This window comes from Grus americana, chromosome 2 (assembly GCF_028858705.1).
Source record: "Grus americana isolate bGruAme1 chromosome 2, bGruAme1.mat, whole genome shotgun sequence".
Lineage (NCBI taxonomy): Eukaryota > Metazoa > Chordata > Aves > Gruiformes > Gruidae > Grus > Grus americana.
Window position 1 is genome coordinate 31469351 of NC_072853.1, and position 123176 is coordinate 31592526.

General features: G+C 41.0%; 4 protein-coding genes across 8 annotated transcripts; 3 read left to right on the top strand and 1 right to left on the bottom strand.

Moving 5' to 3' along the window:
• The first annotated feature begins 6330 nt into the window (after window positions 1–6330).
• Window positions 6331–33668, top strand: SNX16 (sorting nexin 16). Of its 3 annotated transcripts, XM_054818696.1 has the most exons (9): window positions 6361–6410; window positions 7456–7532; window positions 11260–11718; window positions 15461–15547; window positions 19120–19268; window positions 24805–24874; window positions 29374–29510; window positions 31733–31849; window positions 32137–33668. In XM_054818696.1, the coding sequence occupies exons 3-9, from the start codon at window positions 11347–11349 to the stop codon at window positions 32243–32245; spliced, it is 1041 nt and encodes a 346-aa protein (XP_054674671.1). In that variant the 5' UTR covers window positions 6361–6410; window positions 7456–7532; window positions 11260–11346; the 3' UTR covers window positions 32246–33668. The 3 variants fall into 3 exon arrangements, with proteins under 3 accessions (XP_054674670.1, XP_054674671.1, XP_054674672.1); XM_054818695.1 differs by lacking the exon at window positions 7456–7532 and having other exon boundaries at window positions 6331–6410; XM_054818697.1 differs by lacking the exons at window positions 6361–6410; window positions 7456–7532 and adding an exon at window positions 6595–7192.
• Window positions 33669–43188: 9520 nt separating this feature from the next.
• On the bottom strand, window positions 43189–64385 carry CHMP4C (charged multivesicular body protein 4C). The gene is made up of 5 exons (XM_054818702.1): window positions 63341–64385; window positions 53033–53210; window positions 51981–52095; window positions 48549–48657; window positions 43189–46358 (listed from the first exon to the last, which is right to left on the bottom strand). Exons 1-5 carry the CDS (start codon window positions 63534–63536, stop codon window positions 46294–46296), a joined length of 663 nt encoding a protein of 220 aa, XP_054674677.1. The 5' UTR covers window positions 63537–64385; the 3' UTR covers window positions 43189–46293.
• Window positions 64386–64647: 262 nt separating this feature from the next.
• Window positions 64648–76715, top strand: ZFAND1 (zinc finger AN1-type containing 1). The gene is made up of 8 exons (XM_054818701.1): window positions 64648–64776; window positions 65951–65993; window positions 66716–66755; window positions 67119–67246; window positions 67332–67423; window positions 68252–68376; window positions 75899–76054; window positions 76207–76715. The coding sequence occupies exons 1-8, from the start codon at window positions 64722–64724 to the stop codon at window positions 76375–76377; spliced, it is 810 nt and encodes a 269-aa protein (XP_054674676.1). The 5' UTR covers window positions 64648–64721; the 3' UTR covers window positions 76378–76715.
• A 5759-nt stretch (window positions 76716–82474) lies between these two features.
• Window positions 82475–94093, top strand: IMPA1 (inositol monophosphatase 1). 3 transcript variants are annotated; one of them, XM_054818698.1, is made up of 9 exons: window positions 82475–82581; window positions 84343–84424; window positions 85577–85710; window positions 87677–87781; window positions 89064–89109; window positions 89248–89356; window positions 90063–90171; window positions 91662–91813; window positions 92245–94093. In XM_054818698.1, exons 2-9 carry the CDS (start codon window positions 84362–84364, stop codon window positions 92361–92363), a joined length of 837 nt encoding a protein of 278 aa, XP_054674673.1. In that variant the 5' UTR covers window positions 82475–82581; window positions 84343–84361; the 3' UTR covers window positions 92364–94093. The 3 variants fall into 3 exon arrangements, with proteins under 3 accessions (XP_054674673.1, XP_054674675.1, XP_054674674.1); XM_054818700.1 differs by having other exon boundaries at window positions 82499–82597; XM_054818699.1 differs by having other exon boundaries at window positions 82553–82961.
• The last annotated feature ends 29083 nt before the right edge of the window (window positions 94094–123176 follow it).

The window sequence follows — 123176 nt, forward strand, 5'->3', positions numbered from 1 at the left end:
TCCACACCTGAGTGTTTTGGACAAGAGTCAAGTCTGAAATTCAAAACCTGAGCTAGAACAAAGTCCTAGAAACCATAAAAGATCTAGAGCTAGCAAAGAACTGGACTTTGGGAGAGCCCAATGCTCAGTGTGATTCTTCAAACTCTGAACAAGGAGTTCAGGCTTCCAGGAATCTATACTGCGCAAGCGTGATGCCTCATGATGATTTCAAAGTAAGCTTGAACAGTCAGCCACAGAGCAGTGAATCACAGAAATTCAGACCAAACCTGCAAAGAGCCATCCAGCAATGGAGTTTAAATCCCATCTCTTACGTTTCCCTCAGTCCTTTTTGACCACTGGATATCTGAAACTGTGCAGTACAACCTCCCAAGAACAGGAGCTCTCAAAGGGTATGCATAAAAGGTCAACTTTTTCAGCCCTTTAAAAGCCAAGGTCCCTCTGACCATACGCTGAAGTAGCATCTCATAGACATAGGAATTATTAAAATACAATGTACACCACCACCACCCCCCGATACAGTATCTATAAAGTGGAGACACATTAGAATGACATGGCAACTGCTTAAGGTATTTCAGGATCACAACTTAGGATCTGGATGCCCATATTTTAAGAAATTCCCAGTTTCAATGCTTAGGCTTTTCAAAATATCCAGCTGTACTTGCTTAAAGTTGTGTAGTTTTTGAACCTGGAAGGAGACCCCACCTGGAGCACTGTGTCCTGTGCCATGGTCCCCAGCACAAGAAAGACATGGAGCTGTTGGAATGGGTCCAGAGGAGGGCCACCAAAATGATCAGAGGGCTGAAGCACCTCTCCTATGAAGACAGGCTGAGGGAGTTGGGGTTATGCAGTCTGCAGAAGAGAAGGCTCTGGGGACACCTTATTGCAGCCTTCCAGCACCTGAAGGGGGCTTATAAGAAAGATGGGGACAGACTTTCTACCAGGGCCTGCTGCGATAGGTCAAGGAGCAATGTTTTAAACTGAAAGACAGTAAGTTTAGATTGGACATATAGAAGAAAGGTAGAACAATGAGAGTGGTGAGGCACTGAAACAGGCTGTCCAGAGAAGCTGTGGATGCCCCCTCCCTGGAAGTGTTCAAGGTCAAGTTGGATGGGGCTTTGGGCAACCTGGTCTAGAGAAAGATGTTCCTGTCCACAGCAGGGGAGTTGTACTAGATGACCTTTGAAAGTGCCTTCCAACCCAAAACCATTCTAGAATTCTAGAATTACAGAAATAATTGCCTTTAGGAGAAACTCCATCACTTCTAATGTGAAGGCTCTACAGCTGAGAAACAAAATTGGCTTTTTTTGTCATAAAACAAATATCCGCCAAGTCATAGATTTCACAGTATCCTGAGAAAGGCTCAAATCCCATTGAAATATAATGGGATTGAATGCCTGAATTCTTCTGAAATACAGTGGAATGTGAGTGCCTACATCCAATTGAAAGGTAATGAGATTCAAGTGCCTACATCACATAACCTGACTGAAAATCTACCCTCAGTGTTTCACATGATCATAAGGGCAGGTGGGACTTTGAAAACATATTGTATTATGCCTCAACTAGCACAGCAGAAGCTACATTTAATTCAATAACAGATTATCCCAGAGTTCTCACCTATAGGATTATTTGGGGTTTATTTGTTGTATTTTTTACAACAGAAGAGGGAATTGCTGCACCACTAGCATTACACAATTAGCAGTTCTGGCATTATTCTTCCCAGCAGAGAAAGTGCTGGGAAGATCACAGAGGTTGCATAAAGTTCTTTTACGTTAATAAGCTTTTCTGATTCTGCAAGCCCTAGCCCCTAAACAAGGTTAAATTAAGCTAGCTAACCAGCTAGCATTATCAAAAACCATGTCTTTGGCACAAAGGATTATGATGGCCTGACAGACTTTGATCATGTCTATAATATATATAGAATCATAGAATCATGGAATGGTTTGGGTTGGAAGAGACCTCAAAGATCATCTAGTTCCAACCCCCCTGCCATGGGGAGGGACACCCTCCACTGGACCACATTGCCCAAAGCCTCATCCAACCTGGCCTTGAACACTTCCAGGGAGGGGGCATCCGCAACCTCTCTGGGCAACCTGTTCCAGTGCCTCACCACCCTCACAGGAAAGAATTTCTTTCTAACATCTAATCTAAATCGACCCTCCTTCAGCTTAAACCCATTCCCCCTTGTCCTGTCACTGCACTCCCTGATAAACAGTCCCTCACCAGCTTTCCTCTAGGCCCCTTCAGGTACTGGAAGGCCGCAATTAGATCTCCCCGGACCTGCCTTTTCTCCAGGCTGAACAACCCCAACTCTCTCAGCCTGTCCTCATAGGAGAGGTGCTCCAGCCCTCCGATCAGCTTCGTGGCCCTCCTCTGGACTCTCTCCAACAGCTCCATGTCTCTCCTGTACTGGGGCCCCCAGAGCTGGACGCAGTACTCCAGGTGGGGTCTCACAAGAGCCGAGTAGAGGGGCAGGATCACCTCCCTCGACCTGCTGGTCACACCTCTCTTGATGCAGCCCAGGACACGGTTGGCTTTCTGGGCTGCAAGCACACACTGCCGGCTCATGTGGAGCTTCTCATCAATCAATACCCCCAAGTCCTTCTCCTCGGGGCTGCTTTCAATCCATTCCTCGCCCAGCCTATAGTCGTGCTTGGGATTGTGCCGACCCACGTGCAGGACCTTGCACTTGGCCTTGTTGAACTTCATGTGGTTCACATGGGCCCACCTCTCCAGCCTGTCAAGGTCCCTCTGGATAGCATCCCTTCCCTCCAGCGTGTCGACCCCACCACACAGCTTGGTATCGTCAGCAAACTTGCTGAGGGTGCACTCGATCCCACTGCCCATGTCGCCGACAAAGATGTTGAACAGTACCGGTCCCAGTACCGACCCCTGAGGAATGCCACTCATCACCGTTCTCCACTTGGACATTGAGCCGTTGACCACAACTCTTTGAGTCCGACCATCCAGCCAATTCCTTATCTACCGAGTGGTCCATCCATCGAATCCATGTCTCTCCAGTTTAGAGACAAGGATGTCATGTGGGACAGTGTCAAATGCCTTGCACAAGTCCAGGTAGATGACGTCAGTTGCCCTTCCCTTATCCACGGACGCTGTAACCCCATCATAGAAGGCCACCAAGTTTGTCAGGCACAATTTGCCCTTAGTGAAGCCGTGCTGGCTGTCACCAGTCACCTCCTTATTTTCCATGTGCCTGAGCATAGTCTCCAGGAGGGTCTGCTCCATAATCTTGCCAGGCACGGAGGTGAGACTGACCGGCCTGTAGTTCCCTGGGTCTTCCTTTTTACCCTTCTTAAAAATGGGGGTTATGTTCCCCCTCTTCCAGTCGGCGGGAACTTCGCCAGACTGCCAGGACTTCTCAAACATGATGGAGAGTGGCCTGGCCACTTCATCCGCCAGTTCCCTCAAGACCTGCGGATGCAACTCATCAGGTCCCGTGGACTTGTGCACCTTCAGGTTCCTTAGATGTTCTCGACCCTGATCTTCTCCTACAGCTGGCGGTTCTGCATTCTCCCAGTCCCTGCCTTCTGTGACCTGGGCAGTGTGGCTCAAGCATTTGCCAGTGAAGACTGAGGCAAAGAAGTCATTGAGTACCTCAGCCTTCTCCATATCCTGGGTAACCAGGTCACCCATTTCATTCTGGAGGGGACCCATATTTTCCCTCGTCCTCCTCTTACCACTAACATACATATAGAAGCTATATACCAATCCTCTGGAAAACCAAATAACTAGTGGATGGAGGCAGAACATTTATGGCATCCGGTAAAAATATGTGAAAAAAAAAAAAAGTGAATACTTTTCAGGGCAGTCCAGTAAATACTTTCCTGTCTGTTACACATTTAGTAACTAGTTCTGCTGTCCTTTCGACTCAATAAAGGTGAAATGCACGGTATTGCCACAGGGTGGCTCATCTGGCCTGCAACAAAAGCCAGATTTCGTGCTTACACAAGCAGCTGAAGCAAGGCAGTCTCAAAACTTTAGGGATTGCTACGGCCGGAGTAAACAGTGAAAAATACTATAAAGATAAAGCCAGGAAAGGCACAGACCCAATTTTAATTCACCTTAATCCTGCATAGTTCCTCTTAGCCCAGTGAAGCAATAGTCATTCCTGATGACTTTGTGGGTGAATAGTGTCTTGTGAGGTGAAGGCACCCAGCCCACATTCCTCAGCAGCCAAAAATCCCACTGACTTCCTGGGAATTTCCAAATGACCAAAGAAATGCAGTCTCACGCCTTGTTCCTATATCTGCTCACGGTGACGAAAAATGTTCTGCTCTCTTCGAAGGATTTGGGATAAAACTCTTGTTTAATCAACAGTGTCATAGTGAAAACTGACCTCACTATCGGGGGGGGGGGGGGCTGTTAAAAATTTTATGTTAACCTGTACAATAAATGTCATGTCACAAGCTGTTAGGATAGCTGACTAACAGACTGAAAAACATGCATTTGTAACTATCAAAGGTTTCTAGAGGTGAAAACTCATTTGTTTTTATGAAGTAGCTTGGTATAGGTGGAAAACTTTAAGAATAACTACCGTAAAAATTTTAAACAACATACAATATACAACTAAACTATTTTAATGCTCAGACATGTTCAAATACTATAGGAAAAAAAGTGTTCTGAACAACTGGAAGTTAGGATTCTCTTGTTTCTAGCAGTTTTTCCTCCTCTGCTACTATATGTTAGAGTACATTTTCATCTTGAGTTTAAATTTTATAATAGTTGTATGCTCAGCCTATCAGGTTCGTCAGTGCAATTTTCAAAATGCAATTGATTAAATTTCCTCTTATTTAATATATACATTAATATAACACATTTCAAAAATCCAGTGTATTATCGCTTCTGAGTACTACATATTTAAAACAGAATTGGGAATTTAAAGAGAGAATTAGATCCAAAAAAGTTCCCCATGGTATGGCTTCTGAACTAGTCATTCCCAAATGCTTTTCAAATCTATTAACTCTACTCATGGTGAATGCTAGCTATCCTGCCAAATCTGAGGAAATTGCTTGAAAGACCAACATCCAGAAAAATCACAAAGTTCAAAATTAATTCCAAACAGTCCAATGTACCATTTAAATAATATGACACTGGAAAAAAAACAAAGAACAAAATTCCCTAAGAATATAATTCCAGCAGAAGAAAAATTACACTTTGGTGGTAACAGTAGCCCCCAGAGCAGTATATACTGACAAGGGGAACGCAATAGGCCTCTACTAAGGTTTGCAATCACAGATGAGATCACTTTACCAGCGTAGTTTTGCTACGCTGTTTGTGTGCTCACGCCACACAGAAAGTATCAGGTTTATTATAAACAAGCAGATCAGTTGCATAGCATTTGAACGAGAGGTACAATATTTTCTGGAAGCATTCCAGACCCATGAACACGAGACAGATGTTGGGCTGCAGTCACAGCTACTGTTCTAGCAGGCAGCTGACACCCTAAAATCCCAAAGTGCTCAAGTACCTTCCAGATAAAAGATCCACAGAGGGGGAAAAGGTAACCCCAGAAAACCAGGGGTGTGATAACCTTTAGATGAAAACTCAACAGAAAGACTTTCTCAGAAATTCTAGTTATCACATTTTTATGTGATGTATAAGGAACAGAAAACAATCAAGAAAATGTACCTTTTAACACAAAGTGTGCTGTGCTCATTTTCTCCAGAATATCATATTCCTGTTTACATACAGAGGTCACTATGAGACAGCAAGATGCTGTTTTATTCCCACCACTATTTAGGAACAGTGATTTATTTAAGAACAGCGATTTCCTTTTTCCCTCCCCCGACAAACTCACTAATCACTTTTACCCATGAAATTTCACACGGTGCTCCACTACGACACCTGTTATGCTACCATATCAATACACCTCACGGGACGGCCGGAGTTTAGGAGGGTTTACGTGAAATCACGTTAACACCCCGTACTTGACAGATTTCCTGGGGTTTCCACCCCCGCGGGCCACTTCCCTCCCCGCTCCTTCCGCCCCCCCGTGCGGCTGCCCCGAGGCCCTGGGCCGGAGGCCGCCGCAGAGGCCCAACGGCTCTCAGGGGGCTCGGCAGCTCCCCTCAGCGCTCTCAGCCCCGCGGAACTACGGGTCCCAGCGGGCACCGCGAGGCCAAGGAACTACAGCACCCGAAATGCACCGCGGTCGAGCTTCCCGCCGTGAGCGGCCTCGCGCCGCCTGCCGGGAAGTGAAGGCCTTGCCGGGACTTGTGGTCCCTATGCGAACCCCGCCCCCCGCCACGCGCCGCAGGTACCAGCCCGCCCCCCGGCGCGAGGCATCGCGCGCCTCCCTTTGGGCGCGCGGAGGGGCGGGGCGGGGCCGGCCGAGGGGGAGGGGCGGCCCCAGCGGTGGCGCGGCAGAGGGAGGCGAGCGCGGCGGAGAGCAGGTGAGCGGGGGCGCTCACCCTCCCCTCGCTGCCCGTCCGGCAGGCGGGAAGGGGCGAGCGGCGCGGCTAGCGCCGAGGGGAATGAGGGAGGCAGGCGCGGGGGAGCTCGAGCTGGGGTGGCCGGGGGAGTGGAGCCCCGCCACTGCCCGTCCCGTCCCGTCCCACGCACGGCCGGTCCCCGCCGCCTCCTCGCCGCGCCGGCCGGTGGCGCAGCTCCCGCGCACCTGTGCGGAGGCGGCTGCAGAGGTGGCGCCGGCCCCCGCCCGTGGGGGGCGCTGCGGGCGGGTGGGCCTCCGCGCGGGCTGAGGCGCGGCCGGGGCCGGTCCCGCTCGGGCGGGACGGCGGGGACGGAACTCCCCCGGGGCGGGGCGGTGGTGAGAAGTGGCGGCTCACCGCGGAGGTGGTTCCTCAGCCGGCGCATGCTGTGAAAGCTGCCGGTTTCCGAAGCCTTGCGACTGGGCAAGGTTTGCCAGGCCGTGCAGCTGCGCCAGCCCGGCCCCTCCGGTACCGCTGGCTCGGCGGCCGCTCCTGGAGTTACGTAAAACAGTGCGAGCGGCGCTGAGCGAGCGTAACCGCCCGCAGGCGGGAGCCGCGTCCCCTCCGCGGCGGTACCGCGCACCTGGCGGACCCGTAACCGCCGCGCTGCGGGCGGCTGCTCGCCCCACGCCTGAGCGGGCTCCCTCCGCTTTAGGGCCGTGCCGGTCGCTGGTGGTTGACTGAAAGATAAATTCAGGTTTTGTTTGGTTTTCATCTGTGTCAGAACCATTAAATCACAGGCAGAGGTAGGCAACGTAAGCACATCTTACTCTGGAATTGGGAGGGGGTTACCTTCAGTTGTTTCAAATTTGGTAACAGATTCTTTGGGGTGGGAATTGTTCACCTCTGCCTGTGTGTGTATGCGAGGGGTGATAAATAGGCCCCAATTTTGAGTTCATAAACAGGTGAAATATATCATTAGCTTGATTAAAGTGGGCACAAAATTATTATTTTTAAAAAAATTTATAAAACCTAACTCAGCAAGTTGTTTCTTTAAATATTCTATTAGTTCTTCAGCTGATATTCCATGGTTGTGCTTAAATCCTAAACAAGAGGTCAGCCTGACTGCATTGTCCAAACACGGAGGTAATACATGTAACCAGATCACAAATAGTATTGCATAGCTAAAAGTCTTCTAAATCCAATTAGAACTGTTAAATAAGGATTGGTTTTTTCCTAATCTATTCTCCTTGAATCGCGTGGCTTACATGCTTCTCACTGAACATACAAACCATTAGCTTAAAAGGGTTTGGAATTGCGATAGCTGCAAGCTGGAGGCAAACCCTTTTTAAGTGGTTTCATTATAGCCTGTTTGCTTCACCCACAGAAAGGGAGGTGGCTGTTGTAAAAACCCAGTAGGGTAAGTTGGTGTCACGCTGTTTTTGTAACATGTGACGGTAGGGTTCCTGGGACTCTGTCCTATCCTGTTTCAGACTTAGCAGTTCAGTACTTCCAGCAAATGTTCTCTTCTTTTTATTTCCTTCTTAACTTACAGTTGGGAATCAAACTGAACCAAATACAGATTCTGAACAGGAAACAAATTTCTTAAAAAAAGTAAAGTAAGTAAATATTTAGACAAGAAAGAGAGTGCAGTTCCTGGATTATCTCTTAGGTGTCGTGAGCTATCTGTTTGCTCTGAAAGTTGGTGTGGTGCAATGATTCTACTGGTTTAGCGTGGTGATGTGTGAGACCGGTCCACGGTGAAGCTTGGGTAGTAGCAGGCTGCGTGCCTAAATGTTCCCTCGTTGCTGCACTGACATAAGTAAGTGATGTGGCTTGTCCAAAAGTGTTTTAACAGGTTATTTTCTGTTCCTTTTATTGCGTGAATTGGCAGTAAACTTCTGCATTCATAGGAAAGGCTGGAGTCCTAAGGTTGTGACCCTCATTTGAGCACTGTATTCTTTTTCTAATCTTTAGCCTTCATACAGTGCAAATTAATGCTGTTTTAAATCCTGTTGTGAGTCATAGCATATAAATATTTTAGATACTTGGAAATTTTCATACTTTTACAGTTTAAGATGGACTTACATAAATGTATTTATGAGTCTGATAAGTTCAAATGTAGTATCTTTCTTTTTCTGTTTTCTTGAAAAATATATCAGATTAAATGACATGGTGTGTCCTTTGCTCACTTGACCTGAAGCTTCTGTTACTCAAAGAATATTTTTCTGTTTTTCTTCAGAGTTTTAGGAATTATGAGTTACTGATAGAATCAACCCCTCTTATTTATCTATGAGTGTGTTTACTGTGTTAGTTTGAGTCAAGAATGTCCTTCAGAAGCAAGTACTGTGATCATCATCATTTAATATGCATTGGCTCACAATTTGGGGTGGTCTTGCAGTGTACAAAAGAAACTAAACCAGAAAATGCACCCTGGGAGCAGACCTAATGCAGTCCAGCTGCTAATAAGCATTCAGTTAATGGTACCAAATTATAGCTAGTCTGACATAAAAGTTGCTGAAACATGTATGGTATAGATGTTGGATTCTTAACACCAAGTGCTTTGCTCTGCAGGTCTGTGTTAAGGTGTGCTGCTTGCCAGTATAAGTACAGCCTTTCAGTAATGCATGTGCATTTAAGAGGAGTAGTAAGTATGTAAGTTCAAGATAGTAAGACTTGCATTTCACTTTAAAGAAATAAGTTCTTCTAGAAGAGAGACTGTTCAAGTTACTGTAACTGGTGAAAATGTATCCTTTTTTTTATTATTATTCCACCAATTCCCAGGTGATCTTCACCAGGTTCCCTGCGATGTGGGCTTATTTTCCTTTCCTAGTTCAGATTCATAAAGTCATGCAGCAGACTATAATAACCACTTTTTTATTTACAGATCCTTTGATTTGTTGCAAACCTGGACTCAGTTGGGTTCTTCTGTTCATGCCTCCCAGGAACATAGCTGGGTGGGACGTTCTTTAAGGGGATGCTCAGAATTTCTTATGCTGGTAACATGGAAGAGTCACTTAAGTGGCAAGTGAAAAAGGAGTTCCTTGTTCTGTATTTTGTACAGACTAGAATATTGCTAGAGAAAATCTACCAGAGAATACTGCATGTCTTGATATTTCTACATCTATTTAAAAAAACTATCAGAAAGTTTATTGTTTGAGGCAGAAAACATTCGCTTATTGAGATACATGTGGAAAAAGGGATTTGAATCTTAGTCTAGCTCCAGGAGAATGTCTTGTCTCCAAGACAGGTGTGACTTGCTTCTTTCAAACTGCGTGAGGCTGAAGCAGGTCAGCTGTCTGACACATGGAGTTAAGTCACACAACCACGCACAGGACTATGCTGCAATAGAAGCTGCTGGATAGTCCAGATCCTGCACCTGACCAGCAAAGTCAGTCAGCAGGGGTTTATCATACTGACATTTCTGCTCCCTCGGATGTTGCCAAGTGTCCAGCCTCACCCTGCAGTGGAGCAGAGGTGTTCCCACAGAGACACTGCCAGTTTGAAATTGTTCTTTTTGGTCATGTTCCCTGAGCTTTCTGACATACAGTGTGTGAAAATTTCCCTACGTAGCTGAAAGAATGAAGAAGTTTGGGTTTTTTCCTTCACTCAAGGAATTCTTTCAAGAGCATTTTTCAGTCTGTCTTGTTGATGCTGGTTCATTTCATATTTATTTCCTTGTTCATATTCTCTAAGATTTATTTAGAGCAAGAGAATGAAAGCATCACTTCACCCTGGCAATTAGGAAACTCATTTGGTTTTTGCTTCAGTAGATGATTGATTAAATATATATATATGACACGAATCAGGTTGATGGTTTCCCATTTCACAGCTGCCTGCAGCCAGTTGATTGGTATACTTGATTGGTATACTCTTGGGTGAAATAGGTGGTGACTCAAATCCTATTAATCCAAAGAGGTGGCCTCTAATTTGCATCTTGTAAGAGCTCCTCTTTGGGTATTTTGTTAAAATGAGGAGATGGTGCTTTTTTGGTAGCTTGAGACTGCTGTCTTAATTTCCTTTTGCTTTTTTTTAGAAATGTACACACGTGCACACAAAAGATTAATTTTGGCTTGAAATGGTTTTCTTGAAGAAAAAATATCAAATCTTTTATTTATCTTTTTTTCCCTTGAACTTGTTTTTTCCATTTTAATCTGTTGGAATGGAAAACCAGCTGCTATTACAACACTGCTTTTGATGTGCGTGCTTGTAAAACTTAATTGCTCCAATTCAGGCTACAGAAAATGTGCCCAGTTAACATCGTTACAAATGTCTGCAGCATTATATGCAACAGAGTTGTTTTGAAAAAATATTTTCCTTGAAAACAGACCCATCGTACTTAGGTGAAAAACATATTTGCATATATTACATATTCACTGAAGTTATTTACTGTGTTGTCTTTTGATTCATGTCATGCGTATTATTGCATGCATGTTTGGCTCATGTAGTCTGCTCTGGATATCTTACAGGAGCAATCCTGAGAAATGCTTTTGTACTGTTTATGCTAAACAGTCAGTAAAACTACACCAGCTTCTTAGATTATGCCTAAAAGTTGCTGACTTATGATTTAAATGCTATTTTGCTTTATTGCAAAGGACAAAAAGATTTCTGTTTTTTGTAATTATACTTTAACTTTCTATCATTTTTATTTTAATAGCTGTGAAAGGCGGAGAACTCCTGTAAAGATCTCCATCACATTATAGAGATATAATTGAAAAGCAGCATTCTATATGAAGCAAAATTCATTATGAAAATATTTAACCATCAATACTGCGATGTACTATCTCAGTGCTGTTACAGATTCTTCCAAAGCAGTATCTTAATGTTGCTTTCACCTAAAAGTTACAACAGTATTTTCTGTCCTTCACTGCAGATACTGTTCTTGAAGAGAAAACATGGCTTATAAAGTGAATCGACCTTAAACTCCTGGACCAAGAACTGAGGGGGTTTTTCATGAAGGATGGCAACACCATACGTTCCTGTTCCTATTCCTATTGGAGGTTCATCATCCAACTTTACAAACAGAAACCAAAGAAGTTCTTCTTTTGGGAGCATCTCGACGAGTTCCAGCTCCTCAAAAGGACAGCTGGAGGACTCTACAATTGGTAGTTTTAAAAAGATGAGCGTGCCTGACCAGATTGGTTCTACGTCATCTGTGTGTAGTAGTCCACTTGTTAGGACTAAATTTACAGGTATGGATACATCCATAGAATACTGTACTCAGCCCGTAGAAGAAGTAGAGGAGAATACAGATTCCAGGAGCTGGGAAGATCGACCGTCCACGCCTACTATACTGGGTTATGAGGTGATGGAGGAAAGGGCAAAATTCACTGTAAGTTTTGGGGATAGTGTAGTTCATCCTGTAATGACAAGATAACAATTGAATGTACCTTGCATTTTCTTTCAGTAATTAATCCTTTAGAACTACCAATGTAGCTTCAAAGTACTGCTGTCTGACAGGAAAGTATTATTCCCATTATACAGGTGGGAAAATTGAGACTCAGAAGCAATCTTTCCTGTAATTATGTGCATGGAATAGAAAGGATTCATTCTACTTCAGGTATCACTTTCCGCTGGAAAAGTCAGGAATTCCTTGCGAAGTTACAATTCCCCATGAAATCTAACTTGTAGAAGTTCTGGATAGTTAAACATCTTAAATAAAATGTAGTCTTTTATTTGAAATAAATGATAAGACACCCTGATATTTACCTTTTGCAGTTACTAATAACATACAACATGTGCATTAAAGTGCAAACACGTAGTTTTCAGCTTCATGCATTGCTAGGTTTAGTTTCTAATAAAGGGAAATCTGTTCAGAAAACATCAGAGTGAGTTGTCACATATGCACTGTCTCATGACAGAACACCAGTTTAACTGATTTGTATTGATTTTTCTCAATGTACTGTAGCTGGTAATTCAATTTTTTTTACATGCCATAAATATATTAAGGCATTTGTGCATTTATTTTTGTGGATGTGGTTGAAACATTTCTTTGAGATAATTCAGCAGTGCTTGTGGGACTGATGAAGTTGTTCGTTACTAATTATTTATTAATTATGTTACTTCAGGAGAACATTAATCACAAATAGATAAGGAGGAGGAAATAGCAGACAAACTTTTTTTCCTCCTATTTTCTTTTAGATTAGAAAAGGGTATAAGCTAATGCCTTTATGACAGTTCAAATATACTAGTAAAATCATCCAAGTTCTTTCTGCAACAGAATTAAATAATTCTACTTTTTAATTATTTGAGAATGATGGCTTGTCTTGTCGTAAGTTTTTCAGTTTCTAACATCTTCATGCATGGTAGCATATGAGACGAGCCAATTATTTTTTTTACGTGTAGATGAAAAGATTCCTTTAAAATAATACCTTCAAAACTAAACCAATGATTGGTATTGTTATATTGACAAAGATTAGTCTGAAAATATGCCAAAGCATATTCCAGTGTGCATGTAAGATGTTATTCAACAGTAGAATTGGCATTACAATGACAACTTTGAGTTCTTATTTTATGTAGAAGACCAGATTACAGTATAAATGAAACATGCTTCATCGTTAAAATGCTTGGATGTATTTTTGCTCTTTCTGAATTCACTTCTGTTGCTGTGTTTCTGAAAGCACATAGTTAACTGTTTGTTTTCAGTTGCATGTTGAAAATAAGCTTGCTATTGTGCATTAAAACCAGCAAGTAATTAGTCCTAGAAATTTTGGTTGCTTCTACAATACAAAATCAATGAGGTGAAAGACAGTGGAAATTAAGTTGAAATCACCTGTAAAAGAGGAGACTTGCTGAAGTTTTTTTAATGTTTGTTAGCATCTCATAATTCCCAAAAATATGAATCTGAATTGCTTAAGCTGAGTGATGTACTGACTCAAGTCATGTTGGAGTACATAGCTGCTGAAGCTTATGAGAGAAAAAGCCTAGGTTGAAAAACATCTCTGTTGTAAGCAATTGATCTCAAATGAGTTGGCAGTCCTGGAATGTTCAATTAGCATTTTTTTTTTAAACCAACTAGAAATGATAATGAGATGCTGAATCAGCCAGAAATTGTTGCTAAATATTGGCATATTTTCATTGAATATTTTGTATTTGTGGAATAAGGCAATTCAGGATTGACTGGAATTACTTGAATTTTTGAATTAATTTGTAGGTTCTTTTCCCAAGACCTTGTGTGAAGGAACTGACAGTTTTGTAGTACTCTAGTTTTTCTTGTTTATTAATTACAAATCTTAAAAAGGAGGGGAAAAAAACCCACCCAACTTGTTTGCAACTTTGGCAAGAAAACCAAAACTGTTTGTTTCAGGTTGACTTTTTTTTTTGTCAGTGGTCAGGAGCTGATTGTGCTCCTTATTACAATTAAATTGACCATAACTTATAAAGAGTTTTTTTAAGTTGTCTAATCTTTACTTGGAAACCATTCAAAGTGAGGGTCAGACTAACCGGATTTTTTTCATGTGTGCATTTGTAAGTAATGCCTTTGCGGAACTTCTAGTAGAATGAAAGAATAGAATACTGATCAAATAAATCCTCAAGCTTATTCCAAAGCTTCAAGTTCCACGTTTTACTGTGTACTAGCAAAGAGTCTTCACAATTTTATATTGGGTTCCGCTTATGAAATTTTCATAAAACTGTTTATACTTTTGGTATGACAAGAAAGCTGAAACATTTGGACAAACTTTTATACAGAAACTGCAAGACAGAAGAACTACATTTTAATGCTGGCTTCACAGGCATGTCTTGCAGCATTAATTTTAAAAGCTAATAGCTTTTTGTTAATGACTGAAGTATTGCCTCTGTCGCAGTCCATGACTTCCACAGATGCTGCTACTTGAAAGTGGAATTCTGTGTTTAAAAAGTAGATAAGTACTTGCTAAGAAATTGCTTTTAATTTGCATTGTAGTTATCTGTAGTTTGTGTAACTGCCTGCGACTTAATATATTATAGAATACAAAAGTGCTAAAAACAGTCTCACACATGTACAGAAGTTGGCTAGCATTGGGGTTCTTACATGCTGGGACTGCAACAAGAAAAATACATCTATCAGTTAAGACAACCTGCTGTGAAAACGTGAAATACTAGGAAAGATTTTACTATGGAACGGGTTAGAAAATGTTTTAAATAGAATTTGGTTAAATGTCTGTAAGGGATAGTTCATCATTATGATTCAAAAAATACCTTTTTCTTCCTTGTATTTTATTTAACTAGAGAATACCTAGACTGAGAAAGCTAACTCTGTACAATCACAGAGCTTCTTTTTCCTTACACTGGAGAAAGTAAGGTTGTGACACGAGAACCCTTCTTTCCTAGACACTATTTAATATTTTGTAGTTGAAATTGTGTGGTGTTAGATTAGTTTTGTCCAGGCATTTGAGTATCAGTCCTCCTAAAAGGTGGTAGTATTATTATATCTGTTTGCTTTTAAGTAGGAGAATGGTACTGCTGTGCTGTAGTCTTGTTAAATCTGATTCAAAGGATACATTACTTCAGTTCTACAGTGCTAGTATAATTGTTTTGATGCAGTTATCTAGGGAAGTGGTCGTACTTTGCCTGGAAAGACAAAACCTAATGTTCAAGACAAATGGAACCAAAGCAGGATGTTGTTTTTATCCTGCATCGCTTTTCCTTGTGAAGCAAGTCAGAGGAGACAATTTAAAACAATATAACACACAGTAACTAATTACTACAGTGATCTTAAAACCAGATTGGTCTCAAGGATTAATGAGTAAGACTGTAATTCAGCAAAGGTTAAAGTAGATCACTAAAAAATACTTCACTTCTTTGATAGCCGAGACTTGTTTTTTCCTGGGGAAGAAATCTCAATGCAGTTTCACAAACCCTTTCTTATAGACAGTAAATTGTTAAATTTATTTAGGAATTACAGAAACTCCTTCCTTAAATTCTGAAATTAATTTATACTGCTTGTACTGATAATTATTTTTTTAAATACAACTAAGGATCTTTTTTAATCCACAAGTTTTGTTTCATTAAGAAGTAAAGGATAATTTCAGCCTTCCAGCCAATGCAGCGTGAAGTTGTGCACGTTTTTCTGATATTTCTGTTTTTCCTCACAGGTATACAAAATACTAGTAAAAAGAAGTCCAGAGGAAAGTTGGGTGGTTTTCAGACGGTACACTGACTTCTCCAGGCTTAATGACAAGGTGAGAACTATACTCTCGTAAATTCTCAGTTAAGTTTCCTCATTCTTCTTTCATGTTTCATTTTCTTTGTGTCTCACATTTTTGTCACTTTCTTCTTGCTTTTTTTACTGCATAGAAAACACATACTATTTTAATGATTGAAAAACATGATTCCTCATTTTTTTAAGATACTTGAAATAATAACTACAGCTAGTGTAAAGAAGATATTTCTTCATCTGAAGCTGTGTGCTCCATACTTTGTATTTATTCCTAATCTATGTCATAAAGGAAATTAATAGTTGTATCCCCTACAGGGAAATAGAGCTAGAGACCTGTGGTTTTTTGCAGGAATGATCCAATAATTATTCAGTCCTTTTCAGTGCAAGAAACTCTGCTTTCTTCATGATAAAACTGAAGTTTCATGAACATAAGAGAGTCTTTGTGTGTTGGTCAGTCTTCAGTTGTTATCCATGTCTTCAAAGTTAATTGTGAAATATTACATCAGATCTTTAAAGCTGATGGCAGAGACACCACGTAAATAAGAGTTCTGGGTCAGGAACTTAATATTTTTAGAACATTTGAAAGCAAAAAATGTTTGTCTAAAAAGCACAAGGTTCTTGAATTGGTAAATAGCGTTTGACTATTGCATTTACCATTATTACTACAGAAGCATAAAATTAGAAAAACAGAATTACACTTTTCTTTGTTCACTGTTAGTAATAATTTTTCATTGCAAATTTAACACATTTTCATCTATTGTGTTCTTTCATATTCAAACTTGTAACTTTTTAACACTCCCTTTTTTTTTTACCTGTCGTAAGGGATTTTTGGTATACCTTTCCTTGTCCTTGGATGAATGTGGCTAATTAACTAAGGACTTAATTCTGCTGAAATTTTGAATATGGACTTGAACTTACACATTTTTCTGGGTTCTTGATTTGATCTATTTAGATATATTTTTAGGCTACCTTTAAAACACCAGTGCAGTCTAAAACTACCAGAAATTGTTGAATGTGAATTAGTTTAGAGATTTCTTTCTAATGAAATTTTTGTGTTTTAATTCAGCCTATCCTAAATTAGCGACTGCCTTGGTATTGGCAAAAGCCTGACTTCTTTTGAGATGACGATGTTCTGGGGATTTCAACTCAAAGAAACTCAAGTCATATAACTGTTTGCTAACAGCAATAGCTAAAGTTCTATAAATCATTAGAGACAGAAACATGGGAAGGAGGCAGTAAAATAACAGAATTATTACTTGAGAGCAAACTATACAAAGCAAATAGTGAATGGTACAGCAAAGACTGAAATACTGTCTTTTGCTTTAATATTAACAAATAGTTAATCTTAGTGGATGTTGGAACATGACAGAATTTGAGGGGTTAGAAGCAAAGGCTAAAATACAAACATTTGGCTAGGTGCATAGGTTTTGTTAAGAACACCTAGTGGATTGGAGAAGTATGTGAAGAATACTCTTCTGTCCCGAAAATGGTGGGAAAAGAACTTTGTAAAGTTTATCACTATGCTGCTAGAGATGTTGAACAAATAATGAAATGGCCAGTCTTAAGAACCAAGAAGTTGCCCATTTCTCCCTGAGACTGTGCCTCGTGACAGGCATAATCTATCACATGATGATGTAGGGGAGAGACATCTAGAAAAGATGCTGGATCCAAGCAAGCGATCCCAGCCAGCATAACTTGTCTGACTCACAGTTTTTCCTGCTGTGTCTGAGGAGCATTCAAGAAAGAATGCCCCAGGACTGTGATGTTGAAAGTTAGTCTGCTGACAGCAGCTAGCTTTCTCATATTCTCTTCATCCACAAAAGGAGTAATCTGTGGGTAGGCATATTCTTTCCTTAGAAATAAATTACATGATCTCCATAACCAGACAAGTGAAATTACCATTAAGTAGAAATCTGTGTGGTCAAAAAGCTTTCCCAGCAGTGGTTATCTGTGGTCCTCTCTACAACTAGCACAGGAACTCATTTTGTTATCTTTTCTGGGTTCAGCTGTATTCAGTATTTTATTAACTTAAGAGGGGTTGTGGGACATAGAGGATACTTACATGTATGGTATTAATGATAACTTGGTAAGAGATGAAGGAACTTTGGATGACCAGGCATAAATTTAAAAATATCAAGAAGAGTCTAATAGCAAAAATTCAGTAAGAGAAGATGAAAACATATACTTAATTATTTAAACACAGAAATAAAGAGCAAGGCTTTGACAATAAACCATTCTATAAATAAGAAACTAGTAGTTATCATCAGGTTATTTGAATATACAATACTTGTGATGTTAAAAAAGCACCCTTCTTGTTCTGTGAAATGATACTTCAATGAGCAAGGGTGATCCACTAACGTGGTTCTTCCTTTAAACTGTGTAGAGAGATTCTAGCTGAAATACAGTATCTGTTTTTAACTTCTGAAAAACTTAATCTACTAGAAGAGCTACCCATTAGCTTTTTCCAAGAGTCCATAAAGAGTAGTTAAATAAATCTTATTGTCAGAAGGCTTAAATTTTGCTGTGCAAGGATGAAGAATTATGTTGTGGCTATGTAAACTTTGAGTGCTAAACTGTTTTCCAGGCAGATTCTGGAATCCCTGTCACTGGAACACTCATACAGATAAATTAGGTGTATACAGTACATCCCTGACAGAAGTTGGCTTGATCCTGTCCTCAGAAAAAGATTAAACAATTCTTCTGGCAGTTGGAGGAACATTAGATTTTATAAAACCTGTTTGTTTTTTCCTGATGGTTGCAAATCCTCTTTGAGGTTTTTCTGTCTCAAGCATCCCTTCTAAGAAAAGGTATCTAAAACTGGTTTTTTGAAAGCATTAATATTTTTTTAATTTTCATGAATATTAGAAAAATAATGAGTGGGCATCCTTGGATAGGCCCATCATTATATAATTTTATGCTTCCATTCACTTGCATATTTCATATCTGAATTCAAAGAAAAATTTTAGGTATTTCTGACGTTGAGTATACCCCATTATTATTTAAGTAACTCAAAAATACAGTTTTGGATGTTACTACTAGGGTTTGAGCTGCATCCACGCATATTGAAATTTCAGTGTTCTGGGTGTATAAGGAGCTGCTCTACACTGGAAGTATCTCATCTGTGTCTTATTCATTCTGCTTCTCCCCCAAAAAAGACAAGTTGTAGATCTGTAATAGGATTTTATGTATCGTATTTATATAGTACTTATTATCCTGAGTACTTTAGAAGAAAGACCACTGAAATGCTTAATCATCTGATACCTTTTACTTACATACTTTTCTTATTTACTGACTCAAAAGCATTAAATATCAAAATCGGAGACATTAAATAACAAAGCAAAGTTCTTTGTTCCTATTTTTATGTGCTAAATTTGTGGTGTCGTTTGTGTAAGGCAACACAGCAAGTGACAGAACTGTGTCCACAGTTTATGCTATAATTTGGATTGTACTTACGGTTGAGACTTACCTTGTGCTTGAACTTAACAGAAGACAGAAAGATCCCATAATGCTGAGTAAAGTCAGTGCCTGTGTCAAATCCAGTATTTCAAGCCTTTTTTCTTGGTTTTCCTCATTTGGCTTTGATTTCTATTTCAGCTGAAAGACATGTTTCCGGGCTTTCGGTTGGCCCTTCCACCAAAGCGCTGGTTCAAGGATAATTATAATCCTGACTTTTTGGAAGATCGACAGTTGGGACTACAGGCATTCCTTCAGAACCTAGTAGCTCACAAAGATATTGCTAACTGGTATGTGATTAAATTTTGCTTGTGGATTAGGATTTTTTTTGTGTGTTCAAACTCCTCATAGAGGCTTCCAGACTCTAGCAACACAGTAAGGAATGTCATTAATGTGCATGTTGTGCATTTGGTCATTATGTGAGTTATTTGGTGTCCTATTAAATTAATCCCATCTTAATCTAAGCAAAAAAGGCAGATTGCACTATTTTGAATAGTATATGGTTAACTACTAACTAACAGTTGTAATATTTAACATGTTAGACTAATGCCATGTTTACTCATGAAACAGTACTTCTGTGTGCTGAATGCAGAATTGATATATTGTTAATTTATATTGAGATTAAGTGTTAGGCTATCATAATGGAAAGTACCTACTCTGTTACATGTTTAGTTCTTAAAATGTGTATTAAACTATAGGTTTTTAATTTACATGACATCATAGTAAGAGAACTACCTTTATAGAGTGCTTTACATAAGTAAATGTAAACCACAAATCAAAAAAGGCTTAAGAAGAGTCAAAAAACCAGAATGTGCTTAAGCAACAAAGTGCAGAAATCTCTTTGAACAATACCTTTTTTCATACGAAGTGGAAGATTCTTCCAAAGATGTAAGATGAGTACAACATAATTCTGGCAAATGAAGTGTAAAATCATTTTAATATAGGCCAAAAGAGAATTTTAGTGAGCAAGCTGCTAGAGGCAGAGCAGTTGGTTCTAAAAAACTTTTCCAACACTAGAAATAAAAAGTTGTGAGGTTGCTGTACCAGAGATTCTTTGAGGAATAGGTCAGCGGAACTGTCTTCATCTGAAACTTCATTAAAAACAAAGTGTGTGAAATTCTCTAGAACAGTCTTCCCTCAAGAATTTTAAAGGAACTAAAATGTAAAATTGCTGAGCTGTGGTGTGAGACCATCGAATGCCCATATTTACTTTACTTTTTAGTAGAATGACTATTACTACATTTGGCACATTTTTATAAGGCATTTAACTGTTGAGTCTGGAAAGCAGAGATTAGTAAGTCTGACTTTTGGTACTGTTTGTAATAAAAAAAAAAAAGTGGTAAGCAGGTAAATAAAAATAATACTTGGAAAAGCAATAAGGTCTTTTGCGGAGGGAAATCTATCTAACAAGTAGGTTTGAAAGAGCTCGTATAAAATGCTTGAAAGGCAAGGGGAAAAAGATTGATGGAGATTTAGGAGTATTACATATGGAATGCCGGATCACAGTTCCGGACACTTATGTTCAGAATATCCAGAAATTATCCGGAAAGGGAATGAACAATGAGATCATGAAGTATTGTAGAAGGATCCTGAGGCACTGAGTGACTAACATTAATTTTTATGTCATGAAGTGCAAAATGACAGTAAGTATGTAAATACAGAATCATAAACTCTGGTTTTTACAACCTGGAAAATAACTGTTGGCATTGATACCATTTTCTGAATCAGTTTAGTATTCAGCAACATTCAAAAAGTTGCATAAAAATTGTTGAAGAGGAACTCAGAAAAAATGTTAATGCTGTGGGAATCTGAATTGCACTTGCACGTAGTCCCTGTGCTAAAACACAGCATTCAATTTCAAGAGGATCTGCTAGAAGTACAGAGAAAAGCAAGCAAAACTAGATGAAGCTACAGACAGACTTACCTGCAAGAAGAGTTTTGTTCTCTTTAGTCTGTCGTCTTGGGAAAGGGCTGGCTAAACAGGACATATGAAATCATCAAGGGAGTAGGGAAGGTGAGTAAAGAATGTTAGTATTTTGGATGATTCATAGTCAGCTCTCAATATGTCACACTGAGTTGTGAAGCTTTGTTGTGAGATGTCAGAGACAGAAAGCTTAAATGGTTTCAAAAAGAAATTGGGATCAACCTGTGAGTTTCTCTGTCATTGGCTATTAAACATGATTATGTGGATGAAATATGTGGCTGAGAAGTTTTAAGAACTTCCTGATTATTGAATTACACAATGATAGGTGTGTCAAAAAAAAAAGGAATTATTCTGTAAATGTCACTTATGCTGCTGGAGACAGATTAGTGAGCTGGATGGACTTTTAGTCTGCTTGAATAGATCTGGAGGCTTTATGCTTGATGATGGTCCATATTGGACAAAATAGCGTTTGTCATGATTTAAGGCAAAAAACCCCAAAACATAATTTTTAGACTGTATCGCTAATCAGATACAAAAGGGAATTTAAATGTTTGTGGAATCAGTTTGTATTTTGCTTTAATGAACAGATAGTTAACTGTGGTTCTGAGGGAAACTCTGATCTTGGCTGTGTCGGGCTCTGCATGAAAATTAAGTTTATTAATAAACTTTATTGGTAGGGCTTATGTTTTAGTGTTTGGATCTACGGAAGGTCTGGATTCTCAGGAAGTGATTAAAACTAGGGAGATTTGATGTGTCTTATTTTTTACCCACTTACCAGAGAATAAAAGTTACTATTAATGGAAATTAATATTTGCACCTTACCTGAGCAGTGGTGAGCATCTGACCCTGCTTCCTCCTTAAAAGCTCACCATTTATTTCCACAGTTTTGCAAATAAGTCAAACTACTTGGGTTTTTTCTCTTTGTAGAGGAGTCTCTCTTGTTTCTCTTTACACATTTTATTATCATTGAGATATATTGACAGTAGGAAATTCGCCCTTCAGGGATAGGAGACCTCATTTGGTACACTTATATTTTAATAAAACTAGATCCACAAAGTAGTTTAAAGATGAAAATGTAGGATGGTATGCAGGTGACTAAATTTAGAGTCTGCGTTTTATGGATTGCTTCTCATATTTTGCCTTGTGTTGAAGATTCAGTGAAAGATCGAATTGAAATCCACCCACAGAGCTTAATGTGTTCAAGAAAATTTCATAAAACCCATAAAGTGGGAGAAAGAAGTTTAACCTGCTAAACAGAACTCAGCTGGTGAGTCTGGTCAGGGATCCTGTGTGTGGTACTGCCCCTTGCTGCCCTGCTTAATGCTGGTGTACCCTGGCATTGCTGCCTCTCTTAGAGAGGGATGGCAGCTAGCACAGGAGCAAGGAAAGAAGCCCTGCATGGCAATCTCTGTTACAGGATGTAGAAGACTTAGATGATGCTTTTAAGGCAGAATTTTCTCTTATTTGTTAAATGAAAGGAAGAGGTGTAACATGTGGAGGGGAGAGCAGGGGCAAAGCAGACTCTGCTAGGCTGCAAATTAATGTTTATGCCATCAGCTGCATATTTTAGATAAACAATATTTTTAGTGACTTGGTAGCTTTAAGTTTCTTGACCTCCTCATGTAAAATAATGAATCTACAGCTTTCAATTTCGAGAAGTTTTGAAAACTACAGAAAAAGACACAGTTTTCTGCCAGCAGCTGTAGGAAAAACAAAACAAAACAAAAAAAAGGTTTGACCTTACGTAAGTAGATGATATATGTAGATAGGATGTTTTTGCACATTTATTTTTCTGGATGGTTTCTTTTTCACTCACAAGCATTACTGCATGTTATACCATTTTAATGTTATGTTACCCTTTAATAATACAATAAAATTACTAGCAAAATGTAGAAATTAAATACTTTTAAAATATGTTTGAACTGAGCTATGTGAATAAGGATGAAGATATTGAAGAAAAATAATGAGCAGAAGTGTTTCCACATAATGAATTCTTCTGCATTAGGCATATGTGAGTTCATTTAGCATGTTTATGAAAAGAACAATTCAACCATTAAAAATTGGACATAAGCATCATGTTGGAAAAGGGTCACTTCAAACAGATTAAACTATATGGAGAGGAAAAAAACAACCCTGCTTTTCTCCTGGAAAATGTACTTTATATGCCTGAATAACTTTTCTTTTGGTTTGAGGTTATGTTTTCTAATAATTTAACTGACTTGTTACTATCTATCATTTTTTGTGCTAAGTGGAGTGATAATTTTGGTTTAAGTAGCAGAATTTTTTTATTATTTGTTTGAGTGTGTGGGAGAAGCTGTTTTAATAGTACAGGTTTAGGCTATGGCTTGCACAGATCATGGATTGATTAATGTAAAACAGTGGAGAGGGCTTGAAATAAGAATGTATTATCACATTTGCCACATAGATCAGGTGGGGGAAGGAATGATCGTGATTATAGGAGAATTTTTTTCAGGTTGGTGTAAAGGCTGATGAGGTCAAAGTGGATACAAAGACAAGAATTCTCACCAACTGTTGGCCAGAAAACCACACAAATATCTTCACATGTGCAATAAGCAATTGAAAGCAGGCTTACAAAAATCCAACAACAGAATAAAGATTCAATGTATTTTGGATAAATATTCTTCAGAGCCTTTCTAAAGCTACAAGCGATGGTATAATCAATGATTAGTGTTAGCTGAAGAAATTTCTCTCCTCATTTTGCTTGCCAAACCTGAAGCTGTTTGATTAGATTGGTAGCTGGGTAAAAGTTTCCTTTTTTGTGTTTGTACTTTGCATCTGCCTCAAATGAAGAGAATGAGCGGAAGGCAGGAAATTACTTCCTTTTGCCCTCAGTTTCCCGTGGGACTTAGGTGGGAGGAAGAGACAGGGAATTAGTTTGGCTTCACATCTTCCATTTTTGTGCATTCATTGCAGTTAGGAGGTGATTTAAAAATTTGTAGTAGTTAGTGCAAGCACAGAATTGCAAAGTTACTAGTTCCTAATTTATTGTGAGTACAGTATTCTGATTGGAGGTTATTTATAGACCAATGAATACAACAGAGCGGGAAAGTCTTAGAGAGGTGGGTGAAGGAACATGAGTGGAGATATCGAAGAATTCTGTGAAAAGTAAACTTGGAAGATAGAATGAGCAAGATGCTCAAAATACCCTGTAGTAAACCACAGGATTACACATACTTCCTTCTTCTGGCCTTTGCAAAACAGTGCGTGGAGGGGGATGACAAGTGTTACACAATATTAAGTGCATTAGTTTGAAATGTATGTTTAGACGTGCTATGTAGTATATCCATGGCACATAAACCTTGTCATTTCTTATACTTTTATAACTTCTTATTCTTTTATATTTATATACACACACTGTTATATAAAAATTACATACTGTGTATATGTCAATGGATTACGATCTTAGCAAAATGGAGACACATAAGCATGTTGCAGTACCCATGCTTAGTTCCACGGATAGTTCCTGAAGGGATCTGCATCTGGATCTTAGCAGTATACTTTTTCATCCATCTTTTAATATTTATTTTTCACCAGGAGAATTTTTCAAACCTTTTCAATACCAAACTGATAAACTTGATTGTCAGTTGTCATGTAGCAACAAATTCTATGAAGATTTGAAAAATCGTGTTCTAAATGGACTTACTCTCTGTTTGAAAACTCTAAGTGTACTTGTGCAACTTCTTAAGTCACATTTTAAATACTGTCTCTGGTTAACACATACAACTGAGACTTAATAGTTAACATCATTTTGAATACTTGGGAGTAAATTTGAGGATAGATGTTTGTGTCCCTTAAAGAAATACTGCCCTTGTATGATTGTATTTAAGTGTAGTTGCTTTTTTTTGTACTTCAAGTAATTCACTCTCTTTTACTTGGTAAAGTCTTGCAGTGAGAGAATTTCTTTGTCTGGATGATCCTCCGGGTCCTTTTGACAGTCTAGAAGAGAGCAGGGTAAGTGCTATGTAACATGATAAAAGCAGAATGCAAAAGGCAGTAGTTGTCGGTAGAATATTGTAAAATCTGCTAAATGGTATGGAATGAAACATTTATTTCTGTTCTGTCACAAAAATTTGCAAATGCATTTCTCACACTGACGCGGTCTGATAATTGGTGTACACTGATAATCTTTGATTGCTGTACTTCATCCCTATCCCAAGATGTAATCTCTTTCTTTTTGCCTTTTATGAACAGTGAATGAAATTTGGGTGTAAAGCAACTACTGAATATAAGGAGAGTTTTTTTGTAGGTTTACATTCAACACGTTATCATAATTCGTACAGGTGACTTCAGGTTTTGCAGTAAAATTTTTCTTGCTCTGAAATGTAATGAAAGGGTTAATTTTGACCACCAAAAATAGTGTTCTTGCAGATAACTAAGTAATGTCAAGTAGTGTTGTAAAACAGCAGCCTTTCAACGTGCATATGAGCATATTGAACAAATACCGTATGCTGCAGCCTATTTTATTAGAAGTAGGTTTCGCTGGCATGCAGAGGCTGTGTGAAGTCTGTCTAGAACAAGTAGTCTTAGCTTTCTTGCTTTATAGAATAAAATATGTTTCGGAATTGCACGTACATTGTTAATACTGCAGAAATTATGGATGTTAAGTGATGCTCTTAAACTAAATCTATATTTACCAGTTTGTTTTGTATGTAAGTGGGAGTGCCTTGGCTCTTCTTACTTTACTGTGTACATCTGAAGGATTTGGTATGGTTTTTTGTGTAAAGAGCTTATATTTGATGTCTGTAGAATCATTTTTCATCATAGCTATTTAAGTTGATGAAAAGTAATAAAAATTACAAGAATTATTTAGATAATTAAGAAATGTAAGTACCTTCTTCATAGAGATTTTGATCATGTGTACTGTGATGAAGTTTCAGGGTTATCCTTCCACCATAGAAATTTAGACAAACTATTAAAATAGCTGTGCTGTTGTAGTTTTGGCTATTAATAATTTCTGTAAAGTTGTTAGAGGCAGCTGTCATAAAATTCTGGTCTCCAGGGGATACCCCACCTTATTACAGAGGTTGAGGTTGGAAGGGACCTCTTGACATCATCTAGTCCAACCCTCCTGCTCAAGCAGGGTCAGCTACTGCAGGTTGCCCAGGGCCATGTCCAGTCAGGTTTTGAATATTTTACAGAGGAGACTTCACAACCTCTCTGTGCAGCCTGCTCCAGTGTTTGATCACCGTCACAGTAAAAAAAAAAGTTTTCATGTGTTCAGATTGAATTTCCTGGGTTTTTAATTTGTGCCCATTGTCTCTTGTCCTGTCAGTGGGCACCACTGAAAAGAGTCTGGGTCCCTCTTCTTCGTTCCCTCCTGTCAGGTATTTATACCCATTGATAAGATCACACCTAGCCTTCTCTTTTTCCAGACTGCAGTCTCCCAGCTCTCTCATCCTCTTCTCACATGAAAGATGCTCAAGTCCCTTAATTATCTTTCATTATGATATTTGAATCATGAGACCTGGGGTCCTGGTGGGCAATGAGCTGGAGATCAGCCAGCTCCCTCAGCACTCATGGGTGCAACCTGTCAGGCCCTATGGTCTTACATATGTCCAGTTTGTTTAAGTACTTCTTGACCTGGTCCTCCTCCACAGAGGGTAAGTTTGTCTTGCCCTTCCTTATCTTTCCCTCTGGTTGCAGAGGTCTGGGATTCCTGAAGGCTGGTCTTACCAGTCAGGACAGGCAAAGATGGCATCGAGTAACTTCACCTTGTCAGTGTCATTTGTCCTAAGTTCCCCCACTCCATTTGGCAACAAGCACTTGGTTTCCCTAGCCTTCCTTTTGTTGATTATGTACTTACAGAATCCTTTCTTGTTTCCTTTCATGTGCCTTGCTGGATTCAGCTCCAGGTTGGCCTTCACTTTCTTAATACTGTCCTTGTAAGATCAGACAGCAGCCCCGTACTCCTCCTGGGTCACCTCTCTGTTTCCACCGCTAGTACGCTAGCTTTTTATGTCTTGAGTTCAGTTAGGAGTTCCTTGCTCATCCATACCTGTGTTTGACTTCCTGCTTGTTGAGCTGGACCTTACTGAGCTTGAAGGTGGTGATCCTTGAACATCAACTAGCTCTTCTGGACTGTCTTCTCTGCAAGGCGGTTTCACGTGGATTCTTTCTTCCAAGCAGATTTCTGAAGAGATTGAAGTCTGCTCACCTGAAATCCATAGCTGTGGTCCTGATTTTTGCCCTGCTCCTGCCTGTCAGGATTCTCAATTCCTACATATCAGAGAGCATCTATATCCATCCCTCAGTTGTTTTGGGTTTTTTCTAAACAATGCCCAACTATGGGACAAGTGCTGTGGTTCACGTACTTATTCCTGGAGTTCATTTTTAAAGGTATCTCAAAAATCACTTCTGTTTCAACTTACTCTTGTCATACAAAGTGCTGCAAAAAAAATTCTGTTACTGTTTTCCTGATAATGGAAGATACAGGTATCTTCTATTTTTTATGTCTATTCTATTATTCCAGTTCAAGAAGGACTTGCCAAAAAATTTATTTTTGAGGGGGAGGGGTACAGGTACTTCCCTCACTAGAAATCAGTTAGGCTTTACAGAAGTTTAATCACAGAAATGTAGGCAAAATATTCACTAAGGCAATCTTTTCTGTCATATCCTTGGTAATTGTTTCTACAGGTCCTCTTCCAGCCATCAGTGTTTCATGATCCACTGCAGAAGGAAGTGAAGCTCTCTTCCAGCTTGCCTAGTTCTGTTGCCCTTTCAGAACTTACAGGGAAAATTGGTCCCACCTGGGTATTGGAAGGTACCAAACTCCAGGTGTCCAGCTCTTCAAGGAGCAAGATATCTCTTTGCGCACAATTCCCTGATCGGTCTTTCTCAGCTTCGATTCACCCTTCTGCTATTACGGCATCCTTCAGAACATGGCAATGTTTTCTTGTGCAGTTGTGTAACTTCCTTTCCTTGGGCAGCTGATACACAGATTGCAGCTAGAGATGAGTTTTTCCAAAAGGCTTTTTTCCAGTTCTCATATAGAACAATGAAATAGTTCACAACACTTGTGGAATACTTTCAGTTGTTCTGTGAATAGGGAAAATTGCATTTGCATAAACCTAAAGGTAGAAATAATATAACTTAATTATATTCTTAAGGAAATAATGGCCAATTTTCAGTTAGGACACCAGGACTTCTGAGCAGTTTTACAGAATACACTAGAATTTGCTTGACTGGCTTGGATGAAAGAGGATGACTGCTTAACTGGAATGCTAAAATGCTGTGTGAAGAATGAATTGCATCCCATGTGTTCTTGTCTCTAGTAGATGTGAATTAAGCTGTAGCTTATCTGATGATTTGTCTTCATTGCCTGTCAACCAAGATAAGTTTGCTGAGTCAATAAAATAAATTAAAACTCAGGGGGAAAAAAAAAAAGGTTATTGGATTGAAAAACACTGCATTTGTTTGAATTGTATAATTACAGGAAAACTTAACATTTTAAAGCAGCTGACAAGTCTGCTTCAGTTAAAGCAAAGAACAGTATCTTATTGATGTTTGTAGCCCTTTTTAAAGCTTTAGGAAAAACAGTGTCGTAATAGCATTGTTCTTAACTGAGCTGATATAAAATGTTTATATTCAATGGATTCTGTGAATTAGTGGTTAGTTGCATGTAAAGTTAAGCCAAGAAAGCCTCCTGCGTGGGTTTCTGATTTAGCAAGAACATGTAAATTATTAAATCCAAATTGCCCATTACTGTTGGTAGCCATGCTCTTTCCAGTAATAGATCAGCAGGCTCTGTGCCAACGCTTCTGTCTCTCCCTGCATTCAGTGGGTATTGCATTATACGTTGGCCCTTCACACTGTCAAATTCATCAGGGTGTACTATATATACATGTCATGCTCAGCAGAGTAACACAACATACTTAACCATGGTTGAGTAGTTAGTGTTCCTGGCATTTCATTAAACTTTTTCAAAATGTTTCTGTATTGGTCTTCTGACTCATCACTGTCATATTTGTAACAGCTGTTTGATACAGAACTGTACAACTCTCTCTTTATCCTGGGTAAGGGAAGAACATGCACTTTATCCAAATATTCCTAGCATCTTGGGAATAATTAATACTTTGACTTTCAAGTCATGTGAAAGCAAAGCTTATATGAAGGGAAAGGGGAGTAGGGAGTTCGGGTGATGTTCCACGTAAGCAAAAAGGTTCAGAATTAGGGACTGCACATCAAAGGAGAGAAACCTCTTTCTAAAGTCTCTTGTGAGACAAACAAATGATGCAATAAAGTATTTGCACTGCAGTGTAAATAATAAATTCAGTGTTCAAAGAAAAGCAGCACTGTTATATTAAGGACAGAACTTAATTTTATATAGCTCTTTATAGTACTCAATACAAAGAAAATCAGCTGCAATTCTGTTACAGGTTGATTTTTCTTTTAGAAAAATCAATAAAGGCCACTGAAGTTAAATGGAGGATGTTCTTAAATTTGTCTTTCAGGCTTTCTGTGAAACTCTGGAGGAAACAAATTACCGTCTACAAAAAGAACTGCTTGAAAAACAAAGGGAGGTTGAATCGCTGAAGAAATTGTTAAGTGAAAAGCAACTTCATATAGATGCTATTGAAAGAAGAATTAGGTATGTAGAAATTTTATGGGGTTTAGGAGTTTCTTTGCATGAAGGCATATTCTCTATATAGTCATAAGCACCAGCTTTAAATGTATTCTTGGAAACAATTTTCCCCACGTAACCACACATAAAGCAATATTTTCTGTAGGCTCTTTCTTATATGCTGGCTAAAAAGCTGTTGTTTATTACAAATAACTGAGAAACTGTTGTCCCATCTTTTTCCCACTAATGTAACTGGGATTATGTTTCCTAATCCTTTAAATCCTGTAGAGTTAAGGCAAAGATACTCTTCTGCTTTTGAAGTGGCCTGCTAGAGGTGAGAGCAGTGGAAAAACTGCTTAGTTACAAAATTCCACCTGTAGTCAAATCTTTGACAGAGCATAGTGATCAAGCGATTATATGTCTGTATTAATGTCTTTAACTTTGTTCTGAATTGCCTGGAATGATGCCACAGATCGTCCCTTTAAATCTAAGGGGGAAAAAATGGTGGAGTTTTATTAAAAAAAAAAATTTACGGTGTCTGTTTGCTAAATTTTGTAACAAGTCCAGGGGAGTTGATGTTGGGCTATTCAGTGTCCTGCTAGACCTGCTGAGTCAGTCACTGTGGGATTTCCTTAGCAAAGGAGTACATTCCTGTGGTCCCTGTAGAAGTTATTTTAATGCTGCTTGGGTCATTGAGTCTAGCATATCCAGGTTGACTAACAAATGACATCTTTGGGTATAAGGCTTACGTGAACTACGTTTGGAAAAGGATTTAAATGGAATTGTGGCTTAACAAAAATTCTGATCTGAATGCCATATGCAGTTTGTCACTTACTCCTGAAGGCAAGTAATTACATTTGAAAGGTGCTTTCCCTGTTTGATGTGAAAGTTCTGACTGCTGCTGGCTTAAACAGTGAAATAGCCAATAAAAATGAAGTAACTTGCATTTGGCTAAAATATGATGATAGGAAATTCTGTGTGACTAAAAATAAAATAAGAAGGCTTGAGTAGCAAAAAGGGATTTCAATTTTTAGCACTTTCCCTGAAGATAGATTTTTTTTTTAAACACAAACACCCTGCCAGTTTCCCAGACATTTAAAATTATTGAAAGTCAGCCAAGTAATATCTGAAGTCTTAATGGAAAATAACTCCTGTGGTTTTTAGTTGTAAAAGTTACCAAATAAACCTGTGACCTTGTTTAAGAAATTCAGCTTGTCTGATGGGAATTGAACCCAAAAGAAACGGGTCTGTCTTTGGCCTTATTGAAGTGCAATTTTGACCTGATGGTCCAACAAGAATTAAGCACCTTCTGCCTTTATGGTCTAAAGGCCAGGTACCTAAAATCTATGTGAGGTAGGAGGGGACAATTGGATAAGGCCTCAGGCTTGTAGCCCTTTACGTATCATACTGGATTTGGCCCAAACATAGGCTGATAATCACGTTAGATAATACTGCTGAGGGTAAAGCACACATCACCTGAAGTGTATGCATTAAAATAAAACTACAGAAACAATAACAGAGTAATTTAAAAAGAAGATGAAATGTCGTATCACATTCAACACAAAATTGTTCGCAAGCTTTTCTTTCCAATTCAAGTGGCAGTTTTCAACACTAAATTGATGTTTTCCACACAGAGCAGTACTTTGGCAACGGGGGGGGGGGGGGGGGGGGGGTGTTTATAATTTTACATGACCATAGTCTCATTTTTAGCCAGGCTAGTCGAACTGCCAACTCATGTTCCTGTTCAGAAAAAAATTACTACCTGTATCTCTTTAATGAATGGAAAAATGTATTGCTCTGAAAGTTAATATGTGACTTTAAAGTTACAGTGAGAAACTTGGGAAACTATTGAAGAAATCTTTTTATCATCCTGTCTGTTTTCCTTCTGACTATGTTTTGCTTATCCTTCTGCCATTTAGGCAAGACATGTGTGTGGCTTAGGTCATCTGCTTGTAATTTCTTACCTGAAATCATACTCACTCCTCTGGGACTTCGATTTTGTAAAGCTACTAAATTGTGATGCAACCAGAGGATTGAATTTAGTTTAGGAATAAGCAGCAGGAGCAAATAAACTGTTTAAATAGCTATCCAGTGCAAGCCCTGCATCTCCGTCGTAATAAAAGCAATAGGGCATGTAGGAGTGAGATTGATAGGTTCCCAGAAACTGCAGTTTAAAACGAAACAAACCGCTCTTCAGTGATGAATGTTTGCTGTACGGATTGGTGGTACTCTGTTCTTATTTGTTGTAGGGATTTATCTTTAGGAAAAATGACTCGTCAAATGTCAGGAGAAGAAAGTGAGTGCAGTGGTGAGGTGGAGTCTTCTGCAGTAGAAGCAGACCAGGGTACTCTGGGTGAGGACAGCTGGTAAGTACTATTATTTTACTTAAAATATATTTTAGTTTTTCTTAAAGTCTGTTTTTAAATGTTTGGTCTTGTATAAATTCTGAACAGCTAAGGCATTCAGCATCTTATTGCACCTCTCTGTAGCTATCCCATGTTTCATAAAGGCCCTCAGGATAGAAAATTTTAGATCTGGAATAAGTGGTAAGTTGAACAAGCTTTGTAAATGTTCTGTGGATTGCAGGCATAAAATGACTAGGGAGAATCATATTAGTTTCTGTTTGACAAAGCTTGTTGATGTGTTGTTGCAGCTCAGATAAAGAGAACCATGAGGCATGCTGGAGTGGCTCTTTGGCTGAAAGTTCTGTGCCAGAAATTGAAGTCGCTGAAGTAGCATATACTGCTGATGAAGAAGAATAGATCGGTAGCAGCTGCTGTTACCTGGGAAAGGTTCATGTTTGGGACATACGCTGTGGGTAGGGGCGTACAGTGGCTGTGAAGAATTTACAGCAAAGAGCGAGAATGCACATATTGAATGTTTACATAAATCCTTACAAATTATTAATGTAAGAAATATACCCAGTGCTGCTTTGATTTCAGTTTTTATCTAGCCTTTATATATTTAATATATTAAAGTCTAATAAGGGCTAAAATCAGCTAAAGTTTAGATAGTGTGCATACACAATTTGGCTGACTTTCCTAGCGGAGTGACGAAAACTTCACGTTAAATCACCAAATACATCCAACTAGCATGTCATATGTTGCCACTAATGTGACGCATTTGATGTGTTCATCTGTTTGGTATTTGCGTTTTCATATTCTTATAGCCATAAATTAATGCTTGTTGAAGTAAAAATGGACTCATCTTACGTTTAATAAGAGTGTAGAATGTGTTGGTTTTAAATCCTGAAGTTGAAGAGTATTTCTCTGAAAATTTTAATGCAATGCAATAGGAAAAGTTACAGTACCAAGAGAAAAGTACTTACGAAACGGGATTATAGTTGAACATTTTAAAAAAAAAAAAATGGTCATTTTTTCTGAAGGAACTAATACGAGACCCCCAAAACACTGTGTATTTTCATCCCAAGATAACATGCTGTAATACTTTTTTGTTTGGTAATGCTGCTTTTAAAATCTGGGATACCTTTGCTATATACCCATGTAACAATAAAATCGGCGAGTTTGCCTTTTCCTTGGAACACTACCTCTTACCATCTTGCTAATACATTCACGTTTGTTTAAAAATATTCCAGATTATATGGAAATGACTGAAAGACTTGTAAAGAAGCCATATTTTTTCCTGCACAGTGTGTAACTAGATTGAATCTAGTTGCGATGTATTTTTGTTTCGATATATTGTACACATGGGGATATTGCTACATATGTTCTATAGCCTATTTTTCAAAATGTATTAAGACAGGAGATGCACTTTATAATTAAGACTCCATTGTGCCAAGTTCAGTTGGCTAATTGGTTGAGAAAGGGGAGTTGCAGGGAGAGGATTATGTAGTGCCTTTTTGTATTTTACTTGTCCATTACTGCAGAATTTTGTTACAGTGCTCTGGGTCAGCTCTGTGGAATCTTTGATGCAGCTTGTTTCTGTTCTTCACTTATTTACTGAAAGTGCCTTGTTTTATTCTGCTTTTCCAATAGGAAGAATGCCATTTTGTTTTAATTTTTTTTTCTTCGCCCTACACCACCCACATCGTTGTTTAATGTTGTCAATATGCAGTGTCTTTGTGCTGGAGTTTTCAAAGGGAGCTTTGTACTTCAGGCGGTGCATACAATGACCTTTATGCAGAACTGTATAAACCTTCCTGGCGAAATAAAACTATGGACAAAACACCTGTCTTCTCTTTTCCATTGCAGGAAAAAAAAAAAGTTCAATGCCTTGTCTAGTAAAAGGATTAAAATACTATTAGAAGGAGACATTTCTTACCTCAGTGATTTCCTACAGTTACTCAACTTTTGGTTTGAGTTCTGTTTGTACCAAAAATTGTCTGCCTGAAAATGAGTGAGTTCTGTAACGAGACACCAGAAAACTTACTGTACTTCTGTTGAGGATTAAAATAATTTTTTTTATATTCTACGTGAATCCTCATAGATGTTAAATGAACTCAATAAAGTTTTGACACCTTATTGAAAATTCATGTAATCTTTTGTCAGATGTCATGTATTTCAGAAAAACTGTGTATATTGAAATAGTGTTAAGTGTACAACTGTATTTTCAAAATCTTGAAAAGGTGCTTGTGTCATACATGCTACAAATTTTTAAAGTATTTCAGGTAAATCTGCAACTCTAGACACTAAAGAAAGCATTGATATAACTTACACTTCTGTCATGAGAGGGCAAAGGAATGGAAATTTTGTTGTGCTCTGTCTTCAAGGCCTATAAGATATTTCACTGACCCAAAATATATAATATCACATGAAAAGACATTTTTGTTTAGGGAGACCTTCCTTTTTAATTAAACTAGGCTGAAAACTGAATTTGTTCAGCAGCCATGTGGTATTGCTTGGCCTGTGTGACTGGTTACTGAATGGTTACCCGCTAAGGGCCACAGTGGCCTCAAACAGCCGCAGCCGGGTGCTTTCCAAGTCTGTCCCACACAGAATTTTTTTCTAGTGCACTTGCTTCCATTCTGGCACTGTTTTCCACCCATTTCCTTCTCATTTCACTCACAGAAAAAGTTAACTTGCAATTATTTCATTCCTGACAATTTGACAGTGGGATTCTGTGCTCTTCAGAGTGAGCAGAGGGGTGTTCAAACTGGCATCGTAGCAGAGTGAACTAACCACAGGAATTGCAACCATTTTGTTCTTTTCTGTTGCAGTTAAATCATTCCAAAGGTAATTGTCTTAATCGTTCAGCCACTGATTTACAATGGGGTTTTTCCCATAGTTTTAGAATTTAGTACATTGTACCCAGCTTAATCTTATAGGGGTTGCCTTTTTTTTTGTGCTACATCTTAAATTTAATAATCCTGCAGGATTTTTTTATCCTCCAAAGTACTTGTAGTCTGCCCACGCCTCTTCCCTGCTTTTGATTTGTATACTCCTAAATCACTTAAAATGCTGACTAGTCTTGAACCAAGAATGAGTCCATATAAACCTCCCACTTCATACCTTTCCTGCTGTGACAACCATTAATTACTGTGACTACAATAGTCCCATTGAACCAGCTCAAGGAAGGGAGCAAATTCTTTAGGAGATGGAACTGCACCTGAGAGTTGCAGGAGTTGCGTATGCGGTGTGTTTTCTGGCGGTCTGCTGTCCTCATCTCTAAAGCATTGCTGTTGCTCTGGGGAGTCATCGTTGCGGAAAAAAGGGACGTGGAATGCCGCTGCTCTGTCCCAAATTGGTTTTACTCTGTGCATCTCATTAGACTGCTAAGTAGTTTGATTTTTCTCTCTGCGGTTTCTATTCATTTATTGAAACATAGCTATGGAGGAGTAGCAATTACCCTGCCAGAAATTTGCATTTCTAGTAGAACTGATAACAAATGTAACTTTCTGTAGGAAGTTTTATGGTTTTTGTTTGTGGTTTGTTTTCCCCCTATGCTACAGCTGGCTCTAATACACACTGGGGGAGGAATTCTGAAGTTATGCTCTGAAGTTGCTGCTGCTGCAATCAGTTTTCTTAAGAAATGTCAAATAACAGAAGTAAATAGTCCGAGGTCGTGAATTGGCAACACAGGGAAGAACGGAGGGGGAAACTCTCTCTTTATGGAATACTAGGTCTAGGGCTTTTCTTTCCTGTCATTCATTTCTGTATTTCAATTAAATCTTTGTCCCAGACATCAGTACCTTCAGATTTCTGGACAGATCCAACATTCAGAACTAGGTATGTCCTTTTCTTACAAAATACAGGGCTTATAACCGAACTATATCCTCACATCTATGTATGTTTCTTTGAACTTGGAGAATTAATAACGTAGCTGTCTCCTAAAGAGAAGTCTCTTGAACAGTTTGTGTTCTGGGTGAGCAGTGGCTGGTACGGACCAGTGCTTTGTTCTACATTTTGATTTTTATCTTCTTTACATTTTTAATGCATAGGATCCTAACTCAAAGATGAGAGAGGGAGAGTGTGGAAAAAGCAGAGGAGAAGGAGGGGATTGCCTTGTCCATAGTTTACACTTGAGGATATTTTCCCCTTTGAAAGTGAAAATCGGTTCAATCATTTGCTAACCAGAAGCGCTTCTCCACTAAATGTTAGTGTCTGTGTTGCGAGTGGTTTAGGTTCTGTGTCATCTTAACAGATGGTTCAGGAACCTCTTTTTCCAGGGTTTCTTCTTCCATAGCACTGGCGTTTCTTTGTAATCGCTGCTTGTGCTACTAACCTGCATCCTCGTCTTGCTTCAAAGGGCAGCAAAGGTTCTGTTCTTGGGCCTTCTCAGGTTGTGCATCGCAGGGCAAACCAGCTGAGCAAGGGCTTTTCTGAAATGTTTTCAATCTTCTTCCAAAGTTTGACTTCCTTTCTGTTTCAGATGCGACTGTACAGATTTGGAAGAGTGGGAAGGTGACAAAATGCAGTTCTTTATTCAAAACAATAAAAGATTCATGTATTCTTATCTTGTAACAGATATAAATGACAAACTTAAGTCATCCTCTGTTATGAGTAATAGTGACTGTTGGCCACATATATCCTGCTGTTGCTTTATAGATGATTCTCCAGTTGGATAGCTTGAGTGTTATACTGGAACAGGAGATGTTGCTCTTGTAATTTCTCCTTGGGCTGATGAATTCAGAACCATTCTGGTGGTTGTTCCGGGCAGGAAAAGGCTGCCATGAGATGTGTCTAAGCGTAACCCCACACGTCACATACAAATCATCTTTTTTCTTCTGGTGGGCACATTTTAAAGCACCAAACTGCAGTTTTATCCAGCATCATCAAAATAAAGTGATACTAGTATTGAAGGATCCTGGTTAACAAGGGTCAGTGTGAGTTACCTTGAGGCTGCCCGGAGCGCAGGATGTGCACAGACAGGTGTTTCTGAAAGATGGGTGTTTTTCACTGTCATTTAGAGCTAACAGGGAGCCTAAAGGAGCTCTGCAAATGACCAAAGTTACTGAGTCCTCAAATGTAATTCTGTGTAGCTGGATAAATCAGAAAGCCTGATATATAAGCCATTCTTACTTAACAGATACTGAAAATTTTTAGCACGAAGTCTCTGCAACAGAACAGCACCTGACACTAAAATGACAATTCAGGAAAGCAAATTATGTTCCAGCTGAACTGGCAAAGCTTCTCTTTCTCTTTTTATACCTCTTAACTTCCAACTGACAGGCAGCAAAGCAGTCCACAACGCATTTGTGTGTAACCCAGGTCCTTGCCCTCTGCCTGTCCCTGTCTGTGTGACTTGCGACTTTTCTGTCTCATCAAGGACATCACGGCGTCGTACCGGGTCCCAGCCCGGCCTGGATTTCTGGTATTGCTTGCAAAGTTCCCAAACTGCAGGCAGGGCAGCGTGGCTCCGGAGAAAGAGGAGATTCGGAAGTGGTAAACTTGAGTAATAATTTCAGTCCTCAAAAGTGCCATCGCTGCTAGCCAGAGCTGAATCCTCCAGCTTCAGGAGACAGGAACATGTGTCATCAGAGAAGAGGTTCACCCCCACAGTGCAGAAACCATCAGCGCGAGGTCTTCTGCCAGTGTGTGCGGTGGCTCGTCTGATTAAAGCACCAGCTGAATCAATGGGAGTCTGAGCTCAGCTCCCAGCGCTGGCTGAGCCTCACCTGTCTGAAGGGAAGGCAGCAGGTTCTGCACAACCCTTTGTTAAGCCTTCGGGAGCAGGACTCTAACCTACGTCGTCTTGGTTTTCAACACAATCTTCATGGAGACTTTTCCCCCTTTTAAGCTCTAATGGAGATGTTAAATGCTTGCTGTGTCATATTCGGTACTTCTGGGACTCGAGGATCATGAAGGTGCTCTCCAAATAATGAATTTGCCCCCGCTCGGTATCTGAGTGATAGGTATTGTATTTCCCTCTGCCTTGCAAATAGGGAAAATGAGGAAGAAAGCAATTATGTGATTCACCCTAATTGCACAGTAGGTCAGTTGGTGTAGTCCTAGTGTTACTGCTGAGCCCGTAGACGTGTCAGCAGGTTAAAATTAGATGATTCGCTGATCCGGTGAGACGCCTGTCTGTATACAGGAGCTGTGTCTTGGGATATCTCGACTGGGTTTCAAGGAGATCTAAATATCCTTGCTCATAAATTATGAGCTGCTTCTAGATTTTATAATACTCCTTTCTTCTACCAGTTCAAACTGAAAACGCTAGGGCGTTTGCATTAATGTGGTGGAGAAACAAGCCCCCGCTATGTCAGCCCCCTGTGGATTAATGCTTTTCACCTCACAGAAACCACAGCTGCCACAGCTGTTTTATGGATGACTACGAAATGGTGCTCATTTGTTTGGCAGTTCATGTGAGTTTGTCAAGCATTGCTCATCTGGCAAGTGCCTAATAGGAGAAGGTTGTGCATTGGCCTTTCAAGATACCATTACTGTTTTGCATGCTTGAAATAAAAATAAATACATACATACATGTCGTCTAGGAAGCAGTTGCAACATGTGGCAAACCTCCTACAGGATCTCTCCTCCCAAATTCCCTGTGGCTCTTTCCTAGCTGTTCTCAGCAGTTCCGATAACTGGGTCATGGGGTGGATGGTTTGCGCTGTGAAGGGGCCTCCCTCGCCCCCTCATTCTGTAGCGTAAATGTGCCGGGGGACACAGGGACAGGCACAGGCATTGGGCAAGAGATCTACCCTATTATGGCAGCTGCTTTGTACGTTTGAGAAAGTTTAGGTATGCATATGGATACAAAAGTAAACTTGATGATGTTACTAGTGTATGAGAAAGTTTTTGCCCTGAAAAGTTTATTTTTTCTGTGTTGATGTGCAGCGTTAGTTCAGAATACTACAGCTTAGCTTGTAGGATAACGTAAACCTGACAAAACCATCATGCAATTCCTCTTAGAGTTGGGCAAGGGGACTTGTGTGGGAAGAGGCAGATGAGAAAACTGTCTCATTCTATGGAATCTTTTGAAAAGCATTAAAATCAGCCATTCGATAAGATGTTGATGTGTCTGTAGAGGTGTTGTTTCTGCACACACATACAAGAGCCCAGATAAGCCAGCTTCTTGGGGAGATCACTGCTTTTTCGTCTCACGCCAGTCAGAGCTGACTCAGTCATCCTTACTTGAAGAGGTAATTAAAAAATAAGTTGAGAGCATTGCAAAATTAATGTGCAAACTAATGCTTTATGAAGGAGTATTAAACAATGAAAAATTAAGCTCAAACTTGCTGTGAGTTAACCTGAGAAACAGAACATAATTACTTTTATCTGTCTTTGCTGTTGGCAAGCTGTAGCCAACCACAGGCGCCCTCTGTGCGGTAGTGAGTGTTTCAGTTCTGATTCTAGAAAACCACGGAAAGATCAACATCTTTCACTTCTCAGATGACGTGAGTTACACAAGACCCATGATCGTCCAAAGGTCAGAGCACAAGATCTCTTCTCTCAACAAAGGAGCAGCTCTGTTCTGCTCTGGTGAAGCAGCTGCTGGCTCAGATTTCAGTTTATTCAGACACAATATGTGCTCTAGACAGATTCTCAGTCTACATAAATTAATGTCTCCACTATTTAGCATTTTCCCCCATCATTTTTTTTCCTATTGTCTTCTTTGTAAAAAAAAAAAAAAAAAACCTCTTTGCATTCAACCACAAGTGTCTGATACAATACATAGATAAGATCTGCTGTCAGGTTAATGCTATTACAAACCTTTTCCAGAATTTCTTGGTCCACGCAGGAGGATTTTTTTCCTAGCTCAGGAAACTGAATCGATTAGACACATTTTGCTGACAGAGCCTGCAAAGCATTGGGAGCTCAAGGTTTCAACCTGAAAAGCGTGAGGTGGTCTCTGCTACTAACCTCTGAATTATGGCATTACAGCCAGTAACTTAATCCATTTTACTTGTGTATCCATATGCAGTTTCCACTGTATTTATTTTAGCAGAAATCACCTGAGCCAAAGGCAGGATTTTTTTTACCTGCTCTTGTGACCAAATTTGGAATTTGCCACTGCCACCATCTCCCGCTTAGCCAAGACACTCTAACAGACTCTTGCTGCAAAAGATCCAAAGGGCCTTTTCTCTCAAGCTCTTGCTTGTGCAGCGTAACAAGTACATGTGCAAAACATGGTGAAAGAATCAAAGCATTATCTATATGATTTATTCTCCTTGTTCTTAATATTCTATTACAGCTTCCTCTTCCCAGCTTATTATCATCCTTCAGGAGGAACAGCACCTGACAGGGATACAGGTGAAGCTCCAGGGTACAGCGATACTTCTCCAAGCGTGGTACAGCTTTTTCTGGTGAGCTCAGTACAGGACCCTTGTTACCCATAGGCACTGCAGTAGAACAACTAACAGGGCCACGGAGTTTGTTCCTTAGTGGATGAAGGGCCCAAACCCAATGCAGCTCTACGATGTGGCCAGTCCTGAAACTGGCTGAATGTGTCCAGTCAGACTGAATTTGCTTTGATAAGCAAGACCTCACCTTCTTGGTAAAATTACCTTTTAAGATCCAAATCCTCAATAAATCAAAGCGATTAACATCCTGAACAGCCTCAAAACCAACAGCTGGAATCCCTATCAGCATGTCCCACATGTTCCCGCTGAACCCAACATAGCACTGGCATTACCGCCCAACTACAGATGTGCTCTGAACCCCACCAAGGGCTGAGACACACAGACTTGTCCGAGAAATCCCTCTTTGCAGGTCAACGTCCTCAATGTGTCACAATGACATCCAGCTTGCAGCTGGTCACTCTGTGCAAAGCACAATTTGCTGAAACAACATTAAAAGGTTAAGGCCATTCATCGTGCTAGGCTGAACTTCTCTCCAAAAATGACAGCTTTTAACTGACTTAATCTTTGAGTCGTAGCTCCAGTTTGTGATGGTGTGGGTGCTTAAGGAGGGGGCTGGTAAACCTCTGCATGAAGGTCTGCTGCTAAGATCCTGCTGTCCTGCATGTTTTCAGGGCAGGGGACCAGGCTGGGTACTGACATGGCCATGGACAGGGGAAGTTAAGAGACAGAAACCAGAAAAGCAGCCAAGAAGGTGGGTTAGAACTTAAGGGAGCATTTTAGCTTTGAAAAAGTGGGGATTTGCAGAGGGAGTGGGGAGGGTGGGAGGGTTCCCCCTCTACGTTCTGAGCAGCACTACCTTTTCCCTCCAGTATAAGCAATAAGAAAGACTGAAATTGGGTCCTGTGTGAAAATCAGTCTTCCCAGTCTGTTGGAGCTTCTTGCTGTATGCTGAACCCAGAGCTCCTCCTGGAGGTCCACAGAGTCAAAGCCCTGCTCCTGACAGAGCTCATCACTGCTGCTTGGCACAAACAGGAGCGCACCAAGCACTTCAACAACCCTACATACCTATAGAGTATATACAGTAGGTAGGTAAAGGGTAATATAGTAACCCTACATATGGCTATACATACACTGCCCTAGCTGACTTCAGTTAGTCCAGCAGCTGGACGGAGGTCCCTTTGGTTAGTTGAATCCAATCACAAAAGTACGTGTAATACATCTGAATATATTTACATATTAACTATATCTGAAGACTTACACTCCTCCTAAAGTGCACAGGGGGGATTTTGTAGAAAGGGTGCTAGACTCAAGGTGGAGAGGGATCCACGTAAATCCTGTTTGAACCCACAAAACATTCCTTGCACACTAAGACAGCACATCTTTGAAAGCTGCCATCATGCCAATAAGAGATACCGAGACTCGGTATCTGCACGAGACAAGACCACTACCTCAGACCAATTAGCTTCCCACCTACATTATTAAATTAGGCTCATTTACAAACTGCAGATCCTCAGTTTAAACACACATTGCCATTCAAGTCTAGGAAAATCAGGTGCCTCCTCTTTGAGAAGGTAGGTGGGTACCTACACAGCCCTGCTGCCTTAAAAACAGCCTGGGTAACACCTGCTGGTAAGACAGCCCCAGGGGGGTGAGGGTGTTGGGCGAGGGGGATGCCCAAACTGCCTGGGAGGGCATTTGCCCAAAGCTCATCTTGGTAAAGAGGAAGACAACGATCAGCTGTATCAAACAACAACTGGGGAATTACCAGGAAACTTTTAGTTGGGGGGTGGTGAAGGTCAGCTAAGCAGACATGCAAGCAAAACGTGAGGATTTGAAGGGTGCAGGAGAAGAGGGGAGCAGGGCTGGCGGTGGCCCTGCCAGGCACAGCCATCCTAGTTGTACAAGGAAGTTTAGAAATTTCTAGGCACACATTAACATTTCATAACTAAATTGTCTATCTTTATCTGTTGCACTGCAGATATTGATCCTAAGTGTATAGTTCAGCAATGGCCAGTTAATTGCATGTTGACAACAAAACAATAAACCACTTAAACTGTGATCGGTCACATCAACCAGGCAGGTTTTCCCTACAGTGTCTATCTGACCGAACAGTGCTGCATTGGCGGGTCTTGCAGCTGCCTCTGCAATGGGCACAGATGTGAGAAAATATGACAGCTACGTAAGATGAGACTCCTGATAGCTGGGATTTCTTAAGATGTTCAAGCGAGTAAGTAATTTTTGAGAGTAAAGCTTCCTCCTTATGTTTCTAAAAAATGACATCATAAAATAATTTAGGCATCTTGTAAAACTGTGATATTTTCTCATCAGAAATACTCACCATACATGCCCATCCTCTTCTTCCACGCCACCCGCCACCAAGCAGCTGTATACACAGCAGGCATATGTATGTACCGGAACAGTTCCCCGACATTTTGTGAAGAAGTCTTTGGGCTTTACAAAGAGGCAAAGACGAACTGCCCAAGCAACTGAACCCTTTCCAGGGTTACTTACTATAAGGAGATTCCAAGGAGATGCATGAAAAAATGCATTATTTTATTTTAATTCATCCTTGCCTGCAGTAATTTTATTTTTTCATGTTTAAAAAAACCTGACCATTCTTCCTTTCAGCTAAGGCCTGGAAAGTGAAACACACATTTCTGAAACAATGAAGAGATCTTCAGGGCTGGGGGGGGTGGGGGGGAAGATAAAAGTAGGTATTTTGGATGTATTAAAATAAAAGACTCTTGCAACACAATTGTTAAGTGTGAAGGAACGCAGCCCAAACACCAAAGCAAAAACTGCTTTTTTCTTTTTTTAAACCACATCGACTTTGAAGAACTCTTGAATTCTAACCTCATGTTGAAAGACTAATACATCAAAAATGTTTCAAAATATTTTCACATCCTCTAAAGAGCACTGTATCCTAATGACAGTGTAAAGAAAGTACTTACAGTTTTGCCTAATAGGAAAATAAATTTAAATACAATCATATAGCACAAATATGGCACCAAAATATTTATTTACAGCATATATATATTAATTCTTTTCACTTTTTATGACTATTTTTCCCCCCTTTTAAAGCTATCCAGATTAAAAATGTCCAAGTCTGTTAAGAGAAGAAAACATTCCCAAAATAAATAAGAAACAAGAAAGGAAGCCAGCTATAGCACACCATCTGCTACCAGTCTTCTTGTAAAATACGTTCCAGTTAATAGAGAGTACATTTACAGTAACACATTGACACTATTCACTCTCATCAGCTTACATGCTAAACAAATACCATGTTGGCATGAAGAGAAACACACGTTCAAAAAAGGAAGAGCCATTTGTCCCCATGTCATCTGAATTTACGTAGGAAAGAGCCACCTCCTCACCTGAATTAAATCCCTAGAACCCCTTTGCTTTTGAAGAAAACAGCCATCTACTGTCTCCGAAACAAATAAGGCAACAAGCACTCCAGTTTGGGAGGTCTGGTTTGTGGACATGACTGAGTACAGCTTCACCAACCACACACGTCCTAGCCTGTGAACTGCTGTGTGATTGTCTCCTCCAGCCACTACACACAAGCTTTTAGAGAAGCTCACCCAAATGACCAGAGTTTTTCTTTGCCCCTCAGAAATTTTGTTCCTGAAGTACCTGGTCTGAAATCAATAAGCTGAAGACACCTGAAGCTTCTCAGGATCAATATTTGGCCAAAACATTGCTGGAGGTCAGCAGTCAGAGGCTAGCTTGCAAAGGAGACCTTCCCTTGGATTTCTTCTCCCCTGCAGAGTGTTCACATGGGAAGTTTTTGCACAAAACCAGCAGGTCTGCATTTTCTCAAACAGACTGAAAATCACTTTAGTTTCAAACTGGAAGCTTAGAGACTTATTTTGGTTAGGTTGTAGAGCACTTTAAACATGCTAAGTGCTATGTTAGTGCTAAGTATTGGAAAACTACTAATTCAACCAAGAACAGACACTGAAGCCAGCTTTTCCAAGCTAAGCACGGGACTATGTTGGCATGGCCTCGCGTTTAGAAATACCAGATGTGTCCACAAGCACACGGCCAGCCTCGCACGGCGACGCAATCAGTGTACGCTAATACTTTCTGTACCCAATTCAGAGACTTGCATAGACTGCATACCTTGAAAACAGGATTCAATCAAAATGATTAGCAAATGAGTTCTAAATAACTCAGAACATATTTTATTAAATGTGCCTGCTTTCAGTTGGCATCTCATCCTGAATTTCAGGAAGCATTAAAACTGGAGTAAGATTTTGTTAGTGTTTGGTTTCCTACTGAGAGTTCAAAATATATTTTCAAATTTAAGGCAGTTCTTTAATAATTTTTGTTTTTAAAACAAAAATTGAATAGTTTCAGGTTTCTATACTCTCAACAGAAAGGGACAATTTTCCAGGTGCTTCCAAACTTTGGGACAGAATTAACACACTTATTTTTTTCCAGTAGGAAATTTATCCAAAGTGGCAAGGCTTGATTCTCCTTTCATATGGAAGCAAACCAAAAGCAATTCCACTACAGGGAATGAAAGAGTCCTGAAAAACTAAATCTCTCCACAAGGTTTGTAAATTTTGGGTTTTATCCATGGAATTCAGCTTGAAAGCTGCTGAGCATGCTAGCATGCCACATCCAGAAACACACATTAGCTTACGCTTAACCCAAAATCCAATAAGCTGAAGCCTACTGAAGCTAAATACCCAGCAAATCACAGGCTAAAACCCCCAGGAGAATGACTTAGTCGTCTTTTCCTATAGATCTACAGAAACCAAGTCTCCCACTATTCCCAAGTGGTTCAATCATCAGTAAATTTAAATTAACTTGAAAACAAGAAACCTAGATCAATGTGAGACTGCTTCCCACATCCCTATGAACTCCACAGTGTTTTACTATTTCCTTGTGATTGACAGCAGGCAACTAGCATAGAGCTTAAGTCTTATTTAATAAAATCTGTGAGTACAAAGCAGCCTTTTTAATTTTTGTTTTGTATTTGAACAGTGATTTCTCTACATACGTAGTAGTTTAGCACTCAGAGTGGCGTTTGTTCCTTAAGCTAAAAAGCTGTCAGTTGGACAATAACATGTCAACTTTACGAGTAATTCAGAATCAGTTTTTAACCAAAGTTAGCAAGGCATTTCAAATACAACACGCTGGTATGATTTCTGTTCAGAAACTGAGTAAAAGAACCGCATGCTCAGAAATTAAAATGATTTTGAAGTTGTATAATTAAAAAATGTGTTACTAATTCCTTTGAGGATGGGTATTATCATACAAAGTAAAGACTCATCCTAGAAAGACACAGTGGAGGAGAACAACACAGGAAGGTCAAATCTCTTCTGGATTTTTGACAGGGTTAGCGGAAATCAGTTTTGTTTGGCAGGGATCTATAAGAACTTGGACATTTAATTTTCCCCAATCACTGTAAAACTGTTCTTTAACTGAGCTGGAAATAGTTCAAAATACAATTTAAGTTGACCTATAGAAGTGCATGGGATATTGCGGCCACAGTTTAACACAAAACAAAAAAACCTATCCCATTTCAAAAAAATCTACAGAAGAGTGTCCTCTGAGTATCCAGGACACCAGAAGTTGCTCCAGACAACCTGTTTAAATCTCCATGCCCAAATGAATGGCTATTAGCTCTTGGGCTCAAAGGAACTTAAAAGTCAGGACATGTATAAAGCTGTTTTGCTAATATTCAAATAGTCTGAACCAAATAACCCTGTAGGATAGGGGCCTTGACGACTTACCAAATTTTTCATTTCAACAACGAATCCAGCTGTGTGCACAAGGGAGGCACACGGGTTTTACAAACCAGCAAGACATAGTAAGACAGTAGGTGATAAAAACCGATACTAATAAAACAAATCTCTGGCCAAGGCTGAAAAAACTTTGATGCTTGGAGGTTTTGGCAACTATCACATTTTTTTTTTGTTTGTTTTTAAACTAGTTTTGTAATAGGATAGTAACACTATTCTTAGCAAGATTTGCCATAAAAAACCCAGCCTATATGAAATGCAACTACACTAAATCAGTACAGTTATAGAACAGCATTACAGCTCTTTACATCTGCACTATGATGTTCAGTCTTATAAAAAGACCATGCTCTTATGAAGCCCAGGCAGCCAGCTTCTTCATTTCATCTTCATCCTCTGCTCTCTTCCTGGTCGATGCTGCAGAGAAAGAGAGATTAACAATAACCCTCAACTGATGTAACAGTCAGAACTTTATTTGTTAGCGTGAGGACTTACATAGTGCTCTTCAGTTTGAAGATCTCGGATCAATTTACTGAGTAGCAAGCTAAACATAGGTAATGCAGTAATGCAGCTGATGGGAGACGTGACTATTTTGCCACACCGTTATCTCACATGTAACCCTGAGGTTAACAATATAGGTCTGATGTAACTCCTACTGAAAGACTACCGCAGAAAGTACATTTAACCTCTAAAAACTGCCACAGACAGCAAGCATGCACAAGAACGCTGCCAGTTCTTTCACCACCACATGGGCGGGCACGAGTGACCTACCCCTGGCCGGCTGTGCATCCTGCTACCTTTCCAAATAGCGCTGAAGGGTTCTGCATGTGCAGGTCCAGTCTCCAAAGGGACTCACTCCATTTTAATGGAGTGTATCATTTATTAAAAGGGAGAAAGAAATTCCTGAACTTATTTTGTTCAGGTGACATCAGCTAACTGCTGTGTTCACAGCAACAGCAATCCTCAGCTCTGTACCAGGTCCCACACACACTTTTTTTTTTTTTTTTACCCAGATCTCCTATCACACATCTTTCACATTCCCTGAACTAAAACCTCACCCAAACAGTCTTCATTCGCTGACCTACAAACAGCATGCCCTACAGCCCAGGTTCAACCTCAGGCTGCCTCCATCCATGGGCTGTGCATGTCAGGACGTGCGTTCCTCCAGACGTCAGTGGAGCACTGTAACCGGGTGCAAGATCCTCGCATGTACGTTTACAGCAGCCAGTTGGCTCCTGCCTGTGGCAGCCCACCGTCTTGAGAGGGGCTGCAGCTACCACCTTGGGGCACTACAGGTGGGAGGAGGACATGGGAGACCAGGGGTCCAGTCCCTACTCTGGAGGCAAGTGCCGCTGACTCACTGCACGACTGGGGAAGGTCACCATGCCTCGCTCCATCTCAGTTTCCCCAACTCTAAAATCAGGAGGGTAAGAGGCATCTCCAATTAAAAGCGTTATAGAACCATTAACTGTTTATTTGGGCATTGCTGTGTAATGGTAAGCATCCAGTTTTGTAAAAGATAACACAGTTTTGCAAGGCCTTAAACTGTATAAATGCAACCAGCTATTTTTGCCTGAAGCAGTCATACAGGTGGATGAAGTAGCAAATTAAGATAGAAGCACATGGAGGTGGACTGGGTTTAATAAAAATGTCAACTGGCACAGCTGGATCTGGAAGAGTATGTATGAACACGTCATAAATGCCCAGACTGCAATTTGCCCTGGGTTTTCCTAAATCCATTTTGTACTAGCTGTTCTGCAATTGACTTAAGCAGATGAGGCAGCAATCCCAGTTTGAACATTTTAAACTGCTTCTCAGGGTTTTAAGTGCTGCCTACCAAAACACATCTAAGAGCCTCTGAGCTGAGCGGATCTAGGTAACCTGTTCTGCAGCAGAATGCACCATAAACAACCTGTGCCACGTGTGTGCTGCCCTCGCCACCAAATATTTATACTCTTTTAGTCTTTCAACTGATAGAGAACAAGAGGGACAAGGGTAAAAGGTATAGTTAAAAGTTGACTGTCTCTGGCTTAATTCAAAATAAACAGGGCAGAACTACAGAAAAGTAAGACTGCTGCTTAAAGCCAGGAATAAGTCTGTTCTGTAGAAAGAAAGCAAAGGAATTACGATATTTCTTTAAATGTGTACTTCCTGCTGCCTCCTTCATTTCTAATTAAAATACCAATGGCAAATATCAAACCACTGCCCTATGAAGCTGGATCTTTGTGACGCAAACATTTTGAATCTAGGTCAGACTCTAATTAAAAAAGACTAAGGATTTCATTGCCAAAAAGAAAAAAAAGGTCTTCCTGTTCCTCAGTGATCTCACTACATTTCAGTAGGAGATGCATTACTATATGTGCAAGGTCAAGTTCCCCAAGTTTGCCTCCCCAAATCTACACAGACTTTGATCCTAAATGTTTTCATACAGCAAACCAGAATTCCACTCTGCTTTTTCTGATAAACAGATACAAAAATAGGAAAAGGAACCTATAACACTTAAGTTAAAGCACGGTTAAAAACATATCTGGAACTCTCTCTTCCCCTCCTCCTCCTCACAGCATGCCTTAATCATGAGAAACATAAAGTGGCAAGCAAGCAGTTTACCAGGGCGAGAAGGCAGTGATGTGGATGGAACACTTGGGAGTCTGACATCTCTCATTCCCTTGTTCAATTCTTCTTGCTCCAGTTCTTCTAATTCTGCCATCAACTCATCCTAAATTAAAGGAAAACATTATTTACAAATTCATTGCCCTGACAGTGGTCTCAGGCAAGGGCACATTTAACAACCATGAAGCAAAGCACTACTGAAAAAAAGAGTTTACAACTGAAAACAAGTATCAAAAACCAGCATATCACAAGTATAATTTTTACTAAGTGTGGGCAATAACAATAAACCTTAATTGAAAGGTGAAAGAAGGACATGAAGTTAGAAACAGGACAGTGAATAAAATTAGAAAGGCAACTGATGGCAGCGTAGTACTCATCAAAAAGGCAAAGAGGGGAAAAAAGGTTCCTCTGCCTTCCTCAGGTTTGTTCCAAATCTAGAGCCTGTACTCTTTAACAAATTCTAATTTTAATGTGCAATTTCTCCCATTTTAAAAAGCAAACAGCTTCCACTGGTTATAAGGTAGACTGTCATTAAACATTATGCTTCTGCCCTATCACACAAGTTCAGGATTATATACGATGTCAAACCAGCACTGGAATCAGAGCTGTCTTCCTGAGTCCTGTTTTTCAGTGTTGAAGCACAAAACACTCTTGGGCTTTTAGCTGCAGAAGCTGATTTGGACAGATGATCTAATCCACTTGTATAATACTAAAGAGGCTACACACTTTTTTAAAAAGTCAAGGACTTATTCCTTGGCCGGAGTTTCCCAAAGAAAGCAAGCTAAATTCTATATAATTGTAGCGAAATGGACCTTTGCCACATTGATAAAAATGGTTTAAAACAAAACGATGGGCAAAAGTGGCTGTAGCAAAGTGAGATCTACTAGGTATTGAAATGGGCTTTACCTACCCATTTATAGCTTATCACCAATGTGAAAATTAAAATTATAATTACAAAGCCACCACAGGCCTTCCTAGACTTACTTTTGTCATGTTTTTATATTTTTAATATCAAAAAAAGGCTACAGCTTGCCTATCTGACCTAGTTCACAGTGCAAATACTAGGATATCATCTACAAATTTCAGCATCAGGTCTATACCTGGTGATGTTCAATTAACAGCTAATCTCTGAAAGAAATGTGCAAGCAGGAGCCCCATGTCTGTCTTAGGCATTTAGCTAAGGTGCAAGTATGTCTGCACTTTAGGTGTCTCAGTCAGTGGTATAAATAAAAGCCTCTTACAAATTTAGTATCCAAGTTGTTGTAAAGTCAGTGGAAACAGGTATTTCTGAAAACCTCTAGATGGTCATCTAACACTCTCCCACATCAAATTAGTCCTTACCAACCTCTGGTGAACAAGTAAACAATTAAGAGATGTGTCAGCCATGACAGGCTCTTAAAAAAAAAAAAAAAAAAAAAAACAAACAAACAAAAGAGGTGAAGGAAACAGTGATTATGACCCCTACACTTTTAACATAATAGTGTAATGGCTAAAATATTTGTTGTTGAAGTGGGACACCCAAGTTTTAAGTTCTTCTAATCATCAAGCATGGATTTAACTTATGTTTCCCACAACGCAGGCATTGCTTTACAACTAGGGTGTGGAGTATTGCAACAGCAACAATAAATCCCCTTTCTCTTCTCGAACCTTGGCCAAAAAGATGGCAGAGAGAAGATATCATGTGAACTCTCAGGTTCCAGGCTTTGTCCACTGGAATGTGGGTATTTTGCATTTGATTATTAGAAACAGGCCTCCAGGCAAGGGTCACCCCTCCCAGCGAGCAGGGAGGACAGAGCTTGTTTGCATTCTTCATTACATACACCGTGTAAACCCAAGGAGAAAGAACCCTTATGTTTTTGTGTCTATCTGGAGCAGCATAAATTACACGCTTCTATGATCTCCTTAAGTACATGGCGCACATGTGAGGAGGAAATCCAAATGTGTGGTCAAAGTGTCCTTAAAAAGATAAAATTAAGTATCATCCTCCAACACAAATCACCTCATCACCCAGCAATTAAGTCATTGATTCTAGCAGTCTAAAGCTGAAGTGGCCTCCAAACCAGGTTTCCCAATTACAGGACAAGCGCTATCACTATTAGCCTCCTATGCAAAAGCTGGTGCTGGTACAATGATGCCCCGTGTGACAGTGGCTTATTTTCCCAGAACATAAAACATGCCTGTCAACTTAGACTAGTATCTCTTCGGAACTTCCAGGTCAATCTACAACATGCTTACTAAATCTAGACTCCTAAACGTTAAGCACTGATGAAAACTAAGTGTCACTGTATAGCTATTTGGGATGGCAGTATGTTTTTCAGTTGTTTGAAGCCTAGTTTATACAGGCCAAATCCCACTCCTTGTGCCAGTATTGAGTACTCTCATTATGGAAAAGTCTATTTACATTCAAAGTGGAAAAACAAAGTACAAAGAATCATTATTATTTTCAACAAATTATAACTGTTGAATGAAACCTCCCCTCTCCCCCAATCAAGCCAATATGATATAGCATATGATTTTTAATTTGTTGTCCATTTGGGCACATCGGAATGAATTAGTTGGGGAGAGAGTGAATTGTTTGATTCTTTGGGACATTCTTCAAACAATCCCTAGTTCTTGGTCGTTTTAAAACATAGTTAAACACCAAACCCAAACTGGTTGCGATACTGAGCCTGATCCCTAGCTCTGGATTCTACGGATTGTAGGAATTTTGATTATACTTGATCCTTGAGTCCTCAGCCATGGTTGGTCAGAAATAAGTAATGTCCTGCTTAGACACACGAAAATCAAGTCCAGGGACACTGGATGAAAGCTACTGCAACAAATTTTCAGAAGGCCCTAAGTGCATTGTGAGGGTTTCAAAAGAAAAGAGCTCAAGGAAGAAACCTTATTGCCTCCAACAGAAATTACTTCTACCTAATGCATCTGCTTCTGTAGAATATCTGGAAAAGAGGGAAAGGACTTGCACCTCCAAGCACCAAAAAACCCCCCCTTAAAATACCGGTCCAAATGTTCAGAATTGTGAACGGCAGCCTGTTCGTGGCATAGGAACATGCACTTAGTCAAACGGATGTCTATTTGGAGCACAAAAAATTGTATGTTTCAGTGTCCAGTTGGAACATACAACTAGCACATTTTAGTGACCTCCTCCTTCCATGGTAGAAATGAGAATAACAACCACAGGAGTGCAGTTAAAAATTGCCTTTTAAAAATTTATATATAAATTTAAAAAGATATATTTTACATATATAGAAATTTTATTTATTACATATAAATAAATTATTAAAGTGTCCTAGATAGTGTAAGCTAGAACCCAAGAATTTCACATCCACACCTTTTGAGAAACAAACCCCTAGAACAAGCCACTGCACAACAAAATAACTATGGAGTCATTTAACAGCTAAAACTCACAGGCTTTACTGAAGTACTAACCTCATCAAACTCATCACCAAAGGCAGCTCGGTTTGAGATAGCACCTGAAATTTCCTGGGCAACATCTTGCTGTTCAGTGATATCTTGCATCAAATCATCAATTTTGTTCAAGTCCCTGGCAAGATAACATGGAAACATTTTATAAAGATAGATCATTCAAATCCTACAGAAGAGACTCAAAAACACTTGAACAGATCCTATTTTCTTTTTATGCCCATGGCTGTATAAACAGCAGAACTCACAGGGAATAATTTCCCTCACCTACACCTTAACGTTTCTTGGCAACCTTCTGTGTGTTTTAGCCAGTCCAATTTCTTCCACTTTGGGATCATAAGAAAAGTCAAAGTGCAGCAGTCTGTGTCTGTCTCTCTCTCTGCGCTCCTCATACCTCTGCCAGCCAACAGCCACGTTCCCTGGGCAGGTCTCCTCTCCTTCCCGAGGTCAGCATCTTTACAGATGCATCTTTTTGATGTTAAGCTTTCACCAGAACTGGGGGAACTTCACAGGACTATATCCCATTTAAAAGCTTCCCCTTATTATTAACTTCATTATTGTTTCAGTTCCTGTTTACTTCTCCCAGAACAACCTTTAACTCTGTTTATTCAGGCAGGAAAATGCCTTATGAAACAATATAGGACATATAAAAATACTACATGCACACAAAAAAAAACCCCTCTCTTTTATTCAGGTCTAATTAGTACTTTAAATCACACAGTCCAGCTTATGGACTTGGAGGGAAAGAGTCCGCTTAGTTTCTTCTACTCTTCTCTTCTGGAAAAACCAAGGGCAGAGGCCAGTCTCCACTGCTAAAGCAGACTTAAAACAACAGGTACCACACAGATCTCTCTAGTTAGCTGGACTTCCTTCTAGACTTGCTGTTAAGAGATTTTTCCACCAGATATAACATTACAGCGCCAATAACATTCCTGACATTAAATGCCTGAACCCAAAATGAAGTCAAAACTGCCAGAATTGATACAATAAACTGTAGTGATGAAATAGTTTGGAAGTGGTTAGTAAGCTCAACTTGAAAGCTATTAGAAAGCACTTACATATTTTCATGCACTTTTTTCATAGCTTGTGCAGCATAACCCATATTCTTGAGCACTTCTGTGTTGGTGTGGGAATTTTCCAGTGCCTCTCTCTGGAACTCAATGGTCGAAAGCGTCCCATCAATTTGACTCAACTGTTTCTCATACCTCTTTTTTCTCTTCAGTGCTTGTAAGGCAGCTGTAAAGCAAAGAGGCAAAGTGCTCTGTGTATTTATATAGCAAAACACAAGGACAAGTAGTTCAGCACCAAGCCAACCTGCAGAATTTGTAATTCTCACCCTCCTACCTTACTAGTAGGGAGACAACTTTGACCACACCAGATCAGCAGCCTGTTTATCACCAACATGCTGTTGCATGAACATGCTGGGAAGCCTCTTTTAGATTAATTCCTTTTAGCACCACAGGGAAGAGCAGCTTCTTCCTCCACTGCAGGAGATCTTGAACTCCATCCTGCACACACGGGCAAAGCAGGGAAAATGGGGAGGAAAGAGAAAACCATCAGAGAAGTCAGAAAGGAGGAAACAGAGGAAAGAAACGAGATTGCAATACATAAGTAAAAACTAAAGACAGAGTAAGAAGATACGTCATAACAACACACCTCCACCAGTGCTGCTTTCTAAACTCTGTCTCAGCAGCAGAAACTGGCAAGTGCAACAGAAAGCCAAGTGGCCTAACCAAGCAGGTGGGCGAGAGCAGAGGAGGACTCACACTTCTCTGGCTTTCAGCTGTATTTATTCCTTACAATCACTTAGGAGCACGATCTTTAAACCTTAAAACTTGAAAACATATAGAACTTTGTAGACATGGCTACAGTCAAATCCAGCTACTCCCCATTATCTTTGTAAATCATTGAGATCAGTCTTTTATATTTGCCAAGTTATGAGCAGCATACTTTGCCCAGAGTAAATCATTACCAGAATAAATGCACGTGACAAGCAGGAGGAGAAAAGAGCTTTCTCTCAGCCTCGGAGTGTGGGAGACACATGATCTTGCCACAAGCATTTCCTGACCACTGCCCTTTCCAAACTACAGGTGTCAGGCAAGAACAAAAACCCAAACAAACCAAGAGAGACTGAGTTCACCCATTGCTTTTTCAATGCTATTAATATCGCATCCTTTCCCTTCTCTCATATTTAATTTTTAAATCAGGTTCAGAGCCAGCAAGCAACTGCAGCCCCCCAAACTCAACCAACCGATAGCAGCAATTCCTGCTGCTGTCCTATTCAAATAATTGCCCACATGCAGTAACACTGAACCTTGACACTGGGGTACGCAACTTTTCAAATGAAGTTAGGATCCCTCCAAGGAGGGGACATAGATTTATGGTGTGTAACAGCACACTAAAAATTTTAGTGCTTTGTTGACAAATGCTTGAATCAACACGATCAAAGTTGCTCATCATTAGCTGCGCAAGGACAAGCATTTACGCAGGCTAAGAGACACAATGCCTTTAGCACCTGCAGTTAAATGTTTCAGGACAGCAAACTGCAATCACAACAGATTAATGACAGCATTCAAATTCAAGATTTTCCCAGATTTTGGGGGATAGTCTAAAGATCATGCATATTCTGAAAAAGATGCATGACACCAGATGATGTCATGCCAACAGCAAACGTGAGAATTGTAAAATTCTCATTGGCAATTCCAAAATATATCAGTCTGACTTAATCCCAAATAATCTTTTAACCTACTTATTTATGCCTCTTATTGGTAGTGTTAGGACACCAGCCCCTTCCTTCCTTAGCTTTAGTTGAATCAAAATTTGATCCTGGATTCTTAGGTTAGAAAGCCAGAGATTCCAGTTAAATTTAATGGTCTGAAAATGTGCATAACACCAGCTGTGCCGGGGAGGACTCTAAAGCCCTGTGGGCTGAGGAGCACCAGCTAGCTGATGCAGAAAAGCTTCAACTGGAGTAAGTAGCTACCACAGGGAAATTTTTCTAGTTGGTGATTTGCAGAAATGGGACTCTGTAATGGTGCTGTTATTACTGGCTGCTCTGAGAGAAAATGGATTTCCTCTGTTGCACGCAAAGCAGTTGTTTTCAAAATCCTGAAGGTTCCTGTATTAACATTTAATTAAACCGCACCCAGATTAAGAAACCACAGAAGCAGCTAAACTCTGTGTGACTTCACCTATTCATAAACTGCTTTTCCAGTTATTGTAGTGCAACATGCCATCTTTATTAATTCTCTTTAGTTTTACCAGTGACTTACAGAACAAAGCACTTCATAGGAAATCAATTCATACTCCTTCCTCATCAACCAAGGCATAATTCCCGCACCACACTATATGATTTCTCTCATTTATATTAAATGCATGCCCTTCATTGCAGTGTTTTGTAATAGTAGCTCCCATAGCTAAGAGAATTTCCTTGTTATTTGAAATCTATTTTTTTCTGTTTTACAGATTATCATGAACTTCAAGTGCTTCCCTACTGTACATACAAGCATTTTAAGATTTGTGTGCAACTCTTACAAGAAGATTGAAATGCTTTACAGAAATGCTACTGCATTATAATAGCCAAACTGAAGAAGAACAGATCTATCAAAAAAAAAAAATTGAGCAGAGAACATAAAACTGTAGGTCCAAGAATGGCACTGAAAAAGGGTGTTCCCCATTCCAAAGATTTCAAAGAAGGAATACAGCCCAGGGAGGAAGAGTCTAAGCAGGGTTACAGTCTGAGGAAACAAATGGAATTAATACCAATTCGACCAGGAAGAGGTGGAGGTCTTCTCCAGGAAAAAAGCAGTCTCATACACTGTGTCTGTTGTGCTCCAAAGAAGCCAATTCAACTCCTGCGTTTCATAATGAAGTGGTTAGCAGTTGGCTGGGCTTTTGCACGTTTCCTGTGTTCTAAATCCAGCAAGCAGGATACAGCTCATAGATTAGGAACCACTGCTTTTAATCCGAGTTGTTTTTTTTTCTCCTCCCCCCGCCCCGAGGTAAGTGGCTGGAACAACAGTAGACTATTATGTCAGTTTAAGTATACGTATTAAAGAACTACGGTTATTAACATACAGAAGGACACTTTTCCAATATCACTACTATGCTGATACTTTACTAAGGAAGCAGAAATGGCCAGCTGGGCAATAGTAATCCTGGCCACACTGGGTATCCAGGTTTCTAAAGGAAAGAACAAAAGTGGTGACATAGAGTTGTGGCACCCTCCTCATGGTTTCATGACAGATCAGAATGAAGAGAGACAGTACGGTGATAACACCTTTACCTGTCAAGCCCACCACCAACACCCATCAGAACAGCAATTACTGATGATCTGTTCTTCTGAAGTAGAAATAAAACCATCGTCTAGTAATCCTTAAAATTCCCAGGGGAAAACTGGTAAAGAAGGAAAAGAGTGTTTCTTCAGAAGATATAGCACCACTGTGAAAATACTGGATCTCATTCTTGGATACAGGTCACAAACCTCCACTGAGGTACTCAGTCCTGCGAGGGATCGATGGATTACAGCTTCTGAACTCTGAGCCTATTGCTCAGAGACGTGCTGGACGCACTGCAGCACACTCGAAGCCTAGAGGAGATGAGCCAGGGGCTCCAGACGCAACGGGAACCAACAGGGAAACACTGGGAATTTTTTAATTCCAGCCACCCCAGCCAATAAGTCAGCCTCATCGGGGGCACAACTGAAATGCCTCTACACAAACACACAGAGCATGGGGAATAAACAAGAGGAGCTGGAGACGTGTGCGTGCCTGCAAGGCTATGACCTTAATGGCATTACAGAGATGTGGTGGGATAGCTCCTCTGACTGGAGTGTTGGGATGGGAGGGTACAGGCTTTTTAGGAAGGACAGGCAGGGCAGGGGAGGAGGGGGTGTCACCCTCTACGTCAATGACCAGCTGGAGTGCATGGAACTCCACTTGGGGATGGATGAGGAGCAGACCGAGAGCCTATGGGTCAGGATTAAAGGGAGCACTGAAGCAGGGGACATCATAGTGGGGGTCTGCTACAGGCCACCTGACCAGGGAGACTGAGCAGATGAAGCCCTCTATAGGCAGATAGGAGCAGCCTCATGCTCACAAGCCCTGGTCCTTATGGGGGACTTCAACCACCCCGACATCTGCTGGAGGGACAACACAGCAGAGCACAAGCAATCCTGGAAGTTCCTGGAATGTGTTGATGACAACTTTCTCCTCCAAGTGATAAAGGAGCCCACGAGGAGAGGTGCCATGCTGGACCTTATTCTCACCAATAAGGAGGGCCTGGTAGGGGATGTCAAGCTTAAGGGCAGCCTTGGCTGCAGTGACCATGAAATGGTGGAGTTCCAGATCCTCAGGGCAGCGAGGAGGGCACACAGCAAGCTCCCTACCCTGGACTTCAGCAGAGCAGACTTCGGCCTCTTCAGAGATCTGCTTGGTAGAATACCATGGGACAAAGCCCTGGAAGGAAGAGGGGCCCAAGACAGCTGGCTAATATTCAAGGGTCACCTCCTCCAAGCTCAGGAGTGATGCATCCCAACAAAGAGGAAGTCAAGCAAAAACACCAAGAGGCCCCTGTGGGTGAACAAGGAGCTCCTGGACAAAGTCAAACACAAAAAGGAAGCCTGCAGAGGGTGGAAGCAAGGGCAGGTAGCCTGGGAAGAATACAGAGAAACTGTCCGAGCAGACAGGGATCAGGTTAGGAAAGCCAAAGCCCTGACAGAATTAGACCTGGCCAGGGATGTCAAGGACAACAAGAAAAGCTTCTATAGGTGTGTTAGTGATAAAAGGAGGATGAGGGAAAATGTGGGTCCCCTCCGGAATGAAACGGGTGACCTGGTTACCCAGGATATGGAGAAGGCTGAGGTACTCAATGACTTCTTTGCCTCAGTCTTCACTGGCAAATCCTTGAGCCACACTGCCCAGGTCACAGAAGGCAGGGACTGGGAGAATGCAAAACCACCCACTGTAGGAGAAGATCAGGTTCAAGAATATCTAAGGAACCTGAAGGTGCACAAGTCCATGGGACCTGATGAGTTGCATTTGCGGGTCTTGAGGGAACTGGTGGATGAAGTAGCCAGGCCACTCTCCATCATGTTTGAGAAGTCCTGGCAGTCCAGTGAAGTTTCCACTGACTGGAAAAGGGAAACATAACCCCCATTTTTAAGAAGGGTAAAAAGGAAGACCCAGGGAACTACAGGCCGGTCAGTCTCACCTCCGTGCCTGGCAAGATTATGGAGCAGACCCTCCTGGAGACTATGCTCAGGCACATGGAAAATAAGGAGGTGACTGGTGACAGCCAGCACGGCTTCACTAAGGGCAAATTGTGCCTGACAAACTTGGTGGCCTTCTATGATGGGGTTACAGCATCCGTGGATAAGGGAAGGGCAGCTGACATCATCTACCTGGACTTGTGCAAGGCATTTGACACTGTCCCACATGACATCCTTGTCTCTAAATTGGAGAGACATGGATTCGATGGATGGACCACTCGGTGGATAAGGAATTGGCTGGATGGTCGGACTCAAAGAGTTGTGGTCAATGGCTCAACGCCCAAGTGGAGGACGGTGACGAGTAGCGTTCCTCAGGAGTCGGTACTGGGACCAGCACTGTTCAACATCTTTGTCGGCGACACAGTGGGATCGAGTACACCCTCAGCAAGTTTGCCGACGACACCAAGCTGTGTGGTACCATGGACACGCTGGAGGGAAGGGATGCCATCCAGAGGGACCTTGACAGGCTGGAGAGGTGGGCCCGTGCGAACCACATGAAGTTCAACAAGGCCAAGTGCAAGGTCCTGCACGTGGGTTGGCGCAATCCCAAGCACGACTATAGGCTGGGCGAGGAATGGATTGAAAGCGGTTCTGAGGAGAAGAACTTGGGGGTATTGATTGATGAGAAGCTCCACATGAGCCGGCAGTGTGTGCCTGCAGCCCAGAAAGCCAACCGTGTCCTGGGCTGCATCAAGAGAGGTGTGACCAGCAGGTTGAGGGAGGTGATCCTGCCCCTCTACTCTGTTCTCATGAGACCCCACCTGGAGTACTGAGTCCAGCTCTGGGGGCCCCAGTACAGGAGAGACATGGAGCTGTTGGAGCGAGTCCAGAGGAGGGCTGTGAAGCTGATCAGAGGGCTGGAGCACCTCTCCTATGAGGACAGGCTGAGAGAGTTGGGGTTGTTCAGCTTGGAGAAAAGGCGGCTCCGGGGAGATCTAATTGCAGCCTTCTAGTACCTGAAGGGGCCTACAGGAAAGATGGTGAGGGACTGTTTGTCAGGGAGTGTAGTGACAGGACAAGGGGGAACAGGTTTAAGCTGAAGGAGGGTCGATTTAGATTAGATGTTAGAAAGAAATTCTTTACTGTTAGAGTGGTGAGGCACTGGAACAGGTTGCCCAGAGAGGTTGTGGAGGCCCCATCCCTGGCAGTGTTTAAGGCCAAGTTGGAGGAGGCTTCGGAGCACGTCCCTGCCCGCAGCAGGGGAGTTGGAACTCGATGATCTTTGAGGTCCCTTCCAACCCAAACCATTCTATGATTCTATGATCTCCCTTACACCAGGTACAACCAAAAGAAATCCTGCTGAGGCCATGAAAATCATACCACCCTAAGTAAGTTCATTATCAGCATTCATAATCCTGAAAACCTCGTGGGGGAAGCCACATACCAGTTACAACTGAGGTGCTAATTCAAAAACAATAATGCACTTGCCTCATTATAACCATTCCAGTTCATGGCAAGACACTTGAAACAATTCATGAAGATTAGAGAACAACAGCCGTAACTCACAGAACAAAGACACACTAAAACCTTCCTCCTATCTCCCCGCCAGAAACCCTCAGTCCCAACCTGTCACACACCCTGCCATAGGCATGACAGCCCTGTCCATGTTAACATGCCACTACTACATTGTTGTTTGGTTCCAACAGCCTTCTGGTTACAACTAACTCATTGAAAAGGAATGCTACGCGGCTACGCAAGCCCTGCCCAAATGTATCACACAACATTTAGCAGCATCTACTTGTAAAAGCCTACCTGCTATTCCAACTTTCTATACAAGTTTTGTCAGTAGTACTACGTGGCTCTTTATGGTTAAGATTTAATCCTATTCTGGATGGCTTCTTTTAACTGAATTCTTTTCAGTTAGCCTTTTTTTAGCATCTGGAAAATATTTCAGGCTGAAACAACACTCATTCAAGTGTATGTTATTTTCACAGGCACACTTCAGAAAACACGTTTCCTTTTAAAGAGTTCTCAAATATTCAGTATCACTTTCTGTCCTTTAAATTTTCCTGTATGACCTTCAAAATATTGAAGATAAAAGGCAAATTTGCAGATGGAGTTAGCAGCTGTATACTGGCTGAAACTGGGATACCCAAAAAAGTACAGCAAGAGATATAAAAAAAAAATAAAATCACGAGTTTATATCTGGAATGGGGACAGATGAAAAGGCAGCGCTAACTGCAAAAAGAAATACTGCCTATCATGACGTAACCTCTGCAGAAGGAATTCCAACACACATCGCTGTTTCAAAAACCCTCAAGTAGTCTAGCTACAGTGAAACATTAATAGGGAATGCTGGAAATGTATCACTCCAAAAGTGTAGCTAATTTCAGATTAGGTACAGGAACTGCAGAGATACTTCATGATGAAGAAGTCAAAAATACTTAAGTGATGTTTCACATCTATTTACATAGCTAACGTGTTACAGCTTTTAAATCAAGTTAAGCCTACTGATGTCACATGAACCCATTCAAGAATCATCTGAACTCATGAAAAATTGCTGGTGCTTGAATCTGCTCTCTCGTGTCAGTATAACTGACTCAGACCCATGCGCCTAAAAATCAAATGAGATCATGCTAATTTTTTGCATTTTCTATACTTAAATACATCTTGCTCCAGTCTCAGACACTGCTGTTTTAGTTTCCACAGGCTTCTCCGCAGATGCTGTTAAGAAAAAACAACATTAAAAATTACCTACAAAGTCCCTTTGAAACATTCACTTTAACAAGGCAACGTAGATTAAAACTTTCATTCTCTCATTTGTGTGTATGTTTACATAATGCTACAATAGACGCTGGTTAGCACAGATGTCCTCTGAACTATATAGTACAGTATACCAGCTAATATGCTGTCATATGTAAATCAACAGCAATTAAAGCAATTGATAGATCAAATGAAGGGGTATTCTTGGGGATTTAAGTTTGCACATTGGCCTGCTAAATTCAAGCACTTTGGCACAGCAAGGTTAGTTTCTCTTGTTTCTCCTCTGACTGTAGTTACACTATCCCATTTTGGCTTTAGAACCATTTTTGGCATGAAAATTCCAGCTCTGCACTTCTTGCCCTGTCCCTGAGCAAATGACTAGAAGGGAGTTATTTTTAACCACGATCAGCTCAACAATCCAGTTTGCAGTGTGACTCCACAAACAACTGCATAGTTAAAAAACTACTGGAATTGCACACTGAGCACAGAAGTGGAAACAAACATCTGGGAGAAAAGCTTCCTATGTCAAACGCTGCACGCCTGAAGCACAAGGCCAACACACACCCAAAACCAGCATCAACCAGCCGAGTTAAAGGAGAAGCAGATCCACCTTCTCCCAACAACAAGTGCTCATTCCTGCCTGTGCACCGTCCTTTCCTTCACAGGTGCCCGAGCACCTGTGCAGCTGCCAAGTCAAATGGATAAATGGAACTTAACCTACCCCGGGTAAAAAAATAACCCAGTCGAAAAAAACTCACAACATTTTACAGCTGCATCCAGCTTTCTGAAACACACCCTTCAGGAAGCTCTGCCAAGGAAAGGAAGGGAGCAGCATGGAGCGGGGCAGGAGCAAGGAAGCATTTCTTCTTCCTGCAACCGTGCCAGCTTAAAGTCCAGGCTTGGGATGAAGTTCCACAGCAGCATGGCTGGATCTAAACAGGAATTGCTACAGTCACAGGAGCTGGCCTGTTTTCTTGCATCAGCCCTGCCGCTTGGGTTATTTGCACGATGAACCCAGTCCCAGGGGCTATCTGTCCCACAGCAAATTAGTTTTCAGCTGAAACTAGTTTTCCTGAACTAGCTCACTGTGCTGGTACCTGCACAAGGGGACAAGAGAGACACCAGTTGAGGCCAGGGGAGTAGGAAGTGTGCAACCGGGTCAACCCCGACCAGCTCAGTTGTGCTGCTGAACTGGCTTTACGCCCTCCAAACTATTTGTGCCTTCAAATCTGAACCGTCTTGACTCACGTTTTTAAATTCTTTCTAACTAAGAGTTACTTTATTTAATTCGTTTTTTCTAATAATTATTAAATGCTTAAATATTACAAATATGTTAAAGGACTAACCAAAACACCTTTAACACACAGCTCCTCACAAGTTCTAAGTTCATGGCATTATTTTTTTAAATTACTGAGCAACAGAAAGAGCAGATGAAAGAGTTACTTTCTCATTACATCACAAATCTTTAATTGAACATGGTTTTCTTCTGTTTTTAAGTATTTAAAGAAAAATAAAGCTCAGAGTACACAAACACAACTCCAGGTGACTTTAGGAAGTAATTAACTTGTTTCTCAAAGGCCTGTATATCCCCAAGACACCGGCTGCCGTCATTTGTTTCCCAGAGATGACAACATCAGTATAGGCAGGATCCAGACCTCATTATCCCTTAGTATCATCTCCTTTGCAGCTAACAGCAGCCCAGACCAGTAGTTACTAATGCTCCGAACTATCATTCCTTTCTTAGTGGTAACACGTACTTCTTATGTGATTTGAGGCAATGGAATCACTTTGTTCCTCAGTTGCCAGCAGCATATTCTCCAACCCTTACAGTGGGGATAATGTGAATTCATCCATGAATATACATGAGATCCTCACATGCTTCAGCTCCTTCGCTACCTGCATGACCAACGCTCAACACCCAAGCTGCAATCCCTTTCCCACGTTGAACAGTAGTACTTTGCACACCACGTATCCAGCCAATTCCTGTGTTGACTGCAGTGCAAAGCACGAGCCAAGGTATCACACAGTGAACTACAGATATCACTGAGGAAGATGGCGTCCTATTATCAGCCCTCCATAACGACTCCACAATGTATTAAATAGTTGCCAAAGACCCAAAGCCACCACCATGTCCTAGCGTGCACACACCGTGGTGACACTTGCTCGGAGCCCACACATCACGAAGCACACCACATACCTGCACAGCCCACAGACCCGACCCAGCAACAGCCCCTGCGAAACCCCGAGTGTCCCTCTTCTTAACAGAGCCCAGCACCTGGAGGTTCCGTGGGATTTAAAGCCTCGCAAGCACCCGAGCTGCCGCCACCGGCCCGGGTGTGCCCGAGCTTCCCCGGCGGAGGGCAGCGGGGCCCGGCCCCGGGAGGCGAGAACTCACCTCGCTTGTTCTTGGTGCCGTGCTGCCGGGCTATGGCCAGCTCCCGCTCGATCCTCGTCTCCAGGTACTCCTGCTTCTTGCTGAGCATCTCCTCCGTCTCCCGCAACCGGGCCAGTGCCTCCTGCGGCGAGGGTCCCCCACGGCTCTTGGAGGCGGCCGAGCCGCCCCCCTTGAAGAACTTGGAAATCTTGCTCATGGCGGGTCCAGCTCGGAAGGGTCTGGCCGGCCCGACCCGGCTCGCCGGAGCCTCTCCGCCCGGCACACGCCGTAAAGGCACTTCCTGCGCCCGCGGGCGGCGGCACCGCACCTGGCGGCGGGGCGGGCCCGGGCTGCCCGCCCAGGGGCGGCTCCGAGGAGGCCGAACTGCAGGTGCCCCCACGGGCCTCACGCGTACCCTGCGCTAGCGCCGGGTAGAGCGGAGGGACGCGTAAGCGAGCTCCGCGGGGCAGCCTGCAGGGGTCCCGGAGGGAAGAGGGCAGAGCCCCGGGCGGGGCAGAGGGCGGCCGAGGCGGTGCCGGGCAGGCGTGCCCGCTTTGCCTGCGCTGCAGAGGCGGCTGCTTAGCTTGTGCTCCCCCTCCCCCCATTTTCTTTCAGTCTCACGAAGGTGTATTTCGGGAGGGCTGCAGGCTGTAACAGCGCTGGCAAGGCCAGAACACCCCGTGCCCGGTGCGGGACAGGCAGCTGACACGGGCGGAACGACTCCCCGCGAGGGCGGCGTGCAGAGCCGGGGGTGACACAGACCCAGCCCTCCGTCACCGGCTTTAACACTCAGGCACAGGAACGCACGCGGGTTAGGACTGAGAAAATAAACACTAAACTCTTAACAAACGTGGCTTTTAACAGTATAGGTGCATCGCTAGGGAAACCACAGCGGCGCTCATAAGGTACAAGAGCGCAAGAAGCACCTTGGAAAGCTGCGTTCCCCTTCCCTCCGCCTCCTTCAAGAGGCCCTGCTCGGAGGGCTGCCGCGACCAACGACAGAAGCGAGACACAAAAAATACTTTTCCCCCGGTAACGGCAGCCTGACGCACAAAGAGCACCAGCGGCTCTGGGCGGACTGCAAGTCTGAGGCGCCGCTTACGCCCACACGGGCTCGTCAACGCAGGTTTCCCAGAGGCGGCCACTCCTGCCGGGGCCCCAGCAGCTCCGAGCCCGCAGGCCCGGCGCAGCCGCCCGAGCTCCGGCGGTGGGATGCTCACGCCCAGGGGCCCCTCAGGCCCCGCCCACCGCGCCCCCAGCCCCGCCCCGGGGCGGGGATCGCCGGCACATCTGCATGGCAGCCCCGCCCCTCCCCGCGCGCCCTCCAGTGGCCCGGCAGCCCTCGCGCTCCCTGTTTCGGCAGCTTCTCCGCCCCGCCCCCGGCGGTAGCGGCGCGCGGAAGATGGCGGAGCTGGAGCTGGGCCGGCACTGCGGGGTGCCGGGCTGCCGCCGGCTCGGTAAGGGGGGGCCCTGACACAGCTCCGGCCTCCCACGGGCCGCCGCTGGCGGAGGCGGGGACGTTGGACCGGGGGAGGAGCCTGGGGTGGGGCGCCGCGGCGGCGGGGCCGGTAGGGGCGGTGAGGGGGCTGGGAGGTGGTGGCCTCCCTCTCCGGGCGTCCGCCGTGCTGCCGCAGGCCTGCGCGATTCGTCGCCGGGCCTGTCGTTACGTTGTGTCACTGGGGGGTTAATCCTGTGCTTTGCCAACGGCTGCTACCCTGTTTTTCCATTCTTCACCCTTGCTTGCTTTCGCTGATGTCAGGAAACGATGTTAATGAAAATGTAATCTTTCAAAATGAGCTAGCAAAACTGCTTCTGCCGAAATCTTACAGATGAAGTGACTGAGATCTTTGTGACTTGAGCTGTGTAGTCCAGTTGCATGGAGGTCCATTAAGACCAAATCCGAAGGATGGAGAAATGAAGTAATGGCCTGGAGGTGGCATTTGCTGGGAGTTCAGCAGACAATGAAGTGATTCTATCTGTAATTATTGATGTAGTAGATGGGGGATGTTTGACGAGACTTGGGAAGTATGCGCAATTTAAATTACGAGGACAGTATGTATGATATGAAGGACAGAGAGGAAGGAGCGGAATCATCAGGACTGTCAAGTGGAGGAGATGCTGGCTTTTTGGAAGGGATAGCATCTCCTCCAGTTGGCAATCCATGTAATAAAAATATAAATTGTCTAGTGCTCCAGCAGTCGGTAAATAGTATTGACTTTTTCTAAATTCTAAATATTTTCACAATAAATTCAATTTTTAGCATAACTGGTAAGTTCGATGGCTAGCTAAACGTTCTAGTTTCAAAGTGTGATTGAGGGCCCTTCCAACCCAAACCATTCTATGATTCTATGATATTGAAAAAAATTGAATTTAAAGCATAATTCCAACTTCTGGAATGTATATAAATATACCTACTCATATGTTTTTCAGTGATACTAACTAGAGGAGTTAACAGCGTACCTGTGTTATAAAAGCCACTTCTAGGTACTGTGTAGATGCAGTTGCTAAGTGTCCTTGTAAAGATACCTACCCTGTGATATAGGTAGGAAAAAGTTAATCATGTAAAAATTAAGCTACAAACTATTAGCAAAGCAATGACCACATTGTCTAACTTAAATCTCTTTGTTTCAGATTTTCTCCCCTTTGTATGTGACGGCTGTTCAGGTGTCTTTTGGTAAGTTTTCCTAAAAGATCTCAGTGTGGCAGTTATATAGACCTGAATGTTGTTTAAAATGTTCTGTGACTCAATTCAGATACATTTAGTTAAAAAATAATTGTTTCACTGAACTTGCCACTTTTTCCCAAGTGACTGTCATGGAGTTTTGAAATCAGTGGGAATATGTCTAGAATACAGGTAGAATATTTTGAAAGGCATCTAGTTTAGACTCTGTTTTGTACTGATTTTTGGGAGGAGGGAGTTGGGTATTTTTTCTTGTAGAAGGTCTCAAATCAAGGCCTGCACTTTGCTTTACACTTCAGTTTAGCAGAAGGCAGCTGAGATAAACTCAGATAAGCTGAGGGCAGATTTCACTTTTAACATGTTAGAAGCCTTCATGGGATTTCCGCTGTTGTGGAATGTGATTCAAAGTACATTAAAACAGACAAACTCCAGTTTCTTTGAGCTGAATTATTAAGCATGCTAATGTCCTTATTCGCTTGAAATGTTTTGTGGTCTTGGGGTGTAAGTTCCAAGAGCTAATGCCTTACATACTCAGAACGTGATCAATCCATTCGAGATGTGAAATACATAGGTTAGTACATTTTTTTTAGAAGATTCATTATTTAATTGAAGTGTTCCCATGATAAAACTCTTTAAACACGTAAATGTTTTCACATGCAGTTTTCTTTTCCTGAAATGTTGATAACAGTGTGATATTTTCTTCTTTTGCCACAAAGCCTTCAGCACAGGAGCCGGGATGCTCATGGGTGTTCTGAGGTAATCTAATAATACATGACTACCTTAAAATTAAAATTCCGTGCAACTTCACTTACCTATTTTTTAGATTAGATATATACACGTAGTATATAAGTATGAATTATTGAACTGAGAATGTGATCAGCTTCAAAAAAATGAACCTACTCTTTTTCTGCCTGTCAGAAGTAAATTGAGTTTGAATAGAATGATGGCTCTTTTTCTAACTCTGAGCTAAACTTAACCAGCACAAAAGTAGGAGAGAATCACTGGGCTAGTTTTGCCCACAGAATGGAGAGCTAGCACAGTTCTTTCGGAAAGCTGGGGTGGTGACTTGTATCTGTAATATTTGTTTATTTACACAAAATATTTTGTACTAATGCCTAGGTGAATACAAGAAACAATTCTGTGAAACCAGATCAGCACAGATCTTACCCGTGCTCATACAAGGACTGCAACGGAAAGGAGCTTTTGCCAGTTTTATGTCCCTACTGTGAAAAACATTTCTGTCTGAGGTGAGTGGAACAGAGTGTTTAAACACAAATACTCGTTCATTAGTGTACGGAAGAGGTAATAAAAGTTTTACGCTGTTGTTTACAGACACCGGCATCAATCAGACCATGAATGTGAGAAACTGGACACACCAAAACCTCGAATGGCTGCCACCCAGCAGCTAGTTAAACATATTATAGGCAAGTACAGTGGGATGTATATTCTACAGTTTGCTTCAGAAGGTTATTTGAGCTTGTGATCTCCTCTGAGGGTTCAGATTTGACCAAGTAAGAAGGGATGAGGGCTGCTTGTTTAAATAGCCCTAAACTCACATGTCAGCATGTAATACTGGTCATCTAGACTGAGACAAGACAGCAGAAGCATATGTCTATAAAGAGAATCTTTCAGGATTAAATAGGCCTCAGGTTTCTTTCAAAATTGTCTTGTTCTCATTCTACAAGTACTATAATGTAATGAATTATACCTAGGCATTATTATTTGCATATTAGTTCATGTGCAAATAATGCAATTGTATTGTATTGGGTGCGCATGCCAGTCTGCTGGGATTATACCTATACAACCCAGATGGCAAAAAAAGGGGAATCTACAATGTAATGCTTTGCAGCTTTTAAACAAGCTCTAGGACAGGAAAGAGAAACAAACAGCACTGCCTAACTGGACAGCGGGGTTATATATAGAAAGGAGGACCTGAAACTGTTGCCATATGAATGCTGTGATGGCCACAGGCATAGAAACTCAGGAATTTGTATGTATTTGGCTTTTGCAACCTGTGTTTACCTCGTGGTAGTGTTTGCCTGCTTCTCAGCGTAAAGGAGTTCTGCAAGAACTGTAACAATTCGAAATATTCTTGAATAGCAGTACCTGATATCACAGCCTTGGGAGGACGTGAAAGGGACATGAAAGGGATGGGAACCTTGGAGATATAATGAGGCCCAATAGGTTAATTCCAAGATATGTTCAGGAGACAGTCTGAATCAGCACACTAACAGTAATAATATTGTTCTCAGATTCTAAAAAAAATGAGGAAGCAAAGAGCAAAAAACGTAAAGGAGCGAAAAACAGTGAGACAGCAGCAAAAGTGGCGTTAATGAAACTGAAAATGCACGCATGTGGGGACAAGTCCTTGCCTCAGGTCAGTCATGTTTGTTTTCAATAACTGAATTTTCAAAGGAAATGGAAAGTTTTCTAAATTTCTTGTTCTTCATCTAGTTCCCTCAGTTTTGTTTTGGATTTAATTCTTCCAGCCCACAATCATTTATGCATCTATCTCAGCCTGGTACCCAAAAACAATCTCACTAGCCTTATGTCTGTTATAAGGCATCTGTGTAGTTTGGAGCAGTCAGGTCAAATTCCTTTATTTCCTTTATTTCCAGTGAGGCACTGGCACACGTTACCCAGAGAAGCTGTGGATGCCCCATCCCTGGAAGTGTTTAAGACCAGGTTGGATGGAGCTTTGGGCAACATGGTCTAGTGGAGGGTGTCCCTGCCCATGGCAGGGGGGGTTGGAACTAGATGATCTTTGAGGTCCCTTCCAACCCAAACCATTCTATGATCTATGTGGTTCTTAAGTTGGATTCATTACAAACTCTGGTTCTATTATAGTGTATCAGCTGAAACTGAGTTTGTGTCCGATTGTAGAGCAGGGTATAATCACAACTGCATGTTTTTCCCACCCAGGCTGAATTTGTACGTTGGGGCATTGCAGTGTACCATAGGGCCTTATCATAAGAACGTGCCTTAAAAGGTTGAGTTTGATAATTTGGAGGGTTGGGGAGTAAGCATGCCAACTTAGGTTGGTACCAAGATGTTTCAGGAACAGGGTCAGCTACCCACCCAGAACTGGCATCTGAAGACTGAGGGTAGTGCAAACAATACCAACAGTTTGATTCATTACTCATTTGAGAAATGATGTTCATGAACTGAATGATACAATTATCATCCCATTCTTGAAATAGGGAGGAAGAGGGTACAAATAAGGGTAAGTACAATACAGTGGGTGTTGTGAGCATCTTTTTACAGCTGAGGTTTCCATGAAGATAAAGTGATGATTCCTTGGCCACACTGCAGGTTTGTTCAGGCCAAAGAATCCATCCAAGTATAGTTTACCTGAAGCAATAAGAAATTACTCAATCTTGGGAATCATCCAAGCCTCTGTGAAAGTTAAAGGGAGTCCCCATTTAGAAACAGTCTTCCATATGCCCTTTTCTTTGGGAGTTAGTACACTCACATCTGTCGTGGTTTAACCCAGCAGGCAGCTAAAACAACCACACAGCCATTCACTCACTCCCCCTGCTCCCAGTGGGATGGGGGAGAGAATTGAAAATGGAAAAAGAAAAAAAACCAACCTCGTGGGTTGAGATAAAGACAAAAAAGGAAAATAATAATAATAGAATATACAAAACAAGTGATGAACAGCACAATTTCTCACCACCTGAAGTCGATGCTCCGCAAGACCCCGAGCTGACCCACCTCCAGGCCCACCTCACAATTATGTACGGAACATGATGTCATATGGTATGGAATATCCCATTGGTCAGTTGGGGTCAGCTGTCCTGGCTGTGTCCCCTCCCAGATTCTTGGGTGCCCCCCCACCTTCTCACTGGCAGGGCAGTATGACAGGCTAAGAAGTCCTTGACTGCTTGGCAATAACTAAAAACATCAGTGTGTTATCAACATTATTCTCATCCTAAATCCAAACACAGCACTAACCAGCTGCTAGGAAGAAAATTAACTCTATCCCAGCCGAAACCAGGACACCATCAAAGGGTAGTTAATAAGAACAGTGTCACCCTGAGAAGAACATCAGGCTGACAATGAGGGTTTTAGATGTTTTATTCTTTGGAGAGCAGGAAAATGAGCTTGTTCCATCGGGCACCTGGTGGGTGTTTGCCAGTTGTTTAAGCATTGAACAGCTTTAGGTAGGGCTTTACCCCATTTTCCTGTATATAAGCTTTACCCTAGAGCTCATTTTAGTAGAGCATTCCACATCTCGACTGTGCCATTACTTTGAGGTCTGTGGGACAGGTGGAACACTCTGGCAACTCCCTGATGTTCACACCATTCCTGGAATTATTTTCTTTAAATGACTGCCATTGTCAGACTGCACAGCAGAGGGCATTGGAGCGTCAGCAAACCATCGATTCAATCCTACCACAGTAGTAAGAGCATCAGCTTTACAGCAAGCAAAAGCCTTCCCTAAGCCTGATATTATTTCAACTCCAGTAAGGATATAACGCCACCCTTAGGTGTTTGAGGGAGAGGTCCAATATAATAAATTTGCCAAGTGGACCAGGGGACTTATTTCCTACAAAAATGTCCCTAAAAAGGTGACCTCCTGGATGGGGCCCTGTTTCTTCATCAGTTGTTTCAGTAGCCCAGTTAGTGTTGCCCTGTATCCAGCTCACAGAATACCCATACCAAGTATATTTAGGTTTCCTAGTTGCATTTGCAATTCCAATTTTACCTTAACAATTGAACCACTGCTCCATTTACTCCAGTTACTAATATTTTCGGATGTTTCAGAGGGATAGCTCCAGGACATGATTCTGTTTTATTCATGAATAGTTGTGCTTTGGTATCTATGAGGAAATCAGTCTTTAATTTCTTGTTTACTATGCCCCAAAAAATGGGACTTGGTCCTCAAGTGGTAGAGGGTAGTGCCATTTGTACCTTTACCAGTCCAAGCCCCTTGTCTCGTGTCCCTGATACTGCTCTCTGATACAAGATAAATCAGGATATTTTTGTGGTTTAAAGGGGTTTCCATCTATGGGAGGGGCACTAGGTAGAGATGTGGATAGCTTTTCCTCCTTTTCCCCTTCCTTCACTAGCAAGCTTAGTTTTTTCAATAGGCAAACCATGGAGCAAGTCACCAGTGTACCCCTGATTTATGCAGGCACACCACCACTTGTTTCAGTCGGATCGCGCACTTTCAGGTTGATTAGGAACTCTCCAGATGGTATTATATTGTTTATTTAAGTTGGCTGATGGCTCTGTGGAGCACTTGTTCGACGTCCAGGTGAGAATGAGGGAGTTAGAACCTGGCGCTGCTCCCATCGTATGGGAGGGTCAGGGCTTAGTTCTTGCATTTGCAGAGCACTTGTGAAAAAGGGATTTCTGCAGGTAAACCCTGGCATATTTGCATAAAGATAAATTTCTCTGACCATACAGCTCCTTTCCCATTAGACCTCAAATCAGAGGATGTAGCAGGAATCTCCCAAGGATAGGTTTGTCACCTGGGGCTTCAGCTCAATGTAATAAGGTTATAATAGCCACTTGTAATTATGCTTCCTGCAATTCATCTGGACCCTGCCAAGGAATTGTAGGTTCCTCGCTCCAGTCTTGATAATGGACCCCTCTTGCCCACTGAATAGCTAAGGTCCAGAAGGTTCAACCAGGATTCCCTCTGAAGGTGAGAAATATTCCAGGACCTAAATCTAAGTCTTTTGCCTCTCCTGCAAACAGAGATACTCTGGTTGCTTTATCATGCTAGAGGTGGCATAACCATTTAACTATTGTCTGCCCAGGTCGGTTTTGGTGTGTTGCCTGAATTTTTCACAAATAATCCATATTAAAATCTCAAATGTTAGTAGTATCCCTTCTTTGCAGATTGTTCCCCTGTGGGTCATCAGTAGTGATTTCTTGTGTCAGGGTTTGTATTGGTACAGAATCAATTACTTCCTCACCAGATTGATCTGGGCTGTCCCAAATATCTCCAGCCCAGTCACTGTCATACATATCTACGCAGACCTTTACGGGGTCTATATCACTACCTTTTAACAGTTTTTCACGATATTTCTTGTTTTTGCTATAACTTGTGGCACTAACTGTTTTTCAAGAGATGCTCTTTTTCCAGACTTACTATCAGCCTTTAATTTAGTTATGCTAATTGTAAATCCTTGGCTGACAATTCACCTTTCACTTTTATAATTTCCTCTTCTAACCTTTCAACTTGTTCATTCTCAATTTTCCATACTGTGGCTAATAGCCAGCACATTCCTTCCTTCTGTCTGTCCTTCTTCACTTTCCACATATCCTTCCACTTATTAAACTCATTCCATATGGCTTTTGGATTATGGGTTAGTGCCTCTAACCACTTTTTGTCCCACTTGGGATCTTGCTATCTGTTTTCTGTAAACCCCTTTCTCCAGGAGTTCCATTTATTGGGGAAATCAGTCATCAGTCTGACCCAAGGATTCTGCCGACTTGGCCAATTTATTCTGTCACTCGACACTATGGGAACAGACAGGTTCTTTTGGGATCCTTGGCAGAATGATGATGGCACTAAGTTGTAGTTACAATTAAAGCTTTATTATTTTAAACAGACTTTGATGATCAGCATAGCATAGAATTTTATAATCAGAGCAGCACAGGATTTTTATAATCAGAATCACTGTAGCCCAATTTTATAAGTAGCAAAGCACAGAATTTTATAGCACAGCTTAGCTTGTGGTTCCTAGTCACCTGAATCCTCTGCAGATCGGATGAAAACTTAATACTTGGCTTGCACTACCAATATCCCAGTCATCATCTAGACTCGGAACATGTAAAAGAGTACGAGTCACTCACTTGGTCCTGGGAGGAGGCATCCCTGGCCGCTGGGGCTCACAGGTTTTGCAGTCCATCAGCAGTTCTGCTCCAAGTCCCGCTTAGGGCTCGTACCTGCTTGATTTTATGGACAGTGCTCTGTGTGCTGGTAGGCTTCCCTGTTCTGTGATGGGGTTATCACTACCGGGTTGGCCAGATGCCTGGGACCTTTAAGGCCAGTAAGGAGAGAAGGAGTCGGCATGGTGCCCAGGAGCCCTGAGGCTGATAGGGAAGGGGAGAAGAAGGGCCAGGGGACACCTGTCACACATGGCAAACCCATCTCAAAGGTATGCTCTTCATGCTGGGTTCTGAGAGGCTTCTGACACAGACAGGACACAGTCTGCACAACTCTGTACCGGTCATATTGAACCTGCCTCATACAAAACTGAGCTTTGTGTTCTGCAAAGCTCCATTCTTTTTTCTGCTACTCAGATTTAATAGACGTTTATTACATTTCTGGATGAGATATGAAGGGCCTGAGGTCAGTTGTTCCTGCCTTTGGGTTGGAAAAATGTTTCTTTCAGCCTTTAATTTATTTAATTCTTGAAATATTTCACAGATTCCTTATTCTTTTTCACTACTGTGGCCAGTCAAACCTGGTGTTCAAGTCTTTTCCACATACCAGGATTATGTTGGGTTTAGAAACACCATGATTCTTTCATCTCGGGTTTCACATCTGTACTTATGAATTCTCTTAAAAGAACTGTATTTAAATTACTTTTCACTACATTATTATGTTGGAGCATATTAAGTTTAGGCCTGTTATATTGATTTTATAATAACTGAAAACACTCTATGTCATAGTCTTATTGTTAGGTCTTATCTTAGTAGAGTACATTTAATTATTGTTTTTAAAACTACAGCTATTCCATTACTGAGTCCTCTTATGAATTTCTTTTTTATACTTTGTCATGCTTAGAAATTAGATAACTCTGCTGAGGCAGAAGTCATAATACAAAGACTTGCTTGTAGCATTCTTCACAGATAGTACCAGTTTAATAAATATGTGCTGAAGGGAAAGTAATTAACTTCAAATATTGTGGAAGATAATTAAAAAAATCCACCCTCAATATATATAAGAAAATTTTAGAAGTTACTTCCTAATTCTAAAGACATTAAGCTCTAAAAAGTGTAGCACAAATTACTGTATGCTAATTTCTCTTACTATTCATTTTCTCATTTGGATATTGTTTAATCATCTAGAATAGTGTTAATTCTAACACTGATAAATTAAGACTGTTAACTTTCAGCACCTCTCTATTTAAGTTGTTTCCTAGACTCCTTCTAGTCACCTGCTGCCCAGCTTGTTCCAGTTTGATGACAGATTTTTTGAATAAGAAGTTTCTGGAATGCCTCTTAGGCACATTAGCTCTCTCATCACTATCTAGAGAAGATTGACACATTTTTCTTGGAGGTGCACAGCAAAAGGACAGGGGGAAATGGGCACAAGCTGCAACATGTGAAATTCCAATTAGATAATAGGAAGAAAAAAATCACAGTGAGGGTGGTCAGACTTTGGAACAAGCTGCTCTGAAAATTTGGGGAATTTACATCTTTGGGATGTTCAAAACTTGATTGAATCTGACTTGGAGCAACCTGATCTACCTTTATAGTTAGGTCCAGCTTTAAATGCCCCCTGCTTTGAGCATGGTTTTGGACCATGTGACACCAGAGGTCCTTCCTGACCTTTCTTATTCTATCATAAGGAAAATCAGGTTGTCTTACAAATATCCTTTCTCTGGCCTCTTTGTGCAGATTAGTTTTCTGCAGGTGGTTGCTTCTTTTGGTGTCAGACCTGCTATAAGCTACCCTTCTTGAGACTGCCCAGCTCAAAACAGGAGGGCCATGCTGCAAAATAGTGTTAGTTATTGTGTCCCTGACTGACCAGTATTTTCTTGGATATGGCACAGAAATTCCAGGAGGCATATCCCATAGTTAGGAATGCAACAGTAGAATGAGCTGGTTTGTGAATTAAGTTCCAGGGAACTGTGGGAGACTGTCCGATCATCCTTAGAACTGGAGGAGTAACTGTAGGAAGGTGCCAGGGCTCTGATAGCGGTTCGGTGATGTTAGCACGTGTCCATAACAGGATGGCCGTTGTGTTAGCTGTTTTACACGTTGTGGTCATTTATGTTTTAGCAATATTCACGTCCTGCGTGCCTTGCCTGTTTGTAATATTCCTCGATGTTAAAGATTTTGTCGTGTGTGGAGAGCACTCAAGTGTTGAGGAAAATGCACAGGTTGAAATTCAGACTCAGTTTTATGAACATAGCTGGGGGAAGGGTAGTTCCATATTATTTTAGGGAACGCATAAATAAATCCTTTAAAAAGAAGACTTCTGTCTTGTTTGATAGTGTCTGGCTTGGACTCCAGCACAAGTAGTCTTAACTGCTGAATATACCAGTCATGCTTGCTCTGTGTCTTCTGTTGAATGCCAAGAAGAAATAAACCTGAAGAAGGGACTGTCCCAATCTTGTTCAAAATCTCTCCCTCATAGGTTACTCTTGACATTTCTTAAACAAATGTTTCACTCTAATAGATCTTGAAAGAGCATGTAGTACATAAAAGGAGGAAAAACAGGATAAAGGATTAGCTGGCCGTGACCGGAATGTTGGTTTGTGAAGCAGGCATTTCTAGTACGGTGAATTGTTCAGTTTTAACCGCCTTTGCATTCCAATTTGACATGATACTGCTGCCAAAAGCCAACACTGCTTATTTGAACTCACCTTTTTCTCCCCAGAGCAGTCATTATTGTCTAGTAAACCCAGGGCAGACACCTTTTTGTGTCTGTCTATATATAACAGTCTAGCTGTGGGACTGGTGAAAGATGTTCTCTCCACCTTTTTGAACCTACTGTCCATTATATATGTGCCTGCAGCTGGAGGGGAGTGGACTTGATGGTCTCAGTCATTTATATTCTGCAGCAAAATGGGGCCTGATGGAATAGAACAAGTTTCAGTTGGTAATTTTTGGGTTGACGTTTAAGTTATTTACTGAAAAACTATCAGATGCGTATGACTGCAATTATGTGTCTCTTCTGTGAATAATTTTATTTTTTCATGTTTTTCTAGACAGAAAGAATTTACTTTCAAGTATTTTTACCGAAGGGGAACAAAGAGAAAAGCAAGCCCATGTTCTTTTGCAGTAAGTGGAGTATTGGCAAAGTAGTAGATTTTGCAGCTTCCTTAGCAAGCCTTAAAAATGACAACAACAAATCAACATCCCAGGTAAATCAGTAACAATAACAAACATTTTCCAGGTGGCTGGGTTTTGATTTTGTTTTGGTTTGGTTTTTACCCTTTTGTCTCTCCCCCACCCCACTTCTTGCATCTCAGATAGGCAAATCTGGATGTTAATTTCTGTGCTGTTTGTCTTACAGAAATTGAGATTGTGCCATACTGCCTCTGGAGAAGCCTTGCCATTTGAGCACACGTTGGAAACATGGCTATCTGATAAAGACTATCCATTGTACAATGGTGGAAATATAATTTTGGAGTATCTTGATAATGATGTTCTATCTATAGAAGATACAGAGTCGTACTTTAGTTAATCAGTAAATTATCACAAACAAGAAAAAAAATCAAAGATTTTTTTACAAGTGTGGTATTCAAACCAAGTCCAGATTTTAAAATCACTGGTATGCCAGAATCTGTCCTCAGTTGTAAAAACACAGTTCCCGTCAATTTCTCAATTGCTTGACTGGCAGAAGAACTTTGTCCTGAAAGGAAAATTAGTTATTATAATAACTAATATTACAGATATTCATTTTCTAGAATAAATTCTTGCTTTATTTAGCTGTATAATGTCAATAATGTTTTCTTAAATTTTATATTTATTTTTGTGTAAATGATGGGAAAAGTATATATTAAAACCAATAAATAATGAAACTGTAAACTTGCAGTGTATCAGTTCTTTGAAGGAAAGAAACACACTACACTGCTGCAGCATCTTTTCTACAAGAACAGATTCCATTGAGTTTGGAATCCAGCACTCTCCGTGCCCCAGGTCCACATTTTCTTTTGAAGGAAAGCTTTCTGAAGCAAAAGTAAATGCACACAGATGTTCATCTTGCATTTGTAAATCTCAGCATCATTGTGTGATTAGGTGGGGGATAAAAAAAGAACTTGATATTATCCTTTTCTTATTCTTGTATAAAAGAGGAAGAAATACAGTAAGAGAGGAAGAAACAGAGTTGACTAGAAGCATAGCATTCAACAGCTTGCAGTTTCATCTTGGCACTTCCAATGTTAGGTAAATCTGTCTTGTTTCCTCTGCAGCAGTCTGCAAGATGGACTTACTAAGTTTTGAAGCAGTTCACAGTGATTGTACATAAAGCAGTTACACCTCTGAGTCCATAAGCATGACCTATAGAATTAAATGCTTTCTCAATTGTCAGTCTCGAAATTGTTTGGTGAAGAATTTTCAGAGTATCAGTATACCGTGGTTTTACCCCAGCCGGCAACTGAGCACCACGCAGCCGCTTGCTCACTCCCCCCCATCAGGATGAGGGAATTGGAAGAATGAAAGTGAGAAAACTCATGGGTTGAGATAAAGACAGTTTAATAAGTAAAGCAAAAGCTGTGTGCACAAGCAAAGCAAAACAAGGAATTCATTCACCATTTCCCATGGGCAGGCAGGTGTTCAGCCATCTCCAGGAAAGCAGGGCTCCATCACACATAACAGTTACTTGGGAAGACAAACGCTATCAGTCCAGATGATGATGCCCCACCCTTCCTCTTCCCCAAGCCCCTTATAAACTGAGCATGACGTCATATGGTATGGAATATCCCTTTGGTCACTTGGAGTCAGCTGTGCTGGCTGTGTCCCCTCCCAACTTCTTGCGCACCCCCAGCCTACTCGCTGGTGGGGTGGTGTGAGAAGCAGAAAAGGCCTTCGCTCTGTGTAAGCACTGCTCAGCACTACCGAAAACATCCCTGTGTTATCAGCGCTGTTTCCAGCACAAATCCAAAACACAGCCCCATACTAGCTACTATGAAGAAAATTAACTCCATCTCAGCTGAAAACAGGACACAGTAGTTGATGTACTCCAGTGTTTGGACCTCTTTTGGTGGATTTCAAAGCAGGATTGTAAATTCAAAGCCAACATAGCAAGGAAGAACCACAAGATTATTTTTATCACAGCTGGTTTGAGTTACTGAAACATAAAAACATGTAATGTTGCACGCAAATATCAGGGCCAGCACTTTCGTAAGTTCTGATGTATAACCAAGAAGCCTTGCTTCATCTTTCTTGAACAGACCTGTTACAACCTCAACTCATTCTGCAGGGACCTTGAGCCTGTCCCTGTTTAAGCTACAGGAGTAGACATTTGCTTTAATCTGTTTCCAATTATTCAGCCAATGATCTCCAGCTGGGAGGAGCTGGAAACGCAGTCCCACAATAACAGAAGGGACAATGCACAAGCAGGTGTAAACAGAGTGGTGGGAAGCACAAACCCAAGCTCCATTTGCAAATTTGTAGCGTCTTTCTACCTCCGTGGAGCTGTGCAGTGTGAGTGAATGACTGAGGCAAACCTATTCATTGGATACTAAATAGGCTATCAAGATTTTCAGCTGCAGCACGTAAGGTGTGATCCGTTGCTACTGAAATGACCTCATGGCTTGTGATTAGGGCACAGTATTCAGACAGAGGGGGAGAAATCTGTCTCCCACAGCCTGACTTGCTGCTAGGTTAGTGTGACTCATCTGTCAACAGATTTGAAAAGAGCTCTCTGTCTCAGACATGGGGCGTTTCCTTTCAGGCAACTATCTTCGTGTGCTGTTCTCATGTTCACAAGGATGTTCCAGCTTGTACATGCACGGTGGCTGAATGTACGCAGTAAAGGCCAGAGGTGTAATGGCCGCAGGGAGACTGAATGTCTACGTTGTTCAAAAATGTCCATATGATTCATTCCAGGGGCACAAATCTGGATTTGGTGTTTTGGCTCACGCAGTTACTGTGTTCACTGAGAAAAACTGTGCAGGTTTTTCTCTAGTATGTGCTTGCCTAAAGGGAACCACTGTCCACTCGCTATAATGCTAGGTTCTGGTTCGTTTGTATCGGTTTGAAAACAAACAGGTAGCCATGCATGACATACCTGTTCTAGACACAGCTGCAACAACAAAAAAAAAAAAAATCACAATGTAAGAGGATTCTGCCAGGCATCTTTCTCCATTGGCAGAACAGTAATGTGGGCTTGTTCCAGTGGCTGTAAAGTATCATGGCTTTGGTAGTGCTAAGTAGTATACCTTTATAACAATTTAGGAATATCTGTAGGATTATTATGTATTGATCAGACTTGCATAAAAAACAAAAACATCTCAGGAATTGTGTCACTGTTAATTGTTCTTATTTTGCTTTACAGTACTCTTTGCTGTAGTTTTAACATATCTTAGGTATTGATAAATTATTTTACTGATGTGGTGTGGATGTCACAAAAAGGAGGGTGCTTCTGGTTTCCATGAAGGAAAGGGTCTTCAGCAGCTGAATATTGTGGAAGTCTTTGTTTCCTGGCAGCGGGAAGTATATGTGCACTTCTCCACTTCCCCCAACTATCTCTCCAGCTGTTTGTCATCTCCCTTTCCAGTGCAAGAGGAACAGTTCCCTTTTCCCTTGCTATTTCTTTTCCTTCCTTTCCTCTGCATTTCTCTGTTCGCTTTTCTTTGCATCTTAGGCTGCTGTGGTACACAGTAAGAGGCCAGTCATCGTTGTGGGACAAGTGAGTTGGGAAGAGCCCCAAACTGAACTCGCTCCCCTTGCTGTTGTTACTGAAGCAAGTGGAAAACGCTGCTGCAGAACAGCATCATTTTTTTTTTTTCTGGAGAAAATCCTCTCTCTCTACTTACCCCCTTCCTTCTGCCCCTGAGTTTTCTGCCTTAAAATAATAGCAGGCAAAATAATTAAAATATTTGTTGTGGATAGGGAGAAGATAGGCGTGGGATGCAGGAAGTAAATCTTTGGGGAGATCTTGAAAGTTTTACCAGGAAGGTTGCTTTCATCAATCACCAGTTATTGCTAAGGGCTAGCAGCTTGTAAATGTCAGTACAAATATGGCAAGTCACAGTTGATAAGACTCCAAAAAGTTTTCACATTCACTTTCATCTTATTCCAGGAATGTGTCCGGGATTGTATGTAGAAGCTCATTCCAGTTAGTTTTCAGGAACTGAGAAGCAAAACCAAATTAAGCTAGTCTGACAAATAATTGGAGAGGTGAAAACTCCATCCTAACCATCAACTCTAGGAACAAAAGCAGAAACTTTCCCAGAGCTTCAGTATCTTGCCTAGGCTAGAATTGCTCATATTTTAGCTGTTTAGACACTAACATATCTTTACTTAGAATATACAATTTTTTGTTTTTCTAAAGTTTATTACCTTACCACATTTTCATAGGGAAAGTTAAACAACTGGATTTGGAAAAAAAACACCACCTCACACTTGGGAGAAGACATTTGATATTTGAAACCATTGTTAATTTTACAGGTTCGTGTTTAGAAGTTGTTGAACTGTTTCACTTTAAAGTCAATAAACAAAATGTTAAACTCACTTCTAGTAGATGCAAAGAAAATGTATGCAAAGTTATTTAACTGAGAAGAGGAATTTGTCAAAAGAAATACTTCATGATTTTATAATAAACAGTACTTGCAGCTGAACTATTAAAATAGATGAATATCAAGCTCTTTGGTTGTTATATGTGTACAGTAATTTTAGAGAATGCACAAGGTCAAGGTTTTGCAAACAGATCCTGTCCTTGTTCTAGTTCACATACTGCTACAAAATTGCCTGGCATATATTTGCGATATACGTAACACAGTTTGGAAAGGGTTATATTGACATCAAGAGCTCAATTTTACTCGGATATGTGACCTGTTAGATCAGCTGGGCAATGCTGTAGCAAACAAGAAATAATACATCACACTAAGAAAGCAGGCAGTAATCTCTCATACTTTTATTTTCATCAGTTTCCTTGTGTATCTGTTTTAGAAAAGCATGTATCCTGGAGTGTCATCAGTCTGATTTGAAGACTTTTATCAATAGATCACCTCTCTTCATCTTGCTTATCAGGGGTCACGTAAAAACAGACCTCCTTGCAGCTCAGTTGTCCTCACAGTAGCCTCTTACATGCAATACAAAATTTTCTTTCAGCTGGAACGGAAATTGTGGTTTGGATTAGGGAAATTCTTACACTTGAGAGAATTTCAGGCATTTCTGTTTGTTTTACTTCTGCTCATTTTAGGCTCAATGCAGAATTTGAAATCCTCTTACAGAGCCTGTAAAACACCTGCTGTAATGTTAATTCTACTAGTAATGATGTTAAAGAAGCCATTTTCCATAACACTGGCGCAGTCCAATGTAGCTTGTACTGAGACATGTTTGGCAGCTTGCCTCAACAAAAACTGAATCAGAGCCGAAGCGCCTTTCAATTGGCTGTATGCTTTTAGTATAACCTTGTAAAGAATGACTTGCAAAATAATTAGTAAAAACACACCTTATCATCTCTGCAGTTCTTTCATGACTGTGAATACTTTAAAAAACAGGCTATATGACTATTCCTTTTTATGGAGTGGGAAGGAGGAAACATGAAAAGGCACAGCGCCTTGTACCACACCACAGAACCGATGGGAATGGAAACAGTGTCGTCACTGAGGTGGAAAGGACAAAACTGACCCCATTGGGCCTTGAACAAGTGCCTAGTCATGGGTTAGACTGGCACTGGGGAAACGAGGTAAAACTGCTTCTTTTGGTGATGCAGGCATTTTATGATCATTTTAAATCACAAAGCAAACTACGACCCTTGTCCTCCTTACAGTAGATCATCATTTTACATATGACAGTAAATGACATCAGTTGCGATTTGTGAACACAAGACACCATCTCAGCGTTTTACCTTTACTTAATGGAAGACAATAGGGTCAAAAGACCACAGAAAAATGACAACATTGGCATCAGTCTGGGAAAGAAAACTTTTTTCCTCAGTGTAATTTAATATAATAATTATAGTAATTATAGTAATCTTGAAAATGTATCATTTGAACTGCAAATTGATTTCAAACATTTTTGTTCAAAAGCTAGGGAGTTTTCTAGGAAATGTATTTACTGTTTATTTTAAAAATATCCGTTATCTCTAGTTAGTGATTTGGTATTATTGTAATTAGCAGTAGTGTCAGCAGGAGGGGCTGGCAAGGGGGCAAAGGAAGCTCTTTTGGGTGCCGAGTTTTTCAGGAAAAAATAAAGACTTCACAGAGAAGAACCACATCTGTAAAAAACTTTCTCGTTTTACTGCTTTTAAGCACTGTAACCTGAATTGATTAAATGCTGTTTTACTTCGGGGGGACTGTTACACATACGTTCATGTTCTTTTTCATGGGCCTCCATGCTTTTTTCCACACGTTGAATAACGCAGTCTCGTTTTCAACCCTGGCGCCTTCAGCAGCTAAAAGCCCAGGTAAACGCCAATCGCGTGCTCCACAGGAGAGCGTTTACGGTATCTTCATACTGCCTCATCCAATTATTAAAAATAAATCGGCATTAAAGGCTAATTTCAACATTTTAACTGTAATCCGACAGAGCAGATACCGTCACCTAGCCCCCCGCGGCGGGCATCCACGCCCCTTCCCCCCACACCCTGCGCAGGCGCAGCGGCAGCCACAGAGCACCGGGAGGAGGAGGCGGGATGAACGGCTTCGCCCCTGGCGCCTGCGCAGTGGCGCGCCTGCGCGCCTCGGCGAGAGCGGGAGCCGCCGTGGAGGTGACAGCGGTGGAGCGCGGCAGCGGTGAGCCTCTTCCTCCTTCTTCGGTCGCCATTTCGGGATGCCGTGAAGGGGATGCGTTGTTGCCTCGGGGGGCTCTGTGGCCCTGCCATCGCTCGGGCCCGAGCGGTGGCAGGGTCACGCAGCCGGCCGGCGGGGCTGGAGGTGCTCTCACCCTGGCCGGGTAGTGTGGGCCGCCCTTCGGCCCGGGATCCAAACCTCTACTTTGAATGCACGCCCTGAGTTTGTGGGACACACTCGTCACGGGGCGTCCTGAGGGGACAAAACTAAGCTGGGGAAAAAAAATACACTTCTTCCAGTCAATGTAGGCGCTGGTATTTAACTAGAATACGTGTTCTGGAGTTACTGTTTTGGTGAGGTTTTAAATGTAAGGGATGTTTTTCCCTCTGCTACATGAGTCTGTGCCGTTGTACTGGATGTCAGTGTACTTTAAGGTTCTACTAGTACTACTAGTCCTTTATGCATCACAGAGTAACTTTATCTAGTGCTGTTGTACCCAGCTCTGTGTCCTGACAAATTATTTCTGTGTTTATATAACAGAACCTATACTTTAAAGGCTATGATAAGTAAAGAACGTTATCAATGTGATTGAAGCATCATATCCCTTGCATTTTACCCAGCTTTTCTGGCCATCTCTACCAGTTTAGGACCAAGGCTGAAAGAGGCAAGGACCATTAGATGAGGGTAATTCGACTGGAGACTTGTGTATTGTGTTAATTGCACAGGGTTTTTTTATACTGTTTCAGTGCTGAGTTGTTGGTTGGTTGGTTTTTTTTTCCTCTGATCATTTATCTAATCTTTGTGAATCTGCAAGTGTTATGAAACTGCTACCCAGATCATCGCTTAAAGACTAAATCACTTAAGTAGGAAATACCTAGAAGGCTTGTGAAAGGGCTAGGGCTCAAAAATGAAACAGACTTCCAAAATTCAGAATGCCATTTTGTCATTGAATGAAATTGTGGTCTGTTGTGGGTATATCAGAAATAATGTACAATATACTGATTTGTATTTCACATTGCTCATGAAAGTAGAGATGCATGGAAGATAATGTATCTTGTATTCCTTCATTATATTAAGAATATAGAAGACACTTTTAAATGACTGTGGAATCATGTAACTTTCTTATGTAGGATCAAAACCATTTCATATTTGTATTTGGAATAAACCCCTAGAACAAAGCATGGAGGGCTAAAATACAGAAAGGGTAGATTTGGGGTTTAAGATTCTAATCTTCTAATTTAACATATTCAAAGTATTTAAACCATACTTAAAAATAGACTAAACTGTATGTCAGCAGTGTTCTGCAGTAAATTACAGTGAAGATTCTAGTATTTTAAGCAAAAAGGCCCTGAGCTGTACGCTATATTTGAGAATATGCTTGTGTGTAACCACACTATTGCTTTTCAGAGCCTTTATGTACATTGAGGTCACTGTCTAAATCTGGAATCTTGTATATACATGTAATTTTCAAGACTGAGGCTCTGTACTTGTTAATGTTTTTATGTTATGCCTTTCTGATAATCACAAAATGGGGGGAAAAAATCTGGTAACTTAGAATAAACTTTTAATACTTTTTAAGTTTGGGATTTTTTTCGGAGTAAAGGATACGACAAACTTCTATATTCTAGCCAGAAAAAAAAAAAGTGCAGTCCAGAACAGGGGGAGTATTAAATTAGAATTTGTTTAAAAAAAAAAAAAAGGCAAAAAAAAGCCATAATCATTTTTGTGTTAATCTATCCTTTTGGTAGACTGTATATCTAAGAAAAGATGGCAGATCCTTGGCAAGAATGTATGGATTATGCAGTTGCTTTAGCAAGGAAAGCTGGGGAGGTAAGTATAAACTATTTATAAATAATAACATTATTTATTGTGTCTAGTATGCATATAGCTTTTGAAGTAGTTTGATGTTTGATATTCTTCTGAGGAGTATTTTGTCAAAAACATAAATTAGCAGACTTGTTAAGTGATGTTCAAGGTGGGAGTGTCTTTCATGTTTACAGCTTGGTTATTTAAGAAAACAACTTTACACTTTTCTTTGCAGAGTCCAATTAAAGACAAAGGAGTGTCTTCTGTTCCTAAAATTTGATTTAAAAAAAATTTAAAATTCTGAATTGTGGTAAACAGAGTATCTCTGATGTTCCCCTTAAACCGTACCTGTTTACTGTATTACCTGAAAGCTGTTGACAGTCTTTCTTGCAAACACCTCAATCAACTTTACACAGTGGTTTGTTCTCTTCATGAAGACTGCTGTACTTCTATAAATAAGAAGCATCCCTTGCAGTGGTGGTACTTTGCCCATTTGTGGTCTAAGATGGCTTAGACCAAGAAAGACTGCACATCTTGGCAAAGCCTCAGCATAAGGGTGGTTACCAAATGTTCAGTTCTTGGTAGTTCTGCTTGGTATATTTGAATGCTATTGCAGCCAGACAAGATGGCACATGTGCTAATTCTGTCCCCTGGAGCTGCAGAGTCTGCAGAACATTGTCCCTGCAACAACCTCATTAAAGTCTTCCCTCAGAAAATCTTTCTAAGTTGTAGTAAAATAATTCTGTGGGCTGTGAGGCATGGATTCTTGCCTAAGCTCACTCTGATAGTTTTAAGATCATAAATGCATGGTCTGGCTAAAAATAACTGACTTAAGCTCAGTCTTAAGCATTTCATTCAACTCTGGTATTTAAATGTATAAGTCTAAAACTTGTAACAAAATAGAGCTCAGTTTTGTGTACCAGCGGATCTTTTTGTAGTACTTAGATTTAAGGTCATGTAAAAGTTTGTGCTGAATAGGACTGGAGACAGATGCAGGGGTAAGCCCCAGCTCCTGCAGTTAAATCCAAGTTTTGTCACTGCTTGTGTTTGTGTTTCATATATGCGGTATCGAAAATTACAGTAAAAATGATGCTCAAATTTTTGGGAAAACTAGTATTTTCCATACTGTTAATGGAGAAAGATTTTTTTCTTTTTTTTTTTTTCTTTTGTTAACAGATAATCCGTGGAGCACTCAAAGAAGAAATATCTATTATGACTAAAAGTTCACCAGTAGATCTAGTGACAGAAACTGATCAAAAAGTAGAAAACTTCATTATTTCTTTGATAAAAGAAAAGTATCCTTCTCACAGGTACGGCTTCTTATCAATACACTTTTGATAGAAGAAGGGGAGAGGTGACTGGAAGAAGAAAATGGAAAGTTTATGATTTTGCTTGGTAAAATTTCGTTACGATTGGCATGCTGGAAAGTTACAGAATTCTCCCTTACCCTCAATGTACTATGTATTTTAGAGTAGTAGTGGGTTGAAGTTTTGCCCAGGGCTGTAGTAGCAAAGTAAGGTGTCTCCAGGGTCTACTGACATGAGTTTAGCCTTGCTCAAGGTTTATGCTGAAAGTCACTTCCAGTTGAGCCAGCTGTAAATAATTTCTTTGTTATTTATGTTGGAGAAACAAAGGTGGCCCCAAGATACCCAGAACCCAAATTTCTTGTCTGCTGTTGAAACTAGCATGCCTTCGCTCTCTGTGCTGGATGAGTCCCGTGGTACTGAGTGTGCCTTTAGCAAATCTCCTACAGTTTAAGAACATCAGATGTCCTTAAAAGACAGGAAGTTCTGATTCTGCATAACTGAAAGTCTGTCATATAAAATACTGGGGTTTTAATTGCTCTTCCCTTTTTTTTTTTCCCTCCCTCTGCCCTTCCACTCCCTCCCCCCCCCAATAAATTTATTCTTGAAGGATGAATTCTATGTATTTTACTTACTTTTATTTACATGGGGCTTTCTTTCCCATTTTGACATAGTGGCTCAAGTTTTAATACAGTTTCTTTAAAGTGACTTTTCTAAGTTTTCTTGTGTTTTCTTGGAGATTTTCTTATTGTAGCCTATGTGAAATGTAATAAATATGCATAGAATTGGAACAACTGATGTGATGCAAAATGTCAGTAACCTAACTGAATTAGTGTAAGCATACAGACTTGTGGAATGACCTTGAAATAACAGTTTCTCTGACATTGATAAACATTTTAGAATATTTTAGCTTCTTTTTGTATTAGATAATTGATACCACATTAGTCATACTGGTGTTGAATTTCTTTCTAATGAATTACTCATCCACCTAAATCACTGTTCAGTCTCTCTCCTCTTTGTGAAGATCCACTGGTTTTTGGAAACATGCTGTTTCTTTCTGAGCAATCATCTTCACTTCCATGGTTAATCATAAAACTCCTAATCAATATTAAAGGGACCTTATTTGTTTACTCACAGCAGTTCTCATTTTACATGTTTGTGGAGGAAAGCATGTGTTTGATGCATACTTTTCATAGGTTGAGTAATATGTGATAAATTTAACAACATGCAAAAGGCATGGAAGAGAATTCTACCCACTTAGACTCATTCCAGTAATTTTGCAACTCAAAACAAATACTTTCACGAGCAGCAAAAATTGTGAAATTTGCGTTCCTGTGGCACTGTGCCTTGTGTATCCCTTGGGTTTAGTATTATGGTGGAGCATGCACTCTACTGTCTTCTTCAGGAAGAGCTCTGGTTTGGATTTCATCCCTTTACCATGTTACCATTTTGTAATGCTTGTAAAACTAAACAGTTTTGAGACTAACAATTTTCTGTCATATTTGGATTGAAATCAGACTACAAATTTAACAGTTACTGCAGTGGTCTAACCAGATGCCTCTGACCACAAAGACTTTGTTCAGTTAAAACACAAGCTCAAAAATAGTGGTTTATAGCACAAATAAACTGAAAGGTATAAATAGCTACAAGTATTCTGACCATAATTTGATGATGCTGTTACTGAAAATAAATGATGAATACTTCAGTGTTCCAAATGCCAAATTCCAGTAACGGATATTAAAATCTAAAGTTCTTTTCCCCACGTGTTGTGCTTATCTGTGACATCATAAGTAATGATGGAAGCTTGGTCAGATTTTTCCATATAAATTGTGTATTTCTCAGCTTTTTACATATGATCACTGGTGGTACAAACGCGTGCATCTCACTTCAAGAATTTTAATTTCAAGGACAGTGTTGTAATTCAGACATTTTAAACAATTTCTTTGTGTCTTTTAAATGTTTGCTACTCTAGCTTCATCGGAGAAGAATCTGTTGCAGCTGGAGAGGGCAGCATTTTGACAGATAACCCCACATGGATTATAGACCCTATTGATGGAACTACCAACTTCGTACACAGGTCCACCTTTAATTTTTTTGTGTTAGCAACTTCAGCTGATTACATTTTTTCTTTCTCCAGTTCCATGAGAGTAAGGTTTTTCCACTTTTAAACATCTTTAAAAGAGATAATATGAACTTGTTAATAGTTGCAAATTACTATTTGCATTTATTGAGAGCTATTGGGCAGTTTTTGTCATCACTTTAGCATTTCTGTAAGTATTATAATAGTCTCACTCTGTAACCAACAGCAGTTGTTCCATGAGAGGCCTGTACTATATAGCAGGGGTCAGCAGCCTTTGACATGGGTGCCAAAGCTAGATGGGTAACAGGACTCAGAATTAGGAGTTGCAGCATCTTCAGAGAGGCTTTGGTGAGAAACAATAACAGCTCCAAGTGCTGATTTCTAAGAAACTTCAAATTCATTGAGATCTAGGAGCCACTACCATGAAAGCAAGCAAAATATCACCAGTGATTGTCTAGCGGTATTTTGCACCAGGATGAGGAGGGGGCTTTCAGTCTAATGCTGACTGCCTATTCCTTCTGTCTTTGAAACATGATAGATTTTGGCCCTGATGAGCTTTTCTGAGTGTACTTGATTCCAGTTTTGAAATGACTGTTGATATGTGCGCCACAGCTGCTGAATCCTGCTGAATAACATCTTCAAAAAGCTATAAGAACAGAACTCATTTTGCTGGATTTACGGACTTAAAAGTGAATATTTTGCAGATAGTAAAGCAAATGTTTTGGAACTGCAAATCTTGAAGAGTAAAAAATAATAGTAATAAAAATATTAATTGGTTGATTGCTAAAAACTTAGACTGAGATGCAAGCCCACCATGTCCTATATGCTCCCACTGCCTTCACTCTTCCCCCTGCATTTTTGCTTCTCACTTCAATATCTGTCTGTCTTGTTGCTTTGGTGGAGAAAGTGGACGTGGTGGGAGAGAAGTGACTTGCTTTTTTTGATGAGACCATTTTGGCCAGCATGTTCCTTCTGAGAAAGGTTAGTAGCATAGAGGCTTGCTTGTATTCTTTGGCTAGAAAATGACAGTCCCTAAGCTGCAACAGGCTTAGTTTCAGTGGGTGGAGAAGTTTGTATTTTAAATGGTAATTCGTCTTGTTGGGTCTATTTTCATAGTAAATTTTGCAAGTTCCAGAAAACTAATATTTCCTATATAGTCCAAGTTTCTTTTTGAAATACACATTACATTTAACTGAACATTGTTTTTATTAAGAGTAAGTGTGGTAATGAAAGAAGCATAGTATCTCACTATAAATTAGTGAAATGTTTTGTTTTGTAGGTTTCCATTTGTGGCAGTTTCAATTGGCTTTGTTGTAAACAAAAAGGTATATTTTTTATTACTTAATACCTAATCAATCAAAACCAAATTAATTCCTTGTTGCTAGTTATAACTAAGATCTGTACTTTCATAGTAAATAGGAGGAAAGGGGAAAACCTCAAGGAATCTTTACTTTTTCTTGCAGATAGAGTTTGGAATTGTTTACAGTTGTGTGGAAGACAAGATGTATACTGCCAGAAAAGGAAAAGGTGCATTTTGCAATGGTCAGAAACTTCAAGTATCAGGCCAAGAAGGTAAGGTGAACTGAGTAGCTTATTTCTAGTAATTACATTTATTTTGCAAATGAGGCATCAACAGTTTTAGACCTGGATATATTACTGTTTCTTAGCTCATAGTTTTGGTTTGCAGAGACAGGCTTTTTTTTGGCCATGAGTTGTTCAGTTTTGAGAAACAGCTTTTATGTTCTCTTTGATGCATACAACATGCTTGTGATCTTTGCAAAATCAAGACTCAGCGATTGAAGATTTTATTCCTTGTGTGTGTGTGTTGTAGTTTTTTGTTTGTTTTTAGTTCTTTGTATGTCTGTAATCCATCTGTGAGTCTGTTACAAATCTACCAAACAATTCAACTTCTTCCAAGTGTGAACTAGTGGTTTAAATCAGTATCACTCTTGTATACTTACTACCCTATGTAAAGTAAAATTCACACTTAAAGTGAGACCTTTAAAGATCTGAGGACTGTTCTGATTTTTATAGCAATAGAATTTTATTTACTAACGGCATTGATTGATGTATATGCGCAATTGAACTAGATCGTGCATTGTTTGCTGTGTTTTATTTTTTCCTGACATTTTCTGTGTAAGAACAGATTTTTATACATTCAATATATGTAATATTTATATTAAAATGCCTTTTATTCAATCTTGTAAGGATGCAATGAATAATTACTGTTATATTATAAGTTGTACTGTTGGAAAAGTGAGGTTTTTTTCTTTTCCAGACATTACAAAATCCCTTTTAGTAACAGAATTGGGATCAAATCGTGATCCAGACACTATAAAAATAATTCTATCTAACATGGAAAGACTTCTCAGTATTCCTATTCACGGGTAAGATACTTCCTATTTTTTATATTTACTGATAGTGTTAATATTGTAATAAGTAAATACAATCATTTTTAGGAAGAATTGGTTGCATTACATTTGACATCTTAAATGTGACGTATGATTTAAATACTTTTGTCTTGTAACTTCTGCAGAGAAACTCTAAGTGTGTTTGACTTTTTCAAGCTGGGACATACATAAGACAACCCTGACAATCAGTATTGAGAAGCAAAGCATATTTGGTTTTGTAGGACTAGAAAGTATTGTATTTACTAGTTAAAAAAATTAAATACAATTTCATGCCTTTTTTTTCCCCAGAAACACAAAAGGAGTAAAATTGGATAGACAGAAGCTATATTACATTTCTTAGTTTCCTTTCCCTGTAGTGATGAAAATCATTGGGGTTTTTTATATATATCAGAAGATAAAAGTAGATCTCCCTTTCTGCTTTCAACACTGTACAATTTTTTTTTTAATCTGTCCAAATAGTTGAAATTGTCCATAAACTGCTCTTACTTTGGTTACATTCCCTGCTTCCTCTCCTCCAGATGAGCCAAAGCCAGCATTTCCACAAACAATTTTACATCTAAAGGTGGTTTCAGTAGTTAGTTTTTTTGTTATTCAATGCTACTCATGTTTCTGATCTAAAAGGGGTTGTAGTTTTATGCTGAGATTCTCAGGATTCTTGTTTTAACACTTAACGTAGGTTTTTTTTCTACTTTCAAAAAGTCTTCTGATGTCATTAAACAATACATGCTAAATTGTAGGTGGGGAATACGTTTTAGGTATGTTGTCAGTTCAACTTTGATATTTTCTTTGTAAACAATAAATTGAAATTGGAGTTGTTTCTTACAGTAACATAGCTGCTATCAGTTACAATTTAATGTATGTTTTACTGATAGTTGACATAACTGCAATTATTTGTACAAGTCACACTTACTAAATGCATCAACATTTCCAAAAGAAACTGGAATTTGTAAAACAAGAGTTTTGATGAAGTTATTCAGACCAAGTTTATGCTGTGGAATTTGTTTTTTGTGATTACTGCTCTTAGGGTTTTTTTGCAAGTCTGAGATGCTTACTGAGCATCAACAGAGAAACTGAAGTAACTGTTTTTTCAACGCTGAGGACAGTGTACACTCCACGTGAATTTTTGTATTCAAAAAGCAAAGTAGAATATCTGTTACTGTTTCATCTTCCATAATATATTTTAGGTTAAGAAGTTGTTTAACTTGTGTTTTCACTCTAAAACAAAATTACCAGAATTCATAAATGTAATTTCTGGAAATTTGCTATATTTGGAGAGCTCTTCAAGATACTTAAGCAACACTTCATTCCCAATTTTTTATTTGTTTCGCTACAGCGTTCCATCACATTTTCTCTAGCTCAGTTCACTTTGTGTATGCTGCTTCTGTGTTCTCTCTGCAGTGTAGACAGACATTGTGACTCTCTTGCAAACTGTTCTCAATTAAAAAAACCAACTATGTCTCTTCTAGGATTAGAGCCGTTGGTACAGCAGCTGTGAACATGTGCCTTGTGGCAACGGGTGGAGCTGATGCCTATTATGAAATGGGGATTCACTGCTGGGATATGGCAGGGGCTGGAATCATTGTTACTGAAGCAGGCGGAGTACTGCTAGATGTATCCGGTAAATACACGGGCATGCATGATACTCTTTCATCCTTTTAAATAGCTAATTGGGAGTAAAACATAGCTGAAGTGAGAAGGCAAAGAGGTTTTTCAGTCCTCTTTCCGAGTTACCACTACTGAACAGAGTTCCCATCCACTTAATAGATGAAGAGAGAGTCAATTGTGTGTTCTTAAGCTACAAGACAACCTTTACTCCCTTGGCTGAGCACCTGGAAGAGTGAAGACAGACAGTAAACATACACTGAAGAGAATTTAAATGTAGCTCACATGAGATACCTGTTGTGTTAAATGCATTTTTATCCAGAGGCAAAACTTGGTCCTAAATAGTAATGTATCATTTACACTTCATGTTTTTCAATGCTCATTTTCTTGCCAACTTGTAGTTTTCTCCAGATGCAAGCTAGTTACTTTGTTTGCTTTGATTTCTAGGTGGACCATTTGATTTGATGTCTCGAAGAATAATTGCAGCAAGTAGTCAAGCTATAGGAGAGAGAATAGCCAAAGCACTTCAAATAATTCCTCTGAAAAGGGATGATGCAACTAACTGAATACCAAAACTACACCTATGAAATTATGTAATGTTGTCTCATACTCCCATGTGGTGGTTGTTCTACACCTTGAACCTGATAAAAAGATAGATAAATAGATGTTAGTCTTTCAGTACTGGTATGACTGCTAAGTAGTGTTTTGAGATTGGGCAAACGTTGTAAGTAAGCTTTTACTGTTAGGTATTTTATTTAACTTCAAAATGACATAAAGATCTATAAAAACAAGCAAATGTATACAACTAATATTTTCAAGTTTTATACTACACTGGAAAGCATAGCAAGAGACTCTTGGATGTAGAGATAAATAAAAATTACTAGTTCCATAAGTGACAAAACAAAATTTACTGTCTTAACACCACATCATCGCATCTGATCCTGAACCCAAAAAGATAAGGCATTACTGGTTATCCAGTCTTTCTCTGTCTGGTCTATTGTTTTCTTCAGTGTCATCATGTATCCATTTCCTTACATTGTTACAGTTTTTGTAGCAGTAGTTCACACATTTCCAAGCTTTTTTTAGTTGCTTGTAATTTTGGCTCTAATTTAAAGTCATTACTTAGCTGTCATTGGTTTTGTAGTCATCATTCTACCTTTCTCATGGTAGATAAACACAATCTCTTCTTTAGCCTCTTATGTGGCCAGTACGTTTCCAAATTCATTACAGTTGCAAAAATAATAAGTTATTGTGCCAGAAAATATGTGTATCTCCCAGGAATAAGTTCTGAGCACACCTTCTATCACCAAATAGACTTACTCTAAGTAAGTCTTGGCAGTTATAATTCCTGTTAATTTTGCTTGGATTTCTCCATGCATGAGTGTGTTTCAAAGTCTAAGGAATCATTAAAATCCAGGATAATTTTCAGTAACTCAGCTGGCAAAAAAATAAGCCCATAGTTCAGATTTTTTTTTACATAATTTTCTATAACTTATGAAAGCAGCAACCAATGTGGATCAGGTTTCCATTGTGTTATAGAGGCACAAAAGAAGGTATGTAACTAAACCTGAAGGGTTTATAAATCTAAGAAATATAAGTAATTTTGTTCTTGGTATCATTTGTTTTAAACTTCAAAAAATATACTAGTTTTTTTAATTTTTGTATTTAAGATTGTTAACAGTATCAGTGTACTGTTCAAACAATTAATGCACTTTAAAAAAAAGAGTTAACTTAGATCAGTTTTTAGACTGAGTTTTCGGTGTCTAATGTTTCCTAAAGAAAGTTGTCTTATTGGTGGTCCAGTCAAGACACAGCAATGCTTTGGAAAACCTGACTTTTTGTACTGCTGTCCCACTATTTTTGTTTTGGAAGATGGTATTCTCTGTCTTGAAGTTTCAACAGATCTCTTATTATAAATTTCACTCTTTTATATCAGTTGATTTTTGCAGATTTTGCAGAAATACTTAATTTGAAGTTGTATCAAATGCCAAATGATCAATGTCAATGAGATCAGCCTGCTATTTAATAAAATCCTCTCAAAAAGCCAGACTTAAATTAATTTTACTTTTTAAATTACCATTGCCAAGGATAGAAACTTTTTGAGTATTTCACTGTAACTTTATTGCTGTAAATGATATGAGATCATCATTTCTTGAGAAGTATGTCTACCATTTCTGTGGCTTTTGTATAACAAATTCTGCATAACTTTTTTAAACTGATTTATTTGTGAAATGGAAAGGTCTAAAAAATACTTGAGATGGGAGAGCACACTCAAAATAAATATGCTTTAGCAGCAGCAGTTTTAGATGTGCTTCCTTTCTTAACATTCATCAGAGTCTAATGCTGGGTCCCAACAAGCTGGATTTGTGGGCTTCAAACTTTCTCTGAGTTGAACACTTTCTCTTCTTGGCCTCTGATGTACATAGATCATAAACTGTTGTGCCTTTAGATAAGTGGGATTATGTATACACCTGCAGCAGGTTTTTAGAGTGAATATTCTAACAGCTTCCAATGAGATCATGGTGTATTAATCATTTCTAACCTCAGAGCTCAAATTTTAAGGATGATCTTGCCTGTGATTTGTTTTGGAGGACCATCACCTCCAAAAGCATGCAGCATTCTCACTGTTAGCTTTTCTAATAATGTTCTTCAAGGAAAAATTTGAATTTCCCTCTTGGCCCTCTCACTCTGTTTGTGTTGGAGACCAGTCCAATTTTTTTTTTTTTTAATCTATAAATGACAGTATTTATCAGCCTGCTTTCTTTTTAACTTCAGTCTCCCTTTCAAGGGGATCAGAAATCCCTGTTGTTTGCTACTTTGCTAAGCATTATCTTCTCAGATAACTCTTCATGTAATATGTGGCCACTTCTTTTCGTCATGTGAAAGGACACCGAAATGTAATTATTAAGTTTAAAGACATTTTCTTTTTGGTTTTGTGTTAGCCTGGAATTTTGGCAAATTTTTGTAATAAGTGTTTTTTATAGTAAAACACAGAAGTTGTGATTGCTGTGTAATCAAATTGCTTTTGAGAGACTATATATGAGGTAGTTTCTGAATGTTCAAAACAATAAACCACCTGGTTTTGTTGCTTTGAAAGATTTTTATATATATATATATATATAATTTAAAATGATAATCTCTGCCACTCCATCTAAGATAAAGTTATATATTTACAAGATACCTTTTTGCTGGGCAGTGAGACAATCAGAAAGGAGAACCAGTTACCACATATTGAACAGATAGACTGTCAAATTAAGATCATGAATATTCCTCATGAAGACATCAACAGTCCAGTAGACAGGAAGCTTTCTCACATAAGACTTGCTCACTGAAAAGCTGACTTCAGCTGGCAAATTCTGCTGTGGTTTGAATCTCAAGTCTAAGTGAAGAAACACTCAAAACTTACAAGTGCAAGAAGGAGGAGATCAGGCAGACAGATTCAGCAACTGGAGCAAGTGAAAAATTCCAAGAAATACTACTGGAAATTAAAGGACCATATGGGCAAATTTAACCAGTCCCTTCACCTTTACTTTGAGAATTTATAGAATAGAATTTGACTGAATGGTCAACATCATCACTAACTATAGTTGCTACAGAGCCCACTGCTATTCTTAACAAAGGTCTTCAGAGTAGGGGTACTGATTTTTAGCCCGAGACTAAAACAGTCAGTACTACAAAACAAGTAATACTGATTCTTAGCACTGATAAGTATGAGAAAGGGGAGGTAGCCTTAGCCTCCTGTCCTGGCTATCAGCCCTGTTCACTAGTCCTCTCCGTTTATTCATTTGTTGGTAGTTTGTGATTGTTTTCTATGACAACCTGCAAAGCTTTGCTCCTTCAAAGCAGGATGTTCTGGTAGATTCAACCCTTCAGCGCTTTTCCCAGCATGAAATCTTGCCAAAGACAAAGTCATAAAAGTCTTCAGGCTCTCGTCCAGCCCTGTTAAGCAGCCCTCCAGAAAATCCCTACCCCCCCCCCCGCAGTGAAATACAGACTATTCCTCGTAATATCTGTGACCCAAAGCTAGGGGTTTAATTCTGCATAGTCTAATGCCTAGGTGTGAACTAGACATTCTGACTAGATATAAAACATCAACCTGTGACCTTAGTATGAAGCAATTTAAATAAGGGAGATCTCTCTCTTTTCCTGAGCTGCTTCCCATCTTCTCAAAGCCAGCTGCTAATTCAGCTCTATTCATTACCTGTGAGTGAAGTAACTGCTTCACAAGTCGGATCCTGTTGCTAAAGTGCTGACAGACTTTCCAACAGCATATTGTTTTTGGATCTACAGCAGTTGGCATGGCTTCCTTTGTTTGCACAACCTCCAGACTTCAGGAGGATATTGTAAGTGCTTTGACGTCTCAGGAGTCTCTGCCAGAGTCAGCCAGATCTCCCGGACAACATAATCCATTCGATCTCTGGATTACTGCTGGTCCTGCACCAAAAGTGACAGTGAATGTAGTCTGTCACATCACTCTTTGGTTTGTACAATCTTCACATGGCTTCCCAAAGATCAGCAGGAGCTTCTGAAGTGTCCTCTGTGCCCACTGTCTGCTGTCTGCCTGCTACAGCAACAGGGCAAACAAAACCTGCCACGCTTCAAAGCCACATGCAACATCCAGAATGAGCAAACTGGAGGACTGCCACTGTATTAAAAAGCTACAAACACTTCAAAGCACCCCAAAATACAACAGCAACTACTGTACCACGTCAGTAGGAAAGAACAGAAGCCTACCCGGTTTTGTGCAGTGGAAGATCAAGGTTTATGTTTTGTTATGTCTGTCCTTAGCTCAGCAGAGACCATGCTTACAGCCACGTAAAGCAGTTAATTCAGACGAAGTGATGCTACCTCAAATACTTGAGAACTACTTTCATAGCAGCTCTTTCTCAACTTGCCGTGCTAAATCTCCCTCCTCTGCTGTCCCTTGAAGAGAGGCATCTGTACTGTTTGCCCTGCCTGTGCCACGGGTGGGGTTCAGTCTCGGAGAAGACTCACACAGGCTCAAAATAAGCCGCGCACCCCTCCCGGCCTCACAAAACACTAGATGGCAGCCGGAGCCAGCAAAACACCAGAAGGCCCAGGATCCCTTTTTTATAGCTGAGATTCCCTTTTCCATTCCCTTCCCACCCTCCTTCTGCTCTCTGTAACTATTGTTGGATACAACTAAGGGCATATCTGAGAATTATTCAAAAGAATTATACCACAAATTTTTGAGGACTTGGGCCCTGTGTTTCTGTGACTTGACAAGAAATTTGAAATAGGACTGGTGTCAGCAGCATTAGCTTTCCCTCCGTTTTAATGTAAGTATATTGACGATTGTGGTATCTATCACAAGAACATGAATCGGAATTCTAAAATAAGATAAAAGCCGTACAAATGATCACATTATACTGCATTTAAGGCTGTAGTCATTTCCCCTAGATTTTTGCTGTCATAAATTAGGACATGCCTTTTAGAAGCCTTTTCTTAAACCTACCAGATAATCTTCTGGGTGATCATGCACCAATTTGTATGCAGATACAACAGCCCTGGGACCGCAAATCCAGACACAAATGAGCAGCTCTTTATGATATGTGAGATGCAACTGTTTTATTTTCCAAGGAGAACACAAAGCCCAGTATTTTACCTCCAAATGTGTTGTGATGATGTAAAGGAACTTTATCAGCTGTGCCTGCATTGTCCCTATACCCTATAGCCTACTCCGCTTCCTAATAACGAGTAGCAAAAGGAGAGCTGCCTCCTGGAGTGCCCGCAATGCGCTTTCAGTACAGGTCAGGGTGACTTAAAATGAGCAAGCTACTCTAGTGTGGATCAGCATGATAAAACTCTATTCTACTATGTTTTCTCTATGGTATTGCAAGAGAGTTACACTCTCCTTCCTCCAGCTATCCTCAGTTGCAAATTCTCCTTTGGACAAGAGAAAAGCTCCAAATGCTGTTTGTGGCAGTGGGGACCTTGGCTGAGGACAAACAGCTGCAGAAAGAGAGTCCCAGCTGAGGAGATGTGTTGACCTGGGGAATTCATGGGGGGGTGATGTTGGGGAAGGCAGGAGAGGGGCTGGCCAGAGAAGGCCAACAGCAGCAGGTAGCCGCAAAAAGGACAAGAGGTCCTAGTTTGGGACCAGCTTATGGTAGTACCTACAGGGAATTTTTCTAGTTTTAGAAAGGTCATTCTTTTCCAGTTCTCTCGATGAATGGACAAGGTGACATCTATATAGTTTTTCTATATAGCCATGTAGAAAGTCTCTGTAGAGATTTTCAATTTTCTACAGCTTTTCCAGGTCTGTGAGTTCATCAGGATTACTTTATTATTAACGGCAGAAACCTCCACATTCTGGATATTTGCATTGGTCTTTTGTAGGCAAACAGCTAAAAAATACTTATTATTTTCACCTCACCACTGAAAGCTAAAAATAATAAAATGTCCCTTTATTTCTGCTTCATTATACTTGAAATTGTGATTACAGTTCTGAACAGTCCTCCAGCAAAACACATTTAAAAGAGAGTAATGGTTAATGTTATTAGAAATTCCTGTTTCAATATTTATTCAGGTGTAATTAGCAATGTATTAGCTGTGTAAAAGTAAATTGTATCCCACTTCATCTGTGCACCTTGTTCGGCTCACGATGTTGAAATGGAATTCATAATGATAAGCTGTCATAGCAGGGGGAGGTTAAAAGCTTTACTTCTGTAGGCACTTAGATCTTAATAGCAGTTTCCACTGAAAGAAAGTGCAAACCCAGACATAATGATTCCCATCAACAGTCATTTGTGTATCTGACACTGAAAAACACTGCTATTCAGTCAACCGAATCAATTGAGACAGAAAATATGTTTTCCACTACTGCGCACTCCTGTTCAGTTAATTTCTCCTATCTTTTATTGAAATATCATGGAAAATTCATAACTAGTAGACTCTGTCAGAAGTATTTCTTTCTGCCCTTTGTGTACCTGCTAACTACTAAGCCTAATACTTGACATTTTAGGAAACGCCAGCCCAACTCTATATTCAAGTCAGTTCCTCCATTTCAGCAGGCCCTGTTACTGTTATTTATTTCTCCTTCCTGAAGTTTTCATTGCACTCTTCAACGCACCTCGGGTGAAGTCATGTTGATTATGTCTCCTTGAGAATCCAGAATAGAGAGCTGATTGTCTAGTTTTCCCATGCGATAAACATGGAGAACCAGGAACTCCTCAAAACAGAGCAATGTTCAGCAGTGGAAGTTCTTAAAATTAATCAGTAGGCAGAGCTGAGGAGTGGCAATGTGTTTTGAATCCTATTCCTAGAAGAAATTTAAAACCAGACCTCAAAAAAGGATGTAGCGGAGACTGAAGTTGAAATTCACTGAGAGTTGTTAATTATAAATTACATCTGTCCAGGGAAGTTCTTGAGCTGAAAGCGGCTGATAGCTAGAAGTGTACAGGCTGGGAGGTTCTTTTGTGGTTGTCCTGTTCTTATTGTGGTACTGGAGCAGAAACCGTTTTTTCACATGGCCAGAGACAAAAGCACCTGCCTTGGCAGGAGGCAGAGCACGCTCACGGCTCACAGGAGTCCACATTTAGTTCCTTCTCTGCTTGAGGAGACTCAAGACCCCCATTCTTGGAGAGTCTCCTAACTACTGAAGAAGAATTTGAGGTTCATTGGACTAGAGAGCAAGCAAGCAAGACTTTAGGGGTGTAGTTTGCAGGGTAGGCTGTACACCTGGACATGAAATGGAGAGTCTTTGGTTCCAGTTCCTGGCCCAAGAACTGCTATGCATTTTAAATGAAAGAATTACACACAAAATGTGCAAACAATGGGAAGCAGAGAGAAATCACAGCCTCCCTCCCTCTCTCAGGTAAGCGTGCTCTTCACTGGAGTGCTGATTTCTTTAGACTAGTATACCCTCTTCTCTTCCCCTTCAGAGTGACACAACTTCAAGAAAAGTAAAGAAAAGACCATAAAAGTACATCGCAGTCTTTAAACTTCAAAAGAGGGTGGTGACCACAACTGTGTTTTCTGTACAGTCTGGTCCTGGTGCCGCCAGGCAAGTATGCTGGGAGGACTTCTGGACAGAGTCCCTCACGAGGTTTAGTCTAATTTTTGGTCTCAGAAAGGTAAAATATTTGCCAAACTGGGGTGTCCAAGATGTTCAGCACAGGCAGCACTAGGCCATTCTGGGCATTTGCACAGTTGCACCCTCTGGGCACCTGGGGAATTCTCAAGACAATTAATACAGTAATAAGAGAGATTAGATGCCTTCAGTGGGAACTAGATCTGTGGGGTAATGTATGTGGAGACCTACACACATACATTTCACCGTGCTGCAGATGCTTCAGTACCTTCTCTGTCGGTGGCCTTCACTGCTGGGTGTCCAGTACCAGCAGGGGGGGTCCGATCCCCGGGTTTGGATGGGACACAGCCCAAGCACCCTCAGTTGGTACCTCCTTGGTGTCATGATGTCATCTTCACTCCTAGAAAACAGATGCCACGGGAAAGTTCAGTAATTATATTGTTCCTGAAAACTGGGAAGCCACGACAGACTTCTTTCCTTCCACTCAGAGGGAAAAGAAAATACAATATACAGAACAAATATACAGTACAAAAGCCAACATTTCCCAGTCACTGGTATGCAGGTGATGCAAGATACAGACTTGTTATGGAGGGTTCAGTATAACCTTGGCGGTTGTGTGGAGATGTTTATGTGAGATGGTTCAACTGCTTGAGCATGTGCATGTGCATTTAGCAGAATATCCATATGAAATCTCTCAGATATTTCTTATTTAGCTTGTGTTCTGTGGTTAGAAGTCTGAGTGAATACCTGGAAAATGAACACTAAAACCTGTTACCTCCACCTGCACACATGGCTCTACTCCAGAAGGGTTTGTACCTACATTGAGCCCTGAGGTTCTGCTGCAATCCAGAATGAAGATTTTAGAGAGTGCTCTCTGGAAAAGACACATTTGCACCTATTGAAAGAATAATTTTATTTTAGCAGAACAGCTAGGAAAAAACCCCATCAGTCAGTTTTTCCACAAATATTTAAAACTATTATATTGACTTAACCTTCACAAGAAAAGGAACCATCTGCATAGAAGATGGAACAGAAGATAAGAAAGCAGGAAAGACTCAGTTATAGTTTTCACTTATAAAGACACTAATGATTTTCTGAAGGTGGCATCAGTTACAGTAAAAAACTCCCAAATCAAACTACAGCTGTTGAGATAATGTAAGCACCAAATAAAATAAAAAAGTGATATTTGCAAATACATTAATAATATTATTTGGATTATGGAGTCAAGAGTCAAAGACCAGCTAATACTGTGGGCAGATTAATAATAGTCTTTCTTGCAGCCTAAGTTGTCTGGGAGAGGAAATGTTATTGTATCACATATCAAATTTTCTGCTGTATTCATCTTTTCCTGAGCATACTCATTAAAGATTTGTTTAATCTGAAGGCTTCCCCCCCCACTTGCTTCATATCTTCCAAGATATGCAAGATGACATGTGGAGGCAGTATCTCAGATGTGTCACTCTTCCATTACAGTCTGTGAAAATTTGTCCCTAGCATGTCCAAACTCAGTGCCGTATCTGTAATTCCACTCCCACCCTGCCTGTTGTAATGTCTTCTGTCAATGACTTCGGAGACAACGTGAACTTAATGAACTCAGACTGAAACACCATTAAAGACAGGATGCATTCATTTTTGAAAAGGGCATGTAAGGGAGGGTTGTCTTATGGTGGCAAAGATCTTGCGAGCTAATGGTAGAGAGGACATTTTGCAATAGCTTTCTACTAGAGGGAAGATGTTTGGGTAAACTGAAGCTTCATGCAACAGAGTGCACTCAGTTTGGTTTCATTTCGGCTCTTAGTTCACTGGCTTTTTAAAGCAGACACATTCACAGCAGGTACGTAGGTGGGCCTGAAGAGACACACAGCAGGTACTTTGTCGTACTAAACCGGATTGTAGCTGATGCAATTTGAGCTAATTAGGTGACTGCAAGTAGGGGAACTACCTAGAAGGGCAAGGTAGTTCTATATGTAACTCCGTTGATTTCATGCGGGAACTCTAAGTCATGTATTCATGAGCCACAGAAATGACTCCTGGTAGCATCATGAGAAAATGTTATGTTACTCCACCAAAATCCATAAACATCTACATTATACGTATTTATTACCTAGACAATGTCCACACACATCAAAACAAAACTGGTTTGGAGACGCTAAAATTCATGTATAAATTCATGTATGATGAAGTTTAAATATTTAAACTTTAACTTGGTAAATACTAGTTTAATTTGTACCCGCCAATTTGCTTTTTTCATGGCTAGGCAAGGAGACCTGGTGTCAAATATTTTCTTCTCAACATCACCTAAATGCGTTGCATCACCGAGCCTGCACTTTTAGCAGTGACAAACCAACACCATGTCAGGGAGGAGCTGGCGGCGCTGGTGAACAGTCTATTTTCCCCAGCTTCTGGGGCACGAGTGTTCAGATCACCATTGTCCTCTTCAGCTGCAGCTGGCCTTGTGAGTAGCTGCATGCTCAGCAGCCCAACCCTGCAATACCAAAGATCTGAATGAAGAGAGCAGTCTATTCTCAAACATCTTTAGTGGATGATAAGCCATTTCATTAGTGCAGGTGTATTTTCCCTTCCTTGAACTTCCTACATGCCTGGCTGAGAGAGTTGGGGTTGTTCATCCTGGAGAAGAGAAGGCTCTGGGGAGATCTTGTAGCAGCTTTCCAGTACCTAAAGGGGCCTACAGGAAAGATGGGGAGGGACTGTTTACGAGGGCATGTAGTGATAGGACAAGGGGTAATGGCTTTAAACTGAAAGAGGGTAGATTTAGATTAGATATTAAGAAGAAATTCTTTCCTGTGAGGGTGGTGAGGCACTGGAACAGGTTGCCCAGAGAAGCTGTGGATGCCCCATCCCTGGAAGTGTTCAAGGCCAGGTTGGATGGGGCTTTGGGCATCCTGGTCTAGTAGAGGGGAGCAGGGGGTTGGAACTAGATGATCTTTGAGGTCCCTTCCAATCCAAACCATTCTATGGTTCTATGATTCTATGATCCTATCTGTTGGTAGGATGCTATTGATTTTTACAGCTTCATGTACATCCAGCAAAACATTTTGTCACAAGCCTGCCTTTAGGTTCACTTGTATTCCTAATGGCATCATGGAGCACACTTAGGGAAACTAAGCACATGCCTGGGAACATGTCATGACCTAAAGGGCTACCCAGCTTGCGGATGGGTAGAGATTGTGACCATGGTTTGTAGACTCCGTAATACACAAGGACACAGAGGCTTTTATCCTCTAAATTTCTCTTATTACAGATTAGCACAAATACCACAAAAATCACCAATAGCAAGTATACCTATGATTAATAAAGTGAATATATACGTATACCAAGCTATTACAAATGGTGATCAGCAATCAATAATATAATATCAATCATTAACATGGCAGCAGTTAATAACAGTAGCAACCAATTGTATAGCAACAACCAAGGTATATGCTATTACAGGTTACTACAAACATTATTAGTGAAGCAACATATATACTTTTGATAAATTACTTATACAGGTATATAATACCGGCCAGTATCAAATGAATTAAACAAATTTCAGAAGATGCCAAACCATCCCGAAGGAGAGGACAAACTGATCCCAGAGGGGCACGCAACCATCCCAGAGGTGGGAGGACAAACCCCCAAAACTGGACCGAAAGGGAGTCCAATAAGATAGACAGGCAGAGTCTCACTTCAGAGATGATTTATGTCACCGAGCCTGGACTCAGCCAGGCATCCCTGCTGAGCATCCAAGTGCTCGTAGAAAGTTTGTGCCAGATTCAACCTGTTTTGGAAAGGAAAAGCATGTGCAGCATGGGAAGTTCTCAGAGAGAAGCTTGATGTTGGAGAAAAATTAAGTCCCTCTTAGATCATAGAGGCATAGGAGGGTGTAGGACATCACCACCTCGAGTAGCCAATACATACTGTTAGTTTCGATTTTTCACCTGTAACAGCCAACAGATGATGCTGTTTACTGTTCTTGTAGAACCACTTTATTTTCCGAGATGTTTCCACTTTTTCAGATGATAAGTTGCTGTTACAGTTTCTTGTTTTGGGGCTTATAGATAGTATCTCAGGATGTCTCTGGTTTCTAGGTACCCAGCTGTACTTCACAGATGCCAGCTGCACTTCTCAAGGGTGTTTCTAGTTCCCAAGCCTAGTCCCCTGGCTCGCAGGTCCAGGCTGGCAAGCCTTTCTCTGCCAATATTTTTCAGCAGAACATTTTCTTTTGCTCAGTAATTTTTACCCTTCCAAGCAGGGCACCTTTATGGCTGTTCACATCAGGACATGCAAAGACTTCAGGGTTTTGCTGGAGCAGCGCCCTCCACCCCAGCAGGCACCAGTGCACATGCAGAGCCTTTGGAGGCAACACTGACGTTGCTTTTCAACAGCTGCATTTGCTGAAGCTCTCTTTTGTCGTGTTCACTCACTGGCATGATTTTCTCTGTGTTGCTACTGCTTCTCTTGATAAATGCCTGCATTTCCGTTTAGCGCTTAGTCTCCCACAACAAACACTTTTTTTATAGTTCTCTGCCATGTATGTTCATCCTTTAATTAACAGCCCCAGTGACTGATCAGTGTCTCAGCTATGCCACTGCAAAGCAAGAAGCTTCAACATGAACCACAACAGCAATGTTGGAATTTCATTACGATTACATCTGTTAGTCACAAAGATAAAAGATTCAGATAAATAGTGATCTTCACAAACGTCACTAACATTTGATATGATAGAGGCTTTGACTCTCAAAGCTATGTAAGTGCCTGACTCCACAAACCAATGGGAGGGTTCGTCTCTTTTTAAAGTCAGGAAAAATGTTTGGGTTTGGTTTTTTTTTTAATTGCGTTTTCAGTCTCATTTTTTTTCTTTTAATGCCTTTAATCACAGCAAAAAGGGAAGGAGAGAAGAGTGAGGGTCAACTACAATTGTCCATCCCTGACAGATGTTTGTTTAAGCTGTTATTACAGACCTCCAGTGACGGACGCTTCGCAGTTGTTTCCTTCTCCTTGTGCCACTTACAGTTAGAAATGTTTTTACTAATGTCTAAGATGAATCTTGCTAAAACTTAAGCTCATTACTTCTTGTTCCACCCTATGTAAGCATGTAAACCAAAAATTATTCTTATATCGAGTAGAAAACTTAACAGAGTTGAACCTAAGTAAGGACCTTACAGAAACCCCAGTCCTTCTATTTTGACATCAAATCATGGAGAACTACACTTTTCCTTGTATTTTTCTGCTGATTTCATCCTACCTGTACCTCCTTAACACTCTTGTAAGACCATCAAAAGGGAGTGTCAAAAGCTCCCATTAAAGCCGGGACAGATGGCGTATTGCTTCTTCCCTAGCCGTAAGACCAACTACCCTGTGGAAGAAGAAAATATAGTTGAATTGGTGCAATTTGCTCTTGAGATCTACATTGGCAAGTTCCACATTTTTTTTTTCATCATCCAGATACTTACAATTAATTTTTCAGTTGTTGTCAGTAAGGCCTGTTATTCCTTATTTCCTCTCCAATTCTCTCCCTCTCTCCTAAGAGTGGGTGTTTTTCCTGACATCTTTTTTCCCTCCCGTACGTTCTCCACTGAGGTTGCTTCAGCCTGTCATTAAATATCATACCGGGCAATTTATCAGCCACACTGGAACAACAAACATCTAAGAATTTTACCTTCCAAGATCTCTCTACCCCATCCTTCCCTGTTCCAGGCTGAAATCTTACATTTCTTCAGCTGGTATTAATTATTATAGATTTACACATCATTGAACTTTTTATGGAAAGCTGAGAGAAAGAAAGAATTGAATGTTTTGGCCTTCTACACATCGAGCTGTTTAGCAAGTGAAGCAGAGGCCTTCCTTTTGCCTGGCTTTTCCCTTACTAAGGCCATTTATAGCTGAATTTCTTGTTATTTGCCATCTTTTTGCAAGTTGCATCTTCTTTTATGCCTTGGTCTTTTGGATCCTGTCCCTAATTGCTCATGCTCATGCTTCTTTTCCTGTAACTATTACTTGTTAACCTCCTTTCCATTTTTTTTTTTCCTCTTGCATTTGAGGACAGTGATGAAATGACAGAGGCAAGCTGCCTCTGCGTCCTCTCTGAATTTATCTGTCCTTCATATTGTTCCTTTCTGAGTGGCGGCCATTCTCTTTAGCTTACCCTTCCCTCTCATTGGCTCTCCATGAAATTTTAGTGATGCACTACCTGAATTTAGTCAAATTTACCTTCTTGAGGTCTATTGTTTTGTTTTGCTAGTCTCCCTTTTTCTTCACCTTTTAATTATGAATTCTCTTTCTTTTGGCCACAGTCATGCAAGCTGCTTTCAATCTCAGATTCTCTCTACTGATTGTTAATTAATTTTCCAGAATTAACTTAACCACATCTGAAATTAAAACAAAAGAGATAAGAGACTCTGTGGGAATTAGGCACTAAAATACTCCTGAATGGCTGAATTAGAAATGTGCATCCTTAACTTATTCAGCACACCTAGCAATACCACAGTCTGAAACTCCCTGGGGAAAAGTTTGTAGTAAACTGCTATAATTAGATAAAAATTCTTTGATGAATAGTAGCAAGTAAGTTATGTTAATTAATTGGTGCCCTGTTCTCCAAGATGCAGGATAACAATTTTAAAAGCAGTCAACATCCCTTAACACATTACTGGTGTAATAGAACTAAGTTTAATTGGGGAGCTAGCTCATAGCACCGGGACATGGGAAGTTTTCAGATCTGTAGATTTCTTGCATGTTCTTGGGAAGGCCACTTAAATTGAAGTCCAGCTGTTTGCAGTTGGGACCCTCAAGGTCTTTGTTCATTAGAACTTCACCATAAAGGGAGGGGAGTTTCTGGCATGACCTCCTCTCTCTTGCAGCCGCTCCATTTCTGGGTCAGTTGGGACAGCAGTGATCAGCCCCTGCCCTCACTTCTCTAAACATCCCCAGACACTCCCCTGCCTTCCTGGTGGGCAGGCAAGGTCACTCTGAACTCCCAAATTTGGATCCACATGAAGTCCAGTGGAAGCTGCTGCTTTCCTTTGAAATGCAGCTGGATGGAAAATGTTGAACAGTCTGCAGCAAGCACCAAGAAGTGGGCTACAGGGTTCAGTTCTTCTCTTTGTGGGAAAAGATTCAAACCGCCATTGCTCACCTCCCAAAGGGTGTATAACCAAGGGCAGGGTAGGCTCTGCTTCACCTGCTGAACTTGTTCCACTGTGTGGAAAAGTGAAATGTTCGGTGAGTCACGAAAAGTGAGCACAATTCCTGAGAAAAGCGGTTGGGGGTGGAGGGTGATGCCTGCTCTTTCAGCCAAAGTTTGTGTATGCATTTTGCACGAAACAAATATTGCATAAAATATTGATGCAATCCTTGTGGCCAGGCCCAAACCCACTGTTCCAAGCTTCAATGCGAGCATCTAATTGCAAGGCTAAAAATCACAGCCTTGCTTTCCAGTGCAACGAAACTTTTTCACGTCAAGCACGGCATTGCAACAGGGGAAAACTGAGCAATCTGCGGGCAAGGCACCTTAGCGCACGTTATGAGCCTGGATTCATTGGGCAAAAGAGGACATTGAACCCAATTTTCCTCATTTTCCATGAGTGCTCCACAACTGAGTGATTTATAAAGAGAGTTTTTTCCTCCTGCCAATCTATGTTGAAGAAAGGGAGCAAGCTCTGCCTCTGCTGCCAAAGGAGAGGCTCCAGGTGAAGGCTCAGAGCTGTGAAACCTGTGTGGAGGGAAGCATCACTTCATAGCACTGACTAAGACACCTAGGGCCCAGAGAGGGAGAAACTTAAGAAAAATGTCAGACCTCAGCACTCCCAGCCACCAAATTTACATAGCTCCCTGACAAGTTTGCTGCTGCCATGCTCAGATCCACGTATGTATCTGCACAGGTCTCTCTGGGTTAGCTCTTTCAAGATATTTAAGTGTGTTACTCTTCTAGTACAGTTCTACTAGAGATAGGCAGAAATTGTACCTTTCTCTGATCATACTGCTTTCTTGTCTAAAGATAAGTTACACGTTAGGAAAATGAGTGAGGATAGTCAAGCACAGGAATAAATTGCCTGAGGAAATCTGTGAAAAGCTTCATCATGGGAGACTTTCAGTAAGACATAAGACAAATATCTGCCAGTGAAGTTGTAGGTAGAGTTTATCCAGTGTTGGGGTGAGAGGTAGAATGGCTGATCTGTGGAAGCCCTTTCCAGCCATAATTTTCTATGAATCAGACACCTCTGACTGTAAAGATTGCTTCACGCCGTGTGTGCATAATAGCCTCTTGATCTTGATAACAGCGCTAGATCCAAACCTATTATGTCACTTGCAGCTTCACGCTTCACAAAAGTTTATTTAGTGAAAACAGCATCTAAAACTTCCACAGCAAAAAGGATGTTAGCCCTGTGTCAAGGCAGCGGATAAAGCACACTGGAAAAAATGAACGAATGTGCTGAGTTCTCAGCAGTAAAAGCTGTCAGCATAGGCAGAGGAATGCAGGCGATAAACAGATGCTTACAGGGAAGAGACACCATGATACAGACCCTGGAGATGCTCTTAGCATTTCTCCCAGGTGATTGATTTAGTTAAGGGCTCAGCCTGCCTCAACCATCACCAAGTGCATCGCATGTGTCAGGAGCACAGGCATGGAGCTGGCAGAAGCCTCTGCTTTGCTTTCTGGTGACAAAAGGAAATATTCTGGTCACAGATAATATGTTCCAGGTAATGTTTGAGCATTTCTAACCAGCTGAGGCTAGACTGAGCATCCAGCACTCTGTTCGTACAGCTTCAAAGCAGCGTCTTGCGCGCCTGTGTGCAGCAACCCCCAAATCTCTCTGGTTAGAACCAAATCTCTCTGGTTAGGACCATTAATGCCTCGTTTGGAAACCCATCTCCCTAAGTCCTGCTCAGTTCCCTCACAAAGAACCCACTTCTCCTTCTACACATAAATGAGCCATTATTTGCCTTTCCTCCTGCTTGCAGGTCTGTACACGGAAGAGTTTTGGAGCTGCTTATGCACAAACGTTGTTGTATTTCTGCCAGAAGGATGACTAATAAAACAAAGCCAAAGACTGTGACTATCCTCACAAGCTGGTTTTATACATCTCAGAATAAAAGTATATTTTAAACTGGTGTCTGCAAAAGAACCAGCCACAGAGACATACTGAAGCTTTTTTTGCTGGTCCTTACTGAATAGTGTGCTAAACATTGACAGCAAGGAAGAAGCAGCAAGTTAGAGAAGCCCATCTTACGCTGTTTGTCAGCAGGAGCTCGGAAAAAGGCAACAGGAAGGATCAGGCACCTGGAAGACTTGGGCTGTGAAGAAGGGAGGTTGTTAAACAGAGATGAGAAAACTGAGGGCATACTTAGTATTACCTAAAAAGCTCAGGTGGCTGCTGCAAAAAGTAAAGGAATAAACTTTCAGTGGAGACAAAACAAGAAATCATAGACTTAAACTGCAGCAAGAAAGATTAATTCTCATTAGAAAAAAATCTCAGAGAGATTGGGAAATATCTACTTGCAAGTTGTGAAGAACAAGTTATGCAGGTAGATACCCATCAGAAATGAGGTGTTAGTGCTCATCCCTTCAGGGACAATGACCTCTCAAGGTCCTTACCAGCCATATTGTCTGTACTTCTATGATAAGATACAAAACAGATGCAGATACGAGAGGAGATGTTAGCAACTGAAAGAAAATCCAACTAATTAAAAACTTTAGAAGGTTGTTCTCCTTTGCTGCTCTGTCTCAGGAGACTGGAAAGTCCCTGGGGCAGTTTCTGAATATAAAAAGGAGAAAAACGTGGAAGCAGAAACCAAAACTTTTGCTTAAATGATAAGCATAAAGACACTTAGAAGATGGAAACAGCATCTACTTTCATTACTCTTGGGCTTGCTGCAGAGCTGAAAGTTGTATAGATATTTACAGTGACAGGTAATAGTAGGCTTCTCATTATCTGCAATGGCACCAGGAGGGAACGGAGAGGTCCTCTAATCATTAGTATGCATCACTACTACAGCGGTCACATGAGTCCAACAGCTCTAATAGCAGCACCATCAGGAACTTAGATATTAATGATGGAGTTAGTTAAACCTCTAACAACATGGTAGAATTGAAGCCATATACACAAAATCCTAATCTTTAAGAGGTACACTGTACTAGATGCAGTGATTTGGTTTTTGTCAAGCAAAAGGCGAGAAAAATTGTTGTTAGACATTTGTAGGCAATGTTGTTAGACAAGAGAGCCAAAGATGTCCCATTTGCTTCTGCAGATTTCAGTCTAGTAGGTTAAATAATCCTGAGCTGTCAGACGTGAGCCACCACGGAGGAGCTAAGAGCAGTTACACCACTTGAGCACTCAAGTTTTTCTTCTTTGTTGCTGCTTGCACACTCAGCAAAAAGCCTGTAATGAATTCAACTGGCTTGTTAAAACAAGACCTGCTGATTTCTGATCTCAGGTTTTTGGACATTCTCCCTCCACACTCAGCCACGTTTGCAGCAAAATGCGACCCAGCCCAGGCATTTCGTAATGCAACCACTCTACCTGTTATGCAATACAGGAAAAGAATAAAAAGATGTAAAAAAAAATTAAAAAAATATGTTGACCAGGGTCATGCTGACTTGAAAAATTTTTGAAAATGGAATTTGATAAGTATTCTCTGTCAGCTGGATTCCAGAGCTGGTGAGCTGAGGGGGCTTAAGGGTGCCCAGTGAGCAAGTGGAGAAATAGGACCCAAGTTGCAAATTTTGAACCAACGTACACAGAAATATGAGGGCACACCGTCACAGGGTGACCAATGCACGCCCCAGCAGGCTCCAGGGACCCTGAGCCAGCTGCCCAGAGCATGTTGTGTCTTCTCTCCAGCTGCCTGCCCAGGTCTCCTTCCTTCATGAGGGAGCTGAGGGAGATAGGAGCAAAGAACAGTGGTAAGGTAGGCCCATAGGAGAAACACCCACAAAAGCCAGCACACGGAGAGAAGAGTAACTACACATGGTTGGAAGAAACTCAAAGTAGACAAGGAGTGGAAGAAGCCTCACGCAGCTCAGATTTCCTTAATTTCTACCCAGGTCAGGGAAAGGCTCATCATCCAGTCAAAGACCAGTTCTTTTCCTAGAGTCAAATCATTTCTTGCCCGTGCCAGAAAACAACTAGTGAGGAATTTAGAATCTCCATAACTGGAATAGTTTGAAATGGGAAACCCAGGTTAAATTACTCTCTACCCCTAATTTGGCACACCGAGGCCTCCTTCTTTTAAGACTAATGACCTAGTTGAAAAGCTGCAGGGCATTGTGGAAGCCAGCTGTCTCAGCCTTCCTGTCTGATGATGCTCTGCTGTGTGTGAACCATATTTTGGAGCCAAAAAATGGAGATAAAGATTACTGGGTAAGATCTTTGGGCCTCTCTTATTTTTAGAAAGATGATTCCCCTAAAATGCTGTTAAAATCTGTTGCTCCTGACTATAAACTGGCTAATTACAAGTGGGTGATGTTGAGTGTGACAGATGCTCAGCACTATTAGTATGTAAGATGAAGGTAGACATGCAGGTTTATAGGAGCCCCCTGAGTTTAGACCCTTCAATTTCTGGTACTCGTAAAACCAACTGACATCAATAATTTCCAAAGGAAATCACATCCAAGTTCACTTTTATATGTGTGTGCTCTGCCTGGACCAGGCAGCCCTTGCTCAGCGTGACAGCTGTTGTTCACACTGTTCTTGGAGGAGTTTCCCTGTTCAGCTATTTTATAATTCATCCACAGTGAGCCAGGCCCCTTCTCTAGTGCCTTTGCTTTGCTTTTGCTACTTGTTTCTGTACGTCGGTTTGACAATAGCGTACATCTTGTATGTCAAGAAAAAGCAAACCTCTTTTTTGTTCCCTAAGCCATCAGTCTGAGAGCATCATCAGGCTTCATAAAAAGCTGCTGCCTTTTTTTATGGCTGCAGTACAGCTAACTGTGTGCTTATCTCAAGTTGCAGAGTGTTTCATAAATATGTGTGCTTTCTTTCTTTGTGTTTAGAGCAGGTTTGGGTTTTTTTTTTTTCAAAACCCAGAGTCAGAAGCCAAGAAATTGAACTAGAGTTACAGCTTGTGGCTGAAAAGTGTGTTTCTCACTCTCCTAGATGCAGAGAAATTCAGAATACTCTGAAGATCCAGAGGTAAATGGAAAGAAACCAAACTATATCATTCAGATCGAGTTTATTTTAAGGGAATCTCATTTTAGGGGATGGTGATAGAAGTGAAGGAAGCAGGGGACGGGTGAACTTTAGTTTTAGCTTTATTTTTTTCTCTTTGCTGAGTGCTCTGGCACAGTTTGTCTCTGAAATGCAAAAATCCCTCTCCGCTTACTGAACAAAATTAGAGAGCAGTAGCTTGGGCCTTGTAGTTTTATTTGGCATGCAGGAACAGAAGGCCAAGTTTAAAGAGCCTGGGAAGTGTTTCTCAAGTAGCCCACCAAGCTATTTGTGTATCCATATATATGCACAACATATGAGGGTAAGAAACCCATTTGAATATGTCATGATGATGATACCAGAAACGTATTGTTATATCACTACTAATTTTGAAGTTTCTTGGTTAATGGGTCCATAAGATTACAGGTCTGGTGGGTAGGGCATCTTGTCTGCTCAGCTTGTTCCCGTTACCAGCCCACTGGATCTGCCTCTGGACCTGGGACCTGTCCTCAGGAGACCTCACTCCACAGCAGAGGCTGCAATGCCACACAGCGATGGGTGATGGGAGCAAGACGCCACGCATGCCACGCACTGTGAGTGCAACCTGGGAAAGCCAGGAGAGGACAAAAGGCCAGGGTCATGAGTACTGTGGCAATAATACAGGTGGCCAATGCTTCTGGCACCATTGGGCACCATAACTGTTAAGGATGACAGCACCACCACGCTGCCCATTGCTGGGAACCCATCCAGGTCTGGGAGCTGACACCTAATTTCCCTGAACCAGCCATTGCCATGACCAGCCCTAATGCCTGATGGGAAGCCCTCCAAGCAGAAGTGAGCAACCCAGCTTGCCAGAAGCTTGTACAGCCTGCAGAACTCATGGACAGATTCATGAATCTCTGCAAGCTTCGGAGCTGCCATTAGATTTTGGGTGATTTTAGGCAGAGGATGACCACGTGTGGCTTTTGCATCATGGGCAGTAGCCTCCAGGGCTGATGCACCTGCAGTCCTGCGTACATAAAAGACAGAACAGCAAAGAAAACCTTGGAAGAGCTGGTGTGCTCAGATGCTTGTCCACTTTTGTCCTACAGATCAGCTGGTCTATAAATACTGTTATTGCCCTTACAAACCCTGCCACTCTCATAGACGTCTTTGTGGGTTTGGATCAGCAGAAATTAACAGTCTCCTGATGGTACAAGACAGAAAAGACTAGGTCTCCTGTTTAGCTGGTGGCATCACGCAACTGATATAAGCAAAGACATAGTCAGTCAGCCCATCAACACCTAGCTCTGACTAGGCACACTATAAATAAATATATAAGGAAATTCAGTGTAGTCAATTCCCAACATTAAAAAAAAACCAACCAACCAAAAAAAAAAAAACCAACCAACAACCATGAGCTCATATAGCTAATTTAAAATATATGCACATTGAATCAATAAATTAGATGCTATTTCTTCCTGAGTACACATTTTCAGTTTGGTTTATTTTTTCACACTCGTAAAAGCTAGAAACTCAGATTTTAAATTAAAGCCTCTGTCTCCCATGGGACTTGAAGGAAGCTATGAAATGTTGAGAAATGCAGGTAAATCCATCAACAGGCAGCACTGACAGCAGGTTAGAGATATTCTGTGCAGATACTATGGGGAATATCACCAAAACTGATGGAATCAGAAAACAGTCACATTCTTAGAAAAAAAATATTTTAAAGAAAGCTATAAGAAAGGTCAGATTTATTATAGTGCTTTGACTGGTTTTGGATGCTTTGCAAAACCAGTTTATGATACCACAGAATAACTGATATTGAGAAAAATAAAGTGAATAGCAGAAAGCATCAGCATCTGTGTTATAACAGAATTGCACATATCCTTCTGTGAAGGCAAGAAGTGCTTGCTCTATTGTTGCTCGCAGCATGATAAATCCTGGTTTGCTAGGGAAGATAAATGGTAAGATGCTTCTTTTTTCTTTTTTTTCCCCTCTTTTTATTTTTTTTTTTAATTCACAACTGGTCAGTCTTATCAGTGACAAGACTTCCAGAGCACAGTTGCATTTACCAAAGGTGAAGCCACCCAGCTACAGGCTATTTTCATCATCAATTCCTGTCAGGGCTTTGGCACATAGCTTGAACTGCTTTTCTTAGCAAGGCACCTGCTGCATCTAAAAAAAACCCAAAACTTCATTTGCCTGGAAAGAAAATGCTGTAACAGCAATCCGCCAGCCTTGCTGGCACATGTGAGATGTTTATCAGCCAGCCCTGCCTGCACACGTCAGACTTCCATCAGGTACTGGAAGGTGCACATATTTTTTCAGGTATGTTCTGAAGTGCAAACTGCACATGTCTTATGAAGGTGTGGGAAGCAGTGTTTGGACTGTTATGCCCTAGGGATGATAAAACCACTGCTTAAAGAGTGTCCTCTTGAATAACAAGCTTTCATCACATAACAAAGCTTTATCCACCACTGGGCAATGGTCAGTGTTTTTATATGTGAAGTCCATGACTCTCACTCTCTTCCCAGTGAAGGATTCATTTTAAAACTTCAGACTCAGAGTAGTCTTGTATTTCTTCAATAGGTTTCCGGAGTTCCTTATGTTACGTGATTGTCCAGGGTAGTGTGTTGGGGAGGAAAGCCTTAGGCAAAACATTAGCAGGTTGTCAAGTTCTTTTTAAACCTATTCAGCAGAAGTAAATCTAAGCCTTAATGAATTTCATATTTGTGAGATACCTTCATTTTCCTGAGTCTCAGCTCATTGAGAAGATCAGTATTTTAATCCTGCTCTACGCAGTACCACTTTCTCTCCTAAGTAATTGTTTAGAACAGGATTTGGTGAAAAGAAGATTAGGGAAATGGTAAGGGCATGGAGAGCTGCCCACCAGAAATAACACTCTGGCAGCTTGAATAATTGGTCAGTATTAGCTGCAGTGGGATGCATCTCATTGGGATTAAGCTTCAACGCACCTGAGTTTCCAGGTTCTTTCACAGAGAGTCATGGGGCAACAGTCTTTCAGTAGAAAGTGTTAATCTGTTGTAGTAGTTGCAACTGCTTACATCACTCCCTGTTGCTTGCATCACAGTCTATTGCTCTGAGCACGAGCCCTGTGCGGGTGTCCTTGCATCGCACAGCAGATCGAGAAGAGGGCCACGCACCCTCCCTCTCCCCAGGCACAGGTCTAACACAGCTTCCTAGACCTCCCAAATGGTGGGCTACATTCACCCACGGCATCACATCGGGTTTTACACAGTGACAGGTTTGGCCTGTCAAAAAAATCCCTTCAAGGTCACTCCCAAGGAAGCAGTAGTTTTCTGCTGTGCTGTGTGATGATAAACAACTCTGGAGTCTGAATGTGACATGCAGGGAAAAATGGCAGTGTGATAAATACAGCTAGGCAGCAGTAAGAACTTTCTTTGCGAAAATTTCACTTTTTCCAACCTGAACTTAGTTTTCCAGACTATTATGTCCATTTCATATCTGAGGAAAACCCTTATCTGAGTAGCAATGTGTTTGTTCTCAATGATTCCCATTGGTTTAATAAAATATATTACCTCCCTACTGGAATAAGCCACTCTAAAAACATGAAGGTTTTTGTCAAATTCTAAAAAAATTAATTGGTCAATTCCTTTATTTTCATCCAGCAGGAGTTAAATATGAATTCATTTTAAAGTGTTGTGTGCTTTGCCAGGTGACCTACTGTGGTGGGTTGACCCTGGCTGGATGCCAGGTGCCCCCCAAAGCCGCTCCATCACTCCCCTCCTCAGCTGGGCAGGGGAGAGAAAATGTGACAAAAGGCTCGTGGGTCGAGATAAGGACAGGGAGAGATCACTCAACGATTACCGTTCACAGGCAAAACAGACCTAACTTGGGGAAATTAATTTATTACCAATAAAATCCGAGTAGGATAATGAGAAATAAAGCCAAATCTTAAAACACCTCCCCCCACCCCTCCCTTCTTCCCGGGCTCAACTTCACTCCCGATTTCTCTACCTCCTCCCCCCTCAGCAGCACAGGGGGATGGGGAATGGGGGTTGTGGTCAGTTCATCACACGTTGTCTCTGCTGCTCCTTCCTCCTCAGGGGGAGGACTCCTCACACTCTGCCCCTGCTCCAGCGTGGGGTCCCTCCCACGGGAGACAGTCCTCCACCAGCTTCTCCAACATGAGTCCTTCCCACGGGCTGCAGTTCTTCACGAACTGCTCCAGCATGGGTCCCTTCCACAGGGTGCAGACCTTCAGGACTGGATTGCTCCAGTGTGGGTCCCCCACGGGGTCACAAGTCCTGCCAGAAAACCTGCTCCAGCGTGAGCTCCTCTCTTGATGGGGCCACAGGTCCTGCCAGGAGCTTGCTCCAGTGTGGGCTTCCCATGGGGTCACAGCATCCGTCAGGTGCCTCCACCTCCTCCAGCGTGGGGTCGTCCACGGGCTGCAGGTGGAACCTCTACACCTCCTCATCCTTCCTCCACAGGCTGCAGGGGGACAGCCTTCCTCACCATGGTCTTCTCCAGGGGCTGCAGGGGAATCTCTGCTCTGATGCCTGGAGCACCTCCTCCCCCTCCTTCTTCACTGACCTTGGTGTCTGCAGCGTTATTCCTCTCACATCTTCTCACTCCTCTCTCTGGCTGCAAATGCTGCTGGCCAGGTTTTTTTTTTCCCCTTCCTGACTGTGTTATCCCAGAGGTGCTACCACCATGGTTGATGGTCTCGGCCTTGGTCAGCAGTGGGTTCATCTTGGAGCCAGCTGGCATTGGCTCTGTCGAATATGGGGGCAGCTTCTGCAGTCTTCTCACAGAAGCCACCCTGTAGCTCCCCTGCTGCCAGAACCTTGCCACACAAACCCAATACACCTACAGTAAGTGAAATAGTCAGAAAACCGATCACAGGATGATGGCAAAGAGTCACAGAACTAACTACTGCTTCTAATATCAAGGAAGGACCTAAGCAATAGAGAGCACACGTGGGTTTTCAGGATGTTCCTCTACCCAGGAAATTGTTTTTTCCTCCAGTTTCTCTACAGGAATCCTGTTCAGAGGTTACATTGCTCATCTTCGCACTGGCCATTGCAAAAAAGGCAACACTAAGAAGCACTGTAGTACACAGTGCAGGGTATGGCCAGACAACACGGTGGGACCTGCTAAGATGCTGAGAACAGGTTTGAGATGTGGCCTCCCCACTTTGCAGTGAACAGTGCACTAGCAGGGTCTCCCAGCTGGAGAAGCAAGCTCAAAACCCAGACCAAAACATTTAGCACCAGCAAAAGGCACTGGCAGTTGTTTGGTTACCATTTAAACGTATATACAGCTTTCAGCCCCTGACAACAGCATCTTCAGCATCTACGCAGAGAAGTCCTTGAATCCTACCTGGGTAACTCCCAACTCTTCTTTCTTCTCTGCATATTCGAAACTGCATTTTGCAGGTTTCCCCCCCAACCACTCAGACTATTTGAGCAGAGCTCTTCATGCTTTTGTTACTTTTCTGTTTGCTCCCAACATCCAGAAGTGATCTCATGTGTTCTCCATTTCTAGCAGACCCCTGCATCTCCTCACCTCCTTTTTAACTGCAATCTCTTCTTCCACAGTTCCCTCAGACCTTTCACTCCCCCTTTGTCTCTCAGAGGCTCCAGAAATGTTTTTTTGTCACTCTGGAATCAACTTCTCAAACCCACAAATTCTTATCTTCTTCTTAACTCTAATTTCTTCCCCTACTTTTTTCTTCGGCATCATTGTAAGCTAGGCTTAAGCCCTCATCTGCCACATTTTAAACTCAGATTTACTGAGTATCCCTGTATCTCCCTAGGTGACCTTCTCTCTGACATTTCCTGCCTATTGCTGATGTTCAGCCAAGGACCAGAGGACTGAACATCCATTGCCTCTGGGAAGCCATACCAGCATCTTCAGCCTCCCTCCAAAACTGCAAAAAATCGCCTATCTGGCCTTGAGCCCTGATGCCTTTGAGAACAGAGCGGAGGAGTGGGAAGCACATCCAGTCCTGCTTGTGTTTGGTTCTAGCTGCTGCTTTTATTCAGGCTCCACTGGGCTGTTTTGCCCTCCTGAATTGTTAATGGGAAACGTGAAATGCTGGGGGGTGAAGACTGAGATGTGAAAGTGAAGTACTTGTGAGTTGGCTTCTGAGGCACTTTTTTCCATCAGTCTTGGCTAAGTGGCATGTGTCATCATACACTAGAAAATGCTGTTTTCTATCTGTCACACATATAGGGACACTTAGGGACAGATTGCAAATGAATCCCCTTTGGATCATACTAGTAAAACAGTTTATTTTTATCCTTCAGAAGCAGCACTTCACTACATCTAGAAAGGTGATTGATCATCTTTTGGGAACCTGAGATCAACCTCCTGTAAAAAATGTGAATAATGAAAGAACTAGATGAGGCATGGTTATTATACATATTTTTATATGCACATACACACACACATATATGCATGTATATGTATAGTATATATATAAATATATATGTGAGTGTATATATATGAGATTATCTTTAAAATTCTCTTATCAACACCATTTTAAAATAGAAATAAGAGAAATAGGGATAGGAGAGAAGGGATGAAATAATTTACTATCTTATTTACAAGGATAAGAAGGTAATAACTATGAAGACATAGAATATCCTGAAGGGAAAGAAGGAATAATAGACTGGAGAAAGGCTGGAAATGAAACTGCAGGAAGTAACCTATTTTGTGAGGAAACTGCCTGTGTAATCTGCTTCTCTTGGAAAAGAGTGTCAAGTCTCTGCTATTACATCCACTTACTAATAACCCATCTGTCAGTCTTCTAACTCAAGCAGTTCTGCTAAAGATGGTAGCTTTATCACTGAAATAGTGTTAAAAGATAATCTGGGGTTTACTATCTTAATGATAATTTTTGTTTCCCATGAGAAAAATGAATTCAAGAGCCTAATCAAAAGGATGAAATTCTGCATCTAGAAAGCAAACAATGTTTTAATGAAAATCCATTTAAATACCAAGAACACTTTTGAAAGAGACAACATTTGGAAGAAAACATAGACGATAAGAGCAGAGACAGTTGTTCTTCAGTTGTTAGAAATAAGTAAATTACTCTTGGGGGGTTGCTGTTGGGTTTTGTGTCTTTTGCAATGCTGCTGCAATCTAATATTGAGAAATCTACAGCTTATCTCAGACACCTCTTCTACACTGAGATATGCCTGTTCAATACCAATTTCCCAAATCCATCTGGTTCTAGTAGGTGTTCCCTGAACACTGAGCTGGCTCATCTTAAGCACACAACCACTTTCCATTAATCATTCTTGAAAAAACTTTGCTTTCCTAGAGGTGTAACAGAACCTCCCTAGGGGACTTGTAGTAAGATTTTCTTGTGACGGTCCTTCCTTCAGACTTGTGTTTGTAAGGCAGGAAGTCTGAAAAGACCGTTTTATCTCAGTTTTTATGAAATCGTTGACATTTGTGTAAAAAATACTTGCAAAACTGTTCTCTGTAAGACATCTTTATCAGCACTAAGCAAGGCAGCCAGATAGAGTTCAGAACGTGCTAGCAACGCTCAGAAGACCTCATCAAACAACAGATAATGGCACTTGCCATAGCAGGAATTATACATTATATTATTGCTCATCTCTGACTTTTGAAAAGCCAATGCTGAAAAAAAAAAAAAGCAGCTGTAGCAGGCCAGTCTCTGGAGTAGGTTTCTAACAGCTTTCCACAAAGGGCAGAGAGCTATGAACGTTGCGAATATTTCTCATGAGATTGCTCAAGTGGAGTTGTTTCAGCTTGCTCAGTCTACTAGCAGCTCTAGGAATCCCTGGATTTTTCCTTCAGGCTTGCGGTTCATCCCCAATCAGTTGGGAGAAGTTTTGATCGTGCAGGCGCATGGCCACGTAGTTACAAGCGTGTGCTGCAGCTGTTTGCACAGCATACTGCTGGGCTGCAGGGACTTCTTTGCGGGTGTGAACACCCCCCAGTCTGCAGGCAGAGCAGTCACATACAGCATCCTCATCAGGCAGCACACACACGTGTGTGTCTGCAGCATGTAGTGTGTGTAGTGACTTTGGCTGTTTTCAGCTTCGGACCACCCAGGCAGCTGGGACACGGTTTCCTGCTTCTTTTAACGTCAGGCAACCTGGCAATAACTCACTTGGTACCACTCCAGGAATTAGCAGGACACTGTATTTTGCTGTTTCTCAGCACTTTTGGCTTCTGCAGCCACTGTCTTTTTTTTTTTTTTTTTCCTGAGCACCAAGTCTATGTGAAACTCTGGCTTCTCTGACACAAGATTGACTATTATGCTAAACTTTTATGATCCTTTCTCATTTCATTATGAAATGGGGTGGGTTGGTTGTAAGGTGCAGGGGAACACCATACAGCCACAGTATTTTCTGCAGATTCACCTTCTCTTGTGAGCAGCATCTCAGCAGAGGATAACAAGATTCAACCAGCTGGGGTGTCAGATGATTTTTCATTCTTCAGTTATTGATTTAAAGAACAGCACGAAGTATCTCCAGACTCTGGAAGAGTACTGCTGCAGGATTGAGTCAGTCTGCCTCTCTCCTTGGTTTGTTCTCAGGCCTGATGCTGGTGGGATGTTTGAATCTTGTATTTCAGCTTGTCTGGTCACAAGCAGCTTTGACAGCAAATGGAGCTGATGGGCAGAAACGCTACAGCTCTAAGTGTTATTATGCACCTGGTTTGCTTCACAGAGCCAGTACACGTGCCAAAAGCATGTAGACTTATTTTTGTTTGGTTGCCTACACAGTGCTCAGTTACTAGTAATGTTTTGTCCTACCAGGAAAGCTGAAAAGGCAAATGCACTATTGCCCTTAGCAATAATTCATATGATGAAGATGGTTTAATATATGCCTTTACTCTCACCTCACAAAGTGCACTCTGTGCAGGGTCAGTGTGACAGTTCAGCACGTGTATAGAATATCCTACAAAGCATTTCTAAGGCAGTCGTAAAAGAGCAGTGGACTGCAGTGACCTGACAATGATGGAAAATGGCTTTCCTACTTAGCAAATAAAAGCCACTGACTTGATGATACATTACATCCTTTCCTCAGTAGGAAATTAAATACTGCAGATGCTAAGAGCTCTTCAAGACCACATGCTGTGAAATGTTTGCATTTCCCATCAGTGCCACTTTTCTCTTTACAAGACATTCAATTCCCCAAGAGCTTGCTCAGGTTTCTGGCAGAGATTACCCAATTTGATCTTTTCTTTCTTTCTTTCTTTCTTTCTTTCTTTCTTTCTTTCTTTCTTTCTTTCTTTCTTTCTTTCTTTCTTTCTTTCTTTCTTTCTTTCTCTTTCTTTCTTTCTTTCTTTCTTTCTTTCTTTCTTTCTTTCTTTCTTTCTTTCTTTCTTTCCATTTTCTTTTTTGAGTGGTTTTATCCTCAAGGAAACTGGGCAGGCTAGCCAAACCCAGCATGACAATCAGTGCTGAAAGGCATGTGATCACCATCAAAACAAAAAGTGCCTTTAAAGCATCACAAACTCCTTCACACTGGGTGAGGAATTTAATGAAACTACACCACATGACTGTAAAACTGAGGTAAGAATGAAAGGTTTCTACTAGATTGCCCATATTTCCAGAAGAACAGGAAAAGACATGCGGATTATCAGCAAAAATATTTGTGAAACCCAATTGCTTTTGGAAAAAATAATTAAATGGAAATACGTGTTCCATACCCAGGAACAGACAGGTCCAGGGGTTTTAAGATAACCATGAGGGGTTCGTTTTCTGCATTAGATTCATAGAAGTTAAGATATTATTCTGTGAGGTTTAAGATATTAATCCAGACTTCTGTGTTTCCTAAATCATTCAACTTCACAGAGTAGTGCCTGCAAGTGGAATAGATAATTTTAATTTGATGAAAAAAGATCTTCCACAGACATGATGATGATGAAAAATAACTGGTACTGACTTGGAAACAAGGTACAGAAAATTTCTGTCCAGCTTTATTAATCTCACTCACTCAGGGAGTGCACCTCAATTCTATTTTTCATTTGTCCCTTTCAAGTTTTCAGACACAGACCGTTGTTATGCCTTAGAATAAGGAGCTGTATCAAACATAACAGTATCCTTGCTGTGTATCTGCAGTGAAGGCCAAATGATTATACTGTGTTCAGCTTCCTTCTCAGCCTGCTTCTATGTGCAACTCCAGCTATATATATCCATCACCAAGAGATATTTTTTCATCCCTCAGATTTGTGCAGCTCTTCAGTGAATATTCTCTTGATCCCGTACAAGACAGCAGCAGTTCTCTACATCCAGCATCCTTAATACTATAAAAATACCGTACTCCTCTTAATGCCCTCAAAAATCACCTCAGCCCTGTTTGTCACACTGTTAGACTGGTGTTAACACTTTGTGGTTTGGTCAAAATACTTTATAAATTTACCATTTTCCAATATCCCATTTTATATGCACACTGTAACACATTTTGTTTGTTACCAAGTCCAGCTCACGCTGCAGCCCTTAATCTGTCATAATTTATCATTCTGCCAGTCTTTGTGTCATCTACAGGTTCTATTGGCAGGGATTTTATATCTATTTCCATCTTTAATAAAGGTATTAGATTGAGCCAGTACTGACCACTGCCCACCAGTTTTACACAAAACCTCTTAAGCCAATGATCTCCAGCATGAAACCCCAGGAGAGAATATGGGCATTTCTGGGTGTTGAATAATCAGTGGTCAGTTCATCACACATTATCTCTGCCGCTCCTTCCTCCTCAGGGGGAGGACTCCTCACACTCTGCCCCTGCTCCAGCGTGGGGTCCCTCCCACGGGAAACAGTCCTCCACCAACTTCTCCAACATGAGTCCTTCCCACGGGCTGCAGTTCTTCAGCAACAGACTGCTCCAGCATGGGTCCCTTCCACAGGTGCAGACCTTCAGGACCGTATTGCTCCAGCGTGGGTCCCCCATGGGGTCACAAGTCCTGCCAGAAAACGTGCTCCAGCATGGGCTCCTCTCTTGATGGGGCCACAGGTCCTGCCAGGAGCCTGCTTCAGCGTGGCCTTCCCATGGGGTCACAGCATCCGTCAGGTGCCTCCACCTCCTCCAGCGTGGGGTCCTCCACAGGCTGCAGGTGGAATCTCTACACCCCCTCATCCTTCCTCCACGGGCTGCAGGGGGACAGCCTTCCTCACCATGGTCTTCTCCAGGGGCTGCAGGGGAATCTCTGCTCTGATGCCTGGAGCA

Bases quoted from the DNA above. Each gene is read 5' to 3' on its own strand.
- SNX16 (XM_054818695.1), top strand. From the start codon at position 11,347: ATGGCAACACCATACGTTCCTGTTCCTATTCCTATTGGAGGTTCATCA. The intron at 15,548-19,119 runs GTGAGAACTATA...TTTCTATTTCAG, and splicing joins TCTCCAGGCTTAATGACAAG to CTGAAAGACATGTTTCCGGG. The intron at 31,850-32,136 runs GTAAGTACTATT...GTGTTGTTGCAG, and splicing joins ACTCTGGGTGAGGACAGCTG to CTCAGATAAAGAGAACCATG.
- CHMP4C (XM_054818702.1), bottom strand. From the start codon at position 63,536: ATGAGCAAGATTTCCAAGTTCTTCAAGGGGGGCGGCTCGGCCGCCTCC. The intron at 53,211-63,340 runs GTGAGTTCTCGC...TTTGCTTTACAG, and splicing joins CGGCACCAAGAACAAGCGAG to CTGCCTTACAAGCACTGAAG. The intron at 46,359-48,548 runs GTAAACTGCTTG...CTTTCTCTGCAG, and splicing joins ATCACTGCCTTCTCGCCCTG to CATCGACCAGGAAGAGAGCA.
- ZFAND1 (XM_054818701.1), top strand. From the start codon at position 64,722: ATGGCGGAGCTGGAGCTGGGCCGGCACTGCGGGGTGCCGGGCTGCCGC. The intron at 68,377-75,898 runs GTCAGTCATGTT...ATGTTTTTCTAG, and splicing joins GGGACAAGTCCTTGCCTCAG to ACAGAAAGAATTTACTTTCA. The intron at 76,055-76,206 runs GTAAATCAGTAA...TTTGTCTTACAG, and splicing joins ACAACAAATCAACATCCCAG to AAATTGAGATTGTGCCATAC.
- IMPA1 (XM_054818698.1), top strand. From the start codon at position 84,362: ATGGCAGATCCTTGGCAAGAATGTATGGATTATGCAGTTGCTTTAGCA. The intron at 85,711-87,676 runs GTACGGCTTCTT...TTGCTACTCTAG, and splicing joins GAAAAGTATCCTTCTCACAG to CTTCATCGGAGAAGAATCTG. The intron at 90,172-91,661 runs GTAAGATACTTC...TGTCTCTTCTAG, and splicing joins CTCAGTATTCCTATTCACGG to GATTAGAGCCGTTGGTACAG.